General features: G+C 40.5%; 2 protein-coding genes across 9 annotated transcripts; one reads left to right on the top strand and one right to left on the bottom strand.

The window, feature by feature from the left end:
- The first annotated feature begins 12,712 nt into the window (after positions 1-12,712).
- On the top strand, positions 12,713-47,954 carry atad1 (ATPase family AAA domain containing 1). 3 transcript variants are annotated; one of them, XM_062977479.1, is made up of 10 exons: positions 12,713-12,955; positions 24,385-24,560; positions 27,745-27,843; positions 31,057-31,177; positions 33,978-34,178; positions 34,795-34,901; positions 37,198-37,287; positions 38,256-38,306; positions 38,774-38,907; positions 41,188-47,954. In XM_062977479.1, the coding sequence occupies exons 1-10, from the start codon at positions 12,943-12,945 to the stop codon at positions 41,306-41,308; spliced, it is 1,113 nt and encodes a 370-aa protein (XP_062833549.1). In that variant the 5' UTR covers positions 12,713-12,942; the 3' UTR covers positions 41,309-47,954. The 3 variants fall into 3 exon arrangements, with proteins under 3 accessions (XP_062833549.1, XP_008114504.1, XP_008114505.1); XM_008116297.3 differs by lacking the exon at positions 12,713-12,955 and adding an exon at positions 17,820-17,975; XM_008116298.3 differs by lacking the exon at positions 12,713-12,955 and adding an exon at positions 18,028-18,205.
- A 1,716-nt stretch (positions 47,955-49,670) lies between these two features.
- papss2 (3'-phosphoadenosine 5'-phosphosulfate synthase 2) lies at positions 49,671-113,715 on the bottom strand. 6 transcript variants are annotated; one of them, XM_062977472.1, is made up of 13 exons: positions 113,539-113,715; positions 72,759-72,873; positions 71,288-71,523; positions 70,197-70,335; positions 68,864-68,982; positions 68,472-68,585; positions 64,590-64,701; positions 61,169-61,198; positions 58,115-58,320; positions 56,702-56,837; positions 55,859-56,127; positions 53,696-53,925; positions 49,671-52,800 (listed from the first exon to the last, which is right to left on the bottom strand). In XM_062977472.1, the coding sequence occupies exons 1-13, from the start codon at positions 113,563-113,565 to the stop codon at positions 52,659-52,661; spliced, it is 1,875 nt and encodes a 624-aa protein (XP_062833542.1). In that variant the 5' UTR covers positions 113,566-113,715; the 3' UTR covers positions 49,671-52,658. The 6 variants fall into 6 exon arrangements, with proteins under 6 accessions (XP_062833542.1, XP_062833543.1, XP_062833546.1 ...); XM_062977473.1 differs by lacking the exon at positions 113,539-113,715 and adding an exon at positions 111,617-111,869; XM_062977476.1 differs by lacking the exon at positions 113,539-113,715 and adding an exon at positions 104,626-104,698.
- Positions 113,716-144,179: the final 30,464 nt, after the last annotated feature.

Genomic DNA, 144,179 nt, shown 5'->3' on the forward strand with positions numbered 1-144,179 from the left:
TATTTCCAATGGGAACATCCCCCCCCCCCCAAAAAAACCCCTTAATTCATGTATAGTGAGGCTGGTATCCCCAATGGGAAAGAAAGCTTAAAACAGAAGTTGAGTTTTACTTGAGGATGGGTACTGAATGAGGTTAGGCCCTTGGGAATTCAGCAAAGATATATAAGATATACAAATACAGTAGATTAAAAGATAAGTAGAGATACTGGGGCAGGGTTGAGCAGATCATACAAAAATGATGCATGGGAAAGTCTACTTTTTAGAAACGGTTTTTATGCCCCCAAACATTTATTTACTTATTTCGTGGTTGTAAGGCAACTTGGCTTCCCTCAGGGACTTTTTTTTTAGTATGGTTTAGTTTCAATTGTTCTCCTATATCCTCTACTTCCCAAAGTTTCTTGTGACTATTATGCAATTGTGTATTCATGCAACCCATTTGTACCTGCTTTTAATTAAAAACGCTTTTGCATTTTCAAGGTTATTTCCTATCTAGGAGACTCCAGGGACACATCTGGTGCACGCCTTTGATTGTGCAAGGGGAAAGAATATTGAAAGAAAAATGGCAAACCATTATTCTTTCTTGGTACTTGTGTTAGCTGCCCTGAGAATACACATTTATGTGGAAAGATGCAGGATAGAAGTTACATAAATACATATATAACGCCAGAAACAACAGATGGAGTGAAGTGATGAAGTGATAAAAACACTTAAAATGACAAGTTCTGTCCAAAGGCCAGAGCTGCTGCTGTCTGCAGGTTTCTGTTCACAAACATTTCAGAAATGGGGAAAACCCCTATTTAGGGCAGTGGAATTTTCTTTGCAGCAACACGGTTTGTTGACATCACAGTGTAGACAGGTGGTTCTGAGACATCCACACATCCAAATGACATCGGCCAACCAAAAGAAGAAGAAGAATGCAGTCCAATCCTCTTAAGCCAATTGGTTTCAGAGGAAGACAGATTCTACGTTGACGGGGAAACGTCATTATTGCTTTTCTAATAATTGCACACAATGCTTACAATAGGAGGAAGCGGGATTTCTCTGAAGATTAAGAACAGGTGCTTGGCACATTGCGCTTTCACTGCTAACTTAGTTCTGAGCTTTGTTTAGTTTTACCTTTGCCAAATACAGCATATTAAGCAAAGACTTGTAATGAAGTGGCCTCTAAAGCCATCTTTTTTAGCTCCTCAGGTTTTAAAAATATTTATTTAATTTAATAATAATAATAATAATAACAACAACTGGTGTTTTAGCTTGCTTTTGACAACTCCTAGTCCCTAGTCATAAATGCCCAGTCCCTAGGTTCCATAAGATTATGCTGCTATTTCACGTTATCCTATACCTGACCTATCTATGCTGCTTGCACTACCCCATGCCCTTGCCCAGCCCTTGTATAGCCCATTGTACTAAGGCAACTGATTTGGCTGAGTATTGTGTATGCAGCTGTTTGATATTCTGATGTTTTATTGAAACTGTGTTTTTAACTGTTTTGTTATTTTGTACTGCTATTATTTTGATTTATTTTTTTACCCTGATGGGTCGTTTGTATTATGTCTATGGGCATTGTCCCATATGTAAGCCGCCCCGAGTGCCACTTGGGAGATGGTGGCTGGGTATAAGAATAAAGTATTATTATTATTATTACTACTACTACTACTACTACTATTATATCCTGTTACCATCTCACCTAAAGGGACTTGGGGCGGCTTACATGGGGACCAAGCCCAGCATAAACAAAATTTCCAAGCTAAGACACAATTAAAACATAATAACATATAATGTAAACAATCTTATTCAAACAATTGAAAACCAACAAAGTATAAAACATCATTAAAAAGCATCACACCAACCTCGACAACCAGTAACCAGGAATATGGTGGGCAGAGCAGGGTTAGTAAGCATACGTTTTATTGATTAGCCCACCGGCCATATCAAAATATTTCACACATAGACATACTTGTGAAAAATGCAGATTGTAAGGCCAGGACTGGGGTAAAGTGCTGAATAAAACTTATCAGTAAATTTAGGGCTGGGCAGTCATGATCAGAGATTGAACTGTCATTCAAATGCATACTGGAACATCCAGGTTTTCAAGTCCCACCTTTCTCACAAATTAGGGACTCAAGGCAACTAACAATAAATATAGAACAATTGAATACATTAATACACACACACGCACAATTAATACACACACACACCTTAAACCATTACACATTAAAATGTTAAAACTTTATACCCACCTTAAATCCAGGCCACGATGCCTTTAAAAACCCAAGCCTCATATGTTTATAAATGCTTGATGGCAGATAAATGTTTTTACCAGCTGATTAAAGCAAGCACAGAGGGGACCGTCGTGGTCTCTCTAGAGAGGTAGTTCCAAAGTCTGGGAGCAGCCACCAAAAAGGACCTGTCCCACCTAATGTGCTTGAGAGGGACAGAAAGAAGGGCCTCTCCAGATTATCATAGAATTCTAATGGTCTCTTAAAGCAAAATATGGTCCTTCAAATAACCTGGACTCAAGCTGTGTAGAACTTAATAGATCAAAACCAACACTTTGAATTGTACCTGGAGACAAGCTAGCATTCAACTGGAGCTGTAGCAACAGGGGAGTTGTGTGCTCCCCATAGCAAACCCCAATTAACAACCTGAATGCCACTCTTTGGATCAAATGAAGTTTCTGAGTACTTTTCAAAGGGAGCCCTATCTAGAGCTCATTGATTTTTGAAGCCATGCTTTGCCATAACTGACAACAAAGAACCTACTTCAACTTCTCTGCCCCCCCATACACATCTGTCTTTCTCTTTGCCCATTTCCTCGTTGTTAGCCATTTCTTCCCATTGATGGAATCCATAAACAGAAAGGATGGGCTGATAGTAGCTCATCCATCAGTCCAAGTGCCAAACCTACCAGCTGAAGACAAACAATTCACTGTTGTGCCACACTAAGGCTGGATCTACACCTCCCTATAATCCAGATCAATGCAGTTAATCCATATTCTGAAACTGGATTATAGGGCAGTACAGATCCAGCCTAACTAATAAGTTGAGGCTTGCTTCCCCATGTCACCAGAAAATGTACAATGAAGGTTTCCCAGCCCTTGGGAGCCTGACGATGAGGGAGCTGAAAGAAGGAACTGACTCCCTTTGACCCCATTGATAGAACCAATTCCTTTAACGCAGTGGTTCTCAACCTGGGGTCCCCAGATGTTTTTGGCCTACAACTCCCAGAAATCCCAGCCAGTTTACCAGCTGTTAGGATTTTTGGGAGTTGAAGGCCAAAAACATCTGGGAACCCCAGGTTGAGAATCACTGCTTTAATGTAACAAACTGTTGGATCTTACCCTAACTTGAAGGTGTCCCTCACTGAATGTCCCCGAGTTCCAGGGACATTCCCTAGGCCCTCTTTGGCCAAATTCATCTACAGAGTCACCCAGTGATTCAACCTTTGTTGCACCTTACCTGCAGAAGCATGAAATGATGGAGCAAATATTCTACACTGCTGTATATCCCAGGATCCAATCCCATATTATCTGCTTATCCCAGATTGTCTTGCAGTATAGAATCCAGTTCAAAGCAAAAAAATCTGGAATCAGATCCTGGGATATAGGGCAGTGTAGATCCAGCCTAAAACAGACATACTGCACAACAACTTAATGCAAACAGTTGCTTTTTCTTTGTACATCCACTTTGCTAGGGGCAAAATGGTATCAACACAGGCTTTTTTCTTACAGGTCACCTTTAACAGGGGCTATTTATATAGCAAGCTCTTGGGGCAAAGAACACATCTTAATCTATGTTTGCAAAGCACAGTGTAAATTGAAAGTCCCATAAAAGCAGAATGTCCAGGAATAATAAAGATATATGAGCTTTATAATGAACTGTTTGCTTCTCAAGTAGAATGAAATAGATTCATCTAAGCCTGTTTTTTGTTTGGTTTGTTAACAGCTCTCCCTCCATTTCTCCCACCCACTCTAAAGAACACGACAAGATGAGTCACCTTAGGGAATGTCAACAAAAGAGATAAAAGAGTGTGTGAAATTACATAATAAACCAAATTAAATGGAAATTAGTTGGCCAGTTTCAGGCTGCATAACAAACCATTTACAGGTTCACATCAAAGATTTTTAAAAATATTTCAAATATATTTCAATAACACAATTTGTTTCCATTACTAGTAAGATAAAATAAAATGTTTAATTCAGTACTTCTATTCATTCTTTTTCTGAGAAATCTACATTTTCTTCCTTTAAAAAGCAGACATGATCAATAGAAGATTATAATATAAAAAACAGGAACCAGTGCAATCACAAACACATTATGTGTTGTCGAAGGCTTTCATGGCCAGAATCACTGGGTTGCTGTGAGTTTTCCGGGCTTTATGGCCATGTTCCAGAAGCATTGGGACATGGCCATACAGCCCGGAACATGGCTATACAGCCTGGAAAACTCAAAACAACCCAGTTTTAATAAAGGATGCAAAATAACAGAAAAAAACTACATCCCAACAAGACCCCGGGGGAAAAAAATAAGGGATTCAATATACCAGTTCTACCCCTAGATTTCATACAGGGGGGAAAAACCTGTGGAAAGAAATAATCTTTAAAGTACCAAGTACCAATGTTTTAGAACTTTACAGGTGATTCATCATTTGTAGAACTTTACGTGTAGAAGAATATAATAATGAAGCAAATATTAAAGCAGGCAAGTAAGAAATAGCACTGAATTTTAACTCCAAAAACAACCAGATATCCAACAAAGATGGAAGCATCAAGTCTCGTGTTCTATCCATTCACTCCTAGACAACATCTTACCAGGAACATTTTGAATCACCCGAGGTTTCTGCATGGTTTTCAAGGACAACTGCAACCACTAACCTCTTTCTTTGCTTTGCTTCCCTTTACCATATTGGTTCAAAAGTATAATTCAGTTCTACAAAGTGCAGTGCTTGCTTTATTTTCTATTTTCTGGGAGGACAATCTCTTGCCCCATGGTACTGCTGCAAGGCCATATTAATGCAAAGCAAACAAATGTTTTGGGATCTAGTAGTTTTTTAAATATATATATGTTGCTTGTAAAAACCTCAAAATTTCCCCAAAACTCAGTGGATGAGCTAAATGTTTTGAAACTCAGGCGGTTACAATAGTAAATGTGTGCTATGACTGTAGCAAGTTTCATCCTGATAGCCCTAAAAATGAAGGAGAAAGGAGTCCTGGAACTTTCCCCATTGGTGTGAATGGACAGAATAAAAAACCAAAATAAAGTGAAATTTTTGGAACTTCGTATTAGAAATTAAAGAGACTCCTTACGATTGTTAGGAAGCATTTTCAAAATAAAACGGGGATCACCCAGATTTCATAACTAGAACCTAAATGAACTTTTGGCATTTTGCACACCTCTAGTGGATAGCTTGTCTACTGGGGATGTGTGATCCATTAAAATGGTTTAAAGGTCATTACAAAACTGGGGTACTCTGGCATTTCATTTCTAAAGTGTTTCTAAAGTATAGTTTGTAAAAAATCCGTCACTAGAATGAGAGTAATGAAATTTCGTTACTATTTCGTTATAGTAATTGTCATAATTGCTAGAGTTGGGACAAAATACCGTTTCATCTGTTTCGTGTTTTTGTACCATTCCATTCATTTGGGTGGCACAGAATGGTACAACCCCCTCCAGAACAAAAGGAGCAGCGAAACAGAAAAAAGGGGAAACGATAGCCCTTTGGTTGGCTGATTTTCGACACTTGGTTGTAGGTCCTGGCTGGCAGGGCTTACAACCGAGCACTCAATGCTCAATAAATGAATTTCTTCCTGATATTTGCTCAGTAGTTGTATGTTGTATATTTAAATACAAATTGTAATAGCCATAGTATTACAGTTCTATGTTTCTTTAGAACTGTAACTGTAAAAGAAAGTGGGATGGTAAGAAATATTAAATTAGGTAACCAGAAATGCAAAAAGGAAACTAAGGTACGGCAGAAAAATGAAGACGAGATGAAAAGCTTATGGCAAAGGTCAAAATGGCATCAGAAAAACTGCCCAAAAGTACAGCAGGAGGAACCAAAATAGTGAATAGAAATGGATGATGTTTATCCCAGCCGGTATCAGAAATTCCTAGAAAATAACCCACAGTCTAGAATGAGTTTTAAAACACAAAATTCTAAAGAAAACCAGTGGCTCTGGAAGACCATCATGTGAAAATTCTTTTTTTAAAAAAACAAAAAAACAAACGTAGTCAGCCCTCCATATTAACAGTACTGTACGGCAATCTACTGTTTAAAAATGTAGACTGTATTTCTTAAATTCTAAGAGCGCTTCACCCCATGTATATATCTTTAAACATGGGGTGCACTTTAGAATCACAGCATATATATATATATATATATATATATATATATATATATATATATATACACACACACACACACACACACACACACACACACACAATAGAAATGAAAATGTGTGTGTGTGTGTGGCTGGGATGTCCCCTTACACAGACAAGCCCCTGCCTCTGCAAACAGCTGTAGCTCCCACTATTCAGGAGACACCAATGGCCCTCCCTCCAATGCAATTGCAGGTTACAGCGAGCATCATAAACATTCCAAGAGCTCTGTCAGTGTCCTTCACAAACACCATATTGCCCACCAACTAAGTGAAGGCTTTCATACGGGGTGATATTTCCTCCACCAGACACAGACATCCCAATGTTTCTTACTCTCTCCATTGGTGTGGAATTTGCATGACTCCGTCCACTGCCTCTCCCACAACCCTTTCCTATTATTTTCTATGGCACACAGCAAACAGAAGAATTGATCATCAACTGAACATACTAGAGAGGTTTGGGGAGAATTCACCATGATTTATAGTAGTTGTAGGTACTGGGATGTATAGTTCACCTCCAGTCTAAGAGCACTCTGAACTCCAACAATAATGGACCCAGAACTAACTTGGCACACAGAACTGCCATGACCAACAAAAAATACTGGAGGTCTTTGGAAGGATTTATAGGAGTTGTAGTTCACAACTATGAACCCAAACAATGATGGAACTGGACCACACTTGACATGCATACCCAATACGCCCAAATTTGGATACTGGTGGGTTTTGAGGGGAATTGGCTTGGACATTTTGGAGTTATGGGTACTGTGATGTATAGTTCACCTGCAATCAATGAGCACTCTGAACTCTACCAAAGATGGAATTGGACCAAACCTGGCACACATATCTGATATACAAAATTTGATTACTGGAGAGGTTTGGGGGGGGGGGGCAGGACTGGTCTTCCTTTCTGGGAGTTGTAGCTCACCCACAACCAGAGAAACTGTGACCTCCACAGATGATGGGCCTGGTCCAAACTTGGCACACAGAACCCCCATGACTAACTCAACCTACTGGAGGGGTTTGAGGGGACTGACTCGCTATAGTGAGAGTTGTAGTTTACCCTACAGCCAGAAAGCACACTAAACCCCAGTGATGATGCATCCAGAGCATACCTGCCCAACATAACAAATTTTAAGTACTCATGGAGTTTCTCAGGGTTAACCAGGCATGATGTCAGTTGTAGTTAATCCACAACCTTATGCATTTTGTACAATTACAAAAATGACTTTCAAATAACCCTGGCAATGCTGGGTACCCAAGCTAGTGTGTATATATATACCTGTATATGTATATGTATATGTGTGTGTGTGTGTGTGTGTGTGTGTGTGTGTGTATACACACACACTAGCTGTGCCCGGCCACGTGTTGCTGTAGCAAAGTGGTGGTGGTAATGGTTAAAAATTGTTGTGGAATTTTTATTTGATGTTATTTGTATTTTTTAATTAATTTTATTGTAACTTATCTTTTAATTTATTATATTTTATTATTTTCTTGTATTATTTTTAGTTTTTTCTGTTATTATAGTATTTATTGTATTAATTTTTTAGTGTTTTTAATTTTTTAGTGTTTTTATTATTTTTATTGTATTATTTGTATTTATTTTATTTCTTTATTATTATTTGTGTTTTTATTATTTTATTTATTACTAGCTGTGCCCAGCCACGGGTTGCTGTGGCGAAGTATGGTGGTATGGGAAATAAAGTATTGAGGAATTGGTGGTAGTTAAGGTAAAGGGTCCCCTGGGCTGAGTGGGTTGCTAGGAGACCAAGTGAGTGGAGATTAGCCTTCTAACTGGCAGCAATTGGATAAAAACAATTATTCCTCTCCCTCTAATTAGGACTTTATTTTTCTTTTCTTTTTGTTGTATCAACCTAGAGGCATGGATGAGGGGTTGTGATGTCAATTTTCGAGGTTGTGGGGTGTTTACTTTTGTTGTTTTGTCCGCTGCCGTGATGCCATTACTCTTTTATATATATAGATATAGATGTGTATGTATTATATTTTATTATTTGATTATATTATTTTTATTTATGTTTTTTAAATTGCATTATTTTGTTTTGTTTTGTTTTTTGTATTTATTTTATTATTTTTGTTTCTCTTTGTATTGGGTTGCTCTGAGTTCTGTGGTCTGCCTGGTCATGTTCCAAATGTATTCTCTCCTGATGTTTCGCCTGCGTGTATGGCAGGCATCCTCAAAGGTTGTGAAATGTGTTGTAACGAAAGCAAGTGAGGTTTATATATCTGTGGAGTGACCAGGGTGGAAGAAAGAACTGTTGTCTGCTTTAGGCAAGTGTGAATGTTGGAATTGGCACTGAATAGCCTTGTAGCTTCAAAGCCTGGATGGTTCCTGCCTGCCTGGAATGAACAAAATGTAGCTCCCAGTATTAAAAAAATCTGTGAAATCAGGACAGTTAACTAAAGAACAGCACTGAGCAATCAGGAAATTCCAGACATAATATACTGAGGGCAGCTAACATCCTCCAAGAAAGGATTCCCCCTCCGAAGCAGGAGTAGGTAGGCCTTGAAGGTGCAAGGGCATTCAATGGTAATCAAGGTGGGGAAGTGGAACATTCACAGTTGTCTGAGACAGATAAGAGTTGTCCCATCCTGGATATCATTGCTGAGATAGAAATAAACATCCCACTTGTCTGTTTTCAAACAGATCTCATCGTCTCTGATGATGCCTGGCATAGACATGTATGGCCATTTGGCAGCAGATAGGGTCGTGGGGGAATGTGATGTTTAATAGGCTTTTCCTGAATCCCTTCTTATTATCCAACATATTCAGTTATCCAACATTCTGCCGGTCTGTTTATGTTGGATAAGTGAGACTCTACTGTATATTTATAATCTTATATTATCTGCTTAGAACTGGATGATATGAGGCACCTTCTACACAGCTGGATAAAATGCACACTGAAGTGGATTATATAGCAGAGTGGACTCAAGATAATCCAGTTCAAAGCAGATAATATAAGATTATAAATGGGTTATATAGCTGTGTGGAAGGGCCTTGAGTCTATACTACCATATAATCCAGTTCAAATCAGATAATCTGTATTTTATAGGCAGTGTGGAAGAGGCCTAAGTGTCGCCTGGGCTGAGTGGGTTGCTAGGAGAGCAAGTGGGTGGAGCTTAGCCTTCTAACTGGCAACAATTGGATAAAAAACAATTATTCCTCTCCCTCTAATTAGGACTTTTTCTTTTCTTTTTGTTGTCGGAACCTAGGAGCAAGGATGGTGGGTTGTGCTGACAAATTTCTAGGTTCTGGGGCTTGTACTTTTGTTGTTTAGTGGCGGGGGGGACACCATTAGTCTTTTATATATATAGATGGGGGTTAATGTGAGTCTTGAACATCCATGAATGTTGGTATCCCTGGTGCCTAAACCCCAGTATGTATTAAGGATCCATTGTACTGCCAAAATTCCCATAAAATCCCTGTTTGGAGGAAGCCATTGTCTATTCATGGCATTCTCAATTTGTTGTTGAAGGCTTTCACAGCCGGAATCACAGGGTTGTTTTTTCCAGGCTGTATTGCCATGTTCCAGAAGCATTATCTCCTGATGTTTTGCCCATATCTATGACAGGCATCCTCAGGGGTTGTAAGAATGCCTGCCATAGATGTGGGCCAAACGTCAGGAGAGAATGCTTCTGGAACATGGCCATACAGCCCTGAAAACACACAACCCTGCATTCTCAATTATTCATGATCTTTCATCTGTGGCTTCTGGCTGGACACATCTATACCCTTTTCCTGAAACTTCATCCTATCTAAGGTCCCATCTACACTGCCAGATACTGCGGTTTGAAACTGCATTATATGGTCAGTGTAGACTCATGTAGTGCAGTTCAAATAATTTACAACTGCATTATATTGCAATGTTGATGTGGCCTACGTTTTCATATTCTTCACACAGAGAAAGGCCACCAGCATTTTGTGGGCATTGAGCATGCTTAGTCTTCATTATGCTGTATTTGGGATGGAGATTATTAAGAATTTATTTTTAAAGTGTGATGAGATTTTTTGGGAGAGGTTTTGGTAGTTCTGGAAATCCTGGTGTTTCTTGAAGCTACTCTGTTCAGATATGTGCGTTGTACCATTTTGGCTACATAACACAAATGACTTTGCTACTACAATATACTGTTTCACAATTTTTTCCTTTACTGAAATTATAAATAGTTCTGATCAAGTTAGGTTACCTGCTTAGTTTGCCACAATTTTCAGGCCATTCAGAGAGAAAGTGAAACAGCTACATAACTAATTCCCAAATACAGTCAAGGGCATTCTTTCACATGCAAGTAAATCAGAAGTTGCAGGTAGCCTACTTACAGTAACATAGCTCCAGGTTATAGAGATATGGAAAGCGAGCACTGCTGAACAGTTAGGAAAACACAGCATCTGGAACCATTTTATGCCTCATCTATCAATCTGTTTTTATGGGACTAGAGAATTAACATTTCAAACCACACATCATTGCTTCATGACTGATATATCCCAGCACTGTGGTCATTACTTCACCCCAAAGCAATGCGGATGGACATCTGCAGAGGTCATATTGAAGGATCATGGGTAACTACCTTCCTATGTCTTTCAATTAAAAGTTGCAATAAAATTTTATATGTTATAAAGTTAGCCGAGACTGTACGAAATATTCCAATATAACCATACATTACCGCATCTCCAAAGGTCTTTTAAACATCTCGGTGAGCTTATATTTCTCAGTGACAGCTCAGGAGCGAGAGAGCAAATACTGTAAGATAAATGCACAGGAGTTTGATGTTTTTAAAGTCATTTCAAAGTTAAGAGTTTCCGTGCAAATTAACCAAGCTGGAGTCATGCAGAATGCTTGGTTTATCTCTTATATTATTCAGTCTGTCTCCTTGCCCCCACTGCTAACTAAAATACATTCAGAAGTGTCCCATAGTATCATTAATTCAGTTTTTCAAGCTGACCCTGGACACTTATTTCTGTCCATGATAGCACAGCCATTTGGCCAAGGTGTAAACTTTGCTTTGGGCCCACTGCTTCTTCGTATTGCAACCCTGCAAAAACTATGTTGCAAAGAAATGTAACGCTACAGTAGTGCATGACTAGAAAAGGTAAGAATTATTTGTTACAGGTCTTTGTGTCATACAATTCATGGAGTTGTATCACACCAACCACTAGGATTTGAGGCTGGATCTACATTGTCATATCATTCAGTTCAAAGTAGATAAATTAGATTCAGGAACTGGATGATATGGCAGTGTAGATGGGGCCTGAGTTTTCTGAGGCACAGCACAATGTCTACTTTTTTCTCATTACTGATCTCTTCTTGTCATTCACAAGGAAATATTACAATATTTTACAGCTCCTCAGGCTGACCAAAGAGTCAGGATGCTAACTACATAGAATGATACCTACTTGTGAAATGTTTGGAAAACGAAGGCATCACCCATATACATATAAATGTATGCCCATTTATAACTAGATTTTAGTCCAAAAATCAGTTCATAAATGAAACCTAAAAATGCCAGATGAAGTGTTCTCTCTAGGATCTCTAGGGCCCCTTCTACACTGTCATATGATCTAGATTATCAAAGCAAATAATCCACATGATCTACTTTGAACTGGATTATACGAGTCTACACTGCCATATAATCCAGTTCAAAGCATATAATCTGGATTTTATATGGCAGTGTAGATGGGGCCTAGTTTGTCTAATGTAACTCCATGATGGAGGTTCAGGCTGGAGAAGCTAGATTCCTGGAAAGAACATATTAATCAAATCCACAAAAGTGACACTTAGAAATGGATAGGGCTGTATTTAGAAATGTATTTAGAAGAAAATTTCCCTTGAATTCAGAGGTACTTATCCCAACAAAATGAGTTAATTACTGCAGAAGAAATTTTTAAAAGACTTGTTTAAATATACAGTTCCTTTGTATTTTATGAAAATAATAGATGTCACGGGTTCAAAGGTGAAAAAAGGTATGCACTCTGTTCTTCTGTACTGTGAACATGATGATCTTAAACCCCTTTTACACTGCCATATAATTCAGATTATTAAAGCAGATAATCCAAATGATCTACTTTAAACTGGATTATATGAGTCTGCCATATAACTCAGTTAAAAGCAGATAATCTGGATTTTATATGGTAGTGTAGAAGTGACCCGAGTCTGACTATTTCAGTAATCAAGCTTTAGAGATATTATGAATGCTAACCACTTCCAGTATTTCTGTGTGCTGCTCCCATGCCTACTGCATTATTGTGTGTGCGCAAGTCACAAAACCATTGTATTATGTCTGTACAGATCACACACCCATTATGTTATGTTGCCTTGCTGATTTTTATGCTAGATGCATAAGAAAAATGTATTAATGCTAATTAGGCAGAAAGATGGTGACTCTAAAAATAATTTAAAATTAAATAAAGAATTAGAATGGGAGGAGGGCTGAAAATGATGTATTCAGCTTTCTTTTGTAGCAGAAATAGAAGAAATAATCAATTAGTTGGGGTTTTCTAATATGACCAACTACTAGCAAGTGATTGTCCTAACAATGGCACCTCTTACCAAAGAATGGATTGTTTAGGTAAGTTAAGAAATACTTAATTATTTTCTTTTTAAAACATTTTTAGTTCCAAATAGAGTGGATTCACTGGAACAATGAAACCGTACTACTCTAGCTGGGCCTAACAATTAAATTGGAGTACTATATAATTTACGGACAACAAGCACTTGCATTTTGTGACTGTAAAAACACTATGGCAGTTGCTTATAAACGTATACCCCACCACATGCAGTTTGCTCACCAGTTTAAAATCACCACATTAAGATGTAGAGATTGTTCAATTCACCTTGGAAGTTAGCTTTTGAGATTCAGGACCATGCTGTGCAAGTGCAATTAAAAAATGACATAGAACACTGCAACTAGCTTTTATATTTATTGTACCATCACAATGACCATGGTACTTTGAAAACCTAGTTTTTAAGTTAAGCAGTTACCCCAACATGGGGATTTCTATGGCTGGATCTACACTGCCATATAATCCAGATTATTTATTTATTTATTTCTGATATTTATATCCTGCTCTTCTCACCCGAAGGGACTCAGGGCGGCTTACAACACTGGCACAATTAGATGCCTATACAAAATCAATCAGCAATACTTAAAATCAGTTAAAAACAATTAAATACAATATAAAATTTAAAAATACATATTCTCAGATCCGTTCATCCGAAAACCTCAAAGCAGATAACTCACATTATCTGCTTTGAACTGGATTGAGGCCACACTGCCATGTAATCCAGTTCAGAGCAGATAATCGGGATTATATATGGCAGTGTAGAAGGGGCCAGAGAGTGGGGGTTGAGTAATGAATGACACATCCAGCCTTCTTCCTATATGTGGGGGTTCTCCAGGAGGAAGCTGCAAGGCTATAAAAAGAGGTCTGGATACCTCATCACTTTCCAGCAACTCAGATGGCTGTTAGCCCTTCCACGCTGCCCTTTATCTCAAGATCTGATCCCAGATTATCTGATTTAAACTGGAATATATGAGTCTCCACTGCCAGATAACTTGGGATAAACAGATAATCAGGGATCAGATCTTGGGATAAAGGGGCAATGTGGAAGGGCCCAGAATTGGAGGTAAATGGTCCATCCGCCTTAAAAGGAAGCTTCTAGATTAACCTTTTTCCCCCTGGGGCTGAAACCTCCAAGGGCCCTGATGTCTAGATGGTTGAAATGCTAGTACTTTACAAGATAAACTGTGTCATATCAGCAGTGCAGAGAGCAGCTATCGTTTCTGCTACCTAATTTAGGGAGCAGACATCTTGCCCTTGTTCCAGCGCCAGCTCTCAATGGCCTTCTTTGAAATTCTGCTTTAAATGCCCTTGAAAAGTTTTTTAAAGGCTTCAGACACTGATAAAGGTGCTGTAAAAATTTCCAGCATCCTGATTCATTCAGTTCCCAGGCCAATTAAAGCTTAAAGGTCTGTCAAAATGAAACCAAGTCTCAGTAGCGCCCAAACAACTGCATGATGATTACATGGAGATATTCAACAAGATGCCAAAATAAAACCCAAGGCAAAGTTAGCTCATGTTCCTTAGGTGGTCAAAGCTCTGCTCCTCTCACTGTACTTCCAGCAATGAACTAGATGTCATTCCAATACACCCATTTCCTGGATTGGGGTATTGCCAGATTCATCCTCCCACACATCCACACATGAGACCAAAGCATCTGATTTTTCTGATCCAAAAATACCCTTTCTTCCCATTCCAAGGCAAAGCGAGAGAAGATTATTTCATCATACCGAAGGAAGTTTCCCAGGCATTTTCTGATAGAAACACTTACTCCCTCTTATACAATATGAGCTGACCTTGCACACCCCGCTACAGAAAAAGCAGCTACCGAAGGCTACAGCCTTCCTTGACTAATAAATGCCTAGTTCTCATGTTATGCATCCCTAGAATACATACAATATGTGTACAGGGTGAATCTGAGAGGTATCATTCCTCGTGAACTCTATGGGAAGTTTGCGGATAAAAAGGGCCAAATATTTTGAAGGCGACAGTTTCTGTTTGATTTTGGAAATTAACTGGGGTCAGTTCTGATTTGTATTTGGATGGAAGACTACCGATGAACATTAAGTGATGTGGGATGTTTTTCAGAGGAAGGAACTGGCAAAACCACCTCTAAGGATTCCTTGCTTAAGAAAAATTCTATGAAATTAATGAGATCGCCATAAGTTGATAAACAATTTGAAGCTGCGTGTGTCAGGAAGCTGCCCATAAATGTTACTTGTTACACTGGCCTAGATCCATGAGCAGGAGCACATCATTAGCGCATTGCAGTGGCGCAATGGGTTAAACCCTTGTGCTGGATGGACGGCCAACCTAAAGATTGGGTTGCTTACTTGAAGGTTGCAGGTTCAAATCTGTGAGATGGGGTGAGCTCCCGTCTGTCAACTCTAGCTTGCGGGTACATGAGAGAAGCCTCCCAGCAGGATAGTAACACATCTGGGTGTCCCCTGGGCAACATCTCTGTAGACGGCCAATTATCTCACACCAGAAGTGACTTGCAGTATGTTCTCAAGTCGCTTCTGACACGATTTTTAAAAAGTGCATTAGTGTTCCCTCACTACTTTGCAGTTCACTTTTTGCGGATTCGCTGTTTTGCGGTTTTTCATTAAACTCTAAAAGACTATTATAAATCATAAAAAATTACAATTTACAGCCTAAAGAAGGGAGGAAAGAGAAGCCAAAGGGAGAGAAAAAGAGCCCAAGCGGCAACGGGAGGAGGAGGCAATTTATCAATATACGATTGGTTGATAAAGACTTAGAATAGTGTATAACTACTAAAATAATGTATAAATATTAAAGTAAATATAGTGTCCCTACTTTGCAGATTTTCACTTATTGCGGGTGGTCCTGGAACCTAACCCCAGCGATAAGTGAGGGAACACTGCATACCTGGAGACCTGTGAGACTTGTTACTTGTATGTCATTACTTTCAGGAATTCCACATTGGGATATTTTAAACCTCAAGTTCTTTCCTACCTCCCAGGATTGATGTTCCCACTCTTTTGCTCTTAGATTGAAATAAAAATATTAAGTAAGATACACTCTGGCAGCAGCCAGAGCAATGTACCCATATTTACTCGAGTCTAATGCGCCATCAAATCTAATGCACACCTCAGATTTTCAAACTCCGAAACAAGAAAAAAGTATTTGCTGCCGAATGTGATGCGCAGTGGCAAAAAGTGTAATTTGACCAATACAGCTGCTACACTCTTAAAAAATAAGTGTTTAAAACACCAGGGTGCATCTATGCTGTAGAATGAATCCACTTTAACTGCCTTCTACCAGACAATGCAGATGCCTCACAAAACTACAGATCACAGAAACAGACAGCATTAAATGAGGTCCCTCCAAGGTCCCTTCTACACAGCTGGATAAAATCCACATGGCATCATAGAATCCTAGAACTGGAAGAGACCTCATGGGCCAGCCAGTCCAACCCCCTGCCAAGAGGCAGGAAATCACATTCAAAGCACCCCCAGCAGATGGCCATCCAGTCTCTATTTAAAAGCCTCCAAAGAAGGAGCCTCCACCACACTCCGGGGCTGAGAGTTCCACTGAACAGCTTTCACAGGAAGTTCTTCCAAATGTTCAGGTGAAATCTCTTTTCTTGAAGTTAGAAGCCATTGTTCCACATCCTAGTCTCCAGGGCAGCAGAAAACAAGCTTGCTCTCTCCTCCCTATGACTTTCTCTCACATATATACATGGCCCTCATCATGTCACCTCTTAGCCTTCTCTTTTGCAGGCTAAACAAGCCCAGCTCTTTAAGCCGCTTCTCATAAGGCTTGTTCTCCAGATCCTTAATCATTTTAGTCACCCTCCTCTGGAAATATTCCAGCTTGTCAGCATTTCCCTTCAATTACGGTGTCCAGAATTGTACATTGTGTGATTCCAGGTAAAGTGGTCAAGGCAGAATAGAAGGTTAGCATGACTTCCCTGGATCTAGACACTAGACTCCTACCGTGTTTCCCCGAAAATAAGACAGTGTCTTATATTAATTTTTGCTCCCAAAGATGCGCTAGGTCTTATTTTCAGGGGATGTCTTATTTTTCCATGAAGAAGAATTCACATTTATTGTTGAACAAAAAACAAGCATTTATTATATACTGTACAATAGTACAGTATAGTACATCACAAACCAGCATAACCAGCCAAACTGTGAATCCTATCAAGAATTTCTTGTTACTACCATTATTTCTATGTACAACACTCTATGGTACATACATTTACCGATCCTGCATGCTCTGGTGTTCTGTTCGGCGGGCATGCTTCCAGAAAAAAACTTTGCTAGGTCTTACTTTCAGGGGAGGCCTTATATTTAGCAATACAGCAAAACCTCTACAAGGTCTTATTTTCTGGGGATGTCTTATTTTAGGGGAAACAGGGTATTTACGCTAAAACATGCCCAGCACTTTAAGCTGCTCCTCATAGGGCTTGTTCCACAGACCCAGACATTATCTGCTTTGAACTGGTTTATATGGCAGTGCAGACTAAGGCCCCTTCCACACAGCTAAATAAAATACTACATTACCTGCTTTGAACTGGAATGTATGGCAGTGCGGACTCAGATAACCCAGGGCCCTCCCACACAGCCCTATATCCCAGAATATCAAGGCAGAACATCCAACAATATTGTTTTGAACTGGGTTATTTGAGTCCACACGCAGATATTGTGGGATTTTCTGGCTATTCTGGGTTATCTGGCTGTGTGGAAGCGCACTCACACTTTCCCTCAGCTCTTCTCCAAAAGAGTTTGCCTGATGGGAGGGGGAGAGTAGTGCCTGGATGCGCGAGATGTGATTGGCTCGGGGTCGGGTTGCGTCAGCCAGCTCGCGCGCTTGCAGTGCCTGCAACTCCCTCGCAATTCTTCCCTCTTCCGCCTCAAGCGGAACCTTTGCGACGGGAGCAAAGGGGACAGAAATCACAGCCGGACTTGGCAGAGTAGCGCAGAGGAGGCGAGGCCCGCTTGACGCTAGAGGTGCTGGTGAGGAAGGCGCTTCTGTTCGTCGCTTTTGCCGGGTCTGGCTGAGGTGAGTGTCCTGGTTTGGGACGCTTTTTGTCCCTTTCAGCTCTCCGTCGCCCTTTCGAGGAGTGGGATGAGGAAGGAGAGGGAGAGGGTAACCCGGGAAAGGGCTGAGAAGGTCATCGCGTCGCTTTCGTTTTCCTCACGAAGGAATTCGTCTCTCTGAGGAGGGTTGCCCAGTTTCCCTTTCACTTTCCCGCGCTGTTTATCTCGAGAACGTGATTTTGGAGAAAGAAGGTGAGTCGTCGCTCTCAGCACAAGGTTGGCTTCCTCGCCTCCAGGCCGCATCCCTCTCCACAAGTACAAACCAGGAATGTTCCGTATTTCTGACTTTGGTGGATTTGGAAATAGTTGCGTTTGTGTGTGTGTATCTATCCATCTGTCAATGGGCCTTTCCGCACAGCCATATAACCCAGAACATCAAGGCAGATCATCCACTATATCAGATTTGAACTGTGTTATCTGAGTCCACATTCCATATATTCCAGTTCAAAGCAAATACAGCAGAGTCTCACTTATCCATCGTTCTGGATTATCCAACGCATTTTTGTAGTCAATGTTTTCAATACATCGTGATATTTTGGTGCTAAATTCATGAATATAGTAATTACTATGTAGCATTACTGCATATTGAACTACCTTTTTTGTCAAATTTGTTGTATAACATGTTTTGGTGCTTAATTTGTAAAATCATAACCTAATTTGGTATTTAATAGGCTTCTCCTTAATCTCTCCTTATTATCCAACATATTCACTTATCCAACATTCCGCCGGCCCGTTTATGTTGGATAAGTGAGACTCTACTGTAATGTGGGATTTTATTTAACTGTGTGGAAGGGCCCTGGGTGACCACAGTTGAGGTCCCTTCCTCACAGTTTAATAAAATCCCACATTACCAGCTTTGCACTGGAATTTATGGCCTTGTGGATAACCCAGTTCAAAGCAGACGTTGTGGGATTTTCTGCCTTGATATTCTGGGTTATATGGCTGTGTGGAAGGCCTCTGAGTCCAGTGTGGATCTTATATAGCTGGGTGGAAGAGTCCTAGATCTACAGTAGACGCTCAGTTAACCAGGCCTCTCAAGCAAGCGGCAAAAATATCGAAGGAATAATAATTCTATAGTCACAAAGCTGTATTTATAATATGGTCAAATTGTCTCATTAAGTTTGCCTTTATTTGCTTTTAGTTATTGGTATTTCAATATTAATATCAAGCCAGTGCAGGCAGTCCCCATGTTACAGACGAGACCAGGAATATTCTGTATTTCTGACTTCGGGGGATTTTGAAATAGGTGTGTGTGTGTCTATGTATACCCATCTGTCTATGGGCCTTTCCGCACAGCCATATAATCCAGAATATCAAGGCAGATAATCCACAAAATCTACTTTGAATTCGGTTATCTGAGGCCCCTTTCACACAGCTGAATAAAATCCCACATTATCGGCTTTGAACTGGAATATATGGCCATGTGGATAACCCAGTTCAAAGCAGACGTTGTGGGATTTTCTGCTTTGATATTCTAGGCTATACACTCTGCCCAGCCACATAGTGGTTCAGGACTCAAGCAATGCCTTGTGAAAAGTGAATGCTATAGCATATGAGTTCAGACAAAGTATGAAACATTCACAGGATTACATAAGGTGAAAACAGAGGAGTAAGTTTGGAGGAACTTTGGAGAACATTTAAGGAGTCTGTTGGATGCAGAGATTAATGAGAAGCCAGTAAAGGCAGCTGAACATTTGAACTGCCTGAAAAATGGCACAGATTAATTACCTTGTAAGGGATAACAAAGGAAGACCAAAGAAGAACATTCTAGTAAGTTAGGGTGAGAAATAACTAGAGTTTTAGTTGATGTGACATAGATAAAGGCCTGGATTTTTTTCATAGCTGTTTGAGAGGAAGCAAGAAGATTACTGATCTAACATGGAAAGTGAAGGTGAAACAAGGAGAATAATAAACAGTATAAAGCACTCAAAGAATATCCGTCTATAGTTTTATATGCATGTTAAAATAACTGCTATACTGTCTCTGGCCATTCACATAATAATTACTTTTTATTTGTTATCCACTTTTCCTCACAGGTTGAGGCAGGATACAACATAATTAAAATACACAGCTAAACCATAATACCATTAAAATGTGTATATTAAAATACACAGAACATCAATACTAATAAAATGTGAAAATCCATAGTTTAAAATTGATTCGGTAGGCCTGCCAGAAGAGATAGGTATTTCACTGTATTTTAAAGTTTAACAGCTCATTTAGCTATCAGAGCTCTTCTGGCAGGTCTTTCCATAGTGTTGGGGCAGGCAGTGAAAAGATCCTTTGCTTGATGGTTGACAGTGGGTTTCTGGTTGGTTGAAATAAGCGTCCCCAAAAGACCTAAGTGTTGGATAGATTCTATAGGAGAAGGCGATTCTGTAGGTAACCTGGACCTAAACCATGTAGGGCAGGGGTCCCCAAACTAAGGCCCGGGGGCCGGATGCAGCCCATCAAAGTCATTTATCCAGCCCCCACGGCACAAGGGCAGAAGGGGGTTGGGCTAAATGACCCAAGGGGTCTCTTCTTCTCTTACAATTATTATTATTATTATCATTATTATCATTATTATCATTATTATTAACATTGAGGCTGGGTGGCCATCTGTCAGGGATGCTTTGCTAGTGCTTTTGGTGCACAAAGGCAGAAGAGGGTTGGACTAAATGGCACAAGGGGTCTCTTCTAACCCTCTTTATTATTATTATTATTATTATTATTATTATTATTATTGACATTGATTCTGGGTGGCCATCTGTCAGGGGTGCTTTGTTTGTGCTTTTGGTGCACAAAGGCAGAAGGGGATTGGACTAAATGGCACAATGGGTCTCTTCCAACCCTCTTTATTATTACTATTTTTTATTATTATTATTATTAACATTGAGGCTGGGTGGCCATCTGTCGGGTGCTTGCTTTGTGCTTTTGGTGCACAAAGGCAGAAGGGGATTGGACTAAATGGCACAAGGGGTCTCTTCCAACCCTCTTTATTATTACTATTTTTTATTATTATTATTAACATTGAGGCTGGGTGGCCATCTGTCAGGGGTGCTTTGTTTGTGCTTTTGGTGCACAAAGGCAGAAGGGGATTGGACTCAATGGCCCAAAGGGTCTCTTCCAACCCTCTTTGTTGTTGTTGTTGTTGTTGTTGTTGTTATTTATTGCTCGGTGGCCAACTATAGTTCGGCCCTCCAACGGTCCGAAGGATCGTGAACTGGCCCCCTGTTTAAAATGTTTGGGGACCCCTGATGTAGGGTTTTAAAGATTATACCCAACACATTATACTTTGCCCAGAAACTAATTGGCAACTAATTGGCAATCAGTGGAATGACTAGTATGCATTTGATATGCTCACTTGTGGATGTTCCCGTAAATTGTGTCTGGCTGCCAAGTTTTGAACTAATTGGAGTTTCTGAACTTGGTACAGAGGTAGCCTAATATACAGTGCATTGCAAAAGTTCAACCTTGAGCTTATAAACACGTCCACTACCATCTTTAAGTTGCAATGTTTGTACCTTATTGCAGGACTTATGCCAAGCTTGGATTGCCTAGAATAGTGCCACAGTATAGTGATCTGGAGACACTGAGTTATGGCTCAAATCCATGTTGTTTAAAGCAAGGCTTCTTGAACTTTTTCATTTGAAAGTTCTTTTGGTTCAATATTTTTACATGTCCCCTGTTATATAAATATAAAAAAGATATAAAAAATAAAATATTAGTTATAAAAATAAAACAAAATCGGCATTTGTAGGTCTTGTTAAACAGGCTGGGTTTCCCTATTTTGGACTATAGCTGAAGCATTTTCTGATCTTGGGAGCTGAGCAGAGTCAGCCCCTGCCAAGCAATACCGGGTGTAGTGAACTGTATTTCAGAGGAAGGAATTTCCAAAACCACCTCTGAGTATTCCTTGCTTTTAAAAATCCTAGAAAATTAATAGGCTTAATTTCGACATGCAACTTGGAAGCACACACAATCCCTAAAAGTTATTGGCTTGATCCAGCGATTGGGGAAATGCTAAGAGGGTATATAGGAAATGTAGTGGAGAAGCCCATTTTGATCTTGATAAGTTATGTTGTCACGTTTGTTGAAGTTGAAGGATACTAGCTATGACTCATGAGGTTTGTTGAGGCCCTGGTGAGTCTGATTTTGCAGGCCTGTGAGGACTAAAAGGATAGTGACTCTGTCACATGTTGGCAGGCTATCAAATGTAAGTAGAATTGAAAGCTGTTGTCTAGATTATTTTCCCCCAAGAAAGCCCATGTATATGTTAAACCAGCTGGTCAGATGCTTGATAATCCTCTTACCTGACAGGTGACCAGTTTATACTGGAGTACCTCTTATAGTCTGTTGTGATTTGACAAGCTGCTTGTATGAAGTGTCCTTTTTAGCTCCTGGAGGCAGAGGGGAAAGAACGAGTTCAGTAAGACACATTGAATTAAATGTAATTAAATGACACAAGATAAGCAGGTTATGGGCAATCCCCGACTTACAAACATCTGACTTACAAACATCTCATAGTTAAGAATGGGGGTAAGACAAAAGGAAGTGAGAGAAATCTACCCCTTCAAATGGAAATTTAGTATTATCATAGGGAAAATGTGTCTCCACTGAAGCTTTCTCATCTATCCTTGTTTTCACAGCAGGCCAAATTTTTCAAAATCCAATTATCACAGGGACAGAAAGTGAGGAAATCATCTGCAGAAGGGCACAGACAGCAAAAGAAACACAACAGGGCTGTTTACCCTTACTATGCAATCACGAACTATATACATATTTGGCTGGAGTTACACTTAAAAATGTACCTGTTCCATCTTACATACAAATTCAACTTAAAAACAAACCTCCAGAACCTATCTTGTTTGTAACAATGTATATGTAAAGTTGTTACAGTTTTAATCAATGTATGCATTTTGTTGCTTCTTTCTTGACTTTTAAACCAGATATCAATTTATTTTCCATGATATTGTAAAGAAAGATTTTAGCAATGTTAATTACAAAAAAGAGATTACTGATATGATCTATGCATGTCTTTTTGTGCAGACTTTGTCCACTGACACAGCTATTTTTGGTTCCAGAAGTTCTGCTTATGTAAATCAAGCAACAGTTGAAAAAGGGGAAATTATGCATGTTTCTAGACAGATAAAATTGTTGTTTTTATGAACACAGCATTGACTTAACATGAAGAATTATATTTTGGTGTGACCTTGTCTGGTCTGTTATACACTACTTAAGAATGCATAATTAGTTACCATTTTTATTGCCTTTATCACTTGGCAAATGGGAAGACCCTGAAGCACACTGACAATGAATTATTCTAAACTATGAATTATGGCAATTTTGTTTCACGCGGCTGTTTGATATTCTTATGTTTTATTGAAATTGGTTTTTTTTGTTTTTTTTACTATTTTGTTACTTTTATTGTTTTTATTTTATCTATGTTTTGTTTTGATGGATTATTTGTATTAGTATCTAGGGGCATTGGCCTCATGTGTAAGCCACCTTGAGTCCCATTTGGGAGATTGTTGCGGGGTATAAAAATAAAATTATTATTATTATAAACAGTAAATATCTGTAAGAAATAAAAGTTTTGATATATTCATAGATCAAACAATCCATTTAACCAAGTTGATTATTTGTGCCTCTTATCTGTTGCTCCTTCTTTTTCAATAGATTCTGCCAAGGGCATGAATGCACTGATGGCTTTTAGTTGGAAACCTATGTCAGGTGTCAGGGCATAGACAGTATACAAGTGGTGGGGAGAAGGAGAAAAGTGCTCACTTGGTGGGGTTGTCCATGCAAACCCCTTCCTTGTTTCTTCGGATCTTCATTCTCCAAGTGCCCCCTTTCCTTCTTTATTGAGAAGGTGGACTGAGGTCCATCCAAGTGGCACAAATTGTTTGTCCTGCTTCTCCAAATAGAAATGTTTCACTCTGTAGGATCCCAAACCATAGATCCCACACATTTTATGGCTGGGAAAATGTGCAAAGTTTTAGGTGAAAGTTGCACTGTCTCACAACGAAGTCTAAGATGTTGTCTGATAAGATTGCAGTACCCTTAGTAGCCAGAAAATGTTAGTTGTAGTTCTCATCTAGCATCTCCCAAATTCAAAGTTGGAAATTTCCTGCAGGTTAGAAAATATATTGGAAGGTGGGCAAAATGCATCAAAACTCTACTGTTGCTTCCTAGCAAGTACGAGTAAAAAGAAATATACTGAACACTTGATTTACCATTTTATATTTTTGAAAGGCTTTCTTATTTTCTAGACACAACAGAAAAGAAAAAAGTCACTCAATTTTTGTACACATTAATAATAAGTAACTTATCATAAAAAGTTGATTATGGAACCATTGTGATCTTTTTTCCTACCCTTTTTGATATAGGTAAAACAAGCAAAATGGTGCATGCTGAAGCCTTTTCCCGTCCTCTAAGTCGGAATGAAGTTGTTGGTTTAATTTTCCGGTTAACGATATTTGGTGCTGTAACCTATTTTACCATTAAATGGATGGTAGATGCAATTGATCCAACAAGGAAGCAAAAAGTAGAAGCTCAGAAACAGGTAGGGCAATAAAATGTTTCTTCTTGAATGTTAAACTTAATCAAATTGTCATTTGGGTATAGAAAACAATTGACTCCTTATTGGTTACAAAGCTCATACCAAGTACAGTATTATATTTTTCCTGGTTCCCAATATGCATTCTTGGTTGTTTTGTAGGTTTCTTTAAAGAACCATCTGAGTTGCTGTCCCTTGATGAGACAAATATTCTTTTTAATGTTTTTTCATTACTGATTTCAGAGGCTGATTGTTTCTGTTTTGCAATAAATTTGTTTTCTTCAGGTGTAATCTGCTCGGTGGCATACAGCTATTTCTTTCACTGTGTCTTCAGTGTCTTGCTTTTTTCTTTTCAAAGAGCAGGGGCCCATCGATATTAACTGATTTCTCATCCAATGCCTTTCTTCTCTTTTGTATGTTGCCTATTATTAGATATTTATTCTGTTTAAGAGAAAAACATGCCTTGCTGGCTAGGTAAGAAACTAGAAAGACTGATGTGAAGGGAAAGGAGTTAACAGCCATAACAAAAACAACATTGGACTACTGCTTTGTCTACAGGCACATGGAGAGTAACCAACAGTTTGTGAATTCCTTTTTCATGCCATCCAAAGAATATATGTTTCTAAGTGTCTGGGCTGGATAAAACAATTTGTGTTAATTTCCCTGCAAAGACATAAAATCCATGCAAACTTCTGTTCTAAATATGTTGCGTTTTATGGCTTTTTGCAGGTATAGTTATAATAAATGTGTCTATTATTAGATCCAGATAATTATCTCAAGTTCTTGTGACTGTGTACCCCTTCTAAGGTTCCTTATGTCATTTAACCCCAGGCCCTGTTACTTACAATCCTCCCTTTTCTAGGCTCCTTGCTGAATTGCACTATCCTACAGTTGCTTTATGATTGGACAAGTAAATAGTTATGTTTATTGACCATATCAACAGTAAAAGACAAAAACAAAAATACATAGGCAAATAGACACTAATCACTATCCTAAAACTGTTATAATAGTTAACTAAAATAAATTGAAACACAATAAAAACTTGATTAAGTAATAAGTTTGGTAAAATGGGATTAAATTACAAGATGAAAGCAGGGGGAGTAGAGTGATGAATGTAAAAGAATCAGTTGGAGAATTTAGATGAGTTCATCAACCTGACAGGGGACTGGACACCTATTTTTTAGGTTTATGCTTGCTGCACAGCTGAGAGAATAGCCCCAGAACAAAAAGCCTAATAAGGATGTAGTTTATATGTTTATAGTTAAAAAAAACTATTTATTTATTGAAACATTTCTTTATAACATCATCAGTGTTGACTTTCAATCAATTTCCAGTTCTCTTGAACTTGAACCTTTCCTCCCTTCTCTCAGACACTTCAAACATTGTTCCTAGTCTCACTGTCATGCTTTTCCTTCCCTTCTGAACTTCTCTTTTCACCACACTAAGGCTGTGACAATAACTTTACAGGCTGGGACAGGCCCTCAGGCTCTGCTGTTCATTTCAATTGTCTGTATATTCACTGCTATAAACAAGATTTGTCATTTCTTATATTTAACTTGATTGACACTGGCTCAAAGATACTCATGAAATTGGTTTTTGGAAACCCACATTAATTTTTGTGTCCTAAAACGAATCACCGCTGCCAGACATTTCTGCTATTTAGGGTTAATGCCTATGAAAGAGATCTCTGAACTTGGGTAGAAGGAGCAAAATGAAGAAAGTAGCCGAAAGGAAAGCAATTTGTAGTCTCAAAGTTGTCCCATCGACATCCTGAAGGGAAGTTTCTCTGTTCCAAATCATTTTTTTTGTAATTGAGGATAGTAATATTTTTCTTAGTACAGTAGTATAATGTTTCTGTCTTAATTGCAGTTTGGTTCCATGCTTTTGCCACATGGTCATTGCTTGTGAAAACGAGAAAGCAAAGCCAAATGCCTGTTTCTTCCTTCCTTCCTTCCCTGATCCGTTTTGATCAGACAGGGTATTGTAATATTAAAATACCATTGGTCTATGTTTTTATTTACCATAGAGAGACATCCTGAATTGGCTTCATCTATACACTTAATAAAAGTGAAAATATGTATATGTGTATGTGACTGGGGTGCCTGCTTCCACAAACAGCTAAAACACAAGAGTGCTGAAGAGCCACCAAAAGCACTTCCTCCAATGACATTGGACTTTATAGCGAGCACTATGAATATGTAGCCCAAACCCTGCCAGTGCCCCCCCCCCCAAATGCTACGGACCACCACCCAAGGAATGCTTTCATTCGGGGACAATTTAATCCTAGATTTTACGCGTTTCCTCCACCACAAACATCCCAGTATTCCTTTCTCTCTCCATTGGTGTGGAATTTGCATGATCCCACCCTTAACCCTTTCCTACTCTTTTCAACTCTGTCTGCATAACAAACAGAACAGAACTGAGCAGCAATTAACATACTTGAGGAGTTTGAGGGATTGACTCCACATGATAGAAGTTGTAATTCACCCTGCATGAAGTCAGAGCACTGTGACCTCCACTGACAATGGACCTGGACCACATTTGGCACACACAACCCCCATGACCAAAGAAAAATACTGAGAGTTTGGGGGGGGGGATTCACCTTGATTTATAGCCATTGTAGGCACTGCCATTTATAGTTCACGTGCTATCAAAGTGCACTCCAGACCCCAGTAACCATGGCCCTGGGCCTAACTTGGTAAACAGAATCCCAATGACCAACTGAACATACTAGAGGGATTTGAAAGACTGACCCACTGTGGTAGGAGTTGTAATTCATTCTGCAGCTGGAGAGCGTACTGAACCCCACCGATGATGCATCTAGAGAACATTTGTCCAACATGATAAACTTTAATTATTGATAGGGTTTTAGGGGGTTAATCTGCCATGATGTGAGTTATAGTACACCCACAACCATATGCATTTTATAAAATAAAAAATGACTTTTTCTAATAAGCCGGGCAACGTACATAAGCTAGTTTAAAATAATGATGAAATAACACCCTATTTTTGTTTTTCCAAAAAAACAAACAAAAAAACAAACAGCTTGATTGAGTCTTATGTTCATGCCTGTAAAATTCAAAGAATCTGTTTACAAATGTCTCCTCAGCATCCACTGGTAAAGTAACACTTCCCTCTTCAGTAGAACAAATGTTGTAGTAATACTGAATGCTGTTTTTCTTCCATGTAGGCAGAGAAATTAATGAAGCAAATAGGTGTGAAAAATGTAAAACTCACAGAGTATGAAATGAGCATTGCTGCCCATCTTGTAGATCCTCTGAGCATGCATGTAAGTATCTCTCTTAGTTGCATTTTTTTCTTGCCCACCACAGTTTATAGAAACCCTAAAAATACTACTTTACTTTGAACAGCCATACATCTGCTATTTATTAAACTGCTTTGAATTATACATTTGTCTTGGCTGCATACGTTTGTAGAAATGAAGACATATATTGGTAAACAGTGATATTTTTAACACATTGCTTCCATTAAAATGCTTTCTCAGACATCATTATCTTTAGACCACAACACAGTGCCTCAAAGTTTGGGGCTTGCACAAGTGCAATAGAAAAAATTATAATAAGTCTAGGAAATAATTTGAGATTATACAGTGGTGGTCATATAGTTCATTGCCAAACTTTCCAGTAAATTAGAACCATCCGGCGGAGCTGTTTCGAGTTGTCAGAGGGTTGTTAAATCCCGTCACTCAAGACAGGATCCCTGACAACCGGCAGCCCGCTGCGAAGCATTTGCTCGGTTCTTTGTGGACAAAGTCGCTCTGATCCGCTCCGGCTTTGACACCATATTAACGGCAATTTCCGAGGATGTAATACGAGCACCTGCTTGTCCTATTTTGATGGATTCTTTTCAATTGGTTCAGCCTGAGGATGTGGACAAGGTGCTTGGAGAGGTGAGAGCTACCACATGCATCCTAGACCCCTGCCCATCCTGGCTGATAAAGGAAGCCAGAGGGGGTTTGGCCAAGTGGGTGAAAGTGGTGGTGAATGCCTCCCTTCGGGAAGGCATTTTTCCAGCGAGCCTCAAATTGGCTGTGATCAAACCGCTGTTGAAGAAGCCATTACTGACCACGGTGGTCCACGCCCTGCTCTACGTAGAGCGCGTTGCAGTAATCCAAATGGGATGTAACCAGGGTGTGAACCACCATGGCCAAGTCAGACTTCCAAAGGTACCAGCAGGCTCCATCCCTTCTGAATTTTAGGAAAAAAGTGAAGACTTGGCTTTGCGAGCAAGCGTTTGATGAGTGAATTCTGTTGGCTTCGACTCATGTACAAGGTTTTGCGGACGAATGGTGCAAGTATTTTGTATTCTATTGTTTTATATGTATTTATTGTCTTTTGTTAAATCATCCAATTGTTTAAATTGCTTATGTTTTATCTTTTTGTATTGTATATTGGCATTGAATTTTTGCCAGACTGTGAGCCTCCCTGAGTCCCTTCGGTTGAGAAGGGCGGAATAGAAATGAGGGAAATGAATAAATAAATAAGCTCTGGGTCAACATTCCAGCCAAACTAGACTGTTACTGTATATACTCGAGTATAAGGTGACCCAAATATAAGCCGAGGCACCTAATTTTACCACAAAAAACTGGGAAAGCTTACTGACTCAAGTATAAGATGAGGGTGGGAAATGCAGCAGCTACTGGTAAATTTCAAAAATAAAAATAGATACCAATAAAATTACATTAATTGAGACATCAGTAGGTTAAATGTTTTTGAATATTTACATAAAACTGTAATTTAAGATAATAAGATTTTAATAAGATAAGAGTGTCCAACTCTGATTACCTATATACTCGAGTATAAGCTGACCCGAAGATAAGCTCCAATTTACATGTCTCACCAGTCCACATAGGCTAATCCTCTCAACAGTCGCGTAGGTGACAGAGTGACAAAGTAAATGTCAGAACCACTGGCAATTATCTTCGAGAGTTCTTGGAGAACAGGAGAAGTCCCAGCAGATTGGAGGAAGGCGAATGTGATCCCTATCTTCAAGAAGGGAAAAAAGAACTACCCAAACAATTACCGTCCGGTCAGCCTCACATCGATACCAGGCAAGATCCTGGAAAATATCATTAAGGAAGTGATCTGCGAACATCTAGAAACAAATGCAGTCATTGCTAATAGCCAACACGGATTTACCTAAAACACGTCATGCCAGACTAATCTGATCTCTTTTTTCGATAGAGTTACAACTTGGGTTGATCCAGGGAACGCTGTGGATGTAGCCTACCTGGATTTCAGTAAGGCCTTTGACAAAGTCCCCCACGACCTTCTGGCTAACCAACTAGTAAAATGTGGGCTAGACAAAACTATGGTTAGGTGGATCTGTAATTGGCTAAGCGAACGAACCCAAAGGGTGCTCACCAATGCATCATCTTCATCTTGGAAAGAAGTGATGTGTGGAGTGCCACAGGGTTCCGCCCTGGGCCCTGTTCTGTTCAATATCTTTATTAACAACTTAGATGAAGGGTTAGAAGGCACGATCATCAAGTTTGCAGATGACACAAAACTGGGAGGGATAGCTAACACTCCAGAAGACAGGAGCAGAATTGAAAACAATCTTAACAGACTAGAGAGATGGGCCGAAACTAACAAAATGAAGTTCAACAAGGACAAATGCAAGATACTTCACTTCAGCAGAAAAAAATGAAATGCAAAGATACAGAATGGGGGATGCCTGGCTAGACAGCAGTACGTGTGAAAAAATCTTGGAGTCCTCGTGGACAACAAGTTAAATATGAGCCTACAATGTGATGCGGCTGCTAAAAAAAACCAACGGGATTCTGGCCTGCATAAATAGGGGTATAGCATCTAGATCCAGGGAAGTCATGCTACCCCTCTATTCTGCCTTGGTCAGACCACACCTGGAATACTGTGTCCAATTCTGGGCACCACAATTGAAGGGAGATGTTGACAAGCTGGAAAGCGTCCAGAGGAGGGCAACTAAAACGATTAAGGGTCTGGAGAACAAGCCCTATGAGGAGCGACTTAAAGAACTAGGCGTGTTTAGCCTGCAGAAGAGAAGGCTGAGAGGAGACATGATAGCCATGTACAAATACGTGAAGGGAAGTCATAGGGAGGAGGGAGCAAACTTATTTTCTGCTGCCCTGCAGACTAGGACGCGGAACAATGGCTTCAAACTACAGGAAAGGAGATTCCACCTGAATATCAGGAAGAACTTCCTCACTGTGAGAGCTGTTCGGCAGTGGAACTCTGCCCTAGAGTGTGGTGGAGGCTCCTTCTTTGGAGGCTTTTAAGCAGAGGCTGGATGGCCATCTGTCGGGGGTGCTTTGAATGCGATTTCCTGCTTCTTGGCAGGGGGTTGGACTGGATGGCCCATGAGGTCTCTACCAACTTTACTATTCTGTGATTCTATGATCTGATAGCCAAGTTTGGGTGCATCATGTTCTAGGACAAATAATCTTTGGACAAATCCCTTTAATTCTCATGGTAACTTTCCTAATACTTTATTTGTGCCTCAGGTAACCTGGAGTGATATTGCAGGTCTAGATGAGGTTATTACAGACTTGAAGGACACTGTCATTTTGCCGATCAGAAAAAAGCATCTGTTTCAGAATTCCAGGCTCCTACAACCTCCTAAAGGTAAGTACAGAAAAATCTTCATTGGTTGTTATTCTAAGTAGGTTCTATTAGTTTACATCAAAAGAAATTAAAGCCAGGAAAAATCATGTTTAACCATTTATGGGAGGTTATTATTATTACTATATTTATTTATTTATACCCTACTTTGTCTCTCCACAAGGAGACTCAAAGCGGCTACTACTTAACCCACCATGTTTGCACCCGAGTGAGGTTCTGCCTAAATCTGTAGTCACAAAGACTTTCACAATTCTCAGGTTACCACAAGAGTGGGGTCACTCATCCCATCTGGCATCCACCAAACCTATTCAGATCTCAGACATTCCCAATCAATATTCCATTCTTATCTCATCTTGAGGGCCCTGTATCTTACTATAAAATAAATGTTGTTCTAATATAAATGGCATGCTCCCCAGCCCCTTTATCAATGAAGTTATCCAAAGTTTCATTTATTGTTATCTACTTCTGGCCTCCTATACAAACTACATGCTCTTTTCAGTAGTTCAACCACTTGACCACTGCTATTATCTGCAGTTTCATGTATTTGTGCAAAGTCCAGGACCATCTCCATGGATACAGGGGTCATACTCTATAGTAAATTAAACAAGAATTTACACCCCAAAGTCCATGATATCACACCCTCCAATTTTGAGCAGAAACAAAACATTTAACAACATAGGAATAGTCATATTACTGCAAATTGTGACAAGCTAGTCATGATAGTTAGTCCACATAGCAGCTAGCAGTATGACATTTGAGATCCTTGAGCACCAAGTGGACAGTTTTGGATTTGGGAGTAATTTGGATTTCCAGATAAAGGATGACCAACCTGTAGTAATAAATGGTCTAAAACAATCAGCATAAATAGTAAAAACACATACACACACAAAAGCTGTAAAGCCTCGGCAGATAAAGAAGCTTCTTACGTGGAATCAAAAAGGCAGGATTCAGTGCCCTGCCAATATTGTATGTCTCCTGAGAGAATCTTTCATGGGCGAAGTGCCCCCACTGGGGAGGTCCCTTCTTCACTTTGGCAGTCAAGTTCATCAAAGCACTCAGAGAGGAACTCTGAAGATTACCTCAATGTTTAGGCAACTTTGGGTGAGACTAGGTTGTCCTTTAAATTGGGGCTTCTTACATTTTTTCCACTCACAACCCCTTTCAGCCTGAGAAAATTTTATGGGACTGCTGGTATATAGGTAAAATAGGGATAAAATTGGTTACTGAAAACAAATCAGCATTTGCAAGGCTTGCTAAAAAGGCTTATTTTCTTTTTTAAGAAATGTGGCGGTGTTCTGCAGGGTCCATTGTAAATGCTGCACAAATACCTAAAAGAGCCGTTGGGTGACATTCAGAAAAATGTTACTGTTGCCAAATTTTCTGTGACCCCAGCATAAATCAAAGGGAACCCCATTTACAGTTGGGACACACCACTTAAGAAGCAATGCTTTAGATAACCAGATCCCAAGCCCTACAATATTGTAATGATTGTGAAATGCATTTAGAATTTGAGTTGGAGATGAGCTACAAACTGTTTGAGGCAATTGAAGCATGATCTCAAGCCCTACAATATTTTAATTATTGTGAAATGAATTTAGAATTCGAGTTGAAAGGCCCAGTTCATTAGTGTTCTGTGGTTGATACTGTGTCAGCAACATTCTTGGCCAGTCAGAGTTTCTGGATAATTTTTAATTTGTGCATGAAACACAAATTACTCAAAATAACTTGGAGTCCTCAATTGGGTGTCATAAAATGTTATCTTAAATTTTAGTGTGAGAAGAAAAATATGAATCTCACGGATTCTTTGGATGCACTTTGAAAAAGTGAGGCACTATCTAAATCAGTGGTTCTCAACCTGTGGGTCCCCAGATGTTTTGACCTATAACTCCCAGAAATCCCAGACAGTTTACCATATGTTAGGATTTCTGGGAGTTGAAGGCCAAAACATCTGGGGACCTACAGGTTGAGAACCAATAATCTAAATGAAAGGTTTCATATTGAGTTGTGCCATTTCAGTACTTCTGAGTGGTTTCTCTGATCATTTTGGCTTTTATTATTCTCTTTCACTCCCATTGAGATCATTTTGTTTCCTAAGAAAGTGAAATTTTCTCTGTTTTTTTGCCAGGGTTGGGACACAGGACCACCAGAAAAGTGGAAATGCTACAAATACTTTGATTTTTTAAACCTGAGAAAACATATCTCGGCAACTCCAGTGCCTCCAAGGCAATTCTCTTACAGTGGCTACACTGGAGGCTCTAGATATTATTAGAGAGTGCATATTAATCAAATGCACAAATGACACTATGTTACATAATTTGTGTTCCTCAATTTTAAATGTCATTTCCTAATTGGTTTTATCATAAAAACATAGAAAAAGTTTACTAAACTGCAAAAAAACTGTTTTTGCAGAAATCCTACAGCACATTTTGCTATAGTTTTTCAGTTAATTTCTCATAGAACCTCAACCAATTCAACATAGTTTGTGGCAGCCACAAAAATGAAGTTTCTGGAGTACAACAACTACTTTCAAAACAAGTACCACACAATTAGACAGAAATAACACTTTCAAACCAGGAACAGACAATCTTTCAAATTTTGATACATAATGTAATCAAATCTGCAATAGCTAAACCTGCAGATAGGGAGGGTGAACTGTATAGCAGCCAAACTATATAGGAGCAGCAGTGCAGGTGTTGAACATGTGAAGGCACTTAATAAGCAGCCTTATTAATGCTGAGATGTGTGCAGACAATGTCTCTTGCACTAAGTGGCAATAAAATGTTAATAATGTATCTTTTTTTAGGAGTACTTCTCTATGGCCCTCCAGGCTGTGGTAAAACTTTGATTGCTAAAGCTACAGCAAAGGAAGCAGGTTGTCGATTTATTAATCTTCAACCCTCAACGCTGACAGATAAATGGTATGGGGAATCGCAGAAGCTAGCAGCTGCTGTTTTTTCCCTGGCTATGAAACTGCAACCATCCATCATCTTTATTGATGAAATAGGTAAAAATAATGCATGTTTTCTATATTGTCACTGAAAAAGATAGCGATAAAGTGTTTTAAAACCATTTGCCATTGGTCCTGTAGGATAAGTGTCAGTAGCAAAGAAACGTGCCAGTTTCTGTAAAACCTAGGTAGTTAAATGCTTTGGTAGTATTATGAGTTACCTTGAGGAAGTAAAAAATTCATTTTACTAGTACATAGAATTATAGTACTTAAAATATTATGTTTGCTGTGGGAAGAACATGAAACCCTTCAGCAGATGTTCTGTTTTCATTTCAGTGCAGCTGTGGTTTATTTGTATGTGCTATTATGCTTCACATTGGGTGGTTAAGATGTACAAATCTTATTCTTCAGCTTGTAGACAATATGCCACATGAGGTTTTGGTATTAAGTAAATCATTGCGTAAAAGGCAGAAAGATCATACATTGAATGTTATGTGTGTATTCAAGAGCTGATTGGAGACATCCTGGAGGGGGAAGTATATTGGATAACAAGAATGCTATCCTAGTTTGGTGGGAGTTGTATTCCAATAACTTTGGGAGTTTCTCATTGTCCCCATTCTTGTTGCTTTCCATGAGCACTCATTTACATTGTTTTGTTTTGTTTTTAAATCAGATTCCTTTCTGCGAAGTCGTTCAAGTTCTGACCATGAAGCCACAGCTATGATGAAGGCCCAGTTCATGAGTCTCTGGGATGGTCTGGATACTGACTATAACTGCCAAGTAAGCAACACTTTTTCACAGTAATTTGATTTTGAAAACAGGCATTGGACACGTATGTAGCACAGACTTTGTGTTTCTTTTCTGCAGCAGAAATCTTCATTAAGTGCGGAACTAAAGCACAGCAAGGTCAGGGGAGCTTAAATGCTGAGCAATAGGGAAATACAAGATTCATGAGCTTCTGTTCTCTGCAGCTAGAGTTTTATTTTTTCTCTTTTTCTAAAGGTTGTATTTTCACCTAACATCAAGGCTTCAACAGATGGTGTCAAAAATCTGTGTAGGGTTGCATAGTGCCAGTTTGGGTTTGATGTTCTGTGGATAATATCTTTGTTGTGTTGGGGTAGTCAAATGAATCCTATCTTGTTTGGCTTAGTCAATCTTAACTCATTCAGGATGAGTTTAAATGATCCCTGGCAGTTGAAATTGATATCTCAGAATCTTCGAAATGATTTGAAGTCGTAACCACAGCATATTGCAAAATATGACAGAGATCAGTAATAAAGAAGAATGCATGATAAGTTATAATATGGTCACCGTATACACAAAAGTGTGTATAATAGTGAACCTTATTGAAATAAAGGACTTTTGACCTTAGAATATCATTGAGCTGCACTGGAGGATGCCTATAGACGGGCATGGACAAATGGCTCTCCAGGTGTTTTGGTCTTCAACTCCCACAAATCCTAGCAGCTGGTAAGCTGTCTGGGATTTCTGTGAGTTGAAGTTCAAAACACCTAGAGGGCCGAAGTTTGGCCATGCCTGCTATAGATAAATATTTCACTGATTATAAATAAAAGAAATGACAGATACTAGTCCCGCAGATAAAATAGTAGTACCTCAGTTAAAATAGCTATACCCAAATGAAATATTTTTATTGACAGGAGGCCTCTAAAATTGCAGTCGCTATGTTGATGTGACTTCATGTCAGGGAGTCCATTACTGGTGACTGGTGTGTTGTGTCAGCAGATTCATGTTCCACTCTTATTTACTTAATGTGACTTTTTCCTAAAGATGGAATGTGAGGCAGTTTATGCAGAAGACTAAATCAAATATTTTGAAAAGTAAAGTAAAAGCACAACTTAAAATAAAACAGCTATAAAATCATGAATTGGAAACACTAAGGAGAATATGGCACCCAATTGCCTATTACTGATCACAGTTTGACCACCTAACTTTTCAACTGGATCAGGTTGCTGAGCATGCGTTAAAGGCAGTCCAACACAGAGCATGTTGCAGTCATCCAGGGCTGCAGCTATTAGAAGACAAAAGGATGGCATTGCATCTCCAAATATGAATTCCACATTCACCCCTAGAATTCTTATCATGTTCCCTTGAAAACAATGTTCTCAAATGTACAGTAGAGCCTCGCTTATCCAACCTTCGCGTAGCCAATGTTCTGTATTATCTAACGCAGTCTGCCTTTTAGTAGTCAATGCTTTTCTAGTTAATGTTTTCAATACATTGCGATGTTTTGATGCTAAATTTGTAAATACAGTAATTACTACATAATGTTACGATATCGAACTGCTTTTTCTGTCGATTTGTTATAAAACATGATGTTTTGGAGCTTAATTTGTAAAATCATAACGTAATTTGACGTTTAATAGGCTTTTCCTTAATCCCTCCAATGTTTTTCCCTCATAGTTCACCCCTGCATTAGTCTAACTGGAACTTGCATATTTGAAAAGATAACTTGTCAAGCTCATAGAGATGATGAAGCAATACTTTTATATTATCTTTTCTAAAATCATTTTGCAATATTTATTGTCATCTGTAGGTGGCAGTCTCTCTCTTCTCTCACTTCCCATTTTGAAACATGCATCCCAGAACTGTTTTGCTTATTACCATTTATCTGGACTGAGAGTATCTGTATTTGATTATCCGTGGCATGTTTGTGTGTGAGAGGAAGAGAAAGGGATAAAAATTGAAAAAGTACAGCCTACACAGCTGCTGCAGTCTTGTAATAACTGATGATCCGTGAAGCAGCCTAAACCAGTGTCATTTGAGGTGCAAAATCCAAGCATAAAAAATATTCATGTCCTTTTGTATAAATTAATTTGAAAAGGTGTAATTTTCAATACTGGGTAGAATTGGAGGGGAATTTGCTTGGCTTGGAAAATGGTAGTTTGAAAGATGCTGAATTTAGAATGAACCCACATGACATTACATCACTAGTTGATAGTAAATAACATTTTCCTCTCCTGTGATGCTATGTTACTTGAAACCATATACTTCTTTTAAAGTATAATTAATCCCAAATCTTGAAGCTTTTTATTCTCCTTGTTTTTACTACACTTAGGTGATAGTGATGGGAGCTACTAATCGCCCTCAGGATCTTGACTCTGCTATTATGAGAAGGATGCCCACAAGATTTCATATCAACCAACCTGTAAGCAATTGAGAATTAACAGCAGTGGGTTTTATGTCATCTGTCCCCCAGGTTATATGTTTTACAGCTTGAGTGATTTTATCTTTTTATACTTATAGACACTTTTCTGCTCAAAGGGCCCCTAAAACACAACAGAATGGACTAATAAAATATAATACCAATAGTAAAGGAAATAAAAGAATAGCAGACATAGCAATAAAAGTGGAATCTTTAACAGCATAAAACTACATCTGCAGTATGCAGTAGCCATAGGAAGACAAAGCAAATAAAACCACAAAATTTACTGATGTTAGGACCAAATTAGTCTGCTTGGGCAAAAGAGCTACAAAGGGTCAGCACTGAAACTAAAAGCCCTTAACTATTATCTCTATAAATTGTGGCTCCAACTGTAATATAGTCGCCGCTAAACCTTTGTAGTAGGTAGACACATAGGATTCCTGTGGAAGTAGGAAAACTACAAAAAGTCTTAACACTCACACTCACCACCCCCAAGTGTGCTAAAGACTGTGCTGCTGCAAAAGTCTCTTTTAATGTCTTCATTCTTCTCAAAGAGAAGGAAACAAAGGATGATGGCATTGAAGAAGTGGACAGGTAAATTGGCAGTGCAAGAAGAAGGATAGGACCATGGGTCAATGTTTATGAAATCATGGGAATTGAAGTTTCACAAGCCTTCTTTCCTAACAAATACTAGTACCTCACCAAATTGCAAATAGCATTGAGCCCTGACAGCTAAAGTAGTGCCAAATTGCACTGATTAAAAGTGTAGACTGCATTCACCCTCAGACTGCATTTCTTCAGCAGTGTCTGTGGTTGGAAGACCCAGTGTCATGAACGGGAATTGTACAACAACCTACTTCCATGCCACCCAAGTGCAGTACATGACCTAACTAGAAAACCTGCCTTGCATTGCAAAATTGTTGTGACATTTCTGTTTAATAATGATGTTGTGTTTTGTTTTTCCTTTAAAGGCATCAAAGCAGAGAGAAGCAATCTTGAAACTGATTTTGAAAAATGAAAATGTAAGCCTGTTCTGCCATAACTCTCCCTAATACAATATAATTTGAAACCAATTTTGTGGGGGTTTTTTTGATGTTGAAAAAGTATGGGATTCATGATAGCAGACACCTCATTAGGGTGGACATGTTATTGTATGTAGTCTATCTTATTAATTGTCCAATATGGCTTTGATTTAAAGTAAAGAAATTTAATTATGAATTCTGTAGGTACTTATATGCTCTGTAGGCACTGAACAAGTGCCTGTGTAAGCTACCTTGAGTCCCCTTTCGGGTGGAGAAAGGCGGGCTACAAATGCGGTAAATAAATAATAAATAATTTTGAGTCAAGATTATACCCATATTATTGTTCTTTGCCAAACCCCAAAATGAACAGTGTGATAAATTCCTTGGTCTGTCTCAGCTGGGAATGTTGGTTTTTGTTTAAATGTGTGAAATTGCAATTACATATGCTGCTCTTTGTGTGCTGTTAGGTGGACAGTGAAGTGGATCTTCGTGAAGTTGCTAGAGACACAGATGGGTTTTCAGGAAGTGACTTAAAAGAAATGTGTCGTGATGCTGCACTACTATGTGTCAGGGAATATGTTAATTCTACATTTGAGGAAAGGTAAGTCAGTAATACTAAAAGAAGGGTTTGGAACTTACTGGACAATTTGGCAGCTTTTTTTACAGGGAAAGGGTTCTTGAAGAGAGCAACTTGAGATGTAGTTATTCACACTTCGAAAAGAAGGAAGATTTCAGTGGCATGGTTAACTTTCATACGATAAAGTTAAAGCACATACTGAGTTTTAAAACCATTGTATTTGACTGGCTCTTCTGAGAGATTCAGGGCAGCTTCCAAACCACTACAAGCTGCAACATGCAATATAAAACAGTACATGAATATAAAACAATATCATATAAAATTATATCAAAAGAAGTGCTTCACAAGAGAGCCATAAATCTTAGCTTTTATGCTTACATGCAACTTAGATTTAATTAAGATAAGAGCGACTTCTGAATGAGGAAATTATTACAATCGGGTGTGTTTGTGTACTTGCTGGAGTATGTGGGTATTGATAACTACAGCAAGTATCGTTTGGTTGACTTTGTTGGAAGAGAAAGATCAGCAATTAGAGGTTCAGGTATCTACTCTTCAGCATATTAGGAAGCATGATGACTTCCTTCCCAGGGTTGTTGTGAGTTTTCCAGGCTTTATGGCCATGTTCCAGAAGCATTCTTTCCTGACGTTTCATCTGCATCTATGGTAGGCATCCGTGGGGTTTATATATCTGGAATGTTCAGGGTGGGACAAATAACTCTTGTCTGTTGAGGCAGGTGTGAATGTTTCAATTGGCCACCTTGATTAGCATTGAATAGCCTTTCAGCTTCAAAGTCTGGCTGCTTACTGCCTGGGGGAGATGTTAGGTGGCCCTGATTAATTCATGTCTGGAATTCCCATTTTCAGAGTGTTCTTTATTTACTGACCTGATTTTAGAGTTTTTTAAATGCTGGAAGCCAGATTTTATTCATTTTCATGGTTTCCTCTTTTTTGTTGAAATTGTCCACATGCTTGTGGATTTTAATGGCTTCTCAGTGTAGCCTGACATGGTGACTGTTAGAGTGGTCCAGCATTTCTGTGTTCTTAAATAATATGCTGTGTCCAGGTTGGTTCATCAAGTGCTATTTTATGGCTTCCTTCCCATCTTTACCACTACTTGTGGAGAGAAAAAGTGGGATATAAACATCATAACAACAACAAAACTCCTGAAATACCTGTGTTTCTTAATAGAAACAACTTGCATACACAAAAGTATGCACATGTGTTGGCTGGTTTGTATGTTTGTACCACAAAGACTCCACCATGGCATGATGGATCTGGATCTGGACCAAACTTCGTACACACACCCTTCATTATCCAGCTTAAAAATCATTGAGAAGCTTAAACAAAACAAAACAAAACACCCCAGAGGGAGAGGAAGTGATTGAAGTAGATTGGCTGTGGCTACGTGAAGTGGCCCTCTGTGATGTCACTGAGAAAAAAAGGGAGCGAAGGAGCTTAGCTGTATGAAAAGAAAGGGAGGATGGGTGGATTGAAAGGAAGGAAGGAAAGAAAGTGAGAGAGAAAAGGAAAGGAAGGGAGGGAAGAGAAAAGTATGAAGAGAAAGGATGGGAAAGTAAAGAAAGAAAATAAAAGGAGTACAAGAAAAATGTCAGAAGAAAAGAATGAGCCACAAAGAGCCTGGACAACGCCGGGTATATCTGCTTGTACATAAAAATTTACACACTACACATACATACATATTGAAAGCTGGGGTGGGTAAATAGATTCTATGATGAATGACATCTTCTGAAATTCTTTCTTCAGACCAGGAAATATGTTCCTTGTTTTACCTAACAGCCCAGGAGTGTGTTTGGAGTTCAGAGAATAGGGCAGTGTGGCTGACTCAGGGATTTGGTGCAGGACTCCTCTTACTACATCAGCTTTTATATAGAATCATAGAGTTGGAAGAGATTTCATAGGCCATCCAGGGAGGAGGGAGCAAGCTTGTTTTCTGCTGCCTTGGAGACTAGCAGGGAACAATAGCTTTAAACTATAGAACAGGAAATTCCACCTGAACATTGGGAAGAACTTCCTCACTGTGAGAGCTGTTCAGCAATGGAACTCTCTGCCCCAGAGTGTGGTGGAGTCTCCTTTGGAGGCTTTTAAGCAGAGGCTGGGGTACTTTGAATGTGATTTTCCTGCTTCTTAGCAAGGGGTTAGACTAGATGGCCGGTGAGGTCTCTTCTAACTCTATGTCTCTGATTCTACGTTGTATGCCTCAGTGTCAGTTGTTATTAAGGACCATGCTACCTCCGTAACACACACCTTTGCAAAATCTGTTATCCTGCTCTCTTTTTTTTTAAGCAATGAAGATGATGAAATCCGTCCAGTGAAACAGAAAGACCTGCAACGGGCCATTGAGAAAATGAGGAAGTCCAAGGAAGCAACAAATCAGAATGTTCTAATGCACGTCAGTTTAGATTAAGGTTAAGCAACGGCGCTGTGGCCTATGGCCTCTTTTGAGGACTGGCTATGCCACTTAAATAGTGGAAATCAATTGGAAGCAGGAATATCCTTTTAATAAGTGTTTCTGGAATTGTTTTTATATATGCTGTTACCTAAATTATTGAAACCTAGTAATCTTGCAAAATTGGATACGGCCTGTGGTATCGATCATGACATGGAAGAATGTAGTCCAGCACAAAAGCAATGTCTTGTTTCCTTGTTGTGGCCTTAAAAGCCGACTGTCAGTGGGTTCTAGTGTGGCATAATGGTCTACGGAGGACCATGTACATATGTATGAGACAGTGTGCAGTTTTTATACACAGACATAATATGTAGATAACTTGAATATGAAAAGCCGCCTTTTTCTTTTTCTTTTTGTTTTCTGGGTTAAAGTGCATCAGATGATTAAAAGGTTCAGCACACGCTTATCTATTTTTGTGTAGTTACCTTAATGCAAAACCAGAAAACCTGTTTTTGCTAATTATCTTTTTTTTTCTTGGAATGCAGGGCAATCTGACCTCCTTTTCTCAACATTAACTCATGGGATCCACTGGTGCCATTTGTTTAGCTAGAAAACACTTTGTGAACATTTTGATTTTATATGAATCCTATAAATTGTTATTCTTTCCTTTTTTAAAGACATCTTTTGTACAGTCAGGGTTAAGCATTGTGGAACACTGGCAACATTTATTTTTTCTATTTCTGAATTGTGAATTATTTCCTAGAAATAGCCAACAGGAATGCTCCTGTTAAAGGCTTTTTTTTCTTTCTTTTTTTACTACTGTAGTGCTTGCTAGCGGCTGTAATTGGTCACAACACAAATCACTGCAGTAAGTACATTGTTCTAAAAAGTTTTGCTTAGTTCCTTTTCTCCCCACAGTCTTGCTAAATGGAGCAGTTCTTTCAGTGTCTTTCAGTGGATAGCTAGAATTAATAACTTTCAGATGTTCTTAATGGAAGAGGTGATAACACTGAGATGTCTTTCAGGGATAATATTGAAACTGAATTTAATTTTGTTGACCTGCTTTTTTAAATCTTGTATACGGACCTGTTACAACTTCATTAATCAAAACAACAAAGTGTCCAAAACATACCAAAGCTTTTTTTTTTTTTGCATAGTAACAAAGCATTGGAAAGTATGTTAAAAAAACAATACCAGTGTAACTGGATGATTCTGACATTGCATCATTTAAGTTCATAATTTTACTTTGCTGTTCTTGCAGGTGCTACTTTATGGTGTAACCACATTGTATAAAGCACAGGATGTTCTTTATAAACTGAATCTGGATAGTTTACTCTTGAATTCCCCTCCCCGTGAAAGAAAAGAAACAATTATCAAGTGGAAACTGGTTTGGGACTGAGAAAAACAATGGATTTCCACAGTGTATAATACTTTATTCACACACACATATATATATATCACATTTCTTCTACAGAGGTAGTTCTTGAGAGTTTTGTTTAAGTCAGAACTTTTTTTCAAGTGGCCAGATTAGAGATGAAAAGCCCTGAGAAAAAACCGAAAAAATTGATAAAAGGGGGGGGGGTCTGGAAAAATTATCATTTTTTTCCAGGAAAAATGGGGGGGAGTGTGTAAAAAATAAAAAGACTCAGAAATCTTTCATTAAGGTCTTCTTCATGTTATATAGTTTGAATACCATGTCGTAGATATATTATCACTTGGAAAGAACATATTCTACACAATGTGTTATCAAAGGTTTTCATGACCATAATCACTGGGTTGCTGTGAGTTTTCTGGGCTGTTTGGCAATGTTCCAGAAGCATTATCTCCTGACGTTTCGCCCACATTTTTGGCAGGCATCCTCAGAGGTTGTGAGGTCTGTTGGAAACTAGGCAAGTGGAGTTTATATATCTGTGAAATGTCCAGGGTGGGAGAAAGAACTCTTGTCCGTTTGAGTAAAGTGTAAATGTTGCAATTGGCCACCTTGATTAGAATTTAATAGCCTTGCAGCTTCAAAGCCTGGCTGCTTCCTGGCTGGGGGCATCCTTTGTTGGGAAGTGTTTGCTGGCCCACATCGCGACCACCAAATGCAGCATTGCCCAAACACAAATCAAGGAACATGAAAGGCACTGCAGATTAATTCAGCCAGAGAGGTCAGCCATAGCAGAGCACCTGATGAACCAATCTGGGTGCAGCATATTGTTTGAGATCACAGAAATGCTGGACCACTCCAATAACCACCATGTCAGACTACATAGAGAAGTCATTGAAATCCACAAGCATATGGACAATTTCAACGGAAAGGAGGAAACCACGAAAATGAACAAAATCTGGCTTCCAGTATTAAAAAAAACCCCACTAAAATCAGGTGAGAAAATAAAGAGCAACACTAAAAAAAACGGGAATTCTGGAAAAGAAACAATTGGGGCCAGCTAACACCTCCCAACAAAGGATCCCCAGGCAGGAAGCAGCAAGGCTATTCAATTCTAGAAAACCAGTCGTGTAAATAGTTTTTGCACTAATGAATCCTGGGACAGGGCCATCTATAGGTACATTGTGCCAGGCACTTGGTATGTATAGTCTTAAATTTATCATTCCCATGTTATTTCTTATGACCATGAATGCCTGTGTTTTGAAACGATGAATGGCTTTTTCCCCCTGTCTATCCTCCCATTTCTATTTTATTTCATTCATTTCAATAAACTAAACCACAGAATGCAAACCTATAACATTATCTGGGCACTTTATAGAGGTGCTGTTTGTTTGCATCATTTACTGAAGAGTTTTGTACCAGTTAAGCTGGAATTGTTGGCATAGCAGCAAGTCCTAGCTTATGCCTTCTACATCTATTACAAACATTTCTGCACACTTGCCAATTTTCTTCAGTAGGAACAGATTTACTGGATATTACTTCTTGTGACCAAATACATTAGTTTCACTATTTCTGATAATACTACATAAGCACAAAAATACACCCCGCTTGGTTAAAAGCAATAGAAGTTAAGCCATTAATTTTGTGTGGGATATATTGTGCCTGGTTTGTCTCCAAGTAAAAGTTTTCATCCCTTTTCCAGTTATTTTTTCAAGACTGTTTTCAAATTATGTTTCTCCCATTGGTTCTCAACCTGGAGTCCCCAGATGTTTTTGGCCTACAACTCTCAGAAATCCCATCCATTTTACCAGCTGTTAAGATTTCTGGGAGTTGAAGGCCAAAAACATCTGGGGACCCCAGGTTGAGAACCACGGCTCTATACTGACCAAAGGTTGTAGCGACTCAGCGAGTCAGAGTTCTGCTTTTGCCCCACATCTACATCAGCCTGCATGCAATATTTCATACAATTTTTGGAGACCCAATAACCATCAAAAGCGGCTTTGAATTCTGTGCTGTTTGCTAACAAAAAGCAACATGGAATTCAAACTTGCCTATTAGCAAAAACTCAGTAGAAGAGGATCTAGTTGTGGCACAGTTTTAAAACTAGAAAAACATTCTAAGGAAATGAAGATTTTACTAAGAAAAAAAAACTAACATGTCTTACTAGTCAACGCTGATTTCCAACACTACTGACTAGCTTTATAGGCCTGACTTACTGTTTGAGGCAGGAACCATTGGAAAGTTTCCAATGAACTTCTATAATTGAAAAAAAAATTGGAATATTTCTTTGGCCAATTGCTCCTTTAGTTTTGTTCCCCACCCCCCTTTCCAATATATTTCATATATATCTGTATGCAGGTGGAGGCCATGTTCTTTTAGTGCAAACAAATAGTAATCAGTATTAATAATAACTTCAATAATAATCATAATTTTATTCTTGTATCCTGCCACCATCTCCCCGAAGGGACTCGGGGGCAGCTTACGCAAGGCTCAAGTTGCCTAAAAGCAGGACATGAAATAAAACAATATAAAATACAATTGAAAAAACACATAAGCATGTAATAACTGCATAAAATTCAGACTAAAACAGCGTTTACCCGTCAGTAGTCATAGTTTATGCAAACATGGCCAGGCTGTAAACAATAGGGCTAGAGAATGGGAGTAAGTACAGAGCTGTAACCATGGGATGAAGGCTTGGCTGCATAACAAATTCATACCTAGATCAGCTAGGGACTAAGCATTCTCAAAAGCTTGTTTGAATAGCCAGGTCTTCAGTATTCATCTTATAGAATCGAGCAGTCCTTCATACTATGATAAGCATTAATCATATTCTTGATAGATACTTGATGTGTGTTGATAAAAGTTCATGATTTCTGGCAACTTGCTCAAAAGGCAAAACAGTCATATCTGAAATGTCCATTTTATCAAATCTCATTCTCAAATGCAAATATTACCATGCTTTAAGGAAAAATATAATGACCTGACTCCCAAAATGTGTGGGCTTTAAAGAAGGGTGGAAGATCTGTGAGCTGGCTGGGAAAAGCTCTACCTGGTTGGGGAGAAGTTCCAAACCTTCAGCACTTCTTGCCCCTATGCTGAAGTACTATGGAGTACAACTAATATTGTGTGCATTGGACTTTTATTGTAATGGCTGCTATAAGCATGAACTTGCTTTATACTTGTAGACCAGCTGGTAAGTTTTTCCCTCTGATTTGGGATTATGATGATGATCATTTTGATTCAGTGCCAAGAGTGGGCAACTAGTGGTTGAAGGGAAGCACATGGAGTGTCAGATTTTCTATCCCTGGGAACATCTTGGGGCAGGGGTTGCAAGAACTTCTCAATAGATAGATAGTCTACTCTTCGTTTTTAAAAACAATTTTTAAAATGGAATTAAAATTGGCTTCCCCTTTATTTTAACAACAAAAAGGGTAGTTTGGATTCAGTCATCTATGCTAGAGATAATTCTTCTGATCTTTTCAGTCTGCAGTGTTCTGTCCACATTTTCAGGAGTTATGGGCATATGACCTAGCAGTTTGAAAACATGCAAATGTGAGTAGATCAATAGGTACCGGTCTGGGGGGAAGGTAACGGTACTCCATGTAGTCATGCTGGCCACATGACCTTTGAGGTGTCTATGGACAACGTCGGCTTAAAAATGGAGATGAACTCCAACCCCCAGAATCAGACACGACTAGACTTAATATCGGGGCAAATCTTTACCTTTACCTATGGGCACAAGACCCTACAAAACCAAAAAAAAATCCTGAAAATAAATAAGCATTATATTTTTAGTGGAGAGAACACATCTCTAGGCCCCCAGTATGACTAGTTCACATCTGTCAGCTGTTGACCACAGTTTCACTGAAGGGCATAGGGATCCCTAGAGAGAATGTATTAATTATATCTGCATAAGTCCACAAAATTGAAACTCATAAATATGGGGGGTCGGGGGCAATGTACCAGTGGTTTTAGGTTGTTGGAAATACTAAGTTAGGCCCTAACTCCTAATCAAAGTAGCACAGACCGCTATTCCCCACCTCCCCATGTGAAGCTACAGTTACATTCTAAGGTTCAATACATATAACACTTCTTAAAAGTGAAAGTCAGTCATAGAAGTATGCGTGCCATGCATATTCTCCTGGAGGTTGTGGATTCTTCCATGCTTGTCTATATTTCCCATCAGTCCTATCCAACATAGACAATAATGAGGGATTATGGGAATTGCATTCCAACCACATCAAGGGAGCATTAAAGATGCAATTCTTTGTTCTTCAGGGAAGCATTTTTTTAATAGTACGAGAGTCTCTGGAAACTTCATGTTTTGAAGACCTTGCCATTGTCTGTGTGCACAAAATTGCCTTTAGGGTTTATTTTTTGCACAGAAACCATTTTTCTTCATAGAGAACAGATTTCTTACACATTTTAACAAATGGCAAATGTAGTTCAATACTTGAAGTTTTTGAACATTTATTTGCACAGAACAGCATTTTCTACATAGAAAACACCATTTCTTATTTCTGTACAAATTTGTATAGAACACACTTGGCTGTTTGGGTGTTTTTCCTCCATGACAAACCATGTGGGAGAAAAAATTTCGAACCGCAAGGATTCTTGTAGATCCAGGATTCTCTACTTCAGTGTTTCCCAATGCTTGAAAATCATCTTTAACCATTTTTGGAATATTCTTTCCATCTCTAATACACTTGCCACTCCTGTTCTGTATCATGCTCCTGTTTCGTGTCACATTGTGTGTATCATTGAGCGGTGTTTTGCTTGTTCATCCGCTACGCTCACAAGATCTAGAAAACAAGTCTAACGTGGTCTTCAGGATACTAAGGTTGGAATTTGTTATTGTGGATCCTTATTTTGAAATTTAAACATTTTCACTGTGCTGAGTGGACTTTCTTACCTGAAGGTTTACTCATTGGAGACTTTGATATGGCAGCAAACAACACAGCGTCACTAGGCACACTTGTGCTATATCTCAAAACCAAAATTGACTTCCTGATAAAATGAAATAAAATGAAAGAGCATAACTAAGGCTATTTAACTGTTGGAGCACCTTCTGAAATCCAAAAATAAGTGGTCTTGACTGCATTTAAATAGATAATAAAGCAATAAATGTGACATAATTGTAGCAGAAGACTTGCGCTTGTGTTTTTTCTGTGTGTTGCTACAGCTGAGCTTCTCATTGGTTTTGTGGATCACACAAAGCTACGTGTACTCTCTCCACAATGGCTATTTGTAAATGGGAAGAGAAGAAATAAAGCTATGTGTGGCCTGAAGTCTTAACATCGCCTTTGTATGTGTCTGCATATTATAAAGGGGTGGGTTCAATCTCTTGTTTGCGTGAAATGATGTGTGTCTGAAATGTGTGTCACCAACATGAAATGTTTGGAAAACACCGAGCATATTACTGCAGGCAATATCTGGATAAGAACTGGTGCATAGCCAGGGGAGAATATTACTGGATTTGGTTTAACACCAATGTAAATTAATCTATTGCCATCAGTATCCAACCATCATGTCTCTGGGCCTGGAGCAAAGTTGTAACAACCCTTTTCCCCAGCCACCACTTTGTCCTTGGAAAAATTGGTGACGAAGTGCACGGCTTCGAATCCTTTAGCTTAAGATCCTCTTTTTTTTTTTTTTTGAGCAAATGTTTCCAATGCTACTCCATCCTACTCACTTCTCATGTTCACATAGTATGCACATGGCCCATTTGTTGAAAACCTCCCCTGCAAAAGTCAAACTCACACTGCAGTTGTCAAGCTATTTAACCTTTAATAGCTGCAGATGGCAAGTTACTTAATCTCGGCAGACTGAAGGCCAAAACCAAGGTCACAACCACAACTCCAATATGCCGATGAAAACATCTGGGCACATTCAGAAGAAGACCTACAAGCCACTCCACCTTTGTAGAAGCATATGTGAAGCTCGGCCTCTCATTGAACATCAAGAAAACCAAAGTGCTCTTCCAACAGGCACCAGCCAGTCCCTCTGCAAGTCCAGAAACACAGCTTAATGGTGTAACATTTAAAAATGTCAACCATTTCCGCTACCTTGGCAGCCACCTCCACAAAAGTCAACATTGACACTGAAATACAACACCGCCTGAGCTCTGTGAGTGCAGCATTTTTCCGAATGAAGCAGAGTGTTTGATGATCGAGACATCCGTAGAGATACCAAGGTGCTTGTTTATAAAGCCATTGTCCTCCCATCCCTGCTATATGCCTGTGAAACGTGGATGGTCTACAGACATCACACACAACTCCTGGAGCGATTCCATCAGTGTTGCCTCCGAAAAATCCTGCAAATCTCTAGGGAAGACAGGCGGACAAATGTCAGTGTGCTGGAAGAAGCAAAGACCACCAGCATTGAAGCGATGCTCCTACGCCCATCAACTCCACTGGACTGGCCACGTTGTCCGAATGCCCAATAACCGTCTCTGAAAGCAGTTCCTCTACTCCCAACTCAAGAATAGAAAACGGAGTGTTGGTGGACAGGAAAAGAGATTTAAAGATGGACTTAAAGCCAACCTTAAAAACTGTGTCATAGACACTGAGAACTGGGAAGCCCTGGCCCTTGAGCGCTCTAGCTGGAGGTCAGCTGTGGCCAGCAGTGCTGCAGAATTCAAAGAGGCACAAATGGAGGGCTTAAGGGAGAAACGCACCAAGAGGAAAGCACATCAAGCCAACCCTGATCGGGACCGTCTTCCACCTGTAAACCAATGTCTCCAGTGCGGGACAATATACAGATCAAGAATAGGTGTCTTCAGCCACCTACAGACCCACCCCCAAGACCCCACAATTGGAGGACCGTCATCCTCAATCTATGAGGGATCGCCTAAGTAAGTAAGGTGTCAATATTCTGTTATTAAGGATTTCAAACTTCCAGATACTTCATGGCATCACAGCGCTTTAGCTGCATGTATTTCAGGGAATACAGAACAGATTTCAGCCATTTTGATCTATGTGAATAAAACGGCACGCAAAATAAAACGGGGAATTATTTATCGATGCTAAAAGTGAATTTTATTAAAAGAAGACCAAATTCAGAAGATATTTTACTCCAGAGCAGTATCAGCAAAGGCATACATTTCCAGTCTGATGTCTGTAATAAATATGCTATAAAATGTTACAGGCTTTAAAATTTAAAAGGAATAGTACAACACGTGTATTTGGACATGATCATGAACATAGTATCAGATTAAAAAAAGAAAATATATCAGCGCTATTTAAAAATTCAATTAAATTAAAAATGGCAAGATTACATTGGTCTTCAAGGTCCCTTCCAGAGGGCTTGGTTATAAAAGGCACTGTTGTCAATATACATTAGCTAGCAATATTGCAATGGGAACCATCTACCCGGCACTGTCGGTGTGCAATACCTTTAAGTGCAGTGTGGCTCCCATGTAAGTACAGAGTGCAGGTCGCAAGCCTAGGATGATTTGTCCAAAGGCTGCATTTGATTTACACAAAGTGTAGTAAGACACGTTTTTAGTTCTTTTGTTCTAAGGATTAAAAAGCTCTACAAGGGGATAACATTTAAGCATTCAGAACTATAATTGTTTAGACCATGAAACTCTCACGGTTGAACAATTGCTACACAAAACATGGCAATCATTTCACAGTCTTTGCAAATTATTTGTATTCGTTTGCATGGGGGGGGGGGAGGCAATTCTGGTTTATTTTTTGAAACTTGCAATTTGGATTTTGTGCCAGTTCTTAGACCAGTGGTTCTCAACCTGTGGGTCCCCAGATGTTTTGGCCTTCAACTCTCAGAAATCCTAACAGCTGGTAAACTGGCTGGGATTTCTGGGAGTTGTAAGCCAAAACACCCGGGGCCCACAGGTTGAGAACCACTGGCTTAGACAAATGAACAACACAATCCAATTTTGTTTTACGAATTGGGGAAGAGATTCTTAAGGGTTTTCCACCTCAGGTGGGAAAATACTTGGCGTAGAGGCCTGTGCAATTTGATTTGGAGAGAATACCACTTGTGTCTCTGCCAAAGGCAGAAAAAACCCAAAAGCATACAGATTGGGTATTCCTAATTCAAAATGCTTGAGATCAGAAGTGTTCCATATTTTAGGGGTTTTTTTCCTCCAGATTTCTGAATCATTGCATATACAGTAGAGTCTCACTTGTCCAACATTCGCTTATGCAATGTTCTGGATTAGCCAATGCATTTTTGTAGTCAATGTTTTCAATACATAAAGATATTTTGGTGCTAAATTCATAAATACAGTAATTACTACGTAGCATTACTGCATATTGAACTACTTTTTCTGTCAAATTTGTTGTATAACATGATGTTTTGGTGCTTAATTTGTAAAATCATAACCTAATTTGATGTTTAATAGGCTTCTCCTTAATCTCTACTTATTATCCAACATATTTGCTTATTCAACGTTCTGCCGGCCCGTTTATGTTGGATAAGTGAGACTCTACTGTACTTAAGGAGATATCTTGGGGATAGAACCCAAGCCTGAACAGGATATTCACTGATATGTCAGGAGCCATGGTGGCGCAATGGGTTAAACCAGGGGTCCTCAAAATTTTTAAGTGGAGGGCCGGTTCACGGTCCCTCAGACTGTTGGGGGGGGCAGACTATAATGAAATAGTCCAAAATTAGGATTGTTGTGGTGTGCCTTCAAGTCGTTTCAGACTTAGGTCAACCCTAAGTTTAAAGTTTAGGACAGGGGCAGGTAAATGATCTTGGAAAGCCCACGGGCCTTAGTTTGGGGAAACCTGGGTTAAACCCTTGTGCCAGCTGAACTGCTGACCTAAAGGTTGACGGTTCGAATCCGCAATAAGGGGTAAGCACTCTGTCAACTCTAGCTTCCCATGCAGGGACATGAGAGAAGCCTCCCATAGGATGGTAACACATCCGGGCATCCCCTGGGCAACATCTTTGAAGACGGCCAATTCTTTCACACCAGAAGCAACCTACCTCAAATCGCTTCTGACACGATTTTAAAAAATTGATATGTCATACACACCTTAGACCCATAGCCTGAAGATAATTGTAATACACAATATTTTAATATTTTGGGCATGAAACAAAGTTTGCATATGTTGAAACATGAGAAAGCACTATCAGAGCCACCAATATGGATGATTTTGGAATTCCAGATAAAGAATGCTCAACCTGTAAGCCTTTATGTGCCCTAAAACAACAGTGAAAGAACAGTGGAATATTGAGAATTATTACCCTTAAGGAGGTGCCCCAATGACTTGGGATACCAATCCCTAATAATAATCTTTATATGGAAAATCCAAATAAAACATGCTGGTATCATGAAATACTCAGGAAGGGAAGTAAAAAGCTGTGCTGTTTCGCAAAATGAAAAGAGAGAATTCAGCACCAGCCATTATGTCTGGCTTGTTTGTCCTTTGCAGCCTGTGGTGCAATGGGTTAAACCCTTGTGCTGGCAGGACTGCTGACCAAAAGGTCGGTGGTTCGAATGCAGAGAGTGGGGTGAGCTTCCATCTGTCAGCTCCAGTTTCCCATGCAGGCACATGAGAGAAGCCTCCCACAGGATGGTAAAACATCTGGGCGTTCCCTGGGCAACGTCCTTGCAGATAGCCAATTCTCTCACACCAGAAGCACTTGAGGCAGTTTTTCAAGTTACTCCTGACACAAAAAAGCCAATGAAGAGCATCAAAGCTAACAGATAGTTTTCTACTGCATAATTGAGATACCCCAGTTCCCAAAGGCTCTTGACAAATCAGAATATGGCTTTTCACTCCTGTAAACTAAATCTATATTGGTCTATGTACAATCAAATCCCTTTTGTGCCTCTTTTTCTGAAATGTGTAGAAAACTCTAGTGAATTCTGAATGGAAAACAGTTGAACTATTTACTTCATAAAGAAAATGCCCACAAAATACAGTAGGGAAAACAAATCAATGTAGATGAAATATAATAGCACATAAATCAAACAGAAGGGGGGTCATTTAAAAAAAAGGCACTCTTTGGTAAAAACAAAAATTAATTATTTTTTCCCAGGGATGTGTAATATTCTGTCAACACCTTCCATGCTTTTGGAGCCATGAATCCATCAGGAGGGTTTTCACCATCACGGGCCAACTTCCTCATGCGGGTGCCAGAAATGAAGTCAAATTCATTGTGCCTAGTGAGAAAAATTGAATTCATTATGATGCTACAGACAAAATGCAGTGTTGGGACAAGGACAAACATCCAATATTTGCAATCTTAAGTCTTCTGTATAAAGGCATTCGTTTGAAATGGAGAACCATATTATGATTTAGAGTCCAAAATATGTGTGCATCCCCTCCTTCCTCTTAGTGGCTCAAGACAACTAGCAGCATGCGAAAAAACAATCAAAATAAAGATAATAAAAGACAGAATTGAGATGTGTAAAATAAAAGGGAATAAGAGTACTAGAAATAGCCAGCTGTAAAATGTAAAGCAAACACTCTCTGGTTTTCTGAAAATGTGTACCTAAAAAAAAGAGTGTAGATTTTTGATGGAAAGGGCTGAGACTGGCTAGACTATTCTGGGGCAACACATGCAATGACTCTGGCTGATCTTAAATCCTATGTAGATTGTGATTCAGTAAAGAAGAATAAAACAGCCCAACATTTCCCCCCTCTATGTCTTTGTTTTTAGACCTGTTCCTGTGGTTATTGGGGATGATAATTTAGTAAAGTGCATTGGATAGATGGCATCAGCTCTAGTTTCTTAGATATGGTTATTGTGGTTTTTCCGGGCAAGCAGATGGCAACAGGTAGATGGTATGTTCTCAAAAACTAGATCTGATAGGGGAAATCTGGTGCCATTTTTGGAATCACTAGGACAAACATACCTAGAAACAGGCCTAACACTTGAGGCACCAACATGTGAACTGGCCAATGTAATGCCCATGGGAAAGAGAAAAAGGAACATGTAAAAGAGGGACATCTGAAATGTAAATGAGCATGCTTGCCTAAGTGGTCATTAGTGTTAAGCCTCATGAGCCTGTCTTCAGATGTTTTCAGTCCCAGCTTGACAGCTCAGTCACCTACCTGTCTGGATCGTAGAAAACCATTGCCTTCTGTACTTTGTTGTACGCAGCTACTCGGAAGGGAATGATTTCCACAGAGGTCAATCCAGGAGCCATGCTCAGCACCTTTCCACCTTGTGTGGGTTCATACAGGTCTTTCTTGGTCTCTGGGTGAGGCATCCCAGCTGGATCTCGGCCCACAATGTAGAAGTTGGCTCCAGCGATCATTCGGGCTCTGCAGTGCCACTGGACCTAGGGTGATAGCAACGGATTAGCAGCCCACTTGAAACAAGCAATGTCAGGACATTAAGAGATTTTGTTTTGTTTTAAATCTTGACATCTTGTTTAGGAATTGCAAGATCACAAGCTGGACTTAAAATCTCATAACTGATGGAAATTCATTATTTATGATTGTTAACAAAAACTTACAATTTTAATACAGGCAGTACCCCAATTGAAGGGTTACCAAAGCACTGAGAATCTGGGAGATAATGGTCTGACTCCTACTGAGCAGTTACAAATACTTAACCTACAGTAACACATCTATAATTGCTATGCACTTATGATCCCTACATAGGCCATGCTTTGGGGGCTACATAGGAAGTATGAACCTCACGTAACAGAAAGCATCTATTGGGCTCAATGAGAGTCCATTTCCTTGTTGTTCTACAAGTGGTCTACAAATAAAGTGTATTATTTATTATTATTATTATTATTATTATTATTATTATTATTATTATTATTATTATTGATCTTTCCACTCACTGACCCCCCCCCCCCCGCCTCAACTTGAGTGTTATCTGGAATGAGGGGGATTTGGGACAGGGGTTGTTTTTCTGTCTCTCATGCTGTCCTAGCAAGTGACCAGGCAATTGTATTGTAAGAACTGTTGAGGAGTTAATTCAGTCCAGGCCAACCCTAGGTTGTCTAGCAGGATGAAGGGAGAAGCAACAGAGTGGTTGTCAGCCAGTACAGAAGTTGTTCAGCAAGTCCAGATAAACAAAGTCAGCAAGAAGTAAAATAGAGTAATAAATTGTAGCCACTTCAAGATCAGTACTGAGAAGTACTACCAGTTGCCAAGAAAGAGGGTTAAAACCAACAAAGCTGCCAGAAAGTGGCTGGGAGATTTCTAAGAAGTAGTTTCAAGACCCCAGGTGTCTAATCGGGTCAGGGTCTTCTACTTAACAACCACAGGGAATGATGCAATCTCTTTGTTTCTTCCTCAATGAATTATGGCAATGGGTTGAAAACATCTGCAGTCTCCTGCTGGGGAGTAGGACCCCAATCTGTCTCAATCATTGGCTCCTTGGATTCAGAGAGAACTGCTGATTCATGGCAATATGCCTGGTCTCCATCTGAATCTTCAACTCCAAAGGGTGGGTTATGGCACATGTCAGATTATTCACAGAAGGGGTGGCAACATCACACAGCTGCTTCTCAAACAACAGAGGATTTGATCCCTGTTGGTCTTAAGGGCTACTTACCAGTAAGTGAGGTTTTTGATGAGGAGGTCGGGCCAGAGTCCATTGTGTAGCACTATAGTTAGGGAGCTAAATTTTCAGTGCCCCAGAAATCCTTCATCTGGGATGCTGCCAGACTGCAAAGGTAGGGGTTTTTTGGAGCAGGGAGGGGGGAAGTGTGGCATCATCAGATGAAACTAAAACTACAGAGATCCATCATCACATTAGTGTCTCATGATGCAGAATCTCAAGCAATGTCCTGGGTGACAATTCTCCACCAAACTCAATGATACTTCTGAGTAGTCATGTATTTGTTAGTTTTGACATAAATGCAAAATAAATCTTCAGTGACAACATGTACTCTGGATGCATACTGGCCTTACTGAAGTTTTACCTTGTATTTTAGTTACTTAAATGTCAGATGAAAATTTGTCTATTGAATAAGAATAGTTTTTTTAGTTCCTAGACTTCCTCTTGTGAGTTTCCAGTTTGGGCAGATTCTTTTTTGTTCATTGCATTGCAGTCTTTCTGATCCAACTTTCTTTTTAAGCAGCCAGTTCCATCCGTTCTCAACCACTTATTTTCCTACCAGATTATTCACTTGTTTCTTTTAAGCCCTTTCTCTGATTAGCCACCTCTAACTCAAAAAGAAAGAGAAAGAGAATTCCACTCCTTGGAAGGAAATAAAGGCAGCAAAATGAGGTTTCATCCTGGAAATGCCATACCTCTGTTGGTCCAGCATACAGCATGGGAGAAGGGAAAATTGCAACAACTGTGGATTTTGGATCCAACACTTGCTCTTCCAGCACAGCAGCATGTTGTTTCATGCGCCAATCAAGAGGCACATCATCGTCTTTGGTCCACCCACCGAGAGGATGCAGGAGCAGCACAGGATGCTTGTAGCCTCGTTCTAGAAGGCGACGTTTGGTATCCTGCATCAACAAGGCATGTCCATTGTGTACAGGATTACGAAGCTGGAATGCAAATACTGCATCTGGAAAACAAGAAAAGGGAATGCAGGATCAGGAACACACAAAACTAGTCAAAAAATATCTGATACATTATCTGTAATATCAAGTTGGACAACTACATCTTTCTATACCAGTGGTTCTCAGCCTCTGGGTCTCCAGATATTTTTGGCCTTCAACTCCCAGAAATCCTAACAGCTGGTAAACTGGCTGGGATTTCTAGAAATTGTAGGCCAAAACACCTGGGGACCCACAGGTTGAGAATCACTGACCTATACAATCCTGCATTACAACTCCCAGGTATTCCTCATTATTGACTAAGGCTGATGGGAACTGTAGTCTAACATCAGCTCAGCCAATGTTGCCCATTCCTGACCTATTGGATCAAGAATAGAATAGGTCTCTACAGTCACCTACGGACACACCGCCACGACACTTGAAAGACAATCATACTCAGCCACAAGTGAGCCTATGATGATGCAATAGCATTTACCCTGTGTTGAGAACAAAACACAAGCAATGGGATTTTGCATCAATATTATTGAGTGACTACTTACAATTACATTAAGGCCATTACATTGCACAAAATTGAACACTTACCAGCATTCATTTCTCTAAACTTCTGCCGCAGCTCCAAGGGTGTCAAGCGGTACTGGTCCAGTCCATCATTCCATTTTATTCTTTCGAGCACATAGAGATCTCCACCAGCCAACCAATCTCCACTTTCCATCACCATCTATTAAAGCACACAACCGTGACTTACAATAACATGAAACGTAAATGTAATTTGGGGATTGCAGTCTCTAAATAAAACACAAGAAGGAAGCTTTATTCCCCTCAAGATGGTCTTGGGCTACTTCTCCATTCCTGACCACTGATTATGCCAATGGAAACTAGAGTCTAATATCTTGAAGATGACAGGTTCTCTACTGCAATCAAAAGTAAGGGGACAGACAGAACGATTCTTATTATTGAGATTCTGTGGATTCTGTCACTTGAACAACCGCATTGTATCATGAGTAATGGCCAAGCTGGGGTCTCGGTCCATCTGTCAGGGGTGCTTTGTTTGCGCTTTTGGTGCACAAAGGCAGAAGGGGGTTGGACTAAATGGCCCAAGGGATCTCTTCCAACCCTCTTTATTATTTTATTATGATTATGATTATTATTATTAACATTGATACTGTATTTGTTCCCATTTGGTTTTTTAACTTCAAAATAAGATATGTGCAGTGTGCATAGGAATTTGTTCATAGTTTTTTTTAAACTATAGTCTCCAATGGTCTGAGGTACTGTGAACTGGCCCCTTGTTTAAAAAGTTTGGGGAACCCTGGGTTAAATCCTTGTGCTGCTGAACTGCTGACCTGAAGGTTGGCAGTTCTAATCCACAGGACGGAGTGAGCTCCCGCTGTTAGCTCTAACTCCTGTCAACCTAGCAGTTCAAAAACATGCAAATGTGAGCAGATCAATAGGTACTGCTTCAGTGGGGGAAAAGAAAAAGATGCTCCAAGCAATCATGCTGGCCACACGACCAAGTGTCTATGGACGCAGGCTCTTTGGCTTGGAAATTGAGAAAGAACACCTCCCACAGAGCCGGAGATGAGCACCGCCTCCAGAGCCGGAAATGAAAGAAGACTTTGCTATTGTCTATGTATTTGTTGTCACACTGTATGTCATTGTAATCAATGCACTAATGTTTGTAATGTTTGCCTGTGTTTGTTTATATACTGTAATCCGATCTGAATCCCCTCGGGAAGAAGGGCAGAATATAAATAAAATGTTGTTGTTGTTCAGAGTACAAACTGCCATTTTTCACTCTTTGTTTCCCAGCTACATGTTGTGGCCAAAACGACTTTTAAAAAGCAGGACCCAGAAGGAAACAGAAACAGAAAGTACATTTTCTCAATAATCCCTTAGATTAATCCCCATTTATTGGTACAAACACGGACATGGACACACACCCGAATTAAGAGGAAAAAGAATAAAAAAGCATTTATTTATTCTGAGTTCACTTACTTTCACATGTGGGTGCTTTGCACATGTGGTCCCCCAAACACGTGCACAACGTTCTTCCTTCCTGTGCTCAAAAAATTCTGGGTTTTTGAGTATTGCTACCCTCCGCCCATTGTACTCCAAGGTAAATGCACTGCAGCCTTCTAGTCGTTTCTTGTCTTCCGAAGATATCGGAAGTACGATGGGAATGCTCAGGTTAATAACACCATCTGTGGTGGTTGTTTTTTTTTAAAAAAAAAAAGAAAGAAAGAGAAATGTCATGTTTATTCTTTTTAAAATAGTATATGAAAAATGTGGTTAAGTGGGTGATCTGACAACAGTTTGAAAGAGAAAGAAGGCAGTGAAGATTTAGCCTAAGATGTGCCAACTCCACTCCAGTCTACTAAATTGTTGGGTGGTTCAGCTTTCATGGGCTCCAGCTGCTGCACCAAATCTTATACAATTAATACAACTGTAGTACAATTCAGAATGTTCCCAGATAACAGCAGCTTTCATTCTTAAAGGGCAAGATAACTATACAAAAAACATCTCTGCTATCAGTACACTTTGTTTAGTAGTTCTATAGCACATTTATATAACTTCTTAACATTAATTGCCGTGCCCTAATACTTAGGTGTGTCTCCACATTGTTCAAACATTACTTTTGAAAAGCAAACACCTACTCCTAGTGTGTTTCTTTTCCCATACGAAACAAGTCAACTTACCCAGTTTTGTTAGCTGGCTTTAAAAAATCAATAACCTCTGCTTGTAAATATAATAGATCGTTTTTAAAGTTTTCCATTCATAAATCACAATCAGTGCACAAATTAGAAACCGGGTGTGTTGCCAGTTTTTTTTTAACCCAATGATTTTCAATACAATTTCAAGTAAATTTTAGTGAATTCCATGATTGTAATACCTTTTAAAACTATCCTTAAGATTCCGATCATCTGATTATCTTGTCTATGGGTTGGATCCAAAGAAAAATAACTTCTCCAAACTGCTCCAGGCAGAAACATCTAAAATCCCTTATATGTGTGCAAAGCAAAAGTTAACAAGTAGGGCATAAGTGGGAAATGATTTCATGCAAATATACACAGCTGCATATTAACATGTAAAGGAAATGTACAATTCCATGTAGTGTGTGCTTCAACACAACATATGTGTGTGTGTGCACATGCTGCAGCGCAAATAGTTTTCTGCTGAAAATATTCACCAGCTACTTACAAATATGGGCACTTTAAATCTCCAAGTAGTAACATGCGGCGGGGCTTCTCTAAGCCGGTTGCTTGCCGGGAGAGACGTTTATGTCGGATAACCAGAACTCTACTGTATTTGAATCATCTGTATTTGAATCTGTTTGTCTGTGTGCTGTATGTCTAATAATAGCATTGAATGTTTGCCATGCATGTGTGCATTGTGATCTGCTCCGAGTCCCCTTCGGGGTGAAAAGGGAGGAATATAAATATGGTAATAAATATATATCAAGGCAGATGATCCACAATATCTGCTTTGAACTGGATTATCTGAGTCCACACTGCCATATAATCCAGTTCAATGTGGCTTTTATACAGCTGTGTGGAAGGGGCTTAAGGCCCCTTCTACACTGCCATATAATCAAGATTATCAAAGCAGATAATCCACATTATCTGTTTTGGATTATATGAGTCTACATTGCCATATAATCCAGTTCAAAGCAGGGAATCTGGATTTTATATGGTAATGTAGAAGGGACCTAAGTAGCTGTGTTTTCCAAGGCTTAGTCTAGCCAAATATATGTTTACATGCCAGCCTAGACCTTGCATTGTGGTGGCAGATGCACTTGCACCCCAAACATAAGGACTTGATTTGCACACATATACTGAATTTAAATTAAAAACAATAAGAGATATATGACTGAATCCATCTTTAATCTCATGGAGGAGAAGCTTTGAATCCAAGCCAATTTATAAATTCTCTAGACTTTAATTTACATTTAAATATTATATTATATGGTGATGGCTTATCCATATCAAATCCATGCATGATCATGAACTTTTGAAAAATAGCATATTCATACTAAGATTCAACCAGTTATATGTATTGTTTTCACTCATCTAAATCAGGCTCTCGTTTCCAAAGATCTTTCAAATACATCTCAATCCATCAATGGCATTGCCTTATCCAACGGTCAGTGTTCATTTTGTAAAGCCAATTGGAAACCACCCTGGGTCCCATTTTATTACTGACCTACAATGCAGGTATTCTACAATATGGTCACCTGCAAAGCTGTAAACAATCCCCAGTTGCAGCTACTTGCCATGCACAATTTTTTTTCCTATATGTAAAAAAAAAACTCAGAAAAAATCATAGAAAATAAATTGATTTCTGTCACTGGGATACATTTTGATCTAGCCAATGGCATTAAAATAAATGCCTCTGCCGAAGACTAAAATTGTATAAATGATATTAAATTCTATTTCATGAGGATTTATAACAGACTTTGTGTTAGATAGGAAAGATCATCACTATTTGTAGCCTGCAAGATCCAAAGCAGACTTCCTACCAAGGCAGTGATGACAGCTCTTCAAGAGAAAAGGAGCAATGTCAAATGCCGGAAAGCAGGCTACGGCCCCTTCTACACTGCCATATAATCCAGATTATCAAATCCGATAACTCACATTATCTCCTTTGAACTGGATTATATGAGTCTATACTGCTATATTATCCAGTACACAGCAGATAATCTGGATTTTATATGGCAGTGAAGAAGAGGCCTACATTATATAGCTGCTGAGCTGTTCTAAAGTAAGGTTAACAAACTATGCACAACCAATACTGAGAACAAGCATGGATAAATGTGGGTACAAGCCTGATTCAGAGATCTTAAATAGTTTCTCTGGAACCTTCAGTGTGAACAGGACTGAAGTGGATCTAGAGTTGATTCCGCCACCCCAGCCATTTAACACTAGAAGAGAAACCTGATGTTATGAGTGTTAACTGGTTGAATCATGAATATACTCAGACTGATTGCACTCTTTTGCATCAAAATTTCATTGCTGTGACACATTGTCTTACAAAAAACTGCTGCATACATACCAAGCGCGGCTATATCAACTCTACCCCTTCCTGGCAAAATATAAAGACAATTATGAACCACACTTTAACTGCCCCTCACTCCATTTCCTCTGTGATGTTAATTTGATGTTGCATGCCTTAAACAGTATTCTTCTTTCATGATGGCATTGACATGGAGTGATCTACATGTGGAAGAAGGTCCTTGTACACACTCTATGGGTATGCTATGTTACCCATGGCTATGGGTATGCACTTCCATCCGCACCAAACTGAACCACCGAAACTAGATAGATGTGTCTTTTGATGCTGACAGAGATAGTTCTATATTAGAGGTGTGTGAAACGACAGAAATCCGATTTGTAATTCACTTTGAAATTCAGATGGCCTCCCGTTTAATTCTGAAAAATTCAGAAAGGGGGGGGGCTCAATTCGTAATCCAGATTCCAAAGTTTCATTATTGTTTCAATAAGATTCATTCCATTAGCGGCAATTGGAAAATTTTTGAGGCTCATTTCTCCGTTATTTTTATGGCTACCAGAATGAAACTTATCACACCTGTAGGTCATACAACCAGAAAAAAGCAATGTTTCCCTGTTTTGTCATTGCAACAACCCAATAAGTATGTAAAGCTGAAAGATCTTGCATAGTAGTTACCAAAAGGACATGTTTAGAAAGAGATAATATCTTTTCAGAGAGCTGAAGGAAGTAGGAAAGAGGGATTGCATTATACTTATTACATCTTCACCTCTAGGAAACAAATTTTATATTTTTAAATACAAAAATCTGAACAGCTTGTTTGACAAGAGACAATTGTGTTTATAAAACATTGAATATATACAGGGAAGTGGAAAGCCTTTTGAATCACAGTCAGCTCTCCACATTTGTGAGCTTGATTTCTGCAAATTTGATTATTCACAGAATTGATTGAAATGTTCTCTCTAGGAATCAAGTTGTCCAGGAACACCTGGCCACTCTAAACGAATTCAAGTACCCAGGGCCAGATCAGCTACATCCAAGAGTACTGAAGGAACTAGCGGAAGTTATTTCAGAACCACTGGCAATTATCTTCGAGAGTTCTTGGAGAACGGGAGAAGTCCCAGCAGATTGGAGGAGGGCGAATGTGGTCCCTATCTTCAAGAAGGGAAAAAAGAACGACCCAAACAATTACCGTCCGGTCAGCCTCACATCAATACCAGGCAAAATTCTGGAAAAGATCATTAAGGAAGTGGTCTGCGAACACTTAGAAACAAATGCGGTCATTGCTAATAGTCAACACGGATTTACCAAAAACAAGTCATGCCAGACTAATCTGATCTCTTTTTTCGATAGAGTTACGAGTTGGGTCGATACAGGGAATGCTGTGGATGTAGCGTACCTGGATTTCAGTAAGGCCTTCGACAAAGTCCCCCACGACCTTCTGGCAAACAAACTAGTAAAATATGGGCTAGACAAAACTACGGTTAGGTGGATCTGTAATTGGCTAAGCGAACGAACCCAAAGGGTGCTCACCAATGCGTCGTCTTCATCATGGAAAGAAGTGACAAGTGGAGTGCCGCAGGGCTCCGTCCTGGGCCCGGTTCTGTTCAACATCTTTATTAACGACTTAGACGAAGGGTTAGAAGGCACGATCATCAAGTTTGCAGACGACACAAAACTGGGAGGGATAGCTAACACTCCAGAAGACAGGAGCAGAATTCAAAACGATCTTGACAGACTAGAGAGATGGGCCAAAACTAACAAAATGAAGTTCAACAGGGACAAATGCAAGATACTTCACTTCGGCAGAAAAAATGGAAATCAAAGATACAGAATGGGGGACGCCTGGCTTGACAGCAGTGTGTGCGAAAAAGACCTTGGAGTCCTTGTGGACAACAAGTTAAACATGAGCCAACAATGTGATGCGGCTGCTAAAAAAGCCAATGGGATTCTGGCCTGCATCAATAGGGGAATAGAGTCTAGATCCAGGGAAGTTATGCTCCCCCTCTATTCTGCCTTGGTCAGACCACACCTGGAATACTGTGTCCAATTTTGGGCACCACAGTTGAGACAAGCTGGAAAGCGTCCAGAGGAGGGCGACTAAAATGATTAAGGGTCTGGAGAACAAGCCCTATGAGGAGCAGCTTAAAGAGCTGGGCATGTTTAGCCTGCAGAAGAGAAGGCTGAGAGGAGACATGATAGCCATGTACAAATACGTGAAGGGAAGTCATAGGGAGGAGGGAGCAAGCTTGTTTTCTGCTGCCCTGCAGACTAGGACACGGAACAATGGCTTCAAACTACAGGAAAGGAGATTCCACCTGAACATCAGGAAGAACTTCCTCACTGTGAGAGCTGTTCGACAGTGGAACTCTCTCCCCCGGGCTGTGGTGGAGGCTCCTTCTTTGGAGGCTTTTAAGCAGAGGCTGGATGGCCATCTGTCAGGGGTGCTTTGAATGCGATTTCCTGCTTCTTAGCAGGGGGCTGGACTGGATGGCCCATGTAGTCTCTTCCAACTCTACTATTCTATGATTCTATGATTCTATGAATCGCTAGCTCCTCCAGTATGGCTCTATGAACTTCCTCTGGTCATGCGAGAGGACCTAGAGATATCTAGAAAGAATGCCATTGTTCTAGGTTCTCCAGTGCAATTCTATGGTCAGATTCCATTTGAATGTCGAGATATTTAATACCTTTCTGGGATAACTCTAGAAATCTCTAGATCTTTCAACACAACTCAAGCCCTATCTACACTACCATATAAAATCATATAGCAGTGTAGACTCATATAATCCAGTTCAAAGAAGATAATCTGGATTATCTGCTTTGATAAACTGGATTATAAGGCAGTGTAGATACAACCTCAATAGCATATTGTGACTAGAAGTCAGGTAATTTAATGGTACTCAGTTGTATACATGGTTTCAAGTAACTGTGATCTGGTCAGAAACTATCACCCCATGAATACAGGGGTCTTACTGTACTTTATTGTGATTAGCATATTTAAAAACTTATTCTCAGCACTGATGCTATTACATAATAGATGAAATTGTGCTCCATTCATCTCAGGGCCCATCCAGACAAGGCCCAAAATGCTCCTGGAACATACCAATGTTGCACTAGGAAGAGGGGGGATTGCTCCTGGTATGCTCCTGGTGTGTTTTAAGTTTCCCTGTATTTGTAAGGCTTTTAGAGGGGGATTTGGGGTAGCCCCATTGCAGCACGATAGTTACCGTGCTGCAATGGGGGCAACCACAGGAAAGCCCATCCCCCCCCCCAGGTTGTGGGGACTTAAACCCATTTCAGAGTGGTTTTCTTTAACCCGTTTCGAAGTGAGTTTAATGTATGTCTGGAAGCTCCCCCAATGTGCAGATGTTCTACGTGTATTTATTGAAAATATTTTCTTTCAATGGTGCAGATAAGCAGACAAACTTTCTAAGGACAGAATGTAGGAGCCAGCAAATCATACCATCAAGCAAGGTCCCAAAATGGATAACTTGTAAGTATTCTTTCTCCCGCATAAAGCCTTTGAGTGGGGTGGCCCAACCTTCACTCAGGACTTGAACCCACTGTAGATCCAGCTGGAAAAAGAAGAGAGGGCAGTGCATGAAAGATTTACAAATCAGAGCAAGATGGGAGGAATTTATTTACCTTTCACTATAGCAAATTATAGCAAATATTTACTAATTAAATACTAGCCATTGTCCCCAATTTTTCAAGTATTATAATCACAGAGAGACACAAACAAGCACACTTTTTTAAATAAACCAATTAGACTGTAATCCTAAATCATTATAAATATAATATACTGTAGCATACTGTAACTTTTTTTCACTAAAATACACAAATCATCACAGCCAGCTGTTATTCTATAGTGGAGGACTTAGGGCCCTTCTATGCAACCATATGCAATCCAAATTATCTGATTTCAACTGGAGTATATGGCAGTATAAACTCATATAATCTAGTTCAAAGCAGATAATGTGGATTATCTGTTTTGATAATCTGGACTATATGGGAGTGTAGATTCAACCTTTGAAATGCCTAGAAAGAAAATTTCTCTGTCCTCCAAATATTTTGGACTTCAATTTTCCAGTTCTTCACCATGGGCCAGGTTGACTGTGTTGTCTGGACCACAAATGTTCTAGAGTGTGCTTTTCAACGAGGCCCCTTCTACACTGTCATATAAAATCCAGATTATCTGATTTAAACTGTAATATTTGGCTGTGTAGACCAGTGGTTCTCAACCTGCGGGTTCCCAGATGTTTTGGCCTTCAACTCCCAGAAATCCTAACAGCTGGTAAACTGGCTGGGATTCCTGGGAGCTGTAGGTCAAAACACCTGGGGACCCACAGGTTGAGAATCACCCGGTGTAGACTCCTATAATTTAGTTCAAAGCAAATAAGGTGGATTTTCTGCTTGGATAATCTGGATTATATGGCTTTGTAGAAGGGGCCTTAGGCTGAGGCTGGATCTAGACGGCACTATATCCCAGGATCTGATCCCAGATTTCCTGCTTATCCCAGATTATCTGGCAGTGTAGACTCATATAATCCAGTTCAAAGCAGACTCAGATAATCTGGGATAAGCAGATAATCTGGGATCAGATCATGGGATATAAGGCAGTGTTGATCCCGCCTGAGGCAGGAGGGGAATTTGCCCTACTTTCTTTTTGCATCTTGATACTACTTCTCCTAACCCTGGTTTTTATTTATATTTTTAAATGTATGAATTCATTTCCAAGATCTCTTTACTTAGTTGTAGCACTATGATTCTATTTTAAATGTCATGATTCGATCCAAGGAAATCCTGATATTTGCAATTGAGAAGATACTTAGGGCCCTTCCACATAGTCATATAATCCAGAATATCATGGCAGAAAATCTCACAATATGTGCATTGAACTGGGATATATGACTCCACACTGCCATATATTCCAATTCAAAGCAGAAAATATGGGATTTTATTTAGCTGTGTGTACAGGGCCTTAGAAAAATTATAACCCAGAAGATGCCTCACCAGACTACAAATCCCAGGACTTTATAGGATAAAGTCACAGACAATAAAGTGAAATAGTGTTCGGAAAAAGACCTAAGATATGGCAAGTGATTACACTTACAAATATGAGCCAATAGATGGCAATATATGTCATCAGATGCATTTTCAAACACAGAAAACGTTATTCCTTGCATCTATAACATATTCAGGAATGGGGGGGGGGGAGTTACAAAGAATTTAAGGAACCCTATGCTTATCTGAGACAAGGGCTTTCAAACCTTATACATGTAAATAATTTTTTGAACATTTCCATCTGAATCGTAGGCATTCCAGTTTGGAATTCTCTGCTGGAGAACTTCAGTAGCTCTTCAAATTGCAAATCGAAGGGTTCCAAGGAACTTTATCATGTCAGTGACAATACTATAACTGCATAGTGTACAAAGGTCCTAGGGACCTGGGTAAAGCAGGGTTAGGGCCCTTCCACACAGCCCTATATCCCAGAATATCAAGGCAAAAAATCCCACAATATCTACGTACTTTGACCTGGGTTATCTAAGTTCACACTGCCATATATTCCAGTTCAAAGCAGATAGTGAGAGATTTTATTCAGCTGTGTGGAAGGATCCTTAGAGCAAGACATTTGGGCCCCTAGACACCTCCAAGGTCATGTGGCTGTTACCTTCCCACTGGAGCAGTACCTATCGATCTACTCACATGTGCATGTTTTCGAACTGCTAGGTTGGCAGAAGTTGGGGCTAACAGTGGGAGCTCACCCTGCCCCCCAGATTCAAACCACCAACCTTTTGGTCAGCAAATTCAGCAGCTCAGTGGTTTAACCTGCTGCGCCACCCTTGGAGATTGCTTGGCCACAGATGCCTTCATTTCCACCTGGGAAATGTTAGAGGACGTGAAAACCTGATTCTCTAATCATGTGTTGATAGCTACACATGAGACAGAGGGATGTGGAGCCAAACCTAAAACCCAAAACAAAGGCCTGCATTCAATTGTTAGTCTCAACTAACAAGAACAGATCCATTGAATGACTGACATTCACATCACACTTGACTAACCAAGTTCACATTGATTCAGTCTAGTCAAGTTAGGACTAGCCACTGGATTTAGCCCAGAACTATTTCTATATCATTCTCTCCTATCTCCCACCGAGGAGCCCCCGGTGGCGCAGCAGATGAAACCATGGAACTGCTGAACTTGTTGACCGAAAGGTCAGCAGTTCAAATCCGGGGAGTGGGGTGAGCTCCCCTATTAGCCCCAGCTTCTGTCAACCTAGCAGTTTGAAAACATGTAAATATGAGTAGATTAATAGGAACCACTCTGGCAGGAAGGAAAGGGCGCTCCATGCAGTCATGCCGGCCACATGACCTGCTGACAAGGCCGACTCTTTGACTTAGAAATGGGGATGAGCACCAACCCCCGGAGTCGGACACAACTAGACTTAATGTCAGGGGAAAACCTTTAGCTTTACATTTACTACTCTTATCTTATACCTGACAAAGAGGACCTGCCCCACAAAAGTTTATGCAGCAGTAAATGCATTAATCTTTAAGGTGCCATGGAGCTCTTTTATGTATTTGTTTACCACATTTACTAACCACCTTCTAGTAGGTGTTCAAGGTGAAGTTATAATAGGTTCACGTAATTAAAGTTTGCAGAGGTCACTTTGAGATCCAATAAAACAGGAGCTATTAAAAACCCTGATCTTGTTAAAAGAAGCCAGTAAAAGTCCAGTCTGGGGACACTTTTTTTAAAAGTCATTTCGAGGTAAAAGTGAGTTCAGAAAAAGTCAGTCCAAGAAAAAAATGGTACTTAGCTCCCAATATATAATGATAGAACAAGAAATAGAATGAGAACTTGCTCCTTTGGGTTAACAGAATACTCTTATTTTTATTTAAAACTGTAAAGATTTGCCTATCAGCAAGCTAACAATTATCCTAAGATAGGTTTTTAAAATATATATATATATATAATCAAATGACCTCTAAGGGGCATGGGGCAAATTTGCTATGTTTGTCTTTCCAGAGGTTTTAGGCCTCAAAGGCATTATGTTTCTGAGCTGAAGTCACTTAGACTTTAAGAAGCTAATGAGAGGGCAAAACATTGCAAAATGTCTCATCGCACATTGCAAAAGGTGCAGGGAAGATTCTGGTTGTTTAAAAAGTTTATAATCAGGAGTGAGTGCCTCTGGAGGAAACAAAACATACGTGGGTCACACTTTCACTATCACGGACCAAAGAGTGAAGAATCTACTGTTTGTATGGGTAGAAAACAAACCAAGGGATTGAAAAGGAGAAAGAAAGATAGGAGAGATGATATTTCTCATTGCTTGATCTCCTACCTTGGTTATCTTTACAGAAGGCAGTGTATTGGCTTCAGCTCGAGCTTGTTCTATTTTATTTTCAGGCATAAACAGTTCAAGGACTTCCTTGATGGCTGTTGGTGGAACAATGCTCTAGTAGAGTGAAGAAGGAGGAGAGACAAAGGGAGAGATTAATGGTTAAAAAAGTAAACAAGGCCTTCACATTTTTCAAGGAAAACAACAGATAGTACTATGACACTTCAAAGACTAGGAAATAAATAGAAATAGGACCTTTTGTGTCCTGTGGCCTATGTCAAAGGTGACACAGAATTATTTGTTGGTTTTGCTGCCGAACTATAAAATGTGCACCTCTCTGTCAATTGTTAATATTTTTCTAGCCCAGGTGAAATATCCAAGGGAAAGGAAAGTACCTGCTCTTGCAAGAGCTCCACAATGGTGAGGATGCAGTCAGTCACCGAAGAAATGTTGGTTTTCAAAACAAGTTCAGGTGCTTCTGGTTTCTCATAGTCTGAGTCAATTCCAGTGAATCCTAGTTTAATTAAAATAAGGTTCATTAAAGTAAGAATGTGATCATCAAATGGTGAAAACAGCAAAACAATGTGTTATCTTCCATGCTTTTTAGTGGCTTTCATCTCTTATTTTCCAGCTACTGAAGACTTCTTATCAACTGCATTAAACCTATAGATTGATAGCACATTCTACTGCTTCTCTATTAACAATAGTGTGGTGCTTCTATTTTTAATTGTTTTAATAGTATGATTGATTCCATTTGAATTTTACCATGTATGGTTCAGCACATTTTTATGGGAATTTTAAAAATTAAATAGAAAACTGTCTAGAATTCCAAATGTGTGTGTGTGTGTGGGGGGGGGGGAGTGGGATATAAATTAATCAATAACTATTTCCCTTGCACAACACATCTATATATCACATTATCTTGAATGCACTCAGTCTCATCTGAGTTTGGAAACTGAGTAGGTTTGAACCTAGGTCAAACCTGAATGGGAGAACACCAGGAAATATCTGGAATCACTAAGTAGGGCTGAAAAAGAAACCAGCCTCAAAGCCCAGAGAGCAGCTTCTAGACCAGTGATTCTCAACCTGGGGTCCCCAGATATTTTTGGTCTTCGACTCCCAGAAATCAGAACAGCTGGTAAACTGGCTGAGATTTCTGGGATTTGTAGGCCAAAAACATCTGGGAACCCCAGGTTGAGAACAGCTGTTCTAGACAGAGCTAGATTAATAAATAGTCTGACTCAGGATAAGGCTATTTCCTGCATTCATATCTTCTGTAGCTGACTAGGGCTTCAGCCTGGAGATTGGTCTATAGCATGCCTGCACGACAAATGGCTCACAGACTGGATATGGCCCACAAAGACCTTCCCTATGGTCTGTGGGAACACTCAGGCCCCTCCCTCATGTTGTTTTCTTGTGAATGGTGCAAGGGTGGGAAATGGCAGATCTTCTTCTTCGATTGGGGGGGGGGAGGTGTGGCCCGCCGAACAGTTTGGGGAAACCCTTGGTCCTTTACAAGGGCCAAGTTGTGTAGGCCTGGTCTACAAGACACAGGCACATATCTGTACAATCATCCATGGCAGACCTCTTGAAACTCTTCCAGCAGATTATCTAGTAACATACAGGTTACTTTCATTTGTAAGTCTTCAAGGTTCAAACAAAGCCAGCCTGGTCAGGGAGAGGGAAGAGATGTAGCAACCATGACAAACAGTCACAGATTTGTCATACCTTTGATTTCTCCAGCACGTGCTTTTTTGTAAAGGCCTTTCACGTCTCTGCTCTCACAGATATTCAGAGGGGCATCTACAAAGATTTCAAAGAAAGGGAGTCCAGCAATTTCATGAATCTTACGTGCATTCTGGCGATCCTGTGTAAGGGAAAGAAGTATGAACACAAGAAGGTCCATGCCCCGGCATTGTTGGAACAGGGAATTCCCTCTCAGATTTAGTTTGAAGCTTAAAGGAACTATCCAAAGAAATAAAGTTATTCTGGAGATATTATTCAGCATCTTGGATAGCTCCTTTAAAATTCAAAGGGCCCACTCACACAACACAATTATTACACTACTATTCCTTTGCAAATGCTATAATTCCATTCTATGGGATTTGTAGTTTAGGGGGTAGTAGGCTGAACTAACTTCTGCAACCACAACTCTTATTCTCTACATCCAAAAAAGAATGGATATTCCACCTGAATACATAGTAAGCTCTATGTATAAGTAGAAGATTTTTAAAACCAGGCTCAGTAATATAGAAAGGTGCTAAATCCCCCAAAAGAAATACTAAATTCTTTCCTAGTGCATGAACAAACTCTTCCACTGTGAATAGTGCTGTAAACATGTGTGTGTGTGTGTGTGTGTGTGTGTGTGTGTAAAATAAGAGATTTCCACATACCCACATAAATGTCAATTTTGACCCTACTATAGCAAAACCCCCATAACTGTAGAACCCTTATCCATAGTTTCACTAATCTCAGCCTAGGTAACGGTCTCTCCAGGAATTTGCTACATTCTCCAAGACTTTCTATGGTATGCTTCCCCCAGAAATTACCGTACAGTTGTGTTGGAGAAGCCAGCATGTTTCTAAAGAGAATACCTCAAGATCCTCCTAAGGCAATTTTATGGTATCCTGGGACTGGAAGTGAGGTGATGCAAATATTTTCAGCTGTATGCATGGAGAACAAGACATTACTTGACTCTAACCCCCATCTTCACAAAAAATGTATGTTCTTCTAAAAAGTGCATATTAGGGAAGGCATTTTAAAAAAAAGAGGATGGAAAAATACAGAGTCTTTTGCAATACTACTCTTATCAGTCTTACCTTTGAAAAAGGAGAAATGAAGCTAGTTATGCAAACTAAGCCAGCATCAGCAAACAGCTTGGCCACCTCAGCAATGCGGCGGATATTTTCTTCTCGGTCATCAGCAGAGAACCCTAGATTTTTGTTGAGACCATGACGGATGTTATCTCCATCAAGAGAATAACACGGGATGCCATGAGTCATAAGGTATTCTTCAAGTGCAAACCCAATGGTTGTCTTACCAGCACCAGAAAGACCTGTTAATCATAGGAAGCATATACTATAAAACAATTCTGTAACATTTCAAGTAAATACCACACCAGTTACAAATATAATAAATACAATTTAACAGACTATATTACTTATAACCAAATTATCTCACTTAAACACAGTTTTGTATGTGTGTATCCCATACCATCTATGACATTGTTGATTGCCAGAGACTCTGGGACTTGAAGACCAAAATATTTGGAGGACCAAAGATAAAAATCATTGACCATGGATACCAGCTATCCATCTACAGAACTGCTAGGAAATGTCTGATGTCATCTACAATAAAGTGCTACTGAGCAATACAGCTATTGTCATATTTCTTTCAGTTTGTTTTGGCTACAAGTTGAAAAAAAGAGTCTTGGTTTGAGAATTGTGGGCAAAGCCAAAGAGGCAATAAAGGAATTCTTTGGCTAGCAGTTCTAACCAAAATGAGTTAACTAGTCAAGTATTCAAATTTCTTTTAACGTTTTAACCTGCTTTGAACGTGATTTTCCTACTTCTTGGCATGGGGTTGGACTGGATGGCCCTTCCACACAGCCATATAACCCAGAATATCAAGGCAGAATAACCGACAATATCTGCTTTAAACTGGAATATCTGAGTCCACACTGCCATATATCCCAGTTCAAAGCAGAAAATGTGGGATTTTATTCAGCTGTGTGGAAGGAGCCCTGTATTCATTCATTGCCCTTATGTTATGCTAGGGTTTTTCTGGGACCTGAGAAAAACTTCAACTTCATGCTCTGAGAGGAAGTTTTCAATGTCCATCCTATGCAAGTGATGCTGGGAAAGCGAGTTCCCAGAGTCCTCTCTGGAGAAGGAGGCTAGGAAATGGATGCTGCTGCTTCCGGGGAGAGGAGAGAGAAAAGATATTGCAGACTTAACTCTATCCTCTCCAGTAGTAACTAATAAAATCTGGCTCTCTCTATTTGTTTTACCAGACTTTTCATCTCCCTCCTCCCCATTCTGTTTTCAGATATTATACAAAACGACCCACTGAAAATTACAAATCATTTTTGTTCAAATCTATTTGGGCCCAAGCTTAGCATATATTTGTAATCTGAAATTTGATGCAGTAGTAGGAAATGTGTGGTCTTCCAGATGTTATTGGTCTGTACCTTCCGGTATTCCTCATTCCCCAGAATACGTTTCTCACTCCTAATAATTAATAACATTTACTCCATGTGTTTATTTGCTGGGTTAATCAGTAATTTAATACCTGTAAGCCATACTGTACAGCCACGAAATCCACCTCTTGTTCCCACAACTTGTCCTCTCTTACTTCTGCTAACGTGATGAGCCTGGTATACCACATTAGTAGACCTTTGGAGATTCTAAACACATAGAGAAAAATACATAAAATAGTTGTACTGTGAGTGATATTAAACACACACATACACAGAGTACAGTAGTTTGAATGTACAATGAAAGAGCAGCAGCAATAATAAGCACCAACACACTAGATAATAAACAACGCCCTTCACGTTACTTCTTTCTGTCAATAACTACTTGGCTAAGAAAAGCACTATAATATAAAGGTTTAATATTACAACATTCAATGACCATAAAGAATTACAAAGCATATTACAAAGCACAGGGGCCAGCCCGTGGCGGGGTGAGCACCCGTCAATTAAAAATAAAATATAGCCCCTGCTCGTTGCTGACCTAGCAACCCGAAAGATAGTTGCATCTATCAAGTAGGAAATAAGGTACCACTTATAAAAGTGGGGAGGCAAGTTTAACTAATTTACAACATTCGAATGAGGAAGTGCCATCAGAGTGGATGATGAAGCAGCTGCTCCCCCCTGTGGCCAGAATCGAACATCCCCTCAGGAGAAGGTTAAATTGCCTCTGCATCTGTCTGTCTGTCGTCTCTGTCTCGGTTCCATGTGTTTATGGGCACTGAATGTTTGCCCTATATGCATATAATGTGAGTCCCCTTCAGGGTGAGAAGGGCAGAATATAAATACTGTAAATAAATAATAAATAAATAATATTAAATAAAGGAGCATAATGCTGTTTAAGATGTTTTCAAGTTAATATTACAACCGGGAATACAAATGGAACACACTATCATTGGTCCCTTTGGCTCAACCATTTACTTTGTTTGAAATTTCTGATTGTCCAAGCCAAGTCCACACTCTTATAAAACATATTTGCTAGGGGAAAAACAAAACAAAAATATATCATGGGAATTACACACAGGAATCTGTTCTGTAAATGGTCAAGGTGCTTAATAAACTTGACCTTAGTCATGTATAGTTCTATCCTTATGTTTCAGCTTCAGTGATCGAAGACCCATGTGAAGCTTCCAGTGTTGTTGCCACTGCCACGGCATACTCCAGCTCTGCTCTCATTGATCCACAGAGCCCTGCTGGGAGTACCTCTGTGTCGTGAGATGGGAGCCGACGGGCTCCATGGGTCAACTAGGGTTGAACCAGTGTATGCTGCCGAAGTAAGCCCCATCCAATGAGGTTGTATATAAGTTGCTAAAACTTTAATAAAGATAATCTAAGATACACCCTGCTCATGCTCCTAAGAATCTGGCCTTTAGAGATTCTGTAGATACTCAAGGAGTGTTTAATTGTGCACACTACTAGACTCCTCCAGCTTGCAGGAAATTCCAACATAAGCCTAACATCCCTTTTGACCTATTCTTTATTCAAATTTTGTTGAATCATTCTTACAAACATAAACTCTCTGTGACTTTTGTGCTGAATTACATAACATCTTCAAAGCAATCTGTGCAATACTGAGATTCCTAACTGACATTAACAGTATTTACAAAATTGTACAGGTTGAGTAATTGTGTGGTCTATAAAAGTTTTGATGTTTCACCGTCTAACACTGTCAAAGACCATACTTTCTCGGAATTTAAATACATGCTTGGAAATCTTGAATACAATCAACTACTAACAGCCAAAAATGTAAAATAGATAGACATCCCTTATTCAAAATACTTGGAACCAGAAGCATTCCGGATTTTTACTGGACTTTGGAATATCTGGATTTTCATTTATTTATATCTTTGACATCTTGGGGCCCAAGTCTAATCATGATATTCATGAATGTTTCATATAAACCATACAGCCTGAATGTATTGTATACAATATTTTACATAATATTGTGTATGAAACTGATTATGTACCCTGAACTGTCACAAAGCAAAGAGTCACTATCTCAGCCATCCGTGTAGCTAATTTTGAAGTATTTTGGATTTCAGATAAGGGATAGTCAATTTATAATCAAAATCCTAATCCCCACCATTTACATAATCCATTATTTAATTTTTGATATAGAAACATATAAAACTCAAAACATGGCTGTGAGACCAGCCATTCGAGCAGCAAACACAGCAATAATAATAACTATGAGTCTGATAATGGTCAGACCCTGGACTAGGGCTTAGACTGGTGTAAAGGTATGAAATAAATAAATAAATAAATAAAATACCCCAACTTTAAATAATAAGCATAACTTCATTGTGAATATGTTCCTTTTTAAAGCAGAAAATACACACATTTCCAAATATGAAATTTCTGGAAACTTGACAACAAGCAACCTGTCTTTATAAATACATGATCAAACTGTAGTTTGCCAGATTTATCAAATAATTTTTATGCATCTTAACAATGTCCTACAGCATGACCAAAATTATCTTGATGTGCTGATCTTGAACCATGCAGTTTTACAATGCAAAGCACTGAGATTTTAGAGAAAAAGACTGGAAAGGAAATAGAAATTTTCCCTAAAAACAGCCTGAAAAACTCACAGCAACCTGGAAATGGAAATTGTTTTGTTATAGCCCATCTGTGTCCTATATGAACATGCCTGGACTAAAAGCAAGTACAGTAGAGTCTCACTTATCCAACATAAATGGGCCAGCAGAATGTTGGATAAGCAAATATGTTGGATAATAAGGAGGGATTAAGGAAACGCCTATTAAACATCAAATTAGTTTACGATTTTACAAATTAAGCACCAAAACATCGTGTTATACAAATTTGATAGAAAAAGTAGTTCAATACGCAGTAATGCTAAGTAGTAATTACTGTATTTACGAATTTAGCACCAAAATATCACGATGTATTGACAACAAAAATGCATTGGATAATCCAGAACGTTGGATAAGCAAGTGTTGGATAAGTGAGACTCTATTGTATATATGAAAAAGTGGTAAGGAGAATTCAAACATCAGACTAAGCACCTAGTCACTTTCTGGGCTTTTAACCACAAAATTGCCATATAACAAGAGTATAGCCAAGGAATTTACCAGGTGTTAACTTTAAAATCCTCCAAATAAATACAGTAAGCCCTCTGTATACATGGATTTTATATTCACAAACTTTATCATACTGATTTTTTAAAAAAAAATAAAAGCAAATCTTCATTTGACCATTTTATATAAGGGACACCATTACACTATGACATTCTATATAACAGGACTTGAGCAACCACGTATTTTGGGTATTCATGGGGAATCCTGGAACCAAACCCCAGCAGATATCAAGGGCCCAAAGCATGCATCAAGTCATAACTTCTATAACTAGGACATCTTACACACGACTGGGATCTTATTTTGATGTAATTATCCAGGAGGCGTCTACGGACAACGCCGGCTCTTCAGCTTAGAAATGTAGATGAGCACCAACCCTCAGAGTCGGACATGACTAGACTTAATGTCAGGGGAAAACCTTTAACTTTATCTTATAGGAAGAACATACAGCTCAGTCTTGTCCTGGCATTTTACAAATGTTTGGACTACAAATCCTACCCTGGTGTTGCTGATGCAAACTCCAAAAGCATTTTTGGAGTAGTCAAGCTGAGAAAGGATGACAGAGAAAGCCCATTTCTCTGATAATTATCTTGATGGCCATCACCAGGCACCTTTGCCAATGTCTAGGAATTTTGCCACTGCTAGGAAGGAGAAGGCAGGGAAGGCTTTGTTACTTTTCAACATGACCCATAAATGGACATCACTGTGAGAACTCAATCCAATGAGAAGCATACATTCAGAAGGCGCAAATCTACAGTCTAGGAGGTTAGTTTATGACCTCATCACATGATGGGCTGCAAACATCCTAGGATGCTTGTAGCACAGCTGATTGACAGAGCCCACACTGCCCATTACATGATGCAGGCTGACTTCCAGTGGGACTCCGTTGGCGAACACTGGAGGCCTCCCATGCTCCATAAGGGATCACGGAGCCAGTGTGACATGAGGCCGTGCAGCAATTCTTTCCCATGTGATGGGGAAATGTCACTGCTGGCAAGGCAGGGTGCAGGGATTTCCCCATCAATTTGCCATGGAGGCTGGGAAATTGATCCAGGGGACCTCATTAATGTGATGAAGTCCCCGGGATCGATTTGCCAGACTCTGGTGAACTGGTGGGGCAATTCCTAAACCCTGGACCCTGCCCCTCCAGAAGTGTGTGATGAGGTCCCTCAGTGTTGTAACAAGCACTCATCTTGTACCTTTGTGCTTTTCAGGGACATGATAGAGACAGAGAGGATATTTTAGATAGGAAACATTCTGTCTCAGAAGAGGACAGTGGACAAGAAGTTCCAAATGGAAATCTACAGTTTGTACAAGAACAGACTCTCGCCTGCCTCACGGTTCTCTTAAGTGGATGGCGGTCTGTATTTGAACAGTGTACAACTGATTCCAGCCTTACTCCTCAACCTTTCCAATGCCAGTGGGCCTCCTTACAGTCTAAAAATGAGCAATCTGACCTGGTGGTATGGAACGCCCTGCATAATCCCTCATTGATTCCATGGCCTTAGCTAAGGTTACTCAGCCGTGCCAGACCGGTTGGTGCTTCAGCAACTCATTATGCATTCAACGCTCTTTGAGCAAACGGAGAGAAACCACTTCTGCCCTCTGGTACAATCTTAGTGCTTTAGTCTTGTTAATTTTGGCACTAGTGCACTGGTCTTTCCCTTCTCCCAAACATGTTACAGAATTTTCTTTAAAGGACATCTATAGAGGGATTCTAGTTACCTCAAACAAGCAGCTATTCAGCTGGTAGACAGACAGGCTGAAATGCCAAGAGCTCTGCTGAACTGGCAGATATTTTCCTCCTGAGCTGCTGGCTGAACAATATTCAATCCTTTTCAAAATGATCTTTCAATGTATCATGAATGAGAAATGCAACAAGGGACTTTCATCTTAAAATATTTAGAGCTTTTTTTCTAGGAAATGGGAAACCTGCTACCAAAACTGTTGTTCCAAGAAGGCAAAATCAGAATCAAGAGCCTGTGCATTTCCCACTTTATTTACATTTTCCAAACAACCTATTCTTCTTATTTCATCTCCCATCTTTTAAATAGACCCCGCTTCAAGAGGAAAGGAGTAAGGGAATATTAAAGTAATGATCAATTGTCGTCGTCGTCGTCTCACTCGTTCAGTCGTTTTCGACTTTTCATGACCTCATGGACCAGTCCACGCCAGAGCTCCCTGTCGGCCGTTGCCACCCCCAGTTCCTTCAAGGACGAGCCAGTCACTTCAAGGATACCGTCCATCCATCTCACCCTTGGTCGTCCTCTCTTCCTTTTTCCTTCCATTTTCCCCAGCATCATGATCTTCTCCAAGCTTTCCTGTCTTCTCATGATGTGGCCAAAATACTTCAACTTTGCCTCTAATATTCTTCCCTCCAGTGAGCAGCCGGGCATTATTTCCTGGAGGATGGACTGGTTGGATCTTCTTGCGATCCAAGGCACTCTCAGGATTTTCTTCCAGCACCAGAATTCAAAAGCGTCTATCTTCCTTCACTCAGCCTTCCTTATGGTCTAGCTCTTGCATCCATAGGTTACTATGGGGAATACCATTGCTTTGACTATGTGGACCTTCGTTGCCGGTGTGATGTCTCTGCTCTTCGTTTGCTTAAAACCAAGCAGAAGTATAAAAGGAGGGGATGGGAGTTTTTTTTTGTTTTTTGTTTTTAAATTGCATCAGGTTTAACACTTTATAGGGCACTTTCCCTATAGAGAAAAACAATCAACTTCTGTCACGTAGTTCAGATAAATTTACATTTTTAGAATGGTTCTTTGCTAGAATTAGTTTACCACTATGAGCCAGCCTTTTGAACAAGATTACACTATGTAACAAAATTTGAAAAAAAAATCTTCTCCTGGTTTGAAAGTGTTATTTCCTGTTTAATGTACGGCACGTACTTTGAAAATAGTTGTTATACTCCAAAAACTTTGTTTTTGTGGTTGCCATTTTTAACTTTTCATATGCCCTTTTAAACCTTTTTGCAGGTTAATATACTTTTTCCATGTTCTTATGATAGAACCAATTATATATAACCCAGGAACAAAAATTGTATTACATAGTGTTATAAGCAACTTTGTTTGCCACTAAGACAAATGTGGGGGGGGGGGGGGAATTAAATCCCTTTCTCTTCCTATGAGGACAAAGGTAATCAATTAACTTTTCCTCCACCTTTCAACAAAGGAGAAGCCATAAACTATTTGGATTGTACACTTCCACACTTTTACATACACAATCACACAATCATGCACAAAGCGTTATAACTGCCCAGATTTCAAGATATGACAAACAAGATTTTGAAGCCTACATAAAAACACGGCCAAATACAATTTTCAAGGACTTCATAAAGAAACCTAATTTAATAACACATTTTGCTAAATAGACTTTCCTCCCCTTAAATTGATTCTTTTGACACTGAATCACCTGGTATAGTTTGTATACCAAAATGAAAAGTTAATTTACTTGAGGTTTGGGAGCTATTACGCATAAACTGGACCAGTTCCAGAAAGTCCCTGATAGCCTGAGGGACCAGTGAACACACTGGATTATGTTATAATTAGGAAACTAAATGAACAAAAGTAATACTGGTATCTTCAAATGATTTAATTTTGGCAATTTTGAAAAAAAACTAGACTTAACTACTGGGGCAATTGAGTGAAAATGGCACTGGTCAATCCTGCCTCTTCATTTAGTCCTTTGCTTATAGGAAAGAGAAAACGGCACTGCAATGCCACCAGCAAACCTTGTTCTCATTAAACTCTGATCTCTTTCCCATTTCTTATATTATCTGACAAACATCCTATTGCAAAAAGAAAACTACGTTAATTGAAACTCCTTACATTCAGACTCTGAGACAACCATAAATTGGATCCAGATACAGTAACCCTGAGTTCTTAGTGAAGTCAATGAGGCACATGCTTATTAAAACTAACCATTTGTGTGCAATTTCAGGCTCAGAGGGAGGTTCCAAGGATCGTCTGAAGACGCCAGCCATAGATGCAGGTGAAATGTCAAGAGAAAATGTTGCTAGAACACAATTACACAGCCCTGAAACCACACAATACCCCAGTAATATTGGCCGTGAAAACCTTTGACAATACATAGTTAGCATTACTTTTAAATATTTTTTAGAATGGGCTGTACAAGTTAGTTATTATGTCTGTCAGCTGTCCAGGCTTTGCCTATAAGTAACTACTAGGAAATGTTTAAGCCAGGGAGAAGCACCTTCATTGCTATCATTACTGTCCTTCCATGGACTTCAATGGGCTACATGGAGACACTTTAAGAAAAAACATACCAAAAAATGTCAAAAATGGCCTAATTATATAAGTCTTACTCTCAGACATTGTAGAAGGTGAGCCATGGGTTAAACTTTTGTCAGTCAAACAATGTTGCATTCGTTAGAAATGCATTGTGTGTAACTCCATGTACAGTAGAGTCTCACTTATCCAACGTTCTGGATTATCCAACGCATTTTTGTAGTCAATGTTTTCAATACATCGTGATATTTTGGTGCTAAATTCGTAAATACAGTAATTACTACCTAGCATTACTGCGTATTGAACTACTTTTTCTGTCAAATTTGTTGACAGAATGTGCTGACTTTTTTCTAGTCTCTTCTTATGTCTGTCACCATGATGCCTCCATGAAGGAGGACCTGTTGCCATGTTGATGGCTATGTGTTTGTGGGTATCATGAAGCATGTAAATAGACTGTACAAATGGAAAAAGCTGAAAATAAAGCATTCAAAATATTTTGGATGAAACTGAAAATGCCAGTGTTTCATTACAGACAGAGCCGGCCCTAGGTATTTTTCAAGTGTAGGTGAACAGAATTTTGGCGCCCCCCACCCCACAAACCAATCACTGAAAAATAAAAGCGTTGGATAAGTGAAAATGTTTGATAATAAGGAGGGATTAAGGAAAAGCTTATTAAACATCAAATTACATTAAGAATTTACAAATTAAGCACTAAAACATCATGTTTTACAACAAATCAACAGAAAAAGCAGTTCAATACTTTGCGGAGGCAGGCCACAGGAGACAGGAGTTGCCTCGATGGCGCCCCCAACAAGATGGCGCCACAGGCAACTGCCTAGTTGGCCTGGTGGTTGAACCGCCTCTGATTACAGAGAAGGTTCAGGAGCTTCATAGTGTTTTACTCTGCTGATTACTAAGTTGTTGATCAATGACTGCTGATGTCTGGCTGTTTTTGATCTCCTTGCCTTGTTACATTCCGTACAGGCACAGAGTTAGGGTGGCTGGAAGTTATGAACTACATGCCTACCTGGCAGGGTTGTTGTGATTGTTGATTCCAACCCACACTGACAACTTTGCACACCTTAAGTGCTATTGTGAAAGAACTCAAAGCCTTATACAAAAACAGATCTTCTCCATCTAGTGGTGTGCACCCGTCTTTCTCAACTTTGTGTTCCACAGGTTAGTGTTTTGAACAATGCTTCCCATCAGTCACAAGCATCAAGTCCAACAGTCAGGGATTATATGAGCTGCTGAATTACAATGGTCACTTTACTCCTCATCAGTTATGTTGGCTAGAAATGCTGGGAATTACACTCCAACAACATCTGGAGGATGACGTGATTCCTACCCCTTATACTAAATTATCATCATATATATAAATGATCAACAGTTTGGGATTGTTATAATATAGTTCCAAGACATTAAAGAGCATCTAGGTCAGTGGTTCTCAACCTGGGGTTTCCAGATGGTTTTGGCCTACAACTCCCAGAAATCCCAGCCAGTTTACCAGATGTTAGGATTTCTGGGAACTGAAGGCCAACAACATCTGGGGACCCCAGGTTGAGAACCACTGGAGAAAATTGATTTACACTAATTGACAGGAGTCTTTGGCCCCTTCTACACTGTCCTTATGTCCCAGGATCTGATCCCAGGTTATCTGCTTTGAACTAGATTATATGAGTCCCCACTGTCATATAATCTGGGATAAGCAGATAATCTGGGATCAGATCCTGGGATATAGGACAGCCCGAATCAGCTCTGTGTGAAGTTGCCAAGGACTGAAACTGTCCTCGTTTGTAAGCAGACTCTGTGTTATTATGTGCCTGAACAACTGTCCTTCCCAACTCTTCTTCACTACCTGAGATGAACCTGGGACTCTTTAGGTCACTTCTATCTAAATATGTTCCACTGAAGAATATTACCCTTATTATCTTTGCACTAGCTTCAAGGGGGACAAGATAATCTTTTTAATTGCCCATGAATACATTTACAGCATAATATGTTATGTTTCTCCTTGTGTCTTATCATATTTCTTTGAAGGCTTATCTGAAACAAATCAGCTCGGATTTTTAACGCAGTGCTTGTGTTATGTTTCAACACAGGGCTCAAGGTAAAGCCCCGTTCAAAACAATCATTATCACTTTATATGTTGTTAGGGTAGTTTGAAACTTTGCATTGGCTTGATCACTTTGTTGAAATATTGCTCTCCCCTCACTTTTTTTTAAAGGAGGGGGTTAACTGAGCACTGCTTTCATACTAAAAATAAATTGGCCCTTACCTACTCTTCCCATCATGGACTGTAGTTATGCTGATATATACAGTATTTCATTGATTCTAAGGTACCATCGAATATAAGGCACACTCCTTTTTTGAAGCTTTAACTTTAGAAAAACAACACTCCACTTAGAATATTTTTTAGAATTTCTTCTGCTTGCACAATAGCTTTTTGCTCTGTTGCAATGTGACTTTATAGTGCAGTCTTTCCTGTGGGGTGAGGATGGAATGTCATCTGGTCTGCATGAGTCTATTTTATTCAGTCTATGAGCCCCCATTGGTGTAATGTGTTAAACCCTTGTGACAACAGGACTGCTGACCAAAAGGTCGGTGGTTCAAATTCGGAGAGTGCGGTGAGCTCCCATCTGTCAGCTCCAGCTTCCCATGCAGGGACATGAGAGAAGCCTCCCACAGGATGGTAAGACATTAAACATCCAGGTGTCCCTTGGGCAATGTCCTTGCAGATGGCCAATTCTTTCACACCAGAAGTGACTAGCAGTTTCTCAAGTCGCTCCTGACATGAAAGAAAAGTCTATGGGCCAATTGGAGACGCAGAGGAAACACAAAGCAGTTCAGCCAGAAAGTAAACAGCAGTCTGTCTGACACGGAGGACAAAATAATGTCAGACTGGCAGAGGCATTAGGGCTGGGGCCCTTCCATCTCCTCCTCTTCTCTCTTGGAGGTAAGTCATGTTTTAAAAAAGAGAAAGAAATGGCAAATGTAAGGTGACATTGAATCTAAGGTGCACCCCGTTTCTAAAGTTTCTTAAATGGGAAATTTGTACCTAAGGGCCGTTCCACACCGTCATATATCCCAGAATATCAAGGCAGAACAACCCACAATATCTGCTTTGAAGTGGAATATCTGAGTCCACACTGCCATACATTCCAGTTCAAAGCAGATAATGTGAGATTTTTTTCACCTGTGTGGAAGTGGCCTTAGACTCATTGAAATGTAGTGTGTGCATGTGTGTGTGTATGTGTGTGAGATCGTGGTGCTATCATTTTCAATCTGGTTGATCTTTCTAGTCCTTCCACTATTGAAACAGGTCAGTGGTGCTATCAGATCAACAATCACATTTGATGGTATGCAATTGGCTATACTTCAACAACCAGTGTAACACACATCTTAAAGCTACTGAATTTCATATACACTCTCTCCATTTTTTGTATCTGATTTAGAAGAGTATGTGTACCAGAATATTGTTTTTTGTGCAAAACTTTAGTTATGCTGGATCAGAAGATCAAAACATGATGTCTCTGGTTAATAAAAAAATATTTAAGCTAATAAGTGTGGAGATCTCATGCAGGGGAGATTACTTTTTAATCCCACCACTGCCCCCAATTGTAAAGAACGCAGGCAGGGGGGAATCTTTTTAATCCTACCTCTATACCGATTGCGGATATGTGGAGATGGAGGTTGTTTTTATTAATTAATTATATATATCTTATATCTGCTGCCACCAGTTATTAAAGATGTCTTGTTTAAATGCTGCCACCTGAGGTAAAAATGTTTATAATGCGGTCACCAGATGTCAACTCTTGCCACCACTATAGGAATATGTAGCCACTAGCTACCTAGAGAGGAGACTTTTAAAAGTTTATGTTTCTTCTTTCTTCTTCTTGTTTATTCTTGATGTGCGTATATATGACAGAGACTGAGATGTTTGAAGGAATAATAACACATTTATTTAGGCACAAGCTTAATGGTTACAATAACTTTTCTTCTTGTTTGAGGCATGTTACTGAACAGTTGCAAAGTTATATTGAGGTGTTTCAAACTTTAAAATTCCACTTCAATCACAGAATATCTGTTCCTAGTCAGGAGACAGACTACCTTAAAATAAGTCACCAAACTTATTTTAAAACTGACTCAAAAATCCAACCTTTGGGCCACCCTGATTCTCTCACTGAGAATCAGTCTTAACTGCAATTCCTCCAATTACAGACTACCTTAAAATAAGTCATTTATTTTATCCCTGATCCCCTAACTTAGGATCAGCCTTCCCTGAGCTTCAACAGAGCTCACACTGAGTTTCCCTCCAAATTCTGCTCTCTCTTCAGCTAACCCAGTTGGCTCTGCCCCTTTCTCCATGGCAACCAACTCATGGTGCAGAGTAACTGAAATATTAACCCTTTTTAAAACACAGTTAAACATGGCATCTGTAAATAAAAAATCACACTTCGTTACAATAAGGATCAGCTTAAATGATGTCATAGAGCTGCCAAGAAAGCACAAACAGCTGCCGTATATTAAGCCAGATCAGTGGTTCATCTTGTATTTTCTCTGGGCTAGCACACCTTCTCTTCTCGGTTTATATCGTAACTCTACCAAAGATTCTTAACATTCCCTGGCAGTCTTCCATTCAAATACTAACCAGGCCCAACCTGACTTATCTTCCACATGATGATAAGAAGACTGAATGTGTTTGGGGCATAACGAGTTCATATCAAGTACAAGAAGATTAGGAAAAAAAAATCAGAATAGATTGATAGATCTCTGGGTAATCTGTAGTAGATCAGCAAGGCTTTCACTTACTGTTGGACAGCAATATTCAACAAGCTCTCTCATTCTCTAGAATGGGACACTTTTTATTTCATGTCAAAAGCATTGCATAAATAAGTTAAAAAAACTAGTAAAATAGAGGGAATACAAGCAGCTAAATAATTTTAGACCAAAAATGGGCAACAGCGACCACGTTGTCTGTAGCTTTCAACAATTCTTCCTCGGTGCATGAGGCAGGACATTGTGGGCAAGCATACAGATGCTGAGTTGTTTGTTCTGCTCCACAATCATACATGGTGGAGGATTCTTCTAGGTAGTGCCATTTTGCTAGCTTGTCTTTTGATCTGCCAACTCCACTTCTGAATCTGTTCAGGGACTTCCAAGTTACCCATTCTTGGTTCGCTCCTGGAGGAAGACCCTCGTGGGGGACCATTTGGGATTTCCTGGCTTAGCTGCCCAGAGGGACACTCTTGCTGTTGTCAGGGGAACATTAAGAGGAGTGGTGGTTCTTATGAAACTTTTCCTTGATTTGAGTCTACTGGGAGGAGCTGACAGTCATGCAGAGGATGACTTTCACAGTGTTCAACCTTATTTCTCTCACAGTTAGCAGCACATTTGGGGGGGGGGGGGCAATGCCAGCTAGCTTGTAGAGTTTATCAGCAGGTGTAGGTTTAAAGCAGTGCTGGTTCAGTGCTGTGTTCACCTGCTTTGTGTGGACAGACTTGTGCCAAACAGGGCAGGCATACTCAGCAGTTGAGTAAGACAAAGCCAGGGCTAATGTTCTTACTAATTTTGGGTCTGTACTCTATGCACTGCCAGGAAGTTTCTGCAGGATGTTATTGCATGCAGCAACCTTGTGCTTGGTGTTCATACAGTGTTTCCTAAATGTTAGTGTTAGATGGGAACAGTGTTCCAGCTCTTGGCCTTCCCAGGTGACTTTCAATTTCAATTTCAACTAGACACTGAAAAAGAATGCTTGTTGGGAAAACTGGCAAAAGATGTGTGTGTGTGTAATTTTGGTGTAGAAGGATCTGATTCTGTAATTGGTTCCACGCATTCCATAGATTTGTGTTGTCGAAGGCTTTCATGGCCGGGATCACAGGGTTGTTGTATGTCTTTCAGGCTGTGTGGCCATGTTCCAGAAGTATTCTCTCCTGACGTTTCGCCCACATCTATGGCAGGCATCCTCAGAGGTTGTGAGGTTTATCCATGCCTCACAACCTCTGAGGATGCCTGCCACAGATGTGGACGAAACGTCAGGAGAGAATACTTCTGGAACATGGCCACACAGCCCGAAAGACATACAACATTCCATAGATTTACCAAGTGTTCAAAGGTTTCTTGTACTCCAATTCTAAATGCATGTCCACCTGCCTGGATCACTATTTAATATCTGGCACCAGTTAATAAACTACAGGCTACTAGTGAAAAAGATACATAATTTACAAGACCGAGTTTGCTTATTTCTAAATCACACAGCCTAACAGCCTGCTTTTTAAATTTTTGCCTCTGTGAATTAAATAGAAGGAGTTCTAGGCATTCTTCTTGTGAAATACAAGGCCACAAAAGTTGCTTTTTTGTTGTTGTGTTGTTCCTAGGCAATAAAGACTGATCCAGAGAACAGTCTCTCATTCTCCCAGACAGGAGAAGAGATTTTAAATTTTTAAGAATTACCTTGTCCTTCTCTTATGCACTGAAATCTCTGTACAGCATAGCACCTGCTTTTATTTCTTTATTTGATGGGCATTTTGTGTGTTTTATAAAAAGAGCTGGAGTGGCAAAAAACCTACACAGAACACAAGTAAAATAAGAATAGATAACTAGAAATATATAACAAAAGAAACCTTTATGTGAAATGAGAAATGTTAAAAATGTAACAACCAATTTGTTTGATAACCAGCTTTTTGGATGCTTCACCATCCGCTAACTCATAAAAATACAGGCAGAGAAATGTATACATTTAGCATCAATACACATAGCTCTGTAACACTTGAACTGCTAAACAAAGGAGTAAGTAAGGAGTAAGTTATAAAGTTATTATAAGACATGTATATTACAAGTAAAACTGGGTTGCATCATTTTTTCCATTTTTCTATATTTGGATACATCTGGGACTTCAGAGAAGTACTGTAATAAAAGTTCTAAAATACACAGGCAGTAACTATATACATTGTAGACAGTGGTTTATTGTGCTCAGCAAGGTTACAAAATTACGGGTAATTTGAAGTAAAACAGTCATATTTCACCAATACTGGGGGATGCAAGGGCATTTTGATTTCAATGCTTGGAACTAAATAATTCCATCATATATGACTGCAATAAAGTCAGTTTATTCTGACTTTATCTTGCTTGCTTTTTCTTGCTTCCTTTCTTGATAGGAGCCCTCGGTGGCGTAGTGGATTAAAGCCTTATGACTTGAAGGTTGGGTTGCTGACCTGAAGGCTGCCAGGTTCGAATTCCACCCGGGGAGAGCACGGATGAGCTCTCTCTATCAGCTCCAGCTCCATGCGGGGACATGAGAGAAGCCTCCCACAAGGATGGTAAAAACATCAAAACATCCAGGCGTCCCCTGGGCAACGTCCTTGCAGACGGCCAATTCTCTCACTCCAGAAGCGACTCAAGTTGCTCCTGACACGGAAAAAAAAAATTCCTGTGATGATGCAAACATTCTATTCACTATTCTGGGATGATTTCTGGAAGTGTGCACAGAATCTAGAAAGCAAGAAAATTGGACTTCAAGACAACTTTCTAATGTTTTGTACATTGTTTATGGGCAATATATGTATCAGCATTGCCAGTGGCCAAGGATGATGGAAACTGCAGCCCAGCAAACTCAGGAGGGCCATATGTTTTCCAGCCCTCATCAAAATATCCAGATGATTCAAGAATCTTTGAGTTGGCCCTCCTCCATATTAAGTACTGTGGTTTAATCTCAAGATACCAATCTAATCATAAGGGAGGAATGCAATTGGCTTCACCTCTAGTACACTGTGTAATTATTTTTATCCACAAAATGTTCCTTGATAAGTCCCTGAAGTTACTTTGACCCCAATGCAGTACTATTTCATGTTTCCAGCCTTGGTTTTTGAAGTCTGGCTAGCAGACAACCTCAGTTACCCTTTTAATTTTGTTAACATCTTGGCTAAAGGAACATTTCACTTTTATAAGGAATACGTAAGGTAGACAGGAGATTAAGAATATGAACTCATGGCCTCTTCTATTTCTGTCTATGGAGCAGAGCTATTCAATGTTGCCCAGTGTTGTGTATGGATATCACCATTAAAGGTGATATTGACCTGTTATGTATGTCAGCATGGCCTGGATTATTTTCAGGGAAACTCTCACAGTTCTGCAAGTAAATGTACCAATCCAGACATAATGAGCACTAAAATACAGTGTACAAAAGTAGTAGTAGAAGAAGTACTATATATACTTGAGTATAAATCAAGTTTTTCAGCCCTTTTTTAGGGCTGAAAAAGGCCCCCATGGCTTATGCTCGAGTGAGGATCCTAGCTGGCCTATATTTGGGTTGGCTTATACTTGAGTATATATGTAATCAGAGTTGGACAGTCTTATCTTATTAAAGTCTTATCTTAAATTACAGTTTTATGTAAATATTCAAAAACATATAACCTACTGATGCCTCAATTAATGTAATGTTATTAGTATCTATTTTTATTTTTTAAATTTACCAGTAGCTGTTGCATTTCCCACCCTTGTCTTATACTTGAGTCAATATGTTTTCCCAGTTTTTGTGGTAAAATTAGGTACCTTGGCTTATATTCAGGTTGGCTTATTTTTTTTTTTTATTTATTTATTTAATTTATATACCGCTCTTCTCCCCCAGGGGGACCCAGAGCGGTCTTACATAATGGCAAGATTAATGCCCCATATAATACAAATATAGTAAAACAAACGATCGTAAAAACACACTTAAAAACCAATATTATACCCCATTTAAAACAGTAAGCACTGTGTGGCCATTACAACAGGGCCAGTAGCATTGGGCCAAAAGTCAGAGCCAGTCTGTATTCAATTACACATTAATCCAGCGAATACATCAGATTATATCGACCGTATCTTAGGATGGGCCAAAAGCTTGGTCCCACATCCAGGTCTTCAGCTGCTTCCTAAAAGACATGAGTGAGGGGGCTTCCCTAATCTCCCTTGGCAAGGAGTTCCACAGCCGCGGAGCCACCACCGAAAAAGCCCTGTCCCTCGTTCCAGCCAAATGCACCTGTGACGGCGACGGGACCGAGAGCAGGGCCTCACTGGAAGATCTTAATCTGCGGGGCGGCTCATAGGGGGAGATACGTTCTGAGAGGTAAGTTGGACCAGAGCCGTTTAAGGTTTTGTAGGCCAAAGCCAGCACTTTAAATTGTGCCCGGAAGCTAACAGGCAGCCAGTGGAGCTGCTTCAACAGAGGAGTTGTATGCTCCCTGTACAGCGCTCCAGTTAATAACCTGGCTGCGGAACGTTGGACTAGTTCCAGCTTCCGAACAGTCTTTGAAGGCAACCCCACATAGAGCGCATTGCAATAGTCCAAACGAGATGTAACCAGAGCGTGGACCACCGTGGCCATGTCAGGCTTCCTAAGGTATGGGCGCAGTTGGCGCACAAGTTTGAGTTGTGCGAAGGCCCCCCTGGCCACTGCCGAAACCTGGGGTTCCAGGCTCAGCGATGAGTCCAGGAGGACACCCAAACTGCGAACCTGTGTCTTCAGGGGGAGTGCGACCCCATCCAGCACAGGCTGTAACCCTATACCCTGTTCGGCCTTACGACTGACCAGGAGGACCTCTGTCTTGTCTGGATTTAACTTCAATTTGTTCGCCCTCATCCAGTCCGACACAGCAGCCAGGCACCGGTTCAGGATCTGGACGGCCTCCTTGGAAGCTGGAGAAAAGGAGTGATAGAGTTGGACATCATCTGCGTACAGATGACACCGAACTCCAAAACTCCGGATGATCTCACCCAGCGGCTTCATGTAGATGTTAAACAACAAAGGGGACAGTACTGAACCCTGTGGGACTCCACAAGACAACGGTTGTGGAGCCGAACAGCTGTCCCCTATCAACACCTTCTGGGTACGGTCCTCAAGGAAGGACTGGAGCCACCGCAATGCAGTACCCCCAAGGCCCATTCCCACGAGGCGACCCAGAAGGATACCGTGGTCTACGGTATCGAAGGCCGCTGAGAGATCCAGGAGAACCAGCAGGGACACACTCCCCCTGTCGAGCTCTCTGCGGAGATCATCCACCAAGGAGACCAAGGCCGTCTCAGTTCCATGCCCCGGTCTGAAGCCAGACTGTGCCGGATCCAGATAATCAGTTGCTTCCAAGAATCCCTGGAGTTGCGAGGCAACCACGCGTTCCACGACCTTGCCCAAAAAGGGGAGATTGGAAACAGGCCGAAAGTTATTCCAATTAGTGGGGTCAAGTGATGGCTTCTTCAACAGCGGTTTTATTACGGCTTGTTTGAGGCCAGCTGGAAGTCTGCCTTCCCGGAGGGAGGCGTTCACCACCACTCTTACCCACTCGACCAACCCCCCTCTGGCTTCTTTAACCAGCCAGGATGGGCAGGGGTCTAGGATGCATGTGGTCGCTCTCGCTTCTCCAAGGACCTTGTCCACATCCTCGGGTTGCACAGATTGAAATGAATCCATCAAAATAGGACAAGCAGGTGCTCTTGCTACATCTTCGGAGATTGCATCAACTGTGGCGTCAAGCTCGGAACGAATCAAAGCGATTTTCTTTGAAAAGAACTGGGAAAAAGCTTCACATTTCTCTGCCACATCATCTGTGGGCGCAGTTTGAGGGGTGTTGTTAAGCAGCCCTCTGACAGTTCTAAAAAGCTCGGCAGGACGGTTTTTGGCTGCCTCAATTCTAGAACTATAATAGGTTTTTTTTACAGCAGCCATTGCTTTGCAATATGTTTTCCTTTGGGCTTTAACCCGTGCTAAATTTGATTCGCTCCGTCGCTTTCGCCACACACGCTCTAGACGCCTCGTCTCGCGCTTCATCTCTGCCAACTCCCCGGAGTACCAGGGCGCTAGTTTAGCTCTGCGCATTGCGAGGGGCCGCTCTGGAGCGATCGTGTCTATTGCCCTGGCCATCTCCCCATTGTAGAGAGTGACCAGAGCATCAACAGAATCACCTACCGAGGAGGCGGGAACATCCCCAAGAGCCATCAGGAATCCATTTGGATCCATAAGCCTCCTGGGGCGGACCATCTTAATGGGTCCACCACCCCCGCGGAGGTTAGGGGTTGCAGTAATTCTAAACTTGACCAAGTGGTGGTCAGTCCATGACAGTGGGACTAACGAGAGCTCTTCCACACCACCACCATTCTCCCATCCCTGGCAAAATACCAAGTCCAATGTATGTCCAGCACAGTGGGTAGGGCCAGAAATCACTTGGGACAGTCCCATGGTTGCCATGGTATCCATGAAAACCTGAGCCGCTCCCGACAGGGTGGTCTCTGCGTGTATGTTGAAGTCTCCCAGCACAAGAAGCCGCTGAGACTCCAACACCAAGCTCGAGATCACCCTGGCTAGCTCAGTCAGGGAGTTTGTAGTGTTGCGGGGTGGACGGTACACTACAAATATCCCTATACTGTCCCGGTCTCCTACCCGCAGGTGGACGCTTTCAAATGAGGTAGATTGCGGGATGAGGCATCTGGTCACGGGGATAGAATCCCTATAGATTATTGCAACCACACCTCCCCTCCCTCCGGATCTTGGCTGGTGCTGAACAGAGTAACCTGGAGGACAGAGCTGAGTGAGGTTAGGCCCACCCGACTCATCCAACCAGGTTTCTGTTATACAAGCCAGGTCTGCTCGCTCTTCTAATATCAGATCACTTATAGTGGTTGTTTTCCCATTAACTGATCTGGCATTCAACAGCACCAGCTTTAATCCATCAGGTCCGCCATCCCGGATACCCAGACTCACCTTGTCAGGAGACCCTTTTGGAATACGTTTTGGAACTAATAATGATCTCTGAAGGTCCCTAGGCCCAATTAACACATTTGGTCTCCTTTTCCCGTACCTCCCTTTTCCTATAACCGTCCCAATGGTGACTCCATGGCTGGCAGAACTCCCCCCATCCTCTGCACATCCCCCACTCTCCTCCCCTGACCATTGTTTAGCTGGGTCAGCCTGACTGCGCCAATTGAACAAGCCAGATGGTGGCACTTCCCACCCTCTTCCCACCCCCCTTACATACTCGAGTATACTTATACTTATACTCGAGTATATATGGTATTTTCTTGGTGAGTGAAGTACAAAAGGTTCAGATAACAAAAACACTCAGGGCCCTTCCAGACAGGCCCTATACCCCAGAATCCGATCCCAGGTTTTCTGTTCCTCTCAGATTATCTGACAGTGCTGACTCATATAATCCAGTTTAAAGCAGAAAACCTGGGATCAGATCCTGAGATATAGGGCCCTCAGACACAGGGCAAACACCCAGCTTCACTCAATTTTCACCAATTAATCTAGTAGTTGAGCTACCAGAAATAAGGAGACACAAGACAAAAAAGATAGATCTTTTGATTATGAAGAAAGCAGCAAAGTTAGGGAAGGAAGTGTCCGATAGGGATTCCTATTTTCTATTTCTTAACTTTCCTATCTTCTATGTTTCTATATACTCTACACTCACTTTCCTATTGTTTTATTTTAGACTAGATAAGAAATGCTTTTCACTTTTTTTCACTTTTTTAACACCGCATAAACCTTTTTTGGATTATATGACAATGAAAGAAGACAATAATAGAAGATGTTTTTTACAAGTTGCTACTCTGAATCTAGTCTTGTACCTTACCTATTTCCTATCTTTTATTTGAAAAATTATACTGGAAGGGGGAGGGGACTACATTACACTTCCTGGCAATTCACTGGCATAGGAAACATGTTTTCTTGGATGAGCTCCAGCCAAAATTAGCTACATAGGCTCCCAACATTATGCATACCACCATGAATTAAACAGTGTTTTACCCTGTTTTTTAACCACATAGCTTGACAAATGAAACACTCTAGTATATAGGCTGACTACACTAGAGTCCATGGCTTGTCATTATGATATCTGTTTAGAATAGAATTGACCTCAATTGTAAACCAGGTACAGATGACAGTGAAAACCTAAGTTTTGGGAAGTTGGCACCCAGATAATGGAGCTTTTATATATGAATAATGAGTGATTTTGGTGAATTTCTTTTAGGCTGCAAGGAACTATAACTGGATTTTGCACCAGAAGGCACTCACTGATGTGCTACCTTGGTTCATAATTTACAGCTATACAAACTATGCTATGCAAAGTTTTGTGTACCTTGCTGATATGAAGTCTCTGAAAAAACTAGGCTAGAGGTGTTCAGTAATTGAACTGCTAGGTGTGTGGTGAATCCAAATAAAAAGAAAATATAACTGACTTGATGTAGATCGCCCATCAGAAAGCATAAAATCTGCTGTAACATATTGTTGTATCACAGGATGACCAAGGGCCCTTCCAGACAGGCCTGCTATCCCAGGATCTGATCCCAGGTTTTCTGTTTATCCCAGATTATCTGGCAGTGTGGACTCATATAATCCAATTTAAAGCAGAAAACCGGGGATCAGATCTTGGAATATAGGGCCTGCCTGGAAGGGCCCCAAGCCAGGAACACAAGTTCTTAGTCACTTGGAATGAGTGGTCATGCACCTCACGGGAAACACTGATTCAGTCTACAAAATGGTGATGACCAGGCTGCAGTCATAAACTTTAAAGTCATCTGTACATTGAAAATTGAAGAATAAACAACAGCCAGATTTTAGACACATTCATTTTTCTGGATTGGACCCTGAACGTAAGCTTCCAAATGAATACTTAAAAACATATATTGTTTGTTATGCTCACAGGCACCCATTAATTCAATCCAAAGGAAAATCTTGGAAATGTAAGATATTTTAAAGTATGATGATGTATTCTAGCATGCTATAAAATGATGCTTTTTATACAAAATAAAATGGATGCCATTTTGATAGTTACACTGAAATCTTTTCTCCAAATACTTATTGCATGAGCCAAGCACAAGGGTCTAAATAGGACAGTACAGAAGCTTATTGGTGTATCTCACCTGCAGCTATTACAGGTGTGGGGTGTCAATTGATTGGTTTATTGCATATTTCATAAATAACACACTGCATAACACACTGCAGCTAACATACTAACATGTCACAACACACAGTTTGGAAAGCTCTAAACTACACAATTTTCACACTAAATACACCACTATTGGTATCAACATATGTGAATCTCTGCCTATCCCACCTGTTTCTTGAGATATACATCACTGACAGGCAAACACACACACACACACAGTGCCACTATTGCATCCTCCAAGTCATCCATTTCTCATCCACTGCTTCTCTTACTGCTGTATGGGATTGTCAATCTTTTCTTGGGTGAAAAAAGATTCTCCACTCAATTCCATTTAAAAAGATTTCCTAAATGTTTGTTTTGACCTAAATGCACCCAACTGAAATGTCCAGAGCAGTATCATATGACATGCAAATGGTAACAGCTGGACTACTCCTGTCATAGTTGGGGCAGGGGGGTTTGCACTTGACTTTGATTGCTTTCCATATTATATCTTGTACTATGCACTTCATGCACTCTCCGTTTCATTCTATTTGATTGCATTTTTTTCTGAGCAGCCTTGGCTCTTCTTACTTTGTATCAAGTGATGCAATTACTGTGTCTGACTGGGTTCAAGAACACCAGACAATTATAAAGATTATATACAGTGTATCACAGCTTTTATTGCTAATTACTTATCACTTTAAGCCATTGGAAGACAAAGGATGCCTTTGGGCTACACTTAGATTCTTGGTGTCATTTTTGTGACTACCGCACAACATCCCTGATCTCCGTAAAAATGGGGAGAAGGTGCTGAACATTTTGGTACATTTTTCAAGCGCCTTTGGAGCTCCACTCCTTCCTTTCTAAGCCTCTGTCTCCCCTGTGCCTACACTGATCTCTCTTCAAACCAGTTAATGACCAGACTTCCTAAAATAACAACAACAACAACAACAACAACTTTATTCTTATAACCCACCTCCATCTTTCTGAAGAGACTCAGGGTGGCTTACATGGGACCAAGCCCAAAAAACAAGAAATTCAAATTACAAGAATTAAAAGAAGCTAAAGGTTTTCCCCTGACATTAAGTCTAGTCGTATCTAGCTCTGGGGTTTGGTGCTCATCTCCATTTCTAAGATAAAGAGCCGGTGTTGTCCATAGACACCTCCAAGGTAATGCGACTGGCATGACTGCATGGAGTGCTGTTACCTTCCCGCCTGAGCGGTACCTATTGATCTACTTACATTTGCATGTTTTCAAGCTGCTAGATTGGCAGAAGCTGGGGCTAACAGTGGGAGCTCACTCCACTCCCAGGATTTGAACTGCCAACCTTTCGGTCAGCAAGTTCTGCCCCAGTAAATTTGCCACCTTTCTCCTCCGTTTCCAACAATGGGGGTGTAGCTGGCAGTGCAGCGTTTTGGCTACGCTGCAGGAAGGGAGAAGGGGGAAGGGCTGAGGACACAAGCAGGGAATTTACTGGAGCAGTACTTTTCAAACTCATTTATCTATGTGAGACATGCCTAGATTTCAACAATGGGGATTACATGAGATTGTAGTATTGGGATGTGTCTTTCAGCTGCATATGGTAAATGATTTCTCCTATACTTTATCCTTTTTAAAATCCAAAATGTAACCTACTTTCTGGATAGCCCTCGTATAATGTAGATGCACCCCAAGTCTGTGGTGTGCAGACTATATCATAATCCTCAACAGCTGTGATCTGACAGAGACTGTATTGAAAAATTCTTTTCTTTTTCACTTTGTCAGCTGCTTTTAATGTGTCCCAGCTTCTCTCTCATCCATCCACTTTCCCTCATTTGTCTTCAGCTTACTTCAATTTTCTATCCCAATGCATAGCTGAGCAGTCATTAGCAGCAGTTAAAATTGGATCAGATATTTCCAAATGTCTTCTATTAAGATTTTAGTGATAGATGTGGATAAAAATAATGTATCTTACTTTATTGTGCCAACCTGTTTCATCACTAGTCACAAGCTACCCTCTATGACTATGATCTTTACATGAAGGCAGGGCGTTGTAGCTGAGCAAAAGGTACCCAGAAAAGAGAAGTAAATTAAGAGGAAACAGCATACTATTGTTTTTACCAGAGCTACGGTAGTTATGGAGATAAGAATTCATAGTGTAGCTGTTATCTTTACTGAGAAAGTACATATGATTTTGTTTCCCAGTTGATGTTTGCTTTGTACATGGTGTGCTCAAATATATGTATAGCAGCAAAAAGTACAAATCTTGATTTTCTTAACATCACACTGTTTGCATCTCTTATACTGATAAGGGAATTATAGTAGAACTGTAAGAAACTATAAAATCAGGTTGGCTCTATACTGTAGAATTAATGAAATTCAACACCATTTTAATTACCATTGCTCAATTGTTTGGTTTATTTATTTATTTATTTATCATGTCAGAAGCAAACCGAGAGTACAGTTGTTTCCAGGAGGGAGTTTCTCATTTGGTATCAGCCATGGCTTGAGGTTCTGGATTTTAGCCTGTCACTTTTAGACTCTCGCTTGCTGAGGTGATCCTGCAAGTACCTCTGTAGATCTTAGAAAACTATTTTTTTGATTTTAGGCATTGGTGTGCTGGCTGATATCCAAACAGAGGATGGGCCGGAGATGTCACTGCCTTGGTCCTTTCATTGTTGGCTGCTACTTTCCGGCAGATGTCAGGTGGTGCAATACTGGCTAAACAGTATAATTTCTTCAGACTGTGGTGCATAGACGTCCTGTCATAATGCAGCATGTCTCATTCACTGTTTTAACGTAGTGAGATGTGTTCCACACTGGGCATGCATATTCAGCAGCAGAGTAGCCAAGTGCAAGGGCAGATGTCTTAACTGTATCTGGTTGTGATCCCCAGGTTGTGCCAGTCAGCTTTTGTATGATATTGTTTCTAGCACCCACTTTTTGCTTGATAGTCAAGCAGTGCTTCTTGTAAGTCAGAGCACGGTCCAGAGTAACTCCCAAGTATTTGGGTGTGCTGCGATGCTCCAGTGGGATTCCTTCCCAGGTAATCTCCAGAGTTTGAGATGCTTGTCTGTTCTTAAAGTGAAAAGCACACATCTGTGTTTTAGTTGGATTAGGAATCAGCTGGTTTTCCTGTAATAGATAGTAATAGCACCCAAAGCTTCAGAGAGCTTCTGCTCAACCATCTCAAAGCTTCCTGCTTGGGCGGTGATGGTACAATCATCGGCATAGATGAAATTCTCTGTCCCTTCTGGCAGTGGCTAATCATTTGTATAAATGTTAAATACTGATAGAACAAGTATGTTCCCCTGAGGCAGGTCATTCTTCTGTTTCTGCCATCTGCTTTTCTGGCCCTGGAATTCAACAAAAAAGCTCCTGTTTTGTAGCAGATTTCCTATGAAGCGGGTGAGGTGATAGTCATTTATGATATGATAGGTTTTCCCAGGAGAAGGCGATGATTTACAGTGTCATAGGCTGCTGACAGGTCTATGAAGACGTCTCTATAATCTGCTGCCTTTCAAAACCATCTTCTATGTGCTGAGTCAGGTTCAACTGTTTGGTGATGCAGCAGTATTCTTTGATAGAGAAGGTTAAAGAACTTCTAAAACTACAACTCACTTGATTCCATAGCACTGAGCCATTGCAGTTAAAGTGGTGTCAAACTGCATTAATTCTACAGTGTAGATGCACCCAGAGTTTCCCACTGTAGCTTTTGCACACATAGATGGTGTTTTTTTTCTAAACCAAAAATCTCAATAGGACAGCACAAAATCTGTTTGTCATGCAACAAATGTGGTTTATTGGATTAAAATGGAAAACCCTATCTACCTGCTTGAGTATGAAGCCTTTCTGTGCTTTTTAAAAATGAGGTAAGCTATACAAAGTCAGCCTTGGTTAGTACTTGGATGGGAGGCTGCACTCAAATACTAAGTGCTTTAGGCTATATTTCAGAGGAAGGAACTATCAAAACCACCTCTGAGTATTGCAGTCATTTTTCTGATATTCTTCACTGTATGAACATCTTAAAGACATTTTCTCAGCTACCAAAATAGTCAAAGCAACTATTTATTCTTTACAAAACAAGGCCACACACTCGGTCTAATGTCTTTAGACACGCTGTAGTTAACTCTCCTCCTCTGACAGGATCAATGTACAAAGACCAAATTCCTTTGATAATAAACCTCATACGCAAACAGCTGATTGTTTGTAGTGACTAAGAATTAAATGTAGTTGATCACACAAGGACGCCTTTGTAAATGGAAGGATTTAGCCACAGATGTAGATATATAGATATAAAATCAAACAATGTGCACAGAATATTAATCAAGGTTCATGAATGTAGATTTCTGTATTCTAAATTAGCTTTTCCACACCAGAGAAAGATTTTGGAGGCATTAAAATATAAGACATGTGGACACAAATATATATATTACATAATATATGATGCTGTAAATAATATGCAAGCCTATATTACTGGATTATTTAAATGAATTAGACCTTGCAATTTGCAAAACCACTTAGTACAGTAAATAAACAACTGTATTCATAGCATTAGCTAAAATGATTTTATAGCCTTCTGATCATAACAAGTCCCATGAGGCTACTTCTCCAACCATTTATTTCAAGCCAAACAATATCCCTAATAAGGAGAGGCTGCAAAACAGCAGAGTAATGAAATTCTCTTGTGGAAGAACTGCAAAACTAAGGCAGTACAATTGTGCCACAGAAATCATGAAAACTAAGTGAAAGTATCCTTGTGCTGTCAGCCCTCCACATTCACTGGGTTTAGGAGCACAGAACCCCCATGGAAGTGGAAAAATGTGTTTTCTGTTGCTCCACAGTCTAAGGGTGGTTCCACACATACAGTTATCCAGGAAACATTTGCGTTTAAAAAACGTGTTTGTTTTTTTTTAATCCTGGAACTTTCCAGGAGAACACCCAGACACTCTGACCCCCTCTCCAAAAGTCCTCCAAACCCCTTTGAGAAGTAAATTAACTTACTGGGCCTCCATTAGAGTGGTCCGACAGCTTTTGAGGAGGAGGTAGGTGTCGTTGTTGTTTTCCAGGCTAATTTAGCCCGGAAAACCGCGGGACTCTGTCTGGACTGCAGAAGCAGAAGTAGTGTTCCAGGCTTTCCTGGAAGGCACGGAATAAACCTGCTAAGAAATTAATTTGACACAAACCAGGGTTTTTCTGGTTTGTGGCAAATTTATTCATGTTTTCAAAAGCATCTGGACAGCCTCCTTTTTGTGGTGGGAAGTCCTGCATTAAAGGGGCTGTCTGGATGCGCTCTAAGAGACATGGCAATGAGTACTGTTGACAAAGAAAAAAATTACTTGAACATCAGGAAAAATATCTTGATGGTAAGAGATGTTTGGCAGTAGAATATGCTGCCTCAGAAAGTGGTGGAGTCTCAGTTTCTGAAAGGTTTTAAACAGAGGTTGGATGGCCATCCGACGGGATAGGGGGCTTGGACTGGATGACCCTTGTGATCACTTCCATCTCTAAGAGTCTATGAACACTGAATTGAGGTATCACCTCAAAACAGTCTGAACTGCTGCACAATGCCTCAACTCCAATGGATAGGTATGATATTTTCCTCTGCAAGAGTGACATCACATTACTTTCAATCTCTATTGAACATTCAGGTATAGCACTCTAGGAAATGTGTGGCAATAAAAATTGGCCTCTGACCATGGCAGAATTGCCCATCACTGTCTCATTGCCAACTATCATGCACTATTTATTCCCCAGCATCTTCCACCTGAGGTTGTTGTCTCAATATAGTAAACAGTAGGAGAAGCGGATTTTCCCCACCACCCCTTTCCCCCTGCCTTTTGTCTCTCTGCTTGATCTTGCTTCATTATGAAATATTTTCCCAGCCAAAGAGAGCCATATGGTTGTCTTTTAAAAGTCCAACAGGTAGCACAATGCACTTTTGACTTTTAAAACGGTGAACAGGAAAATGTTACAATTCTTAATATGGTGCAGTGAAGAGGACAGAAATTCTAGCTTACACTATACACGTGGGCTTCAAAACACTCTCATTAAAGTCATTAAAGTCAACCAGATATGAAATTTCAGGTTTTGTATTTTATAAGCAGTAGCACAAATGGGTGTAATTAATAACTATGGGTTGATTATTTTGATTGGCTCCATTCAGATTTTTTTTGTATCTGATTGCTTTTTAACCCAGGTTCTTAATATTCCCACTCACAGCTTTCTGACTGTTTTGGAGATAATCATGTTTGTTTTTTTTTTTTAAACCCACATGATATTTGATAGAATTTTGATAGAGCAGAAAGATACAGCAGCATATGAAAGGGGGCAAAAGCGGCAGCATGCAGTGGTAATGGAAGGAAGAAGATGATGGGAGAAGAAGAAAAAGGACAACACTGATAACATATGATGTCTTCTAGAGTGAAACTCAAGTCACTGTTTTCTTGAAAGAATCCTTGAGCCGAGGGGCTACAGGAAAGGTAAGCTGGTGATTTTCTACACAGAAGAGCCCTTGAAACCAGACATTGGAAGAACAAAAAGGCATTCTTCCTTTTTTCACAAAAGGAGGTCTTGGATATCTTGCTGTGCATGTGCTGATATTATCAGTACACTCACACTGTGGTCCATGCAAAATTGCCTTGCAACAAGAGAACTCTGGACTACACCAATGTGTTTAATTAAAGGTAAACAAATCCCCAAAGTATCCGTCTACATCATGTTTTTAAATACTGTGAGATTTAACCGAGAGATAGCTGTTAGTGCTGTTCCAAACTGATCAAAAGACACATTATTCTTTTGATATACAGGCAGTCTCCAATTTACGGGCAAAATAGGTTCTGTAGGTTTGTTCTTAGGTTGAATTTGTATGTAAATCAGAACAGGAACATTTTAAGTGTAATTCCAGACCAAAAATATATTTGTGAGTTGTGAGTTTGGATAGCATAGGGAAGGGTTAACACTCCTGTGGTGTTTGTTTTGCTGTCTGTGCTCTTGTTCAGAAGATGTCACCTCACTTTCCCTGTGCTAATTGGATTTTGAAAAATGTGGCTTGTCATAGAAACAAGGATTGGTGAGAAAGCTTCAGTGAAGACGCCTTTTCCCCGTCAAAACACTCTGTAGTGAATTTCCCTATTTCTCTCACTTCCTGTTGTCTCACCCCTGTTCTTAACTATGAGCCATTTGTAAGTCGGATGTTAGTAACCTGGGGACTGCCTATACCGGTAACTCCTTTGAGGGCTCTTCCACACAGAATATCAAGACAGAAAATTCCACATTATCTGAGTGTGGACTCAGATAATCCAGTTCAAAGGAGATATTGTGGGATTTTCTGTCTTGATATTCTGGGATATAGGGCTGTGTGGAAGGGCCTTGAGTTTTGCTGTTTGTTGTCCTCTCTATTACAGGGGCTGAACAGAATTAAAACTAATAAATCAAAACTAAGACAAGATCATTATGCTAAAAATAATTATGGTCTCACTGGAAAGGGAGTATGTGTCTCTAAGGGCCCTTTCACACAGCCATATAACTTGGAATCAAGGAAGATAATCCACAATATCTGCTTTGAACTGGGTTATCTGAGTCCACACTGTCATATAATCTAGTTCAATGTAGATTTTATACAGCTGTGTGGAAGGGACTTTGGTTACCTGTTGACTTGCGACAACCCTTTAAATTCTTAGGTTTTCTTAGGCAATGAATTATCAGAGGGAATTTTGCGGGTTGCCCATGCCTAGAGCACCTGGTATTCCTTGGTGGTATCATATCCAAGAACTAACCAGAGCTGACCCTGCTTAGCTCCCAAAATCAGGCATGTTACGGTGGCTTTACTGCGTTAAGTTCCCACTTGCCCAAAGGAATAAATAGGTCTTCACTTGCCAATGGATAGTCAAAAAAAAGCTAGGGCCCTTCTACACAGCCCTATATCCCAGAATATCAAGGCAGGAAATCCCACATTATCTGAATGTGGACTCAGATAATGTTCAAAGCAGATATTGTGGGCTTTTCAAAGCAGATATTGTGGGCTTTTCTGCCTTGATATTCTGGGATATACGGTGGTGTGGAAGGGCCCCCACTTATGGTTGCCAACTCAGCATCATCCTGGGCCCTAAGGTTTCCAGGTCAAACTGGGGAATGAGGGCCAGGCATTGAGATCTAGCAACTCTATAGCCATTCAAATTTCCTTAAAAAGGAAAGTGCTAGGAAAAAACAAGCAGACAAAAAGTGAAATGATGAATCATTTTCCTCAGCCAAAATCAATTAAGGTTCTTAGTCTAGGAAGAAAGATAGCTAAAGTGGAACTTATTAAATGAAGGTTTAATAAGATCAGTGGGCCCAAGGATTAATTCTGATTGGAAAATGATGAACAGGTTTTTGTTTTTGTTTTTTTCGTGTCAGGAGCAGCCAGAGTTGATTCTGGAGTGAGAGAATTGGCTGTCTGCAAGGATGTTGCCCAGGGGACGCCGGGATGTTTTGATGTTTTACTATCCTTGTGGGAGGCTTCTCTCATGTCCCCGCATGGAGCTGGAGCTGATAGAGGGAGCTCATACGCGCTCTCCCCGGGTGGGATTTGAACCTGGCAGTCTTCAGGTCAGCAACCCAACCTTCAAGTCACGAGGCTTTTATCCCCTAGGCCACCGGAGGCTCCAATGAACAGGTTAAAAGCAAGCAAAATGTAGGCAATGGAAGTCATGGCAGGTTTGAATGTCCCACTTCATTTAAGTGTGTGAATGACAGGTTTTTCAGTGCAAAACATCTGTGAGGTGTGAAGTTTAGGAAGACTTAACCTGGAGACATGGCCCTCGCTATATAGCCAGAAATGTGACAGCTTAGATTCACTGTCTGACAATGTAAATAATCCTAACTGCTTTTGAGGCAGTGATCGAAGTTTACCAAGCTAAATTCTTTGAGTATATATCCATCTGGTACACTTCATTAACAAACAAACAAACAAACAAAAACCCTCAAGATTCACAGACCCACTGTTTCCAAAAATTGGAGTAAATATTTCTGCAGGAAATACAAATTTCCCAACTTCTCGCACTGAAGATATTATTCAGCTAAAGACAAAAAAGGTATCAATGGTTAATAGGTAAACAAGAACTTTCCAAATATTTCATGCTGGTGACACACTTTTTAGACATGCATCATTTCACCACACAGTAATTCGGTTTTACTAGCAACAAAATGTATGAGGACACAACATATATCATGAAAACCTTTCATTTATATTTTTTAAAATATATGCTTTTTTGCTTACTTCACATAGACTCAGGGGTCTCTTGACACACCTACACACTGCAGCTGACACACTAAAATACCATGACACACACTTTGGAAAGCTCTAAAGTAAACTCTGGCCTTAATCCAGCATTCCCTTAACACTGCATATATATCCACATGCAAGTTTATGCCACAACAGCACTATGCAATCTCTATACAGAATAGCAATGTTGTGCAACACACGTGAAGGACTGGCTGCCAATTGCAATACCCAGCACACGATGCAAAGTATAGGATGTATAGCCATAATGCAAAATATAAGACGCACAATCATAATGCACAATTTGCAAAGACAAGACACCGGTGAACATGCTGTGCAACTCTGCTTCCACTGCTATCAGCCGAATATATCCATCGTGCAGTGGTGATTGTTTGGCCCCACATAGAAGACTTACACATGTTTCTGTCCCTAAATGAATTCTGGTCTATGCTGTCAATTACACTGCAAACTTTCAATCACCACCCTTCTTTTCAATCTATGAAGTCTCAAAATGTTCACATACTTGTTCATGTCTGCAAAAATCCCAAGCAAAGCAAAATATTACGTTGTTGCTTAGGAACATTTTCTTGGTCTTCTCAATGTGGGCTCCGACAAGGTTAGTGCTGACTCCCCAATTATTTTGAAGAAAGAAAACAAGAAGAGAATGTGACATTCAGGCAGGTATCAGGACAGATTTAATTGCTGTGATTCAAGTTCCTATTCCAAAACTTCAGTATACTATTTTTTGTCCTGACCTCCTATCTAATTACAAGTTGAGCATCGCTTATTTGGAATTCTGAAATTTGAAATAATCCACAATTGCTCACATGGGTGGCTGAGATAAGACATCTTTTGCTTTCTGGTGGCTCAGGCCCCTTCCACACAGCTGAATAAAATCCCACATTTTCAACTGGAATATATGGCAGTGTGGACTCAGATAACCCAGTTCAAAGCAGATATTGTGGGATTTTCTGCCTTGATATCCTGGGTTATATGGCTGTGTAGAAGGGCCCTCAGTGAGCCCAACCTTTGTTCCACGGACATTGTTTAAAATATTGTGTATAAAATTTCCTTCAAGTTATGTGTATAAGGTGTATATGAAACCTAAATGAATTTGACATTTAAACTTGTGACCCATCTCCAAGATATGGTTGTATTCCAAAATTCAAAATGATCCCCAATATTTTGGATGATGGATATTCAATGTGTATCACTTCCAAATAATTTCAAACATTTTCCTATTTTTGTTCACTAACAAAAGTAAAACCAATAAAAAGCAACATCCCATTTGTTTTGGTTATGATATTGTATACTGCAAAATTCTCAGAGTGAATCTTCAATCAGTCTAGGAAACAAAACCGTTAAGTGCCAATTTGTCAAACAGCTAAACGTTAAAAAGGAAGCAAATGAGATTAGAGACCTTCCTAGGCTTGAGCAGTCAAATGACAGAGGGAGGATCTTGCCAAGGTTTCTATCCTTCTCTAGTTGCTTGTCTCTCATCTCTGGTTTCTGAAGAAAGCACTGCAAGGGAGACAGAAGCAACACTACTGAGCCCATGAAATGCGATGGAACGTAACACAGGCCGCTTCTACACAGTCATATAATACAAATTAGCAAAATAATCCACATTATCTGCTTTGAACTGGATTATATGAGTCTAACTGCCAGATAATCCAGTTCAAAGCAGATAATCTGGATTTTTTTATGGCAACGTAGAAGTAGCTCCAGTCTCTTAGATAAAGGGCAAAGAGCTGTGTCCCAGGAATACATCTTGGAAATATTGTTTGGATAGTAGCCCACAGAATTCCCTTGCCAGCATGCCAACTGTGGGTTCCTGGAAGTTATCATCCAAACTTTTCCAAGACCTGTCTGTTTTCCAGATTTTGCAATCCATCTCTATCCCTAGAGTTCTGATAAATGTCTGTTTTTCAACCTTTCAGCACAGTTCAAAACCACATTATCTGGCATATATTTGTGTAAAGAATCAACTTGTAATCAGTAAATCTATCACAACACTGACTCTACTGTGTGGCCTCTGTATATATGTATTTTGTGGGTGTGAATATTGGTTTACTTGCCAAAGCCATTCAGGTAGGTCTTGCAAACCCTATTGCCTCCCCTGCAACCATCTCTGGCTTCCTCTACTTTAGCTCTTTCTGATCCCTGTTTTGAATAAAATCTGTTCTATTTGATAATAGCTAATCTGACAGGAACCTCAGTAGGTGCAAATTGGAGTACCTCTCTAGATTAGACCCACTGAATTGTTACAATTTACACAAGTGTTGATTCCCACCAATCGACTACATTTATTACCACTGGATCTAGACCAGTGGTTCCCAACCTTTTTTTTTTTTAACCAGGGACCACTTTGACGGGGGCTCACTTGACCAGGGACCACTCTCCAATATTAGTACCAAAAGCATTACAATTCAGTTTTTAGCCAACTTCAGATTTTGTTTGGTTATCTGGGGTTCTGATTCAGAAAATTGCATTGGGTAGACCACATCAGCTCTAGTTTCTGATACAGAACATATGCCATCTAGTAGTCACCATCTGCTCGCTCACAGAAAACCATATGTAATAATTTAGAGTTGATATGGTCTATCAAATGCAATTTTCTGAATCAGGCTTAAAAATGAAAACATCAATTATTTTTTTCCCCTGCATGTCTTGTGGACCTAATTTTAGGTCTCATGGCCCACCAGTGGACCATGGCCCACAGGTTGGGAACCACTAATCTAGACCATATTTTTAACACTGTGTATATCAAAATTGCTGAAGTAGATGCCAAAAATCAAACCGAATGCTCACGTGAAAAGAGGTCATTTCTAACATGTTCAGGTTGCTGCCTATTTTGAAACAGGGCTTAAATGGAGTTAAAGTCCATTTTCAGCATCTGGTACATATAAAAGAGAGGGATATCTTTGGACATATGCAAAGAACTGCTTAACTCTCCCTTATCACTGAATAATCACACTATTTGCAGCATTTCGGTGATTGTTATTAAAGAGCTAGGTTTCTTGATCAAAGAAAGGAAATTGCAGATTGACTTATTTGTTTATAATGACTCACTTGTTGCCTCAGAAAACAAACTAAGTGACTCAAAAAAATTATCAAAACGAAAAAGCTAGCAAGCAAACAGGCAAAAAAAACTTTGCAGATAACACAAAGCAATAACTGTGAAGGTTGCTATTTTCATAGTTTGCACAGCATTGTTGTTGAGTGCCTTCAAATTTTTTCTGACTTATGGCCACCTTAAGGAGAACCAATCGCAGAGATTTCATGCCAAGATTTGTTCAGAGGAGCTTTGCCATTGCCTTCCTCTTAAACTGAGAGTGTGATTTGCTTGCCCCACATACCCCAAAATTTCCACAGCCAAGTTAAGATTAGAACCAGGATCTCCTGAAATCCTAGCCCCCCCCCCTTTTTTTTTTTGTTTCGTGTCAGGAGCAACCTGAGTTGCTTCTGGAGTGAGAGAATTGGCCGTCTGCAAGGACATTACCCAGGGGACGCCCAGATGTTTTTTTTATGTTTTACCATCCTTATGGGAGGCTTCTCTCATGTCCCTGCATGGAGCTGGAGCTGATAGAGAGAGCTCATCCGTGCTCTCCCCAGGTGGGATTCGAACCTGGCAGCCTTCAGGTCAGCAACCCAACCTTCAAGTCACAAGGCTTTTATCCCCTAGGCCACCGGAGGCTCTTCCTAGGCCCCTTCTACATGGCCATATAATCCAGACTATCAAAGCAGATCATCCACATTAACTGCTTTGAACTGGATTACATGAGTCTACACTGCCAGTTCAAAGCAGACAATCTGGATTTTATATGGTAGTGTAGAAAGGGCCCAAATCTAACCCTTCAACAACTAAACACTACACAAAACAAATACAACAGTAAAGTCCAAAGCCACATTTATTTTTTCTGATCAGATGCTATTTTCTGAGCAAAGGCAATAAACAAGTTAAAACAGTCAAGGTTCTCAACACTCAGTAACTAGCTGGCACCCTGCCTGGCAGAACTATACTGAGGATATTGGACCACTAAAGGGGCACTTAAATCTGTGACATGTATATTCATTCAAGACTGTGGACAAGCCTGCAGATATTTGGGCTACACTCTCCATTATCTTTGACCACAGACTATGCTGACTGGTGCTGCTATGACTTTCAATCCAAAATATCCAGATTAGGAAAGCTAGTTTGAATCCTGGAGATGGGGGGATAAAAGGGTTGGGAAAAAGATGTCTCATTCCGGCATTGATAGGTAGACTCTTATTGCTTTTAAAGTTAAGTACCTTTGCTCTTTAAGTCTCTGGGAGCCAGAGATTAGAATCTAGGTACATAAATACATAAGAACTAGGTGCTGCTGGGTGAAAACCTTTGGTCAGAAAGGGTGAATGAGCAAGAACGAGAATTCCAGTCTATACACATAATAACAGTGAAAATATGTATGTGTGTATATGGTTGGGGTCTCCACTTACTTTTTAAGTGGAGGGCCGGTTCACGGTCCCTCAGACTGTTGGGAAGCCAGACTATGATGAAATAGTCCAAAATTAGGATTGTTGTTGTTGTGTGCCTTCAAGTCGTTTCAGACTTAGGTCAACCCTAAGTCTAAAGTTTAGGACAGGGGCCAGGTAAATGACCTTGGAAGGCCACATCAGCCCACGGGCCTTACTTTGGGGACCTCCGACTTACACAGACAAGCTCCTACCTCCACAAACAGCTATAGCTCCAACTACTCAGGAGACACCAATAACCCTCCCTCCAATTACATTGCAGGTTATAGCGAGCGCCATGATCATGTACAAGAGTCTTGCCAATGTCCTCCACAAACACCATACTGCTCCCCACCCAAGTGAAGGCTTTCAGACAGGGACAATTTCATCATAGATTTTTTGTTTTTCCTCCACCACAGACATCACCGTGTTTCTTACTCTCTCCATTGGTGTGGAATTTGCATGACCCCGCCCACTGTCTCTCCCTTAACCCTTTCCTATTAAGTTGTTGGAACTGGGTTGTATAGTTCACATGCAATCTAAGTACACTCTGAACTCCACCAACGATGTACCTGGAACTAACTTGGCACACAGAACCCCCATGATCAACAAAAAATACTGAAGGTCTTTGGAGGGATTGATGATGATGTTGTAGTTTACCTACATCCAGAGCGCACTATGAAACCAAATCATGATGGATCTGAACCAGACTTGAATACTAGTGGGTTTTGAAGGGAATTGGCCTGGACATTTTGTTGTTGTAGATACTGGGATTTATAGTTCACCTGCAATCAATTAGCACTCTGAACTCCATTAAAGGTGGAATTGGACCAAACTTGGCACACAGAGCCCTCCATACCAGCAAAAATTACTGGAGAGCTTTGGGGGAAATTCACCTTGATTTGGGGGAGTTGTAGTTTTCCTACATCCAAACAGCACTGTGAATCCAAACACCCATGGACCTGAACCAAACTTGGCGCACATAGCTGATATGTCAAATTTTGATTACTGGAGATGTTTGCGGGGAACTGATCTTCCTAGTTCACCCACAATTAGAGAAATGGTGATCTCTAATGATGATGAACCTGAACCAAACTTGGCACACAGAACCCCCATGACTCACTCTACCCACTGGAGGGGTTTGAGGGTACTGACTCACCATAGTGGGAGTTGTAGTTTACCCTGCAGCCAGAGAGCACACTGAACCCCACCAATGAAGCATCTAGATGAGAGCAAACTTGCACAACGTAACAAACATTAAGTACTGATGGAGTTTTTAGGGGTTAACTTGGCATGATGTTAACTTGGCATAATCCACAACTTTAAATTAAAAATTAACCTTTTCAAAGAACCCAGGCAGTGTCGGGTACCCATGCTAGTATAGTAATAACAATCAATGTTTATGGGTAGGTGTGTATGTATCTATGTATGTGGGCAAGTACTTTTGTGGCTGATTTCCTATTTGCTCCCACTTCCAGAGACAACTGTGACCCCCACTGATGACGTATCTGGACCAAACTTGACACTCTGAGTCCCTATGATGAATAGAATATACTGGAATGGTTTGGAGGGAATTGTCCTTGATTTAAGGGAGTTGTAGTTCACCCGCATCCAGGGCCCTTCCACACAGCCATATAACCCAGAACATCAAGGCAGAAAATCCCGAAATATCTGCTTAGAACTGGGTTATCTGAGTTCACACTGCCACAAATTCTAGTTCAAAGCAGAAAATGTGAGATTTTATTCAACTGTATGGAAGGGGCCCAGAGAGCACTGATAACCCAAAAAACAATGGATCTGGACCAAACTTGTCATACTTACCCAATATGCAGAAAATTGAATACTAGTGCGGTTTTGGGGGAAAGAGGACTGACCTTCACCTACACTCAAAGAGCACTCTGAACCCCACTAACGATGGACTTGGACCACACTTAGCACACTGAACTCCCATGACCAACAGAATATACTGGATGGGTTGGGGGGAGGGAATGACCCAAATGGGTGGGAGTTATAGTTCACCCTGCATCCAGAGAGCACTCAGAAGCCTACCAATGAGGGTCTGGACCAAACCTGGCACAAAACAGAACATACTGGAGGGGTCTGGGGGAACTGACTCATCTGAGTGGGAGTTGCAATTCACCTTTCTTCCAGAGAGCCCTATGAACCCCACCCATGACAGATCTAGACCACACTTGACACACAGATCCAAGATGACCAGGGTTTGGGGATGATTGACCTTGGAATCTGGGAGTTGTAGTTCACCTGCATCCAGAGAGCACTGAACCCAGCCGACAATGAATCTGGACCAAACTTGGCACACAGACCCAATGTAGCCAACTTTGAACAGTGGCAGGTCATTGACCCACGTTTTTGGGAATTGTAGTTCACCCACATCCTTATGGATTTTCTAATGGGAGCATTCATAAAAAACAAAAGGAAAGACTGGCTCTTTTTCAAAAAAATAATAGTTGCAAATGATCAAACTGAGATTAGTTAGCACATAACGGTTTGGGCCCAGCCTATTTAGCAGACCGCATCTCCTCCTATGAGTCCACATGAACCCTGAGGTTGTCAGGAGAGGCCCTACTCAGAGTCCCACCACCATCAGAAGTAGAGCTGGTGGAAATGAGAGAGAAAGCTTTTTTGGTGGTGTCCCCGTGGCTTTGGAACTCTCTCCTTAAAGAGGTTAGAACAGTCCCCACCCTGCTCTCATTTTGGAATCAGGTTAAAACCTTCCTTTAGAAGCAGGCTTTCCCTGAAAAAGAACAGTAGAGAGATAGCTACCGGCGATGTGCAATGTGTGAACCATAGAGTGGACCTTTGGCAATGGCATTGTACACATCTTAAATGAGTGGATATTATTGAGGTTTTTAATCTAAATGTTAAAGTTATGTTTTGTATTAGTCGCTTTTGGGTTTTATGGATGCTGGGGGGGCGGGTTCATAACATTATAAGCCGCTATTTTATATATATCGCAGTTTATGATTGTATTTTTATGTTATATAACTGTTGCTGATTTTATATACTGTAAGCTGCTTTGAGTCCAGTCCTGGGAAAAAAGTGGGATAGAAATTAATAATAATAATAATAATAATAATGCTTATTCCTGATAATCCAGGTATCGTTGGGTACTCAAGCTAATGCTTAATAAAAATGATTTGGGGTGTGGGGGTGGGAGGCATCCCTCTGTCAGGTGGGATGCTCTTCCTCCTCAACAGTTTTGGAAAGTGGCATTCATAACCTTTTGGAAAACACCATTTGGAGATCATAACTTTTAGAAAAGCATGACCTTTCAGAGAAGAGCCAAACAGAGGACTCCAACCTGCATCTCCACCAAAGTCCATAGCCAGGAAAAAAAAATTGGGAGGGGTTGAAACTCTTTTTTCCCTGAGATGACTTTTCAGGCCAATGTCTCCTGAGTTGGCATGAGATCTCAACAACACTCTGAAATTACAATTGTGCAAAAGTTCTTCACAGGCAACAGATCCTGAATTATTACACCCTCTTTAAGTAAGTTCTTGTCAGCCACAAAGGACAACTGGCAAACGTTTATTTCTTTTTTTCTGTTTTCTTCTTATTTCATTTCTCATGACAATGGGTTAAATCAAGACATTTTCCATTGTGAATTAGCAAGAAGATTTCAGCCAAGCTGAGGATGCCTGCCATAGATGTGAGTGAAATGTCAGGAGAGAATGCTTCTAGAACATGGCCATACAGCAACCCAGTGATTCTGGCCATGAAAGCCTTCGACAACACAAGCACAAGTTGTTCTGATGGCACTTTGTTTTTTAGTGTCCATTGAAGACTTGTATCTTTCCATAGCACAAATGGTTTAGCAACCAATGCACCCAGTTTCTGATGGCCACCTTTACCCCCAACTTCTCCTCCAAACACCACACAGTACATACAGAGCATACCTTGTACATGAAAAGAGTAGGCTAACCAGGGAAATCCGCTGAACTATTTGGGTTGAAATCTTAGTCGCCACTTCTTATCCACAGGAAATATCCTGGCAATGGAGTGTGTGGATTTTGCACTAATTGAACTTTCACTTGGTCATCAGACACAGTCTTGTTCATATAAAGTTCAAGGTCTAACAATGACACAGCTCCTTCTCTTTACTCCTCTTCCATTGTTTCTTTGGCAGGGCTTGGACTAGATGAACCAGTGAGAGACACTCTCAATTTCCAGTTTCCTCAGTTTTCACCTGCAATACAGATCAAATCCCCATCCTGTCCCATCCCGCATCTTAGGCTTTGCCTGCCAGCTATCACATTTTGACAGCTTCCATTATGATTGCTTCCACCATGTCAGCTATTAATGCTATTAAATTAGTAGAAAGGTAGGTAAAGGTAGTGTGAATAATCAATTTTTGGTTGAGATAGTGCTTGTAGTTCTAGATGGACTCTAATTTTTGCTTCGCATAGACATTTGGTTAGGAATTGTGGGAGTTAAAATCCAAAACACCTGGAGGGCCGAAGTTTATGATTTAAGTCATTAATAAAGATGTTGAACAGAACCGGGCCCAGGACGGTCTGCAGTGGAATATCCATCTCCCAACCTGGACTTTCCCCAGATATATAAACCCCACTTGCCTAGTTTCCAACAGACCTCACAACCTGTGAGGATGCCTGATATAGATGTGGGCGAAACATCAGAAAAGAATGTTTCTGGGACAGAAGAGAAGGCTGAGAGGAGACATGATAGCCATATACAAATATGTGAGGGGAAGTCATAGGGAGGAGGGAGCAAGCTTGTTTGCTGCTGCCCTAGAGACTAGGATGCGGAACGATGGCTTCAAACTACAGGAAAAGGAGATTCCACCTGAACATTAGGAAGAACTTCCTGACTGTGAGAGCTGTTCGACAGTGGAACTTTCTGACTGTGGTGGAGGCTCCTTCTTTGGAGGCTTTTAAACAGAGGCTGGATGGCCATCTGTCAGGGGTGCTTTGAATGAGATTTTCCTGCTTCTTGTAGGGGATTGGACTGGATGGCCTGTGAGGTCTCTTCCAACTCTACAATTCTAAGATTCTATGTTTCTATGATTCTATGACATGGCCAGACAGCCCAGAAAACTCACAGCAACGCAGTGATCCCGGCCATGAAAGCCTTTGACAACACATTACCAGAGAAGGCTTGAAGAAGACTCATTTCCATCCTGGACCTCCACCTGCCCAAAGCCAGGCAACAAGGGGTAAAGACATCGTGTCCAGTCCAGTCGTGTCCGACTCTGAGTGTTGGTGCTCATTTCACCATGTGTCTCGTATATAAAAGGTAAAGGTTTCCCCCTGATGAAGTCCAGTCATGTCCAACTCTGGGGGTTGGTGCTCATCTCCATTTCTAAGCCGAAGAGCTGGCGTTGTCCGTAGACACCTCCAAGGTCATGTGGCCTGCATGACTGCATGGAGCACCGTTACCCTCCCACCGGAGCTGTACCTATTGATCTACTCACATTGGCATGTTTTCCAACTGTTAGGTTGGCAGAAGCTGGGGCTAATAGCGGGAGCTCACCCAGCTCCCCGGATTCGAAGTGGCGACCTTTCGGTCAGCAAGTTCAGCAGCTCAGCGGTTTAACTACTGTGCCACTGGAGACTCCAGACTTCCCCCCAATTCCCCTCTGCCTCTACTTTGGGACCATCGATGGTCTTGCAGATGTTTTGAACTTCAACTCCCAGAATTCCCGAGCGTTGTCCAAGCTCAGGAAGGCTCCTGGGAGTGGAAGTCCCAAAGTGCTGAGGAGCCGAGCAGAAGCAGAGGCGCACAAGCAGCAGCCAATGAGGAGCCGGCGCGAGGCGAGGAGGGGGCGAAGGGAGACAGGCGCGGGCAAGGCGGCACTTACCATCCTTTGCTTCTTGTTCTCGGACATGTTGCAGAAGAGAGGAGAGGAGAGGGAGGGCGGGCGAGCGAGGCCAGGGAGCAGCTCCTTCCAGCGGGGCTGGGCTCGGGGAGGCTGCCTGCGAGGGAAGGAGAGGAGGCAGGGAAAGGGGAAGGTTTAAGAGCCGAGGGGACACGTCGCACTTCCCTCCTGGACCGGCCCCGCGGCTCGCCCTCTTCCTCGGGCTCCACCCACCCTCCCGAGGAAGAGGAGGAGGAGGAGGAGGAGGGGGAAAGGCAAGGCAAGGAGAGGAGAAGCCTGCGTGGGCTCTCACTCTCCAGCGAAGCTGAGTGAAGTTCACCTCACAAACGCCTCACAGAAGGCGGGCTTCTGCTCCGCATTTGGTCGAGGCCATGCAGGTCTTATCTCAGGCATGGGCAAACTTGGACCCTCCAGGTGTTTTGGACTGCAACTCCCACAATTCCTAACAGCCTATTATTATTATTATTATTATTATTATTATTATTATTATTATTATTATTATTATATCATTTTAATTATATATATATATATATATATATATATATATATTATAATATTATATATAATATATATATATATTATATATAATATTATAATTCCTATTATAGACTAATAGGAGTCTATAAGGAGCCCTGGGCGGCGGGAGCGGCCGCTGTTAGCTCCAGCTCCTGCCAACCTATTATTATTATTATTATTATTATTATTAAACTTTATTTGTACCCCGCTAGCATCTCCCGAAGGACTCGATGCGGCTTACAAAGGCCAAGGCCTCAACACACAATATAACAATACAAAACAAAAGGCAAATTAAAAACAATTAAAACAGTATAAACAACAAGCAATAAACAATACGCTAAAACACAATAAAACTGGGCCGGGCCAGAGTAATGGGTACAAGATTAAAAGTGCTGATGTGACAGGTGATATATAAGGCTTCTAGGGCAAGTGCAGAGTGCGATATACGATCTTAGTTCTAATAAAGTGCTTATGGGACTTGGTATTGGAGATTTCCTATTAATCTGGGAAGGCACATTGGAACAGCCAGGTCTTCAAGTTCTTTCTGAAGACTGCCAATGTAGGGGCCTGTCTAAGATCCTTTCTAAGATCTGTCTAAGATCGTAGCAGTTCGAAAACATGCCAATGTGAGTAGATCAATAGGTACCGCTCCGGCGGGAAGGTAACAGTGCTCCATGCAGTCATGCCGGCCACATGATCTTGGAGGTGTCTACGGACAACGCCAGCTCTTCGGCTTAGAAATGGAGATGAGCACCAACCCCCAGAGTCGGACATGACTGGACTTAATGTCAGGGGAAAACCTTTTAACCTAAATAGGAGTCTAGTGCCTAGATCCTAAGGCCCGAGGACCGGGTGCCCCCCCCCCAGGGTGCTTACCTCAGGCCTTCATTTTCTCTGCCCTCTTAGCAGAAAAGACATGGCGACCCGCCATGTCCTTCTGCCAAAATGATGGGGGAGGAAGGCACATAGCAGCTGAGAGTTTTCTGGAGAGCTCTCGGCTACCATGTGTCTCGCCCTCCTCCTGGCATAAGGAAGGCATACAGCAGCTACCCTGTTTCCCCGAAAATAAGACGTCCCCTGAAAATAGGATTCACAGTTTGTCTGGTTATGCTGGTTTGTGATGACAACTAATGTACAGTATATAATAAATGTTCATTTTTTTCTTCAACAATAAATATGAATTCCTCTTCATGGAAAAATCTCCTGAAAATAAGACCTAGTGTATCTTTGGGAGCAAAAAATAGTATAAGACACTGTCTTATTTTCGGGGAAACTCTCAGCTGCCTCATGTCTCACCCTCCTCTCTGGCATAATGCCAAGATGACAGCCCGAGGTTCGGGGGAGGAGGATCGGGGAAGCTGCTGCATGTCCCACCTTCCTTAAGGCCCCATCCTTAAGGTGGGGGGACAACCTGAGGATGACCCAGGCCCTATCCTGCTCCCTCCTGGCTGCACCATCTCCTGGACACTCCCCCTCCTGGACCGCCCCACCCAACGTGTGTCCAGCCCCCTCCCTTCTGGCCAGGCCCTCCCCGCCAGGCCCGTAATGTGGTCCCAAGGCAAAAAACTTTGCCCATGTCTGGTCAAGATCCAGGGAAGTCATGCTACCCCTCTATTCCACCTTGGTCAGACCACACCTGGAATATTGTGTCCAATTCTGGGCACCGCAATTGAAGGGAGATGTTGACAAGCTGGAAGGTGTTCAGAAGAGGGCAACTGAAATAATCAAGGGTCTGGAGGAGCGGCTTAAAGAGCTGGGCATGTTCAGCCTGCAGAAGAGAGGGCTGAGAGGAGACATGATGATGGCCATGTGTAAATATATGATGGAAAGTCATAGGGAGGAGGGAGCAAGCTTGTTTACTGCTGCCCTGGAGACTAGGATGCAGAACAATGGCTTCAAACTACAGGAAAGGAGATTCCACCTGAACATTAGGAAGAACTTCCTCACTATGAGATGAGCTGTTTGGCATTGGAACTCTCTGCCGTGGAGTGTGGTGGAGGCTCCTTCTTTGGAGGCTTTTAAGCAGAGGCTGGATAGCTATCTATCAGGGGTGCTTTGAATGGATTTTCCTACTTCTTGAGGACTGGATGGCCCACGAGGTCTCTTCCAAGTCTGTGATTCTATGATTCTACCCCAATTTTCCCCCTTCCTCCTGGAATAGCAATTCAGAATGATATCATTGCATAGAGTTAACCGTGTGGAAATAGTCAACATTGCTAACCATTAAGCCGTACTTCTGGCATCGCAGAGGGATTGGCCAGTGCCTGCTGGAAAAACACTTTCTCAATGTTCAATGAGAGGCCCAGCTTCTTGTATGCTTCTGCAAAAGGTGTTTAGAGTGGTTTGTAAGTCTTCTTCTGAATGCACACACACTACGTTATCATCTGCATATTGGAGTTCTATAACAGATGTTATCATGACTTTGGTTTTGGCTTTCAATCTGCTGAGATTAAATAGCTTGCCATCTCTCTGATAGATGATTTCCAGTCCGGTGGGAAGTTTCCCATCAACAAGGTGAAGTATCATAGCGATAAAGATGGAAAATAAGGTTGGGGCAATAACACATCCCTGTTTGACACCTGAATCCACTGTAAATGGGTCACTTTGGGAGCCATTGCTGTCCAAGACTGTTGCCATCATGTCATCATGGAGGAGCCACAGGATGTTCACAAATTTGTCAGGGCAACCGATTTTTTGGAGGATGGTCTGGAGAGCACTGCGATGTACTGTGTCAAATGCCTTTGCAAGGTCAATGAATGCTATGTACAGAGGTTGATTTTGTTTTCTTGGAGCTGTCATGCAATGAAGATCATGTCCACTGTTCCTCTGCAGGGGTGGAAGCCATTCTGGGATTCTGGATGGGTGTCTTCTGAGACAGGTAGAAGGTGGTTTGCAAGGATTCTTGCTAGGATTTTCCCAGAGGAGGTTAGAAATAGACACCATTTCTGCTACTTTGGCAGCCACATCTCCACAAAAGTCAACATTGACACTGAAATACAACAAGGCCTGAAGCAGAGCGTGTTTGAGAATCAGGACATCTATAGAGACACCAAGGTGCTTGTTTATAAAGCTATTGTCCTCCCAACCCTATTATATGCCTGCGAAATGTGGACTGCCTACAGATGTCACACTCAACTCCTAGAGCGATTCCATCAGCATTGCCTCTGAAGAATCCTGCAAATCTCTTGGGAAGATGGGCGGACAAATGTCAGCGTGCTGGAAGAAGCAAAGATCACCAGCATTGAAGTGATGCTCCTACGCCATCAACTCTGTTGGACTGGCCACGTTGTCTGAATGCCTGATCACTGCCTCCCAAAGCAGGAACAGAACAGAAAACAGAACGTTGGTGGACAGGAAAAGAGATTTAAAGATGGGCTTAAAGCTAGCCTTAAAAACTGTAGCATAGAAACCGAAGACTGGGAAGCGCTCTAGCTGGAGGTCAACTGCAACCAGCAGTGCTGTGGAATTTTTAGAGGCCCAAATGGAGGGCAAAAGGTAGGCACATGCCAAGAGGAAGGCATGTCAAGCCAACCCTGACTGGGACTACCTTCCACCTGGAAACCGATGTCCTCACTGTGGGTCAAGAATAGGGCTCTACAGTGACCTACATATCCACCACCACGACACTACACTTAGAAGGCCATCATACTTAGACAACGAGGGATCTGCTACCTCTCTTCTTTTCATGGCCTGAGCTCTACTGGACAGGCCTAACCAAGCTATCCAGTTGCCTTGTCTGCCTTTATATTATACCTTATTTTGCCATTTTTTTCCTAATTGGCAGCATTGATTATCAGGGGCCAACACTTAAGTTCTTTAAGACTTTTTTTGTCTATTCTTGCACCCATACATGTCCCCCTTTTCTAATTATTTGCTTCCTTTTCTATTTGCACCCATCTTTTGACCCTTCTAGCTTGAATTCTAATAACCTAGCTAATTGGCTTGCTTCATAGTATATTCCCAAAAAAGGGCTCCCCATCCACCCGTTACTTGTTTTCTGTAAAATAAAAAGTTGGAAATCCCATTTTTATTTCCTTTCAGCAAGAATGAATGAAGTGCACTAATAAGGAAGCCACTTTGCCCTGTCAGGCTGTTCCTTTCTTCTCTCTACTTCCACCCTCACCAGCAAACTCATAAAAACGTGAGGGAAAACAAAGAAAGTAAGGCAAAGGATACCAGGATTGTGTTGTTGAAGGCTTCATGGCTGGAATCACTATATTGCTGTGAGTTTTCCGGGCTCTATTGATGACCGAAACCCCGGCTTTCAAATTAATTTGAACCCGCAGCGGAGGGTTCCGCAGATCTATCACCAAAGGAACGGAGCGGGACCGCAGCAGACTATTATTAAAAGATCTTTTTTTTCTTCACTTTCCCCTTCCCTGAACTATGTAACAAATCCCCCAATAAAAGTAGCATTTATTTTAACAGTAACACTCTCTATCTGGTTATTTTGTGTCATTCTCTGACTCCTTCCTTTGCATGCAATTTCTCTCTCTCTCCTTCTCACTAACCCGTCTGATCTTTAAACCCTGGCGGAGGCGGACGGTACAAATTGGCTCATATCTTTATCAAAATTACCCCTAGCACACTCATCTTTTAGTCCCAACCCTTTCTAAGACCCCTGACTCAAGGACCACCAGCGGAACCGAAATCGGTCCAGTTCTCGGCACCTCAACAGCTGACTGTCAAACGGGACCGACTGCTCCTTTCAAGCCAGGCTGCTGCCTTATCCCGGACTTTCCTCTCCCCGCGACCCGCGGAATGGTTTTAGGAGGTCCCTGACCCCCTTTCTGTGAACTGGGGATGGGGGATCGCTCTCCCACTGGGGAAACATAGTTCTCCAAGGACCCTCACCCTCTCTACAGCTGCCAGGAGGGTGCCTGGACGGGTGCCCCTCCACGTTTCATTCATACCTTCATAATTTTATGAAGGAGAAGAACATTCTTCCCCAGACCTACCCCTGAACTTATGAAATCTTATACTTCCAAAGACTGCAACCCACATGTGCCTCTTCCCCATGCCATCTCTACGAATTCCTTCCACCAACAGATGAACTATTTTCCTCATGTATGTACCTGGACACCCTCATGACCCACTGTTGTATGAATTTCTAATCGTTGGGCTAACTTCATGAATTGTGAAATCATGCTGCTAGAACTCCACTTCTATGACTTTCCATATTGGGTTCCCCAGATGTTGTAAACCTCGTTCTTATCAAATGTTTTCAATTGTTTATATCATCCATGATTCCCCTTTATGCAATGTAACCCACCTCTATGGATTCTCCCTTACTTCCTTGAAATCTATCCATCTGCCTATATGTATTTGTACTCTTTGGGATCCCCGGAAAATATGTGTTTTTCCCAGCTGGGTTTACGCTCCAACTTTATTTTATTTTTCATTTTATTTCATATAATTGTCAAATCATGAAATCAAATGGGAAATATTTTGACCCCAACATGAACCCCAGCTCCTATGACCCAGGTTTACCTTCCCCAAAACAAAAGGATAATCTGCCACAGCTTAACCCAATCTAATTCAGATTGCATGGACAATATAAGGCTTGAGTCACCAAATTCGGAGTACAGTCCTAAAGGTGATTCAGCCCCCAGGGCAAACATTGTCATATCTCAGGAAATTCCAGGACACCTCAGGAAGGCGCCCTGTGGAGCCTGTCAATTTTGGCTCATCAACACCCATCACCACTTCCCCCCTGACACCTCAAGGCATATCTGAGATCAGTGTACATGACAGGAACCCCGGATGGCTGTCATTAATCCCTTTAGAATTCGGCCGGACAAAAACTAATCCGATCCTTCCTGCTCAGTCATTTCATTGTTTCAATAGCTCCCGCCTTCTCCTCTCTGATTGGCCCGAGTGGGGACAAAAAGCGGCTCTCCATTGGGCCAGCCAAGCAAGGCGGGAAACGAAAGCCCGCCTCGTTCAACCTTCTAGCCTATCCGTGATCAGATGGGCGGGGGAGCGGGGCGGGAAATTCAAGGGGCTGTCAGACCGAAACATTGTATAAATATGGCTTTATTTTGAATGTATGGTACGCTAGTTGGCTGAATGATCGCTACTAGTGTCCTTTTCAGCTGAATCGCTCAATAAAGACTCCTTGGAGGATTTTCCTTCAACTTTGGCGGACCTTCTTCATTTCGGCTCCAGGTTGTATTGCAGCTCATATTCTCCTATTGGCTCCGCCAAGGTCCGTTCTCTCAGGACCGGATCGGCTCTCTCCTTAAGGGACCCGATCCCCCAGAAACGCGGTCGACAACACTATGGCAATGTTTCAGATGCAATCTCTCCTGATGTTTTGCCCACATGTATGGCAGGCATCCTCAGAGGTTGTGAGATCTGTTGGAAACTGGGCAAGTGGAGTTTATACACTGCGGAATGTCCAGGTTGGGAGAGAGAACTCTTGTCAAGTGTGAATGTTGCAATTGGCCACCTTGATTAACATGGAATAGCCTTGCAGCTTCAAAGCCTGGCTGCTTCCTGCCTGGGGGAATCCTATGTTGGGAAGTGTTAGCTGGCCCTGTTTTATGAGTGTTGTTCTTTATTTACTGTCCTAATTCTAGAGTTTTTAAATACTGGTAGCCAGATTTTGTTCATTTTCATGTTTTCCTCCTTTTGTTGAAATTGTCCACATATTTGTGGATTTCAATGGTTCAGTGAACAATGAAGTAATGATACTTTCACAAATTGGTATGATTTGGTAAGGTACCAGTAACAACAGACATATAATGTTGAAAGGTTATTATTTTGATAAGGGTAACCCATTTAAATCCAAAGTCTAATAATTTATTTCCCTCATTTTGGAATTATATTGCCTCTTTTAATGGCCATGCTTTTTACTCTGTTGAAGCTGTGTTGTTGATCTACTGTGATTGTTATGTATTTTATATTGTTGTATTTTATATTCTGTATTTTATACTGCTGTATTTTATTGTATGTTGTTGGGCTTGGCCCCATGGGAGCCGCCCCGAGTCCCCTCAGGGAAATGGGGCGAGATATAAAAATAAAGTTGTTATTATTGTTGTTGTTGTTATTATTATTATTATTATTATTATTATTAGAAGAAGAAGAAATTGAGTTATTACTTTACAATGATATACAGAAAAAATTACAATGTTATTAGAGATATTTTGAAGGATTTATGGCATCTTTCTCCTGATACTGGAAGTTAATTTAATAGTCCAATCTCCAATATTCCTCCAAGGCTGTAGACAAAACACAATGATGTCAATTCATAGAATTTGTTTTTCCAGTTGCTTATTTAATCTTAGGCTGGATCTACACTGGCTTCTATCCCAGGATCTGATCTCAGATTATCTGCTTTGAATTGGATTATATGAGTCTACATTTCCAGATAATCTGGAATAAGCAGAAAATCTGGGATCAGATCCTGCGATATAGGGCATTGTAGACCCAGCCCAAGTGGCCCTACAGGCTTTAAAATACGAAAGGAGGTGTATTGTACTTAATTTTTCCCTTGTTTACAAGCCAATCTTGTATCTTTTCTAACCTCTATATAAAATACAGTAGTATATATGAAGAGTCAGTGCCTCTATCCATGCATCTACACGTATTGGCTTCCTGTGTGCCTGCTGAGGACAGTGTTTAAAACACAAGAAGTTACTGTTAAAATGCAGGAATCTCTTACATCAGGAAGTGCCGTTTGAACACACTCATTCGGCCCTAATTTTGTTAGTTGGAGGTGTGGTTTGTTGGTTTTGGAAGGGATCGAACTAGTCATAGGGACTTTGATATGTAGAGAGTTCAGATTTAAGACCCAAGGAATTTCTTCTATATATACTAACATATTACAAATATGACGTTCATATCATGCAAAATAGGAGCCCCAGTGGCGAAGTGCGTTAAAGCACTCAGCTGCTGAACTTGCAGACCGAAAGGTCCCAGGTTCAAACCCCGGGAGTGGCGGGAGTGGCCGCTGTTAGATCCAGCTCCTGCCAATCTAGCAGTTCGAAAACATGCCAATGTGAGTAGATCGATAGGTACCGCTCCGGCGGAAAGGTAACGGCACTCCATGCAGTCATGCCGGCCACATGACCCTGGAGGTGTCTACGGACAACGCCGGCTCTTCGGCTTAGAAATGGAGATGAGCACCAACCCCCAGAGTCAGACATGACTGGACTTAACATCAGGGGAAACCTTTACTTTTTATCATGCAAAATGGTATTTGCAGTTTTGTGCAACTAGGAGAGCAATTTTTTACACTTTGTCCTTGCTACTGTCATATGTATAAATATGATAGAGTTACAGTCAATAGGTGGGTGAAATAAGCAAGTACCATGTAGGTACGTCATTATGCTTTTGAAATGAACCTTCTGAACAGATCAGGTAATTATACTATCACGTTGTTTATGTAATGCAGAAAGAGAACATGCCATGCTCTTTAAATGACTTATAGCATAGATAACAGAATGTCAAACCAAGCCATATAATGTGAATAGCTAATCCATGGGAAAGAGCTATGGACAAAATTTCTGTTAACTCATAAACAGTGTTTGGACCAGTCAAATAGTCATTTATGCACATTTGGAGCACAGTTCATTGGGAATATCTGCTATAAACCACTTGTCTCAGTATAATGATCAAATACAATATTGTGCTGTAGATGTGTAAAACAACATAAAGGAAAGTTAAGTAAAAACAATCTGTCTTTGATCAAGGTTTGGCCTCAAGAGTAGAAGGTGATTTGCATTTTCATTTTAAAACTAGGTGCACTGGGAGCATGCATGTTGTTTGAAAGGATAATTGTTTTGGAAAGTAACTGCACCCAGTCTCTGGGCACATTTCTCTTTGGAAATAAATGGCAATCATAACCTTGTTGAAAAGGGAAAATGATGTCATATTCGTTTGGCAAATGTGAATCTTCATGAACATTATCTGTTTTGAACTGGATTATCTGAATTTGCACTGCCATATAGTAAAGGTAAAGGTTTTCTCCTGACATTAAGTCTAGTCGTGCCTGACTCTGGGGGTTGGTGCTCATCTCCATTTCTAAGCCAAAGAGCCCGCGTTGTCTGTAGACACCTCCAAGGTCATGTAGCCGGCATGACTGCATGGAGCGCCATTTCAAAGTAGATAATCTGGATTTTCTGTTGTAGTGTAGAAGGGGTTTTAGTAGCCTGAGAATCTTTGTGCTGAACAAATAAACCTGGCTTTACTACATTTTATTACACTATTATTTTTCTTAGCTGTATCGTGTACTAGTATAAAGAAACCATTGTTATGATGCTATGGTTACAGAGCATTTCCTTATACATACACTGCAGGTTTGCTTTCTTTCTATAACTGATGAAAAATCATCTCTGAAGTGCAAATTATCCAGTTGGTGAGTTTCTCTATGTTGAGAAATCTTGTCCAAGTTCAATTAGGTACTAGAGCCCATCCAGACAGAACACAGAACCTGTCTCAATTTTACCGGAGGTGCCCAGCGAAAGTGAATTAATACAGAATAAACCAAGGTTTCCCTGGTTTATTCTGTATTAATTAAATACCACATTAGATCCAGGCCTTCCTGAAAGGCCCAGGTCTAATGAGGTATTTGGCCTGTGGGGACTGACTCCTGGGACACATCACACGTTTCCCGGGGGTCAATCTCCACAGTCATACCGCACCTTTGTGCTCCTGGAGGTGCGGGAGAGCACCCATCCCCTAGCCCCTGATTTCCCCCAAAAAACTTACTTTAAGAGGTCCCTGGCAGCCTTTAAGTCTCTCCTCATAGCCTCCTGGTGTGATATCATTTCCCCAAGTGTCATTTTCCCCTGCCTGGAGGACACAAGGAGTGGCTTCATGGCTATCAGGGACCTTTTAAAGTAAATTTTAGGGAGGAAATTGGGGGCTTCAGGGTTTCATGCTATCTTGCTATCAATTGGGATAGCATGTAGCCACTCTGGGAGAGAAATCCTGGGGTTGTGGGAGGAGGTGGGGACTAGAACCCGCACCAAAGCACATTACTTTAACCCACTTCAGTGCAGGTTTTAGTCATGTCTGGAAGTGCCTTTAGATTACACTGACTAGCTGGGAATGTTTGTGTGTGTTCCTTCGATTGGATTCTAACAGCTCACAATTTCTTACAAAAGAAATAGATAACAGGATATGTGTTGTCAGAGGAACAGATCTTAGAAAGCAAATTTAATTGCAATTTGTGGGATTTCTACTATTTCATTCTTCTATCTGAATACACAGATGCACAAACCCTTAACTTTTTCATACTTCCTCTTGCAGCCTTACTTTTACAGAATTGTGTCCATCATCCATCCCAGTTCTTCATCCCAAATATTTAACTTGCATATCTTGCTTTTTGAGCATCAAATACCTGCAACATTAAGTTTTGTGTTCTCTGCCTAGTCCAAACGTTCCTTTTTATCAAAACACATAGTGACATACACTTTAGATAAACTGAAAGGCTTTCAATTTTTCATGGAATATCATCACATGAAAAACCAAACGATCCTCCCTTGCAGAGGCAGGATGATATACAAAACACCTTTCCAGCCTTGCTGTCAACTGGAATGGAGTGAGCACATACCGTAGTGGGGCCAATGACCACAAGGAAAAAGCAGGTCCATCTGATAAGAGAATTCTGATTGTTATCCTGGTTCCAATTCATCTGATCATTTGTAGGTCACAATCAGTACTTTCAACTGTGATTGAAAACACATTACCAGTCTTTCATCTAGGAGTGCTGCTAAAACTGATCAAAACAGCTTAAATAAGGTGACATCTCAGGTCAAAATATAGATTGCAATACAAAAGTGTATGGGTCAAAGTGGGTATAGTCTGTACTGAAGCTTAATTCTCAGAAATCTGCCCTGGCTAACTCCTGGGGGCAGAACATTGAACGTTGCAAGGTTGAACGCTTTGTGAACTTGGTTTTCTTATAAGGGATAAATGAGGAAAGTGGAGAATCATGACAAAGTAGCTGTCCAAAAAGCTCTGTAAAGTGTTTTTATTGCCCAGTCTAGAGAAGTTTTGTGTTTCATTGGTAGAGTATCTTTGAGTAGAGACTTTAAATTTTAAAGCAGGGGTTCCCAAACTAAGGCGCACAGGCCGGATGCAACCTTCCAAGGTCATTTACCCAGCCCTAGCCCTTAAACTTTAATCAACCATCCTAATTAACTTGATTATCACATCAGCCAAAAGTAGGCCCACATGTCCCATTGAAATACTGGTAAGTTTATGTTGGTGAAATTTTTCTTCATATCAAAGACTGTATTTTTCTTTCATTATTATTTTTTGCACTACAAATAAGATATGTGAAGTGTGCATAGGAATTTGTTCATTTTTTTTCAACAGTCTGAGAGACCATGAATCATCCTTTGGCTTAAAATGTTTGAGGACCCCTGTTTTAGAGTCCAAATGCTTAGTTTTAAAGAGACACAAATGAAGTATTCAAATTGATGTTAGAAGTAATAGTAAGAGACTATTGATGAATGTATTGAAAGTACAGTAGAGTCTCACTTATCCAAGCCTCGCTTATCCAAGCCTCTGGATAATCCAAGCCATTTTTGTAGTCAATGTTTTCAATACATCATGATATTTTGGTGCTAAATTCATAAATACAGTAATTAAAACATAACATTACTGCGTATTGAACTACTTTTTCTGTCAAATTTGTTGTATAACATAAGGTTTGGTCCTTAATTTGTAAAATCATAACCTAATTTGATGTTTAATAGGCTTTTCCTTAATCCCTCCTTATTGTCCAAGATATTCGTTTATCCAAGCTTCTGCCGGCCCGTTTAGCTTGGATGAGTGAGACTCTACTGTATAACAATTTTAATTTTTACTACAACATTTATTGATTGTGTTGCACCCTCCCAGGACCCCATGACATGATATGCATGCCTATATGCCTTCAAATCACCTGCTGATGTATGACAATCTCCTTAATTTCATGGGTTTTCCTTAAGAAATTCTCAGAGGTGGTTTGGCAGGTCCTTCTTCTTAAATATAGCCTACAACACCTGGTACTCATTTGCAGTCACCAGCAAATGATGGGATCTGATGCCTTCAAGGTATTTAGGTGGTAGAACACCTGGAGGACTAGCGTTTAGGTATCACTGCTCTAGTATTACAAGAGGATGTGGCGGATTAACTACACTACACTGTATGGAAAAGAGGCAATGTGTTTCAATGGGTAAAATGTTGGATGGGACGTGGGAGATCCAGGACCTAATACCCCCTAAGCCATTACATTCTCTTCCTAACGTTGAGTTATTCACTCACTCTGGCCCCTTCCACACTGCCCTATATCCCAGGACCTGATCCCAGAATATCTGCTTTAAACTGGATTTACGAGTCCCCACTGCCAGATATCCTGGGATAATTTTGGATCAGATCCTGTGTTAAAGGGGCAGTGTGGAAGGTCTTTGTCAACCTGATGTTCCTCACAGGGTTGTTATAAGGATGAACTGTGGAACTGCATAAAGAACCTTGAACTCGCTGGGAGAAGGTGAGACATCAATGTGATCAACATATAATAAATATTGGGTAGGCGCTCCCACCTTAGAATGAGTGTGCTCCTGGGTAAGAAGAAGCATTAGCATTCAGAATTGTACGACAAAGATGAACTAACATTTTGTTTTGTTTGCTCATCATCCTTTATTCAAAGATTGCTGTTGAGCACATACAGGCTATTTTAAACCACTTGCTTTCTGTGATGATTAAATAAGAAATGGAGTCTGGAACCTTTGGCACTTAAATGTTTTTGGCATTGTGGTAGTTCTAATAAAAAAAAAACCCTGGCAGACAAAAAGATCCACACCCCTCCTGTATGCAGAACACATTCTTCTAAATGGGTACAAACTACTGCAGAGCTTTAAAAATGGCATAACAATTCTGAAAGCTGAGGCCGAATAGCAATACCACCCAATGAGCTAGAATGCCTACACAAAAGCTCACATATAACTTTACATAATTGGCAAGAGGTGTTAGGTTACTTACACAAACTTCATCAAGTTCAGACTTCTTGCTAGTAGGAGTTGATGTTTCACACAGTGCTTGCTTTGGACATGCCGTACATTGCTGTTGCAATTGAGTTTACATAACATCATTTCAAGGAACAGAGGAAGGAGCCTGAAAGATTTCACATTTGGCGCGAATTTCACTGCCACACATCTATCATCTATAGTAATGACAGCTATTTCCGACATACATGTCTTCAATTTGTAGTTGAAGAAATGTGCTTGTTTTCCCTCCCAGTGCTTAAAAATTATTCATAAACTGACATTTGGAGTAACATATTGTGATGTCAATGTTTGGGGAGTCAGAAATATGGTGAGTTCCTGACATTTGAATATGTAGAAATATGTTAAATTTGTCAGAAAATCTCTAAGCCATCAATGTCCCTTCAATAAATATTGAAGAGTTTATCACATAGTCATGAAAATGTGAGAAAAACCAGATTCCAGTATGTACCATTATGCCTTTTGGTCATACATGAATCTAAGAACACAAAGGAATGCCTATAGTAGACAATCGAGTACAACACCATACTCAAATTTATTTATTTATTTATTTTCCAATATTTCTACCCCGCCCTTCTCCCCGAGGGGACTCAGGGCAGCTTACACAACTGGTAGGATCACTACCAGTACGTCATAATTGCTAATAGAATGTGTATTTTTCTAAAAAGAAGTAAGAAAACTTGTTGGGCATCCCTTGTTGAGGAAGATGCTTTAGAATCACTGTACTGTAATGAAAAATGCCCTGGTTTGGGCTGAAAACATTCAAAATAATTTGCTAAAATGACCCAGATGATTGTGGGCTATCAGACACTTTAATTTTGATGCTACTGTCTGCTGGACAACAAAATTGCACAAGATCAAAAACAATCCCAAAACTTTCGCCTAGATTTAGCAAGCCAACACCTGTCATTAACATAATTATTTTACCTAGAGTCAGGGGAAAGGGGGGATGGATGGCAGTACAATCCCTACTCTCTTCTCAAGGCTTCCTGGGCCTGGGGAGAAGGGATTGCTGTGGAAACAGGCAGTGGGATCACGGAAAGTTATCCCAGGACTCTATTTCCACAAGCCCGATACCTCCAAAGATCTGGACCTTCAGGCAAGGTACAGATCTTTAGAAGTATTTTTAAATCTGGATTACATTTAGGATATCCAGTTTAGGTTTAAACAGATTAGCCTGAAACATCATCTGGACTCCTTAGGCTAATTTGTTTCCCAGCCCATGTTTTAGGGCTGTCTAGATGGGGCCTTAATCTTGCCCATTCATATCTTTACAGCACTAAATTACAGATGAAATTTGGGAATAAAATGCATTTCTGGGCTTCAAGTGTTTTCCTCCAGCCACTTCTTATCAGTGACTGATGTTTGTTACAGGGTGCTTTTGATGGGAAATTTTCCCTTTAATAACCTATTCAAATAGGATATTTAACGGGCTCATGGCAATTTCTAAGTTAACCTTGCCTTCTTTGGATCTTAGGAATATTGTTGTGGTGTACTCTCTTAGGCCCCTTTTTGTTGTTGTTTGTTTATTTATTATTAGCAACATTTATATCCCACCGTTCTCACCCTGAATGGGACTCAGGGCGGCTTACAAATTATATTTACATACAATATATTGTATTATTAATATAGCACAATATAAGCATTATATATTACTATATTGTACTATAACATTATATTGTAATATTGTTGTTTATTCATTCAGTTGCTTCATGACCTCATGACCTCATTTTACACTGCCCTGTATCCCAGGATTTGATTCCAAATTATCTGCTTTAAACTGGATTATATGATTCTCTATTGCCAGATAATCTGGGATGAGAAGATAATCTGGGATCAGATCCCAGGACATAGGGGCAGTGTGCCTGTATTAACATAAAAAAGCCACTGCATGAAGTAAAGCTTCAATAGACATATAGACAGGGTGGAACAGGGCAAGTGTGAAATGCAACCTGTTGGCATGGCAATAAGTATTGCGAGTAGTTAAAAGGACAAAAGTGGAAAACAGATTTTACAAACATAGTCAAGCAGGCAAGTCTATGTACGATGGAGAAAAGTTGTCTAGACTCTAGCATTGTTATAGTATAGGACCAGAAAAATATTATCTTAAATTAGGCATGGATAGAATCCTTTCACATGTGATGAAAAGTAGTGTTGCCAAGAAGCCATAGTCACTGTTGCTAATGAACTTAAATTATTGATATGATGTAGTGTATCAATTTCTCTTTCCAATCCATGTTTATTTTTGCTGTTCCAGAACTGCATTTTGGAGGTCTGAGACAGAATGCCTAGGAAAGTTGAAGTCTCCTGCAGATGGTTTTGGATATTCCTATTTCTAATGTCAATGGTTTTTATTCCATTCTTTTGCAGATTAGAATCCACAAAATATTATGCTGGATACTCCCCATATATCTCCAGTTAACCTCAAAGTTGCTGCATTGCTTTTCTTCCCAAGATTATTTTGTTATTTTTATTGTTCATGGTAGAAAAAAGACTATGCTTTCACAATATGGAAAACACTTATGGGACAGCAGGTAAACTATGAAGTTATTTTGTTTAAAATAGTGTCCTATAATCTATAGCACCTTTGTGTGGATAACTAGGACCACTGATAACGAGGATCCATGCCTGGTAGATGAAAACTATACCAAATGGGCTAGGACAGAGAAATACTCACCAGGTTGAAGACAAGCCATAGAGGTTTATCCAGTTCAGCTGAAAAGGATGCAGGTACAAGTTGATGCTTCAAATGTACAAGAATAAACATACAGAGAAGCTAGTTTTCTTATACATCATGACAGCTATTCAAAACTCCCGCTCCCCTCTCTGATTGGCTGAGAGAGAGGCCCTACCTGATCTGCGCTCTGATTGGCTGAATCAAGGCAGGAATCTTCTTCTGCGGGGAAGTGACAGTCAGGGATTCACCGGCCAGGAAACCAATCAGCTGGTGGGACTCCCCTGTAGCGCTTCTCTGTATGTTTATGGTTGTACATTTGAAGAGGGGGAGTGTCCCTGGGAGTGTCCCTGTTGGTTTTCCCTGTTGGAAGCCATGTCCTAGAAAAGATAATGAGTCTTTGATTGACTCAACTGTCCAGTTCCAACTTTAACAAAGGCTCTGGAGACAAAAGGTGATGATCTCAGCAATCAAGGGTTGGGTGTTCAATAAAAGGATAAGCAAATGTACATATTCTGAACCTGTTTTCACAGTCAGCAATCTCTCAGCCCAAGTGGGCCATTCAGCTGAGCAAATATTTGCTGGCTTATCTGGTCTGACATGGAAACTGTCTAATGTCTATCTCTTCATACACACATATACAATGGATTATAATGATTGCCCTAGCTGGGAACAGCCAGAGGGATTAGCCCAGCCTTTACTGCTCAGGAAATGTCTCAACAGGTGATTGTCTCTGGACTATGCCTTGTTACATTTGATAAAGAAACATATACATTATATATGAAGAAATAAATACAAAAAATATATAAAAGATACAAGTTAGGCAGAAGGTTAGAGTTAACAGATACATTTTATTAAAGGGTTGAAACAATAAAAGTCTTTGGGGAAGCCACTGCTGCTGGTCCGCTCCCGATCTCCAATGTCACAGAACAGCAAAAGTCTTGGAAAATAACAATATTTTAAAAATGTGTTGCAAAGACCTTGGCAAAGTATTCGGGGGGGGGGGGGGGGGTGGACAACCAAATTTCACCTTTCTCAGAGTAGTAGCCATATTAAGTTCATTGTTGCACATCTACATTCTGAATTTGAGCCAAGTCTTTTTGTTTGTCTTATCGGAAAAATATGTTTTGTGCATGTCCATGGTTTATAACATAGTTACCACCATCTACATTTTCCACACTTCATTCCTTCACCTCCATTTGTATATATTTCTGTAGTTCAGAAGAATCCTGGATGCATTTGATGAAGGAGACTCTAGTAGTCCATAAAAATGTATATCATAATTGCTTTGTTAGTCTTTAGTGCTACTTAGTATTTACTTTTGCCTTTTTCTATACTTTAAAATCTATTTGTGAACAAAGTATGATCAATATTTCTTTGATTAATTCTACTTTCCTACTGATTCTTAGCAAACATGAGGCACATAAAACAAAGATAGAAAATGGTGCTTGAGCAGAGAATTGAATGACCTTCATTCTAGGAGCCACATGCCAACCATGGATAGAGCAACAGCCCAATAGGTAATGGCAAATATCCCAGTCAGCCTGTTCAGAGCCAATGCACGTTAACATACACATGTATGAACACGCAATTTTCACAACATTTGTTCTTGCTCACTCTCTTACACATCCATCTATGCATATGCAATTTTCATTTACTCTGATATATTCTCATGCACATACACACAACTTATTCATGCACAATGGCATTGATATATACACACATTTTCTCAGCCTATCTCTCTCTCTCTCTGTCACACACACACACACACACACACACAGAGAGAGAGAGAGAGAGAGAGAGAGAGAGAGGGAGAGGAGTAACATACAGTACATGTTCAGCACCAAATATCTAAAATTTACCAGTCTGACCAGAAATTGAACCTATCTTTCTTATTAATGTTTCCCTCTCTTTAGGCAATTAGACTAAGATTACATCCAAAAGAGCAATATTCCCACACTTCTAAGATGTGTGACAAGAAGCACTCTGAGAAAGAGGCACAAAGCCTGTCACATGAGCATGTGTGTTATGCAATAGTCTTCGGGCCAATTCCTTGTTTGCATTGTGTCACTTATTCTAACCCTAGCAATCTTGCCAAGTATTGGATGTGCTCCAAGAACAAGCTGGATACTTGGGAAGAAAATGTCCTCCACCTAGAAATACCCCAAAACAATACAGATATTCGAAATGGAACCATTCAAATACAGGGAATTAATAATGCTCTAACCATTTTTCCCCAATTTAACAGAAAGTGATCCTTGGTTATAGGTGCCACTTGTTGGTTAGCTAATGTTACACAAAGTTCATAGCCTGACCAAGGTACATTTCCACAAAGTAGTTATTTACTCACCGTTTTGTTCTGTTAGGACTATGAACAGAATAGTGTACATGACTGATTCAGCTATACTGGACTCAGATTTAGTCTATTGAACCAAAACTATTCTGCAGAAGGATGAAGAACAAACTATTACTCCTTAGAGTAGTTCCAGGCCCCTTCTACACTGCCATGTAAAATCCAGATTATCTGCTTTAAACTGGCCTATATGGTAGTGTAGACTCATATAAACCAGTTCAAAGCAGATAATGTGGATTATCTGCTTTGATAATCTGGATTAAATAGCAACATAGAAGCCCCCCCCCCCCTCCTGCATCTGTGAAATGATGCAAATAGACATAACACTGTTCACTTCCTCCTTGACTAAAAGGAACAAATAAAGCATTTGATTATGTGATAAATGCAAAGATGTGTTGAATTTCAAACAAGTATGAAAGGACACGTTGCTTTCCTGTAACCACAGTTCTTCGAGTGGTCATCTCTGCTCTCACGCAAAACTATAGAATGGCCCATAGATGAGTAGCTTTTGATGGTAACCCCACCATATCAGGAATCAGCATAAGTAGTGCTAAAAGCTATTCTCCACAGTTCAGATGTCCATTATGAGCCAGTGTGGATCTGCAAGGAGAGAGGAGAGGAGATCAGGTTTTTGTGAAGGCACAGATGATCATAAGAAGAAGTACAATTACATGTAAGAAGCTTGCCCCTTTTTTGTGGATTCTGTGCCTTCAACGGTTCTTGAAGCCTTTGCTGTGAGGCCCTTGCGTAGAACAAGAATTAATGCCGTGACCCATTCCAAAGCAGAACAAGCACTGCACATGACTGCCTGTCTGGGGAATCTTTCCCACACACATGCAATTTTTAAACAGTATATTGGATGCTATATAAAAAGGTTCAACACTCACCTAAATTAGTGAAAGGAAACCCCAGGGAAGTGAGGAAAGGGCAACTACTACAAATAATTTATATCTGTGCAGGCAGGAGACCCATTTGTTTAAGGCACAGAGACTTAAAATAAGAACAAATGTTGCTTCTGGAAAAGATGTAGAAATGGGAATGACTGGTTTAGCTAAAGCTATGTCAGACTTTAGATGAAAAATCTAGTAGACCAGTCCTATTCATGATCACTCTGTTGTAAAAACCCAATGCTGTTGTAAAGCCCAGTTAAGATGGTCCGTTCCAGGAATCTTATGGATCCAGATGGATTCCTAATGGTTCTTACTACCTAGGCAGATGATCCTGCTGAAGCCCTGGTTGATCTCTGGAATGGGAAAATTATGAGGGCAGTAGACATGATTGTTCTAAAATGTCTCTTCTCACTTTATAAGTAGCTGACAGTAATAAAACAGCACATGAGACAGGGGCTAGAGCAATGCTGGCAGAGAACTATTGCTGCAGCACAAAATTGAGCTGTTTCGGGTGGTTAGGGGTCTTATTCAAACTGGACCAGAAGAGAATGCCATTCCTGCAACAGCACACTGGGAAGAACTTGCCCATCATTTTACAAATAAAATCCCTCGGATTTGCTCTGACTTAGACACCACAATTGATACAACTCTGGTTGATGTAACCTTGGCTCCTGTTTGTCCAGTGTTGATAGAAAAATTTCCATTTGTGAAGCCTGATGATGTGGACAGGATCCTTGGAGAGGTGAGAGCCACCTCATGTGCTTTAGACCCCTGCCCTTCCTGGCCCATAAAACAGGTCAGAGAGGGACTGGTGGAGTAGGTCAGGGAAGTGAGTCATGCCTCCTTGCATCAGGACAGGATACCCAGGGTCCTCAAGGATGCTGTGGTAAGACCACTTCTTTAAAACCCTTCCCTAGACCCCTAGACAACTACAGACCAGTCTCCAAACTCTGATTTTTAGACAAGGTTCTGGAGAGTGTGGTGGCTTCTCAACTCCAAGGGTTCCTGGATGAAGCAGATTATCTAGATCTATTTTAGTCTGGTTTCAGGCTGGTTATGGGACACAGGCACCTTTGGCTGCCTTGGTTGAGTTCCTATGCCAAGAACTGGACAGAGGGGATGTGTCCCTGCTCATTCTTCTTGACCTTTCAGCAATCATGGCATCCTTGAGTTGTCTTTCTGGGATGGAGTTTGGAGGCAGTGGCTCCATTCCTTCCTGGGGGGATGGTTTCAGAAAGTGGTGCTGAGGTACTTCTGTTCGACTCCTTAGCCATTGGCCTGTTGGGTCTCTCAGGGCTCCATTCTGTCCTCCATGCTGTTTAATATATACATTAAACAGTTGGGAGAGGTCATTTGGAGTTTTGGAGTGCGATGCCATCTATAGACAGGTGAGATCCAACTCTATTATTCCTTTACCTAATTCCAAGGAAGCTGTTCCTGTGCTAAACTGGTGCCTGGCAGATGTAATGGATGAGAGCAAACAAATTGCAACTTAATCCAGACAAGAAAGAGGTGCTCCTGGTCAGTCAAAGCACAGATCTGGGAATAAAGATTCAGCTTTTGTTAGATGGGATTGCACTCTTCCTGAAAATGTAGATTCATTCTTTAGGGGTACTCCTGGACCAGCTCTGAACCTGGAGGTTCAGCTATCAACATTGACCAGGTGTGCAATTAAAATTAGTGAGCCAACTGCACCCATTCCTGGAGGAGTGGGATCTAGCCACAGTGATATTTGCCTTGATAACATCCTGGTTGGACTACTGTTATGCGCTCTACATGGGGCTGCCTCTGGAAAAGTGCTCAAAAACTTCAGTTGTTTCAAAGAGCAGCAATCAGACTGCTAAATGGTGCTGGCTACAGTGAGCATACACCTCTGCTGATACAACTGCTCTAGTGGCTGCCAACACACTTCCAGGCACAATTCAAAGTGCTGATTTTGACCTACAAAGCCCTATACAGCTCTGGTCCAGGTTATCTGAAGGACCGTCTCTGTTTCTATGAACCAGGTAGACATATACAATCGACTGGGGAGGGCCTTCTCTCTGTCCCACCACCCTCTCAAGCACACTTGGTGGGAACATGGGAGAGGGCCTTTTCGGTCACTGCTTCCAGACTATGGAACTCCCTCCCATGAGAGACTGGGATGGCCCCATCGCTGCCTGCCTTCCACAAACAGATCAAGAACTTTCTCTTCCAGCAGGCATTTGAAAAAGGATAATGGGCATGCTGTTGGGGAGGCTGTAGGTGGGATTCGGGGAGGGGGGATTTTGAGTATTACATTTTATTTTAAGTGTATTTCTTATATTTTAAACATATTTTAACTGAAATCCACAAAGTGCTAGATAATTGTGTTTTGTATTTTTAAATTTTTGTATTTGCTTTGTTTTAAATTATGACCAAAGTGTGTGATTGTTCGCCACCTTGACTCCCCATGGGATGAAAGATGGGGTATTAAGTAAGTAAGTAAGTAGGTAAATGTGGTTGAATTATCTTGTCTAGCTTACAGAAGATTTGCAAATTTAATTAATGGACATTGTACAATTTGTTTTAGCTGCCTGGCACACTTAATTGGAAAGACATGAAAGCATAAAAGACATGTCAAACAATAAAACAGTCAAATGGTCATTTCCTTAGGCTGAGTAGCTTTGTGAAATGATAGATTTGAAGGAGGAAAGGGATCACTGAGGTAATACAATGGAGCTACTGTGGAAGTGATTCCAGATATAACAGGAAGAACAAATAGAATAGTTCAAGGGAAGAGACTTCCATAAGGTAAACCAAGTCACAAAGTGAAGGCAGCGTGTGATAGCAAATAATGAATGGCATCCTGTTGGGCTTTTTTTTATCATGTCAGAAGCGACTTGAGAACATATTGCAAGTCGCTTCTGGTATGAGAAAATTGGTTGTCTACCAAGACATTGCACAGGGGATGCCCAGATGTGTTACCATCCTGTGGGAGGCTTCTCTCGTGTTTTTTTATTTTATTTTATTGCATGGCAATTTAGAGGCCCAGACTACAAAATTTCCGTTCTGCAGCAGGGGCAGTGAAAATACTAATTTCCCCAATACTTTTAATTTCTATTGACATTCATCTATGGAGAGTAAAGGTAGAGTAGTAAGACTACAATAAAACCCTGCACAGAGTATGTACATAGCTATTTCACATGAAGCTTATTCAGAATAAACCATCCTTTGCACGACATTGGCTTGCATCACAGTTAAACATCCTGGAAGTTTACAAAGGGAGTTTTCAGTTTGGCAGGATATGATGACCAGCCAACAAGATGAGCTAAGGAAGAACATGCTGTAGATGTAAACGTTTGCAGTAGTATATTGCAGGAACTCCCACCAGGAATGTTAGCACTGCACAATAAACTTTATTATATATATCTCATCTGATCTTCAGCATGTCTTGAACTTCAGCTCCCAGAAGCCTCGAAAATCATTACCAGTAGCCATGAACTGTGGGGCTTGTCATTCAAATTATCTGGCAAGCCAAAGGAGCCTCATCTCTGCTGGATATCACATAGTCATCTAAATTAGAGGTTGGGATCAGGCAGGCCTCCAGAGGTTGATAGCTTGAATCTCTCAGCATTTCTCCTTGCTGATTGTTCCAACCAGAGATGCTAGGACTTGTTGACCCAAGAGAGAGAGGCAGGCAAAGAAGAGTCACTCAGAAGCTCTCTTCAGACGTTTTCGCTGTATCACCACCTGTTCTGTGGAAAGGTTTTAGGGAAGTAGAATGAGGAACTTGAAGACCTCTGCTGGGAGAGAAGATCGGCATAGAAATAAATAAATAAATAAATAAATAAATAAATAAATAAAACAAATACTCTCCAACATTTCTCAGATGGAAACCAGGACACATGTGACCAGACAATATCAGAGTGTTCCTGATGAATCATTTAAGTCATTGAGGATATCATAAATATCCTTCAGGGGATGTTTGATACATCTGTTTGGTTTCAGTGCCTTCCATCGCTGCACTCCAGAAGCTATATCTTAGAGAAGGGTGAGGAGGAAACTTGAGGTACACAAGAGCTTAGCTGCATACTTATGGGAACAAAATGTCAGCACGTTACCTGTCCCTCCTAGTTCCTCCTAAACTGTCTATATGCATAAACAGGTGTGAAATGCAGATGTTACATGGCAAATACAGGTAGATCTGTTCTGATACTCAATATAGTGGAACTTCTAAAGTAAACCATGATGAGTAGCTTACAGTAAAGCAAGTTGAAGAGCCTTCCAGCAAGATGTACAACATGCAGGTGTGGGTAACTGCACGATAATGACTCATATTAATACACAGTTATTTAGTAGGACTCTCATGCCTACTTTGTTGCAACACTTTTATTTTTATTTATGAATTTATTTTATTATGTTTATTTATATCCCACTTTTTCTCTCCGTATGGAGACTAAAAACGACTCACAAATAAAAACATTTCAATACAATTTAAAATATCCAAATATAAAAACAATGTTAAACAACATTAGTATTAAAGTAATCCAGGTTAAACCACAAACACATATAAATCACTCTACTGGCCCTGTGCCTATATCAAGGCACTAAACTGAGAACTTCCTCCACTTTTCATTCTTTAACCTGCATTTCTTAGAATCATAGAATCATAGAGTTGGAAAAGACCTCATGGGCCATCCAGTCCAACCCACTGCCAAGAAGCAAGAAAATCACATTCAAAGCACCCCCGACAGATGGCCATCCAGTCTCTGCTTAAAAGCCTCCAAAGAAGGAGCCTCCACCACACTCTAGGGCAGAGAGTTCCACTGCTGAACAGCTCTCACAGTGAGGAAGTTCTTTCTAATGTTCAGGTGGAATCTCCTTTCCTGTATTTTGAAGCGATTGTTCCTAGTCCTAGTCTCCAGGGCTTTGTCCACTCCATGTTGTTTAGGTTGAGGCTGGCTTTCTTTTTGTGAGAAGACTGAGGCAAAGAAGGCATTAAGTAGTTCTGTCTTTTTGTGATCCCTTGTCAGCATTATCCCATCTTATCTTCACCGAATCCCTATCGCCTCCTTGTTCTTCCTTTTTCTACCAACATAAGCAAAGAAGCCCTTTTTATTGTTTTCCATGTCCCTGGCAAGCCTGAGCTCGTTTTGCTCTTTAGCCTTACAAACCTTTTCCCTACAGGAGTTGGCTATTCGTTTGAATTCTTCTTTGGTGATTTCTTCCCTTTTCCACTTTTTGTGCATGTCTTTTTTGAGTCTTAGCCCAGTTCAATGTTCTTTGGACATCCATCCTGGCTTTTTTGCACTTGTCTTGTTTTTTTTTTTCTTCCTTTGTTGGCACTGTTTGCATTTGTGCTGTGAGTATTTCACTTTAAAAAAACTCCCATTCATCCTTAATTCCCTTGTCTTTTAGTATTGGCGTCCATGGAATGCCGCTCAGTATTTCCTTCATTTTTTGGAAGTCAGCTCTCCTAAAATCCAGAATGCAGGTTTGACTTGTCTTAATTTTGGCCTTCCTTTTATCGTAAACTGCAGGAGCACATGGTCACTTGCCCCTAAGGATGCAATCACTTCATCTGCATTGATCAGGTCCTCCACATTTGTTAAGATGAGATCAAGAGTAGCTGATCCCCTTGTTACCTTCTCTACCTTTTAGACCACAAAATTGTCTGCAAGGCAAGCGAGGAATTTGTTGGACTTTGTACTCTTGGCTGAGTTTGCTTTCCAGAAGATATCAGAATAGTTGAAATCGCCCATGACTACTATATCTTTTCTTTGTGTCTCTTTGGTCAGCTGTTGACAGAAGGCTTCATCGAGTTCTTCATCCTGGCTCGGAGGTCTGTAGTAGACCCCCCTTCCATAAAGCTGAATAAAATCCCACATTATCTGCTTTAAGCTGGAATATATGGCAGGGTAGACTCAGATAACCCAATTCAAAGCAGATATTGTGGGATTTTCTGCTTTGATATTCTGGATTATATAGCTGTGTGGAAGGGCCCTTAGTTTGTAGGCAAAATCTGTCTTCCATCTTGATCCCTTTAACAACCAGCTTTGATACTGGACCTGCTACTGCATCACCATAGCCATGGATTTTTAATTTTTTAAAAATTGGAGTTCACAGTTAATATTTAGTAGACCCTCCATATTTTCTGGTATCAGAACCTTGTAAAATTGGGGAAACCACAACACAAAAATACTATTTTTTTAAATGGAGAAGACATCTCTCTAGGAATCTCGAAGTCCTCTAGTGTGACCCTGTGATTACCTTCTGCCTTTTTTGTGCCAGGGGTTACTTGAGAAACTACAAATCACTTCTGGTGTGAGAGAACTGGCCGTCTGCAAGGATGTTGCCCAGGGGACAACTGGGTGCTTGATTTTTTACCATCCTGTGGGAGGCTTCTCTCAAGTCCCCACATGGGAAGCTAGAGCTGACAGACGGGAGCTCACTTCACTTACTGAATTTGAACCACTGACCTTTTGGTCAGTAGTCCTGCTGACAGAAGGGTTTAACCTATTGCACCATTAGGGGCTCCTACCTTATGCTGAAAGTTGACTACAGAATAGCACTGAACTACAAATGCCTGGAGAAGTGTTCTCTCTAGGAAACTAGGTCAGTGGATCTCAACCTGTGGGTCCCCAGATGTTTTGGACTTCAACTCCCAGAAATCATAACAGCTGGTAAATTGGATGGGCTTTCTGGGAGTTGTAGGCTAAAACACCTGGAGACCCATAGGTTGAGAACCACTGAGCTCCAGCATAACTTTATGGTTAACTGCCGGCAAAAGTTGACCACAGAATTGTGCTGGAGGACCTAGAGATTACACACACACACACACACACCAAATCCATGAATAATCAAATCCAAAATTTAGAACTCACAAAACATTTTGGCAGCAAAAACATTTTGCAAGAACAAATTTCCAAGAATTTCGTAGCCTTCGTCTTGGATGGAGGAAGTGTGAAAGAGTTCCCATAATCATTTTCATGCATTACTCAAGATCGGTTGCAACAGATTCCAGTTGCAAGCTGTAACTAATGCAAGGTTTCAATCATGCCAGTTTAATGAATCTCTCATTTACACTATTGTTGGTGTTAAACAAGTAATCTCCACTTGACTACATTTTTGTAAAAAAGAATTCTTCTTTTATAAACAACGGTAGCTTTTTTGCTTTCAAACAGAAAACACATTAATACTTGGAAGAAAAGCCACCTTAGCTCGCTCAAGCATAATAACAGAGTGCTTCAGATTTCTCTCCACAAAACATTTTCCGGTGTGAAAAGAATAATTCTGTACTTATACACCTGAAACTCAAGCTATTTAGATGGTGGGATTTGTCCTCTGACAAGTTCAGGTTCTTCCTCCTTCCTCCCCCAGAAATAACCCGTGCTAGCATGACAATCGCCTTGGAAAACCAGGAACTAAACCAAGCTGATCAAGCAAATGATAGTGGCACTGGTTGCATAAGTCAGGCAGTGATTCATCGCTTTTCATCATATCTGACAGATCCCAGTAGGTTCAGCCTTCCCAAGCCCTGCCAATGCAAACAATTGCTGCCTTTGCCAACTGAGCAGAATTGTGAGCTCAACAGCAGGTAAAGGGCATCTTTTGGAGTGGCAAATATGTGCAATATGTCCCTTGTTGCCAGCTCCCTTCTGGCAACCTTTTGAAAACAAACAATACAACTGCAATGTATGGCGCAGTCATTCTTGCATTAATAGTTGTGAGCATACAGTGGGCATACTATTCTGTTTTAGGTAAGAAACAGAATAGGTATTCAGTTTTTTTCATTCTGCTACAAGCATATGGGAGGTGCAGCAGGTTAAACAGCTGAGCTGCTGAACTTGCTGACCGAAAGGCTGGCGGTCCGAATCCCGCTGTTAGGCCCAGCTTCTACCAACCTAGCAGTTTGAAAACATACAAATGTTAGTAGATCAATAGGGACCGCTCCAGAGGAAAGGTAATGGCGTTCCATGCAGTCATGACGGCCACATGACCTTGGAGGTGTCTGCGGACAACGCCGGCTCTTCAGCTTAGAAATGGAGATGAGCACCAACCCCCAGAGTCGGACACGACTAGACTTAACATCAGGGGAAACCTTTACCTTTTACCTACAAGTATATGTTCCATGTATAAGAGTCTGCATCAAACTAACTTCTCTTTCAAGTTCCTTGCTTCAGCCTGGGCAAGAACGTACTAGGAAACTGTAGAAGCAGCAAAACAGACCCTCCAGAAGAGGAAAACTAACCTAACCTCTTTCCCAATAAGAGGAATGGAATGGAAATATAGGGAAGGAACTAGGTACATCGGCAAAGACATTATCAGCAAAATGTATGTGCGTGAAACTTGAGATTCTCCAGATATTAACTAGAACCCCCATCAGCCCCAGTCCTGTGATCAGGGATTATGAAAATGGAATATCTACATCTGGAAGGCCATATTTTGCATTAATCAAATAACTCAGTCATAGCAAGCGACACATTGGAATTCAGATTTAAAAACTGTAGGAATCAAGTGATCTTCCAGATGCATTAGCTTTGACTGCGTTGGCTAAAGCTGCTGGCTATGGCTGCTATGGCAGCTGAGACTTAGTCCTACCTTCTGGAAAGATGCACAATTCCTATTCCTGAATTAATGTGCTGCTTATCAATGAGCATTTGCTAGGCACTGCAACCTGGATAGAAAGAGTGCAGCTCCTATTAAGGCAAGCGGGACTCACTTCTGAGTAAGCATGCTTAGGATTGTCTGTTGGCTGGGCTCCTCTTGATATCATTCACTGAATAACTTCTAAAGAAGATATGCTTTTTCAACTGTTGCACAAAAATGGTATTCAAGGATGTATGAGTCAAGTTTTATATGTCTAATAGGATTGTACATAGGATTGTAACCCTGAACCCTGAGCCATTTTTTGTCCTGGCTTTTGGTGGGGGCCCCAATCCACTTTTTGGGAGCCTCTTGAAATCAGGAGGGCAGATATCTGTTTTCTATCAGCCCATTATGGAGGGATGGGGCTTCCCACCCAGGATCCCTTTCCTGGTGCATGCTTTAAGTAGGCTTCTTCTTACCTGCTGTTTCTACTCTAGAGTAAGAGGCACTCGGCTGCAGGTCCTGGCAGGTGCAGGCATTCCTGCACACCACACATGCACTCTCTTTCTAAGAAGAATGTGTGTGTATGGTGTGCAGGAGTGCCCTCATCTGCCAGGGCCCGCAGCCAAATGCCTCTTACTCTAGAGTAGAAACAGCAGGGGCACCTCTTACTCTGTGATGCCAAAAAGGAGGCCAAGAGCCGGGATCCGCACCTGCTTGCTTTTGTTCCAAGTTGATTTCTATAGCAGGAGGGGTCTTCCTGTTCCATGCTCCCGAAGAAGTGAAAGACACGAAAGAGACAAAGGAAATGGGAGAAACGAATTCCGCGCACAATTCTAATGTCTAACTACCCTGCATGTAGCTGCGTATTCTTGGCTGAACTTTATTTTCATTACCATATGACTGCTATTATGCATTCCCTACTGTACAATGGGACAATAAGGAAAAGAAATGATTGTGCAACACTAGCATCTGCTTAAAGTATGCTATGGCACAACTAACACATAATTCCATGGACATAAATTGGCACTATGCAGTTGCAAGGTTGGATATTAGCTGCTGACAGCAGCTTTAGTCCAAGACTAGCTTTCCTCAAGGCAAGAAACCACTTGCCCGGCCAGTTTTGAAATGGGCAGTGAGAGGAGAAGAGAGGAGATTTCTAAAGAGAACATACAGTTGGCACACCTAACCCATTGATTCTGTATCCACAGATTCAACCAGCCACAGTTTGAAAATATTTTTTAAAATCCAAAAGCAATCCTTGATGTTGCCATTTTATATTAAGGTACACCATTTTGCTATGTTGCTATATACACACACACACACACACACACACACATATATACACACACACACACACACACACATACATATACATATACATATATATGAATTTTGTTTTCCACAGGGGGTCCTGGAATCAAACCCCAGCAGGCCACTGTATTAATTAAATTGTGAATAAATTTAAGCCACAAAATGTAGACCTGCAGATATGGAGGGCCAACTTTATAAAGCTGAGAAATGAAGCTCATTGCGATTGTGATAATTCCAAAACAATCAAATGAAAACCAATAACAAAGAACTTTTCTGTAGGTATCTTAATAGTTTCTCAAAATATGTAAAAGCACAAATAGTTTTTTATTCCAGTGTTTGGTCTTATTCATGATATAGAATGTTACCAAGGAATAACTGCTAATAGTTCTGCCTCAGTTATGTTTCTTGTAGTTACTCAAGCATGCCAAGCTTATGCCACATATAACAATTGATTGAAAATAATTGTATCATTTCATGATTAAACATCCTTTTGAAGTATCTGGCATGACATGCAGTCTGCATTTTGGAAACAAGTGCAAGTATATGTCAAAAATATCATAACAAATACCATACAGAAGAAATCAGAACTGCATTTGTCTCATAATTATCAGCAGTGTATGGAATGGAAAAAAGAGAAGAATTCACCAAAAGAGAAGACAACATGTCAAGCTTGTATTAAATGCCCAACAACAAAATGGGATGGGGGTGAGGAAAGACTAGTAATTAAAATTTTTGAACATAAGTGTACTGTTTTAGGAAAGAAAGTTTGCGATTAAAAGTAGACTACTCTTCAGGTTTCTCACTACAGAATCCCTGTTAGGAATAACGAATCCAACTGTTTACATCAGAGGTGGGAACCATGTGACCCTCCAAATGTTGGTAAATAGAAACTTCTACCATTCTTCTCCATTTGCTATACTAGCCAGGGCTGATGGGAACTGCAATCCTATAATGTCTGAAGGCCACGTTTCCTGCCTCAGTTCTAAATGATTTCACTGTGCTCATAATTTTCTGCATCAGAATTATGCAGTGTACTCCCAATACAGGACAGAAACTACTTACAGTACCCTAGATGAGTGGCTCCCAAATGTTTTTGATGGAACCTTTAGAAAAACTCCCCCCCCCCAGAACCCTAACTCTGTTCCAGATTTTCCTGCGAAACCCTAACTCTGACCCTAAGCATGGAACCCAAAACGTTCTTCTTTCCCCTACTCCTGTTATAATGCAGTAGGTTTGGAAATAAAGAGATTCAAGTGTTGTTTTTGAAGCAGAGGAACACTGAATTTCAGTAAATCTTCACATTCTGGCATGAAAATTTAAAAAAA

Source organism: Anolis carolinensis, chromosome 3, assembly GCF_035594765.1.
Source record: "Anolis carolinensis isolate JA03-04 chromosome 3, rAnoCar3.1.pri, whole genome shotgun sequence".
Lineage (NCBI taxonomy): Eukaryota > Metazoa > Chordata > Lepidosauria > Squamata > Dactyloidae > Anolis > Anolis carolinensis.

Bases quoted from the DNA above. Each gene is read 5' to 3' on its own strand.
- atad1 (XM_062977479.1), top strand. The intron at 24,561-27,744 runs GTAGGGCAATAA...TCTTCCATGTAG, and splicing joins AAGTAGAAGCTCAGAAACAG to GCAGAGAAATTAATGAAGCA. The intron at 38,307-38,773 runs GTAAGCCTGTTC...GTGTGCTGTTAG, and splicing joins TGATTTTGAAAAATGAAAAT to GTGGACAGTGAAGTGGATCT.
- papss2 (XM_062977472.1), bottom strand. From the start codon at position 113,565: ATGTCCGAGAACAAGAAGCAAAGGATG. The intron at 70,336-71,287 runs GTAAGACTGATA...TCCCTTACACAG, and splicing joins TCATTTCTCCTTTTTCAAAG to GATCGCCAGAATGCACGTAA. The intron at 56,838-58,114 runs GTAAGTGAACTC...GTGCTTTAATAG, and splicing joins CAAAGCACCCACATGTGAAA to ATGGTGATGGAAAGTGGAGA.